The sequence below is a fragment of the Pleurodeles waltl genome, chromosome 7 (assembly GCF_031143425.1).
Source record: "Pleurodeles waltl isolate 20211129_DDA chromosome 7, aPleWal1.hap1.20221129, whole genome shotgun sequence".
NCBI lineage: Eukaryota > Metazoa > Chordata > Amphibia > Caudata > Salamandridae > Pleurodeles > Pleurodeles waltl.
In genome coordinates this window covers 1,543,890,708-1,544,034,886 of record NC_090446.1, presented here as the reverse complement: position 1 = coordinate 1,544,034,886, position 144,179 = coordinate 1,543,890,708, and the positions used below count along the sequence as shown (strand labels likewise).

At 46.7% G+C, this 144,179-nt stretch overlaps 1 long non-coding RNA gene across 1 annotated transcript; it reads left to right on the top strand.

Moving 5' to 3' along the window:
• The first annotated feature begins 61,286 nt into the window (after window positions 1-61,286).
• Window positions 61,287-129,666, top strand: LOC138247468 (uncharacterized). The gene is made up of 3 exons (XR_011194515.1): window positions 61,287-61,403; window positions 110,233-110,375; window positions 129,323-129,666. It is a non-coding gene; the product is annotated as an uncharacterized lncRNA (long non-coding RNA).
• Window positions 129,667-144,179: the final 14,513 nt, after the last annotated feature.

Below are 144,179 nucleotides of genomic sequence, written 5' to 3'. Positions count from 1 at the left end.
AAGTTTAACTAAGGGCAATATTTAAGGATGTTTTTTGCACAACCAAAACATGTAAAAGTTAAAATATAAAATAATCAAATCCCAAACCCAATTAGAAAAATAAAGTAAATGTAAATAAGTAAAATAAAATGACAAAACTCCAGTGAGGGGAACTGGAGGTTTAAAAGTTTAAAGTTTATAGTAATTAAAGCCCCAAAAAGCACTAATTGAAAAGTGGGTCAATTGGTCGCTGTAGACCAGGACCTATGTACACTTTGAGGCTCATCTTGATACACCAACCAGGTTCAACCGGATTGGAGGTTTTACATTGAGCCTTAATCTCCAAGATTAAAGCCGAAATCCTTTATCTGGGCAAGCCATCAAGCAGACTGTGTCCGAGGAGTTCCCCACAACATTGAAAAGTAATTGGATGTGGTTGTGGTGAAGCCATTAGTTTAACTGAGAAAAGCTCTTAGTGGGAACATTTTAATTTTATGGCTAGAGAAGTCCGGCCACTGATTGGATATTTTGGTGCCTTTCCCTGGTCAAGATTTTTTTGTTCTGACTTAGGGCCCGATTTAGAATATGAAAGACTGGCTTTACTCCATCAGGGTGACAGAATAAAATAAAATATTCCATCAGCCAGATGAAGTACCCCTCCTCCAAATTTAGAGGTCTTGCAGCTCAATGTACATTTCTTAACTGTCCCTTATCACCAGGTTTTTCACAGAGGTGGAGGAGAGTAAAGATTCTCCATTTAACCGCCCACTCTAAATTGCGCAGGCAGTTGATTTACCAATAGTATGGCTGCATTTATGCCATCAGGCCGTCAGTGGAGTAAGTCGGTGATGGAACTGGAGTAGGCTCGGTTGCTAACTGCTCGGGAAAAGCTCCAAGTGTTGGAACACTGTTTCTTCTTCCCAGCGCCAACGTACCTTAGGCACATTGGCTTAAGAGGTTTAACCCAGTCCTCTGGAGGTCTTCATGTCCAAAAAGTTTCTAAGTCCCAGGTTTCCAAAGGCGACAGGAGAAGTCCAGCCAGACACAAACAAGGGTTCCAGGGTTAGCACCAGGGGGACAGGACTCACTGCAGCAGAAACCACCAGCAGGGTTGGGGCAGATCCAGTTGCCACTGGTCAGCTGGGTGTTGCAGAAAAAAAGGCTTCTTGTAGCTTTTGTAACTCTATAGGCACACATGAGATCAGCCAGCTAACATTTGGAGTCCACTTCTATGTCCTGGGTACAAGAGGGAGCAGGTCCAAACCTTCAAGGCCACTGCCGGCTGGTGAAAGTTACTGATGACCGTGAAGGAGCAAACAAAAAATGCAAGCCCAGTTGCCAATTGAGGGGTGAATGATGACAAAAGGATTCATTTTAAGCAGATTTTTAAAAGGAATTTGGTTATGAAGCACAACCAATTGTTAGAGGCTAATTCATACATGAAAATTAATTTATAAAACAGGCAGCATACAGAAGAATGTGTCAGGCCTCTGCTTGTCTCACGAGAAAGGTGAAAGGACAGGACACTCTAATTTCAATTGGACTTTAGACATGAAAGCTTCAGCAAAGATATACAGAATAAGAAACACATGACATCTGTCAGACTCACTGCACCTTTTCACAATGCAGCTGTGCAGCCCCCAGAAATAAAAGCAGACAATAAAACTGAGTGAACTGGAGGTTTCACTTTACAGAAGTAACTATGAAAAGGGCGGCATGCACCCCAGCTGTCAAACTGCAGTACAGAGCTCCGTATTTTTGGGAATGTGTACGTAATCTCGCTACGCTGAGCTATGCGAAGTGGAAAGATAACTCCCCTTCGCTGCGCAGAGCTACTTGAGAAGGCAGAGTTTCTTTCGGCACCAGTTTATATGATGTTTTAATATCACTGGCAACATGAAATGTGTTCTCGCACTGGAATTCTTGTACGAATTCCACCACGCGGTTCACATTGGCGCTGCCATCTGGATTTTTGCTTTCTTCTGGTGCTGGCTTCTACTTATATCCCTTTTCAATATCCTTAATCCAACACTTTTAACATTTATTTTTCCCTCTATTTTATTTATAATCTTACCTTTTCTCTTTGTATTTTTATTTTCTCTGTTTTTTCAAATTATTTTGTGTCTTTTAGTGTTTTTTTTAACTTTTTAAGTGTTTTCCTTCACTTTCCTATTTTTTTTTCCTTCCTTCCTTTTTCCTATCTTCCTCCCAAGTGCCCAGCGGCATAGCAGGGGAGTGTAGGAAGGTAGCCTCTTTCTAGCCTTGTTACCCCCACTTTTGGCCTGTTTGTGAGTATATGTCAGGGTGTTTGTACTGTCTCACTGGGATCCTGCTAGCCAGGGCCCAGTGCTCATAGTGATACTCTATGTTATTAGTGTGTTTAATATGTGTCACTGGGATACTGCTAGTCAGGACCCCAGTGCTCATACGTTTGTGGCCTATATGTGTTCCCTGTGTGGTGCCTAACTGTATCAATGAGGCTCTCCTCACCAGAACCTCAGTGTTTATGCTCTCTCTGCTTTTAAAATTGTCACTGCAGGCTAGTGACTAATTTTACCAATTCTGATTGGCACACTGGAACACCCTTATAATTCCCTAGTATATGGTACTGAGGTACCCAGGGTATTGGGGTTCCAGGAGATCCCTATGGGCTGCAGCATTTCTTTTGCCACCCATAGGGAGCTCAGACAATTCTTACACAGGCCTGCCACTGCAGCCTGAGTGAAATAACGTCCACGTTATTTCACAGCCATTTACCACTGCACATAAGTAACTTATAAGTCACCTCTATGTCTAACCCTCACTTGGTGAAGGTTAGGTGCAAAGTTACTTAGGGCCATATTTATGCTTTTTGACGCAAAGCTGCGCCGGCGCAGATTTGCGTAAAATTTTTTAACGCCGGCTAACGCCATTTCGATGCGCCGTGCGGGCGTCAAATTTATACTTTGACGCACGGCGGCGCAACCAACAGGTGAGAGTCATTATTTTGTGACGCACACAGCGGCGTCAAGTCGTAAAGAAAACCAACGTTTACGCGACGCACATCACTGTGGGTCGATTTACGACAGCGCAACCCGGAAAGCGCTGTTTTTTTTTACGCTATAGCGTCAAATTTACCCGCAAACACTGCCCTTTCAGCAGAGGAGAGCCAAAATGGATCCCAGATGCCACAACAGACCCCAGGAAGATGACAGCAGACCAGGAACCAGCCAGGAGGACCCATACCGGAACCAGGACATTTTCAGAAAAAAATAAAGTGTCACTTCAGTGCAGAGGAGCAGGAAATCCTGGTTAAAGAGGTGACGGAACACCAGCACCATTTGTTCATCACCTCTAAATTGCCAATCAGTAGGAGAGAGGCCATATGGCAAAAAATTGTGGACAAGATCAACAGTGTGGCTGAAGAACGCAGAACAGTTACCGAGTGTTAGAAACGCTGGCATGACTGCAAACGTAGGACAAAAGAAAAAATGTCCAGGAACAGGAAGGCAGCACTGCAGACTGGAAGGGGGAGTCCAGCACACCAGGAGGCCCTGGACCACATGGAGGAGATGGTCGCAGCCGTCATCCCTGAGGAGATCGTCACAGGGATTCAAGGACAGGACAGCGCAGACTATCACGACACAACGCACATGCAGGGTAAGTCGCATGGGGAATTAAAATGCAATAATGATACATGCAACCGGAGGGGGGAATACCTACTACACAATGCATGTAAGTCAGCATATATATGAAGTGGCATGGGTAAAGGGGCACGGCAGGGGGGCATGGCCAGCACAGACTGAATCTGGGGCACGACAAAATACAGCACCAACAACAGTCCCATGGGGCCATACTGTAATTACAACAATAGAGCCAAGGGAAAGCAGCGACAGGTGGGAAGGCCACTACGTCAAACTCACATCCAGGCACTCGTCTGTCAAAATGTATCCTTCATCAACTAGGTCCCTATCAGTAATCCAGTAGCCAAAACAACAACTGCAATGTAACTGCAACAACAGTTGACAATAACACCTCTGATCTCTGTGCAGCTATAGTAGCAAATGGCAGGAACCTCCCCATGGAACATACATACCTAAATTAGGGGGTGAGGATGACATCTGCAACTATTTATAGAAATAAGACAAAGGCACCAGTACACTCAAATGCCAATGCCCATACTTGACACATACAAAAGCCAAAGTAAACAGCAATAGGAGCCACACAGCACTAAGGACACACACATGCTGCATACGTCAGGGTCCCTCACGTGCCTGGCTAACAAGGCAACATCACTAGTGTCATACTGCTCAGACAACAACATTGAGGAGGGGACACATGCAACTGGTCACTGAAACACACCTGCACAGTCTGACAACCAAATAGGACTTTGATACGATAAACAGGGCAATCCAATTAAACACACAGGGCCATATTTATACTTTTTGACGCAAAACTGCGCTAACGCAGTTTTGCGTCAAAAAAATTAGCGCCGGCTAACGCCATTCTGAAGCACCATGCGGGCGCCGTATTTATAGAATGGCGTTAGCTGGCGTTAGCCGACCGGCGCTGCCTGGTGTGCGTGAAAAAAAAACACGTACACCAGGCAGCACCAGCGTAGGGGGAAAATGGCGTATGGGCGTCTAAAAATGGGGCAAGTCAGGTCGAGGCAAAAAAATCGTCTTAACCCGATTTGCGCCATTTTTTTTCGACGCCCATCCCCCATCAACATGACTCCTGTCTTAGCAAAGACAGGAGTCATGCCCCCTTGCCCAATGGCCATGCCCAGGGGACTTATGTCCCCTGGACATGGTCATTGGGCATAGTGGCATGTAGGGGGGCACAAATCAAGCCCCCCTATGCCAAAAAAAAAAATTGAAAAAAATACTTACCCCAACTTACCTTTTCTTCCCTGGGGTGGGTCCCTCCATCCTTGGGTGTCCTCCTGGGGTGGGCAAGGGTGGCAGGGGGTGTCCCTGGGGGCAGGGGAGGGCACCTTTGGGCTCAATCTGAGCCCACAGGTCCCTTAACGCCTGCCCTGACCCAGGCGTTAAAAAGAGGTGCAAATGCGGGGTTTTTTGCCCTGCCCACTCCCGGGCGTCATTTTTGCCCGGGAGTATAAATACCACGCACATGCCTCGGAGTAATTTTTTAAGACGGGAACGCCTCCCTTGCATCTCATTAACGCAGGGAGGTGTTCACGCCAAAAAATGACGCTAAATCCATGAACTTTGGCGCTAGACGCGTCTAACGCCAAAGTATAAATATGGAGTTAGTTTTGCGTCGAATTTGCGTCGAAAAAAACGACGCAAATTCGGCGCAAACGCAGTATAATATGCCCCACATTACCTAACATCATCTCGAAACATCAACAATGTTTACATCCATACCACATCCTAACATTGCCATGCATAGGATATGCCACATTACATGTACATTTCGGTCAATGTGAATAAAAAGTGTTTGGGGCAGGTCCTGAGAGGCAAGTGTGCTGCCAGGGCATTCACAACACCCACAGCCAGTCAAAGTGTAGTGTGGTAAGTTTTACGTATACTTTGCGCATTAGCTTCAGGCTTTAGGCCTTTGTGCACCTTGCCCTGAATGTACTTTTACTCATTTGCTTACATCTAAGAGCCTCTGAGCACTTTGCACTAAATGCTTTTTATTAGGCTTCGTATCAGTTAATTTTGCAAATAGCCAGTTCTACGGTGTTGTTTTTTAGTCAAATCACACTGTTTTGCCTACTTCAGCACTGGAGTTCGCCAGAACATATACACTCTGTGCCCCAGTCAAGGATACAGTCTGGTACATTGCCGATAGACGTGGTAGGAGTTAAGATTTGGCATTCCTGCGTAGGGACACTTTGTCATCACGATGACATGTTACTTATAAAATCACTTCCTTGTCCCAAGACACGCAAGAGGGAGTTTCCGAACAGAGAACCACAACTAAACGCTGCCTGCCTTGCTGCAGATGCTGAACCAGATCACAGGCCATTGCTCTGATATGAGGGATGATGTCTCCCCAGTGATTCAGACAGGCAAGCTCGAAGCTTAACATGCTGTGCTCTAAATAGAACAAGCAGAGGGATAGTAGAAACAGTTAGGCACCATGATAGCTTTGTTCAAATGTTTTACTCTCCTGCTGACTATTTCAATTCTACCATGTTGTATTGTTTGGGTTATTGTGGCTCACACCTAAATATCTACAAGTCAGTTGTTCAATGAAATCATCATATAAAACAAATACTGTCTTTGTCATTTGTGTATGAGATCATACTGGAAAAGAGAGAATTGGTTTGGATCTGAGTGACCACGACTTCCCTGAGAAGTTCCAAAAATGTCATGCGCTCGGATGCCTAATCATTCCTTTGCCTTGGGAGACATGAGGCACTGCTAGTTAGCCAGAGCAAAAAGAAAGAATCAGGGTGACAGAGCTATTTACAAGTGGGTCAGACTCAGTCCCCCACACCATTAGCTATCCTGCTGCCTAGAAAGCCAGTAATCTCATGTAGGATAATGAGAGCCCACGCAACAAAATGTCTCTCCATAAGAATAGATATACACGGAGGGACGAGTAGGACAAAAAGATGGCTATTCCTAAATTGGTACAAAGCAACACCTAGAGGCAATTAGGCAGACAAGTCTGATAACTCTATATCATACATGTGACACACAGGTGGGCCATAGGCCTATAACAATGCCCATATGAAGGACAGCAGATACCAAGACAAAAAGAGAGCACAAAGTTAAGGCATCCAAAGGCTTGCATCTTATTGCTAAATTGTCACAACACAGACACACTAATTGTACCCTGTTTCATTGCAGAGGAACATGGATCTCCTGCCGATATGCCTGTCCCTGATTTCCCTGATGACATGGATGACGAGCCCATAAACATTCCACAGGAGACCATCCAAAAGGTCCTTGAAAGCCTCCAAACCCCACCTTCAGTCACAAGGAGGAGCACAGAAGAAGCAGCCATCACAGTAGAACCACCCGCCACCCCAATTGTAAGACCTGCCAGCTCCAACACAGCTGAGGACTCTGACGACACTGGCACCAGCTTTGAAAGAACCGTAGTTGGGGTACAGCGGGAGCTGGCCAAGGAGGTGTGGGTGGGGATGCAAAATATGGCAGCCAGCCTTGAGGGGGTGCGTTCGTACATGATGTCATCTGCAGATCAGGCAGCTGCTATGCAAGCCCTAACATCTCTCTTGCAGGAACTTGCCAAAACACAGAAGGAAATCAGCACAGCTGTCATCCAGTTGACACAACATCTACAACTGCAATCCAGTCAACGTGTGCACGAATGCAACATTGAACCCCTCAGGGCCGACCTGGCTGCCTACCATCGTGATGTGGCTGCCATTCTCAAAAACCAGCAGGCCCTCCTTGCTGCAGTACTGCCCTTAATAACTCCACAGGGAGCAGCCCCCGGGATGTCTGCCTCCACGTCTTCTAACACTGAGGTGTGTGTTGCCCCTTCACAACCAACAACAACAAGGACAAACCAGGCAACACACACATCAGAAGAAGAAGACATGGAACAGATCACATTCTCACGGAAGAGTAGCCGGAAGCACTAGTCCCTGCACCATGGCCTACTTTGACCAAGGTCCTACGTTTTGTCAAATGCCAGTCTCACTACAACTACACTCAATGACTGTTCTGCAATCCACTGTATGACTTGTCACCATTGCCAGTGAATGTCTCTCTCCTACTATTTGCCAATTCCTGTCCCTCTGCACTGTCTGTGACATCACCCCAGCATGTCAAGAGCATCATCCACGCCCCTTCTGTAGGATCACCATGTAAGAATGCACCAGAACGGACCCAGCAAACATGGACAATGGACATTTTGCACTACAGCACATATAAATAAATAGCACTTGCACACCTATTATGTCTCTGTGTTATTTCACACTTCAACTGTGCAGTACATAACTCCAAAGTGCCTGTGTGGCAACCAAGTAGATTGTCAATACAACTGTCCTGACATCATGTAGTCTGTAACATCTGTGCAGTGGCCAGGATTGCATCATAGCCTTACCATACTGAGGAGAATAACTGATGAAGGGACTAACCACACACAATCATGCTGTGTTGGACAGAATGATGCACCATCTATAGCAATTCTAGTCAACTAATGGTGGCTGAGAAATGTAGGCACCATGCAATACTAAAACATGAAATTATGCAGCAAAATGTAAGGAAACATTAACAAATAACACTGCATCAATCACCCTTTCTGAGTATACTTCCATGAAGGAAAGTCATGCTGAATTAGTACACACATGATGTAGGTCAGCAATGAAGGCAACAAGACAAGAGTGTTAACAACTCCTCATCTACAAAGATCTCCCTGAACTTCACACTGCAGTCCGACCTATTAAATTACCCACAATAACAAGTCTGGAAGCACACTTTGTGAAGTAGAATACATACTCACCAACACAAAACCTTGGTGATCAATGCAAACTACCAATGGTGGGTCTCCCAAATGGTGGATACTTACCAAGTTATCACACGGGTAGCTGGCATGTGAAACCTCCATTTCCTGGGGATGGCGAGCATAGGACACTAATGTCATACAAAAACATTCACCTACACTGATGTCAAGGCCATGATAAAGTAGCACCTAACGCATCATGTAAAGGGTTAACTATATATTTATTACTATTTATTAACACAAGAGGCAACTAAGGGAAAAGTAATACCTACACTAATCTAACCTGACTACTACTAACCCACAACTTTCCCTAACTAACCTAAGCTAAACTTGCTCTACACATGTAACGAAACGATCTAAACATCAACCCCCCACCCACCATTATGAGACAGGACACATTCAGGACAACACTTACTAACCTACACACATACTATACTATCCTAAACAAACATATATATAAATATATTTTTTTTTTTTAACTAACAGGAATCCCAACATTGCCCCCCACCCACCCACCCACACAAAAAATAAAGATATAAAGAATAAGGACCCCCCACCCTCTTCCCTAACACTAACTAAGCTAATTACCTATACTAACCTAATACTAATCCCCAAAACCCAACTATCAGTAGAAAATAGGAAAGAGGAGAGAGGGGAGGGGTAAAAGTTCAACACGGCAAATGTCCTAGAGGTTCGCCCTCCGTGGGGTCCGCCTGATGGAGCGAACCCTTTTTTTTATATACGCCACATCCTGACTCAGCTTGTCCACCTTATTGAACACCTTGTCCAATTTACGGCTCAATGCCAGGAATGCGGCTGGGTCCACAGGAGGGGCTGATGCAGTTTGTGTGCCGGCCGAGGTGAAGCTTGTGCCAGCAGTTGACTGCCCACTGGACTGTCCTGGTTGTAGAACATGGCTGGGTCCAGGTCTTGAGGATGAGCCAGGGTCTACTGTTCCCGACGTTGCTGGGGCCACTTGGGGAGACCTGGTGGATGTGGTGTTGGTGGCTGTTGTGGGCAAAATTAGGCCGACCCTGTGGTGAGGCCCACCATGCCCCGGAGGCCCGATCCGATTGATATTTGCGGGCCATCCTCCAGTACCCCGACTGCACCTGCAGGATGTGCCTGTATCGCATAGCACGCCTCTCAAATTGGTGTCTATCTGCGGCACTCATGTTTGCAGCTGTGAAGAGAAATGGCAAATATTTACCTTTGGAATTGCATTGGGTGGAATAGCACAATGGGTTATTTGTACATTACTAGTAATGTATTTGTTGCAGCAATTGTCACAACATAGTTCACTTAAAGGCTCAGAGGAAGTACATGTGAAGCCTGCATACATAAGGGCATCTCACACCTAGCATATCCATGTCTCTACATGATGGATGTCATCACCCTAAACTACTCATCCAAATTATGCCTAAGGCATCTGACATTATGGCTGCACCTCTTCCGCATACTGACTTCACTACATATGTCCCTCTATGTGCTAACTATCACAAACCTCACTCAATGCCATTTGTAATTTGTTGTTTGCTAATATTGAACCCATGGGCCATAACCGAATGTGTACACTAGGGGCCAGATGTAGGAAGATGTGAAATTGCGACTTGCAATTTGCTATGCATAACGGTGTCTCCGACGGTGTCTACCGTCTGCGAGTCGCTATGGGGTCGCAAAGACCCACCTCATTAACATCAATGAGGTGGGTCCCAATTTGCGCCCCCTTAGCGACTATGGACACTCACGGGGATGGAGGCCTGCTGGGAACAGCAGACCTCCATGTCTGTGACTGCTTTTAAATAAAGCAGGTTTTTTTTCCCAAGTGTAGCCCGTTTACCTTAAAGGAAAACAAGCTGCACTTAGAAAAAAAAAAAAAAACTTTAGTTTCGGATTTTTTCAGGGCAGGTAGTGGTCCCTTGGATAACTGCCTGCTCGGAAAAAATATTTTTGGGTCCACTCACAAAGGGGAAGGGTTCCTATGGGGACCCCTTCCAGTTTGCGAGTGGGTTACCATCCACTTCAAGTGGATGGTAACTGCGACTCCCTTTGCGACCACGTACTCGGTCGCAAATGGAATTGCATACCACTGCGAGTCGCAAATAGGAAGGGAACACCCCTTCCTATTTGCGAGTCAGAAATGCATTTTGCGAGTATGTTCCGAATCACAAAATACATTTCTGCATAGCAAACAGACGTTTGCGACTCACAAAGGGCAATTTATGCCGTTTGCAACTTGAAAACTGTTTGCTACATCTGGCCCTAGGTTCTAAACAAAGTTGCAAAAGGTCACAAGTACGTGTAACATACTGGTTGCTACAGTCCTAGGTACCCTGTTTCCCATTAACATGGCAGTCTTTGAGGGTGGGGTGGGAAGAACAACCAACAATCCCATGTTCAATGCACACCCAGGAGTGTATAGAAAGGTCAACAAGTATGTGCCTTCACACACAACACGTATGAAGGGCTAGCAACACGTTGGAGTCAGCCAAACATTGTCATATCCAAGGTCCACACATGTCAAAATGCTCTGACTTAGGCCAACATCACATACTATCAGTGAGGCATGTTTTACAACACACACAGAGGAGCAAGAACACCCATGATCATGAGTCGACTGAACACCTAGGCCATTGCACTCTAGTCACACACACTTCTAGATCAACTAGTGGAAGTACATGCCCCCGGAAGATCCAACCTACAGTGTACACAGTGCATCCTCAACTAGGAAGCTACACATTTCATCAAAGCCATTTGCCAAAGCTATCTGGGAGAATGTCAGTCTGATATGCAGACTCAGTTCAAGCCACGTCCCAGAGCAACTCTTACATTAACCAGTGTATTCCACATGACTCATCCCATTCCCCATAGCGGCCCAACTGGAATGACCTACAGCCCCTAAATCTGAGAGATGGCTAAGTATTGGTCTACAGAAACAGAAGTGATATTTGAAATCCCACTAAAGCAACAATGACAATGAACGGCCAGCGCATCAAATCATGAATTCTGTTGAACACACAGTAGTCCATCATGCATCACTAGCAAACAATAAATATAGCACTCAGGCCACACTCACTGTAGGTATCGGGGTCCTCAAAATGTGCCACCTCTCCCACGGTGTACGGTGCTGGTCCACCTGTAAAGCATGAAAGGAAGAATATACTCAGACTCGGTGCTCTGTCAAATAATTGCAGTTACTATGACACTGTGTGAATATGACATGGTAATGATACACTTTCCCACATGCTCATACTGCATGGATGAATTTTTAATCAACATTAACATTGGATGAGTCTCCTGCTACAGTTACAGAACCTACTACACACATGCAGTGGCCAGGACAGTCAGGTGTTGTCAAAGATACCCCTCCATTAGTATGCCCCAACAATAATGGCTTGCATACATCTCATCATGTGCATCCCAGAGAGACATCCAAAAGCTGGTTACTTGAGGACTGCATGACCCCTCACAATCAAACAGGCTAGGTGGACATTTTCAACACACAGCAACCAGACACACATGTGACATATGTGTGGACAACATAGCTGACTTCATGTGACGTGAAGGCACCACACATTTATAGCATCATCATGGGTATACAATTTTCTGTCTAGCTATGGCGTCAACATATGTAGGTATGTTGTTTCTACATGACTTTCTCACTGGCCAATATGACCTGTAGGTTTAGGATAGAGGCATTAACGTGTCGCTTGTCTGACACAAAGGCAACACTACATTACATACAGCTACAGGCATCCGGTATGTGTTGAAAACATGAGCCATCTGACTGCTAGCATTGGTCTTCCTACACATTGTGCAACAAATACACATTAGGTTTCCCTAGCATTATACACAGTCAGCTACTTATCTAGCAGATTGGGTAACAATCATCACATGTCCCCACACAGATTTCATTTATTCACATGTAATTGATTTGTACTCACCAACATGGCCACCAATCCTGATTCCCAGGTGGTCCAGCAGGTCCTGCTCCCTGGATATGAGATCAGCCCAGCGGTGCTTCAGTTGATGCTCATTCCTCATGCTCCCGTACACCCGGACCAGGTGATGGCGCACCTTCCCCCACCAGACTTTCCGTGCCTCCGTGTGATACCCCTGTATCACACGGCCTCCAGCATGAGTGGGAGGAAATGGCAAACGAGCCAAATGAATCCCCCCAATTCCTCCTCACCCATCCTGCCAAGCCGAGGCCTACCTGACATATTTACTAATTTAAACGAGAAAAATGAGATATACAAGTAAAAGTGGGAAATGGGGAAAGGTAGAGTAGTGAAGGAAAAATAAAACTTAAGAAAAATAGCCCAACTAACCCCAAAGTTAAACTACCCAGAACAGACTCCCACAGACAATACAAACAAAAACAGGATTGGACAAAAGTACACTAAACAGACCAAGAAAATATTAGACAACAAGACTATGATCACAAAAAGACAAAATGCAAGGTACACAGGACACAAAAGCAGTTAAACACAGGACTACACTTTTCACACAACCACACAGTCTAGATAAATCTGAGACTGCAAAGTGAAAGTGAAAGTTAACTCACAGTACAGATTTTGTAAACATGATATCCTATTACATCACTTCCTGCATAAAATGGCCGCCGTTTTTATTTTCCCGTTATGCGTCATATTTTCACGCATACACATTGTGCGTCATATTTTTTGACGCATAACATTGCACATAATGCAGAGTCAAAATTAATTTCTTCATTGTTACCTTACATTATTGTGAGGCTGAGTTTACAGTTCTAGTGTAGAATTAATAAATTAATAAGGTACATGACATGTCCAACATATTGTCCATGTTGCGTCAAATTTCCACGCATACAGCATGGGCGTCATAATTTTTCCACGTACAGGAGTGCACAGAATGCAGAGTCAAAAAATATGATATGAAAATTAATAAATTAATAAGGTACATGACATGTCCACCATATTGTCCATGTTGCGTCCAATTTCCACGCATACAGCATGGGCGTCATAATTTTTCCACGTACAGGAGTGCACAGAATGCAGAGTCAAAAAATATTATATGAAAATTAATAATTTAATAAGGTACATGACATGTCCACCATATTGTCCATGTTGGGTCACATTTCCACGCATACAGCATGGGCGTCATAATCTTTCCACGTACAGGAGTGCACAGAATGCAGAGTCAAAAAATATGATATGAAAATTAATAAATTAATAAGGTACATGACATGTCCACCATATTGTCCATGTTGCGTCACATTTCCACGCATTCAGCATGGGCGTCATAATTTTTTCACGTACAGGAGTGCACAGGATGCAGAGTCAAATATAAATTTTCATATATGTTTCTCATATTTTGCCATGAAATCATAATTTTTAAATCATAATTTTTGACTCTGCATCCTGTGCACTCCTGTACGTGAAAAAATTATGACGCCCATGCTGTATGCGTGGAAATGTGACGCAACATGGACAATATGGTGGACATGTCATGTACCTTATTAAATTATAAATTTTCATATCATATTTTTTGACTCTGCATTCTGTGCACTCCTGTACGTGGAAAAATTATGACGCCCATGCTGTATGCGTGGAAATTTGACGCATTATTAAATGATGTTTTCATTTTTTAAAGTTGGGGAGGGAATTTGTCATGGCCAAACGGTGCTATGTGATACACATTTGTGGTTAGCTATGACACATGTCCCTTATTGGATGTATAGAAGGCATTCACACTGTAATAATTATGATACCTTCAAAAAATGTATTAACCATATTTGTACACATATTTTGGGTAATTGCTGATGGCTATTTTGAAATGATGAATGGGATACCATGATGTATTCCTTCTCTAAAATGTGCCCACAATTATCATGGTAATGCATTTATCTATATTCCAAACAGGGAGTGCAATAGTCACTTACAGTTTTTATGGGGCTAACCATGTCCTATTATGATTTTGTGTATCTGATTTGTGTTTGACTTTTGACATGTAGGCCACACATGCGCCTTATGCATGTGTTTAGTTCACAAGTACATGATTCTTGTATATTTGGGGGGCGGTAGAGGTGGACTTAGGCCCCCAGCACCCTAGGCATTGCCCTTCCAGATTTGCTAATTTATCCATGGCTTTCATTTATTCTGTTATGCAAAACATGCAGCAGCAGGCTAATGGAAGGCCATAGGGTATGAATCACTGTTAGCCATTCATTCATCTCATTTGCCCATTTGACGTTTGCACTATTGTTGATTTGGAGCAATCTGACATACCATTTTGCAATGACTATGTTTGCAAAATCTCAGCGTTCCTCATGTGCTGATGACAAATAGGTTGTTGATGTATGTGGCCCTTTATGCATTACCTGGTTTAGTGGCATGTTACATTTTGCCTGCTAGGTTCGAACTGGGACACTACTGTGATGGGCAGCTTGCAAATATTTGATTGATTGGATGACATATGTTTATATGTGTGTGCGAATGTGGATCCACTATCACCTGTCTGGGTGTATGTTGTCACTGTAACCTCAAGGTCTCCACATGAGTTAGTGGCAGCTAATGTTGTTCCAATTGGGTATTGTTTATATCAAAAACTTGAGAGAAGCCATTGAGGACATGGTCACGTACACATGGATGGTCCCACCCTGTCACTGAACACATGTAATGAGACTTTCAAATGATCTACATTTTTGGTCTGAGTGAGAGACTGTCTCAGGTGTCTGGATCAGGCATGTGTAATTGGCACATTTGTACTCCTGTTGGCCTCGGTGGATGGTAATGTATCATGTAACATCCTACCCTCTGTGCAGACATTTGTGATGTTTTCTTTTTTGTGTTATGAGTGTTATGTCATTATTGCTCAATGAGACGACATTCTTCTTCAGCAATTTCGAACTAAAGGTGGTCAGAAATGAATAGGCCAAAGCATGATGTGGTGTTTGTTATCTGTGTTTATTTACAATTGTGCAATAAGTGTTGATATAAGAAATTATGAAAAAAAATTATTGACAAGCTGTTGGCGCCTACGCACTCCTGCTGCCGTGTTTGGTTGATCCCCCTCCTGTTGCAGGCCAGCATCCTCCTCTTCGGCATCTTCAGGCATGTCTGGGTTTGGTTCAAGGAGGGGAATGTTCCTTTTTACACAAATGTTGTGCAATATGGCACAAGTGAGTATGATCTTACAGACCATCTCTGGGGAATAGAGTAGGCTACCGCCAGTGATATCAAGGCAGCGGAACCTTGACTTTAGGATCCCAAAGGTCCGCTCAACAATGCTGCGTTTCCTCTTATGGGCGTCGTTGTATGCCCGCTCTGCAGCAGTAGTGGGGTTCCCAAATGGTGTCATTAACCAAGGCTGGATGCCATACCCCCGATCAGCTGAAATAGAAACACAGAATGGGATCAATTGGATGTAGAAAGCACTCTTGTACAGACCTTTGATTGCAGTAGTTGTCTTGTGTTGTCTGTGACTCTTTTGTGTACTAATGTGACAACCTATACTTGTAGGGTAAAAGTTTTGCATTGGGTTTTTTCCTTGGCTGAGAAAGTGTTTGTTAGCTAGCCTTTTGTCAGCAGTCTGTATTTTTTTTTTAATAACAGTGTGCCCTCCCTTGCATTGTGACTTGTGATACAGGTGTCCGTGTGTCTTCACTGGGGGTGAGATGATAGTTCCATGCAGAGTTAAAACATGAAAGTGTAGTTGAAACGTTCATATGAAAGTACCCTGGACACCCCATACCTTAAGACTTATGCAATGTGTTAAGGTACAGGTTATTGTGACACTTCCAATTTGCAAGGTGACATTTAGGCAACCACACTCATTAATGTCTTCACATTAAGCTGTGGAGTACATTCCAATGTGCGACAGGTTCAATGGTGACTTCTGACACATGGCTAGTGATGTGAGTACCTCAGTGTGTTCCTGGCTAGGTGTTGCTAATGTGGTGTATGTGTCGTTTGTCCTAGAGGGTTGCTGTGCAGTGTGTATATGAGTTAGATTTTTGTCCTTACCAACAAGTAGTCCATTGCCATACCGTCCATCCTTGAAGTGCTGGTTGATGGTGCAGTGACGGAAGATGAATGCGTCATGTACACTCCCAGGATATTTAGCCACGATGTTGCTGATCAATCCCTGGTGATCGACTATGGCCTGCACGTTGATTGAATGTGTGTGCTTCCTGTTGCGGTAGAGGTGTTCAGTCTCAGCAGGTGGCACAAGGCGTACGTATGTGTAGTCGATTGCACCAAGGACGTGTGGGAAGCCACTGATGGCGTAGAACCCCTGTTTAGTTTTCTGCTGCTTCTGCAGTGTGTTAGGGAAGCAGATGTGGCAGGGTGTCAGGCGAATGATGGCATCCAGTACTATGGCAGGAATGCAGAGAATGATGGTTGGGATATTCCACCAACCAGGGCACCAGTTGTCTGAAACGAGCCACTTGCCAGCAGGTGAAGTACGGCAAGCAGCTTGGTTTCTGTTGGTATGGTGCGGGGTGTCACCAAAGTGGGGGCCAACTGCTGTTCGATATTTCTCAGCAGCTGCTGAATGGCCTGCCAGTTCAACCGGTACCTCTGGATGATGTCGTGTTCCCTGAGGCCATGCAGGGTTGTTCTTAGGCGGAATATCCTCTCCTGCCTTTTGCGCTGTTTTTGGGGTCCCTGCTGTTGTTGTTGTGGCTGCTGTTGTTGCTGCAGTGCTCTGCGTCTACGTGCACGCTGAAGAAAAATCACCTCCATGTCTCCCTGTTGCTGCTCTGCTGCTCTGCTGTTTGTTCTGTGTGTTCTGATTAAATACAGGTGTGTTTTCCCCATTTTAACGCCTGCCCTGACCCAGGCGTTAAATTTTGATACACATCGGGTTTTGCGTCATTTTTTTGCTCCGCCTACCAGCCAGGAGTCCTTTTTGCCCGGAAGCATAAATACGACGCGCGGCTGTGTGCGTCGTTTTTTGGACGGGAACGCCTACCCTGCATATTATTAACGCAGGGCGGGGTGCCGCTTCCAGAAAACGGCGCACACTGCAGATTTTTCTTGTGCACGGCCTCAGGCGTCAGGGTTTAAATATGGGGCAACGTTTGCGCTGATTGTGCATCAAAATTTTTGACGCACATTCGGCGCAAACGGAGTATAAATATGCCCCTTAGTGTGTGGGCACCCTGTCACTAGCCAAGGTGCCCCCATATTGTTCAGGGCAAATTCCCCAGACTTTGTGAGTGTGGGGACACCATTACACGCGTGCACTACATATAGGTCAATACCTATATGTAACGTCACAATGGTAACTCCGAACATGGCCATGTGACATGTCTAGGATCGTGGAATTGTCACCCCAATACCATTCTGGTATTGGGGGGACAATTCCATGCATCCTCAGGTCTCCAACATAGAGCCCGGGTACTGCCAAACTAACTTTCCGGGGTCTCCACTGCAGCTACCGCTGCTGCCAACCCCTCAGCCGGTTTCTGCCCCCCTGGGACCTGGGCAGCCTAGTCCCAGGAAGGCAGAACAAAGGATTTCCTCTGAGAGAGGGTGTTACACCCTCTCCCTTTAGAAATAGGTGTGAAGGGCCTGAGAGGAGTAGCCTCTCCTGGCCTCTGGAAATGCTTTGAAGGGCACAGATGGTGCCCTCCTTGCATAAGCCAGTCTGCACCGGTTCAGGGATCCCCCCAGTCCTCCTCTGGCACAAAACTGGACAAAAGAAAGGGGAGAGACCACTCCCCTAACCAGCACCTCCCAGGGGAGGTGCCTAGAGCTCCTCCAGTGTGTCCCAGACCTCTGCCATCTTGGATGCAGAGGTGTGAGGGCACAGTGGACAGCTCTGAGTGGCCAGTGCCAGCAGGTGACGTCAGGGACCCCTCCTGATAGGTGCTTACCTTTCTCTGTAGCCAATCCTCCTCTGAGGGCTATTTAGGGTCTCTCCTGTTGGCATCTCACCAGATAACGAATGCAAGAGCTCACCAGAGTTCCTCTGCACTTCCGTCTTCAACTTCTGCCAAGGATCGACCGCTGACTGCTCCAGGACGCCTGCATAACTGCAACGGAGTAGCAAGAAGACTACCAGCAACATTGTAGCGCCTCATCCTGCCGACTTTCTCGACTGTTGCCAGGTGCTGCATGCTCTGAAGGGTGTCTGCCTTCACCCTCCACTGGAAGCCAAGAAGAAATCTCCTGTGGGTTGACAAAATCTTCCCCCTGCTAACGCAGGCACCAAACTTCTGCATCACCGGTCCTCTGGGTCCCCTCTCATCCTGACGAGCATGGTCCCTGGAACACAGGAGCTGGGTCCAAGTATCTTCGACAGTCCAGTTGCTCTTCTGTCCAAATTTGGTGGAGGTAAGTCCTTGCCTTCCCACGCCAGACAGTAATCCTGTGTACTGCGTGAACTGCAGCTGCTCGGGCTTCTGTGCACTTTTGCAAGACTTCCTTTGTGCACAGCCTAGCCCAGGTCCCCAGCACTCCGTCCTGCATTGCCCAACTCGCTGAGATGGACTCCAATGTCATGGGACCCTCTTTTGTGGCTCCGAGTCGACCGTCATCCTCAGATCTTCTAAGTGCCTGTTCAGGTGCTTCTGCGGGTGCTGCCTGCTTCTGCGTGGTCCCTGTATATTGCTGAGCACCCCCTCTGTCGCCTCCTCCAAGGGGCGACCTCCTGGTCCTTCCTGGGCCCTAGCAGCACCCAAAATTCTCAAACGTGACTCTTGCAGCTAACAAGGCTTGTTTGTGGTCTTTCTGCTTGGAAACAACTCTGCATCCTCCAGTACTCCGTGGCACATCTTCTGACCAAAGGAGAAGCTCCTGGCACCTTCCGTTGTTGCAGAATCTGTGGCTTCTTCGACCCGGAGGCAGCCCTTTCACACCTTCATCTGGGGTTTAGTGGGCTCCTGCCCCCCCGGACACTTGTGTGACTCTTGGACTTGGTCCCCTTCCTTTTCAGGTCCTCAGGTCCAGGAATCCGTCTTCAGTGTTTTGCAGTCAGTTGTTGTCCTTGCAGAATCCCCTATCTCAACTTTACTGTCTTTCTAGGGTAGTAGGGTAACTTTACTCCTACTTTTCAGGGTCTTGGGGTGGAGTATCTTGGACACCCTTAGTGTTTTCTTACACTCTCAGCGACCCTCTACACACTACACTAGGCCTGGGGTCCATTTGTGGTTCCCATTCCACTTTTGGAGTATATGGTTGGTGTTGCCCCAGGCTTATTTTACCCTATTGCATTCTATTGTGATTCTACATTGTTTGCACTACTTTTCTAACTGTTACTTACCTGATTTTGGTTTGTTTGTATATTTTGTGTATATTACTTACCTCCTAAGGGAGTACATCCTCTGAGATACTTTTGGCATATTGTCACTAAAATAAAGTACCTTTATTTTTAGTAACTCTGAGTATTGTGTTTTCTTATGATATAGTGTTATATGATATAATTGGTATAGTAGGAGCTTTTCATGTCTCCTAGTTCAGCCTAAGCTGCTCTGCTATAGCTACCTCTATCAGCCTAAGCTGCTAGAAACACCTCTAGTCTACTAATAAGGGATAACTGGACCTGGCACAGGGTGTAAGTACCACAAGGTACCCACTATGAGCCAGGCCAACCTCCTATACCTGGATAATAAATACAGCTCTGTGAATCTCTCTTTTGAATGCACACCCGTGAAGATGTGTTCGGCTGTTATTGAGTGTGCTTTTCAGATGTAAAGTAGCGCCTCATGCGTTGTTAACAAAATACCACTCTGCAAGTAACTGAATTCTCGTCTAGTTGTGCCATGCACTGGTGTGTGTTTTATTAAGAAACCACATATCCAATAGATTGCCCGAATGCACTGCTAACAAGGGGTTCCACCCTGGGAACTCAGAACTCTGCGTTTCCACTATTTTCCTGGTAATACTGACAGACCCATTCTGAAGCTCTAACCACAGATATGTGGCACGCAGAGGACAGCTGTGCAGGATGCTTTAATGTATCATTAAATTTTTGTTTAATAGCGTAAATAGAAAGGCACTATTGTGATTCTTAGGTGACTAAGGCTTCTTTCATGGTCCTTTCATTTTATACATCTTTAGTGAGCTCCTGAAAATGCGACATTGTGGCATTTCACAGATCATGCTTGAATGTAATTAAACATTGTATCTCATAGTTGAGGTTAATAAAAGGTCCCAAACCACTAATCCAATAACGAGGCGAGGGCCTCTAATGACTATTAGAACACTGGAATGTTGAGAATCTCTGGGCTAACAATGGCTGGTAAAATCGCGGGGCTCCAACATTCCACTGTTTGCCTCATTGTTTCTCCCTCAGTGGGTGGAATGTTCCAACAGCCTTGTAGCCCTTCTACCTCTGGCTATATTATAGCCTTATAGCCTGCGCGTATTGATGAGGGCCTTTAACAAGGGAGTGGGACTTTAATGTCAGTATAGCCCAACTCCGAAGGGCTGTAAGGCTATTAGAACATTCCGCCAGTAGAGGGCAGAATGTTCTAATGAATAAAACAAAAGGGTCATGGAGCCCGAGGGGATTAAAGTCCTCAGTGAGGTCTTTGTTCACAGCAAAAATATTGGAATGTTGGAGCTCCGGGCTTCTACCAGTCATTAGAAGCCCGGAGCACTTCATTGTTTTCAATGGAGCGCCCAACATTCAATGTTCTAATATAGCCTTAGAACCCACCGTAGCGGGCTCTACCGGCTATTAAAGGCCCGCTCCAGCGTTCGGCTCGGGCATTTAATAAGGGGGAGGGCCTTTAATAGTCGGTAGAGCCCGCTATGGGGGGTTCTAAGGCTATTAGAACATTCTGCCACTCAGGGCAGAATGTTATATTAAATAAAACAAATTCCTCACGAAGCCCGAGGGGATTAAAATCCCCTCGGGCTCCGTAAGGCTTTGTTCACAGCTCTTGCTGTGAACAAAGAGAACATTGGAATGTTGGCGCTGCGGGCTTTTACCGGCCAGTAAAAGCCCGGAGCACTCCATTGTTTTCAATGGAGCTGCCAACGTTCCAATGTTCTAATACTTGTTAAAGGCCCTCACCCTTGTTATAGGCCTTCTGCAGTAGGCTATATGGCTAAAGTATCACCTGAGGCAAAAGGGCTATTGTGAGGGCAGAACTCTCCACCCACTGAGGGTGGAATGTTATATATTAGGACGGAAGAAGCAGAAAGGCATGCATGGGAATGCTGCTGTTTCTGGCACTGAACCATCCATTGTTCTTTGGCACAGTCCTCTACTTTCCAATATCCTACATTTTTTTCTGTGAACGCACACTCAGTAGTCTAAATGCACACTAAAGCACAATTGTGTATTGATCCGTTCAAATATGTTTTGTTAGTTCAAAATGTCGCAGATTTGCATGCACATGCAGTGACTAAGTATGTGTTTATGGCCCAAATTATTAACCTTTTTTCACTTTCAATTGTATTTCATTAATTGCTATCCACACTGCAATCTTAGATAGTTTGACCAACGTGAGCAAAATGTACAAAGCATCAGCTTCTAATAGGTTCTAGTAAATGCCTGATGTACACATTAAATATAAGGGGCAACAATACCAAACCTTCAGCATGTGATGGCAGACATGCTGAGATAAAGAAACTAAACCCAACACCCTGTCACCATGTTTTTTTTTAACTAGGATAGGAACGTTGTGCTTTGAAACTAGTACTGTTGTGCTCTTAGTATGCTATAAAAATGTCTTTGTTCAAACCTGTAATTTATGAGGCTTGTTGGACCTGGCCCTTTTTGCCTCCTTCCTCCTACTTTTTCTGACCTCTTGCTGTTGGCTCTAGGACTCTGAGCACTTTATCAATGCTGATCAGTGCTAAAGTGCAGGTGCTCTCCCTTCTAAAGTTGGAATGATTGGCTTACACCTAATTGGCACATTTAGGGCCATATTTATACTTTTCGACGCACAACTGCGCCAACGCAGTTGTGCGTCAAAAAATTTAACGCCGGCTAATGTCATTCTGAAGCGCCATGCGGGCACCGTATTTATTCAATGACGTTAGCCGGCGTTAGCCGGCGTTAGCCGGCGCTGCGGAGTGGTGTGCGTCTAAAAAAATGACACACAACAGGCAGCGCCCGCGTAGGGGAAAATGGAGCTTGGGCGTCAAAAAATGGGCAAGTCAGGCTGAGGCAAAATTATCACCTCAACCCGATTTGCGCCATTTTATTTCGACGCCCAGACGCCATTAACATGACTCCTGTCTTAGCAAAGACAGGAGTCATGCCCCCTTGCCCAATGGCCATGCCCAGGGGACTTTTGTCCCCTGGGCATGGTCATTGGGCATAGTGGCATGTAGGGGGGCCCAAATCAGGCCCCCCTATGCCACAAAAAAAATATATATATATACTTACCAGCACTTACCTTAATGTCCCAGGGGTGGGTCTCTCCATCCTTGGGCGTCTTCCTGGGGTGGGCAAGGGTGGCAGGGGGTGTCCCTGGGGGCATGGGAGGGCACCTGTGGGCTCCTTCCGAGCCCACAGGTCCCTTAACGCCTGCCCTAAGCAGGCGTTAAAAAATGACGCTAACGCGGGTGTCATTTTTGCCCAGGAGTGTAAATACGGCGCACATGCCTTGGAGTCATTTTTTAGAAGGGAACGCCTACCTTGCATATCATTAACGCAAGGTAGGTGTCCACGCTAAAAAATGACGCAAACACCAAGAACTTTGGCGCTAGACGCGTCTAACGCCAAAGTATAAATATGGAGTTCGTTTTGCGTCGAATTTGCGTAAAACAAAACAACGTAAATCCGGCGCAAACAGAGTATAAATATGGCCCTTAGTTTACCTGTAAGTCCCTTGTACATTGGTATCCTTATACCCAGGGCCTGTAAATTAAATACTACTAGTGGGCCTGCAGCGCTAATTGTGGCACTCACAGAAGTAGCCTTTCAAACCTGTCTCAGGCATGCCACTGCATGGCCCGCATGCCAGTTTACTGCCACAGGGACCTGGCATCTACATTTACTTGCCAGACCTGGAACTCAACTTTTACTACATATACGTCAGCCCTAAGGTAGGACCTAGTTAGCCCTATGGGAAGGGTGCTATGTATGTAGAAGGCAGGGCATGTGCCAGGTGGCGTGGCTTGTCCTGGTAGTGACAAACAGCCTATTTGATTTCTTACTGCTGTGACTGCTGCCTTCTAATAGGAATGCATTGGAAATGCCCTGCCATATGTGTAAGGGGTATTGTCTGATTTATGAGGGGTAGCGTAGGTATGTTTAGTATGGTTGTATTGGTAGTGAGAAATGCTGCCTACTGGTGTAGGTGGATTTCTTATTATCATTATAGAAATGTCACTTCTAGAAAGTGAGTATTTGTCTGTGCTTATGACTCTGTTGTTTTGCAGCTTGACTCCAATCCACGTCTGGGCAGAGTGGCAGCTGGGCTCTGTGCATACGTTTCAGACAGCCTGTACACAGGGAGGGTGGAGGTGTCACAGAGGTGCATCTGCATATTGAATGGTCTTCCTGGGCTGAAAGAAAGGAAGACCGGGCACACATGCATCTCAAAGGCTGTGCCCTGGCCTGACGTAAAAGGGTTGTTTACCCCCAACTGATGTTTGGAGCCTGTGCTGGAGAAGAGAGGGGGCAATCCTGGAAGCAGTTGTAACTGGTTGGAACCTATTCTCACCCTCTTTGAAAGTGTTGTGCAAAACTAAGTGTAAGTACAGGGGATTTTCCCAATGTTTGGAGACACCTTGAACAAGAAGAGACATTTCTGGGACACAGAATGCTGCTGGAGGAACTCACCAGAAACCGCCTTAGACTGCTGCTGTTGTGCTGACCTGTGACCTGATGGGTCACTAGGAGGAACTGCCACTGACTGCAATACCTTGTGCTGGCCTGCTCTCCTAGGCCTGACTGCCCTGTTTCCAGAGGGTAGGAGGTATGCTTTGACTGAGGAGTCCTGGATGTGTAGGAAAAGCGCTTTATTGTGTCTTCCCAGGGTACTTCTTGATTTAATTGCATCCAGCGCATGGAGAGCGCTGTACCCATGTTCTAAAGTGCCTTTTCATTTTTTCGGGGTAAAAGCACGTACTAAGCGCTTCCAATCCTATTAGGAGTAAATGTGTGTGAAAAGCACTTCGCCTGAGTGGCTGCCTGAGGAAATCCGAGGATTGGGAAGTGCGCTCCTTATCGGTGCCCCCAGGGCACAGGAGTGCAACGGAACCTGCCCCAGGGCACAGACAGGCACCTACTCCAGGTGCCTTCACCGCCGCGAGCCCGGTGGAGAGGAGCACTGCCGCGGCCCGAGTGTTGTGTCTGAAGGTCTCTCCCTGTGTGGGATATCCGCTGTCCAGGACCGCATTGCGCTCAGGAGGAGCGGCGTAGGCTGTCACAGGTGACCTGGAGGCAAAGTGGTCGGCTGGACTTCCAGGAGCACTGCCGGTGGCACAGATCAGGTGGCCTCCGAGCCCCGAGCGGGCTGGAGGGCCAGATCGCACGTTGAACAGGAGGCGCATGGCCTCCATGGATGCAGAAAGCCGTGCACACTTCCACAAGCCTCGTCAGGAGGCTCTTGTTGCTGAAGGCAGCCCCCGTGTGAGGAGTGGGGTCGCCTCCTGCGTAGGTGCGGGCCTTTTTTATTGTTACTCCCCCCATCCGCGGGCATACTTTGGGGGATAATGGGGGCTGTGAATTGTGGGGGCATTATTCTGCAGGACAGACGGAGGCCTCAATGGAAGTCCCGTTCCGCTGAGGGCCAGTCTGTGCCCCCCCCAGGGCTCGGAGTGAGAGGGTCTCCAGGAGTGGGACACGGACATCTCTGTTCTCACCTAGGGCATGGCAGCCCTAGCTATAGGCTGCATAATCCCCCGTGGGAACCATGGTAAGTTTGTTTGCACAATGGTACAGTATGATCTATTTCCTGACATGGGCAATTAGGATGGGATGTGTTCCCTGTGACCCATGCATATATGGTGATATGTTTTGCCTGGCATGCCCTTTTGCCCTCTGATGTTCCTTGTACGGGCATTTAGGAAGGTATGATTACTAGGGCATGTACATTGTTGGTAATGTGATTACTATGACCTTATGCATTCATGATGACATATGTTTATTATGACATGTGCATTCTTTTAGCAATATTTGCCTGACTACTGCTTTTGTTGCAGAATAAGCAGTAACCTCTATGCTTTATGTGACCACTGCTACCTACTGCCTAGTATTAGTACTGTGTAATGTTCTGACAACTGCTTGGGTAGCAGGTTATTACTGACATGTTGTGTTTGGTCTAATGATGTTGTGTACAATAGAGTTTATTTTTATATCACTTGATGTTGTATTTCCTTTGTGGTAGGAATAGTGCATCACATGTGTTGTGTTTTGTGCAATCGCTTTACACGTTGCCTCTGGAATAGGCCTGACTGCTTGTGCCAAGCTGCCAAGGGGGTGAGCAGGGGTTATCTTGGGTGTGTAACTCCCTCGCCCTGACCAGAGTGGGCGGGTTCTGCCTGGCCAACCAGACCCCATTTCAAACAGGGATGATGACAGATCTCAAAATAAAGGAAAAAATAATCAATGACAGGATATCATTCCATTGAAACGTGGGTTTGTAAACCACTGCTGAATAATGTGATAGTACCTAATACCCTAAAAATCGCAGATTTCTGCCAGTTACATTAGTTATGGTATCTTAACATCCCTTTATTCGCTGCTCATTCACTTAGAATATGTTCTGTGTTACGGGACGAAGGAAGATGCTCTCAGTAGCTACTAGCTGTCATGACAGGGACGAAAACATTGCGGACTGCACCTCGGCCCTGCTCGATCTGCCTCTACAGTTTTTCCCGACTGCCTGTTCTCAACAAGTCCTTTTATACAAATCAGAAGAATACTTTATTATACACGATTAACAATAGATAACTTTCAAGTTACAGATTAAAATGAAAAACACTCAAAAACATGTGACCCCATAACCCCGAATTCCTAGGTTAAGACATTACTCGCCCCCTTATTATACGTTCGACAAAGGTTTATCACCAACTTCCTTTGACCTATGAATGCATACATACGCTTTTGTAAATCTAATTTGTTTGAAGTGTGTGCAAACGACATTGTGGGCCCGAGACTACTGGGTGCTCAGAATTTAGGGCCATATGTACGAACACAATTTCCCATAGACACAGAATGGGCAAAACTGCTTGCTACATCTGGCCCTTAGTTTCTTCTTTGCACCCATTGTAAGTTGTGCACCTGTGTGCTCTGGGCTAATTTAATTATGTGCCCAGAGTATAATCAGTCTGCAAGCTGTTTGTAGGCACATAGAGTGTGCCAGGGACTTGTGTGCTAATGTTGTAAACACCTGCAGGTTGGTCAGACATGAGTGGGCATTTAGCAGATGACCCCTTTGAGTTCCTCATTTTGCTACATCCCTGCATGAACCTTTCACCTTGCTTGTGTCAGTGTGAGGGTTTGGCCTAAACTGGCTTTTGATTGTGGACAGCGTTATGGCCTCTACTGGTGCATGATGTTGTGATGTTTTCACAGTTCATATTTGCAATAGTGTGTTTATCATTTACATCCAGGATGGCAAAGCTGAATCCAACCACTAAAATAATTATCTGGAGCACCTCCTTCATCTATCTACAGTGCATAGTGGACAGGGCACACAGGCTGTGGGTCATGTCGAGTTTGTCTTTTAGAATTGACTGGCAGCAAATAAGTCTTGTAGGTATTTATAGCTGAAATTAAAGGCGACAAAGCCTTTGAAGCTGACTACTGGTGCAGGGTGCCTGCCCGGGTGAGGAGGTGTGCCACCTCTGCCCAGGGAAGGCTTTGTGTTCTGGTTCCCTGAGAGCAAAAAGCTCTCACCCCAGGAGTCCAGAATTGTGTCTGGTGGTGGCATGCTGGTTCGGAGCATCCAGCAACCACGGCAGGGCTATACGGTGCTCTCTGGGTACAAAAATCCTGCACTGGTATCAGTGTGGGTTTATTATTCTGAGTTTTTTTATAGCAAACAACCCAGGGTTCAGAGAGGCTATCATGTAGCCGGGGAACTCATAATGACCAGTGTCCAGCACATGCATTTGCTATGGCTTTCCTGTGCACTTACTATGTCCAAGAGTTTGCAAAGACACAGCAGGGGCATATTGCTCATGCATCTATTCCCACACATATCATATAGTGCACCCTGTCTTAGGGCTGGAAGGCCTGCCAGAGGGGTGACTTACCTGTAGCACCAGCAGTGCATAGTGAACAGGGCACACAGGCTGTGGGCCATGTCGAGTTTGTCTTTTAGGATTGACTGGCAGCAAAATAAGTCTTGTAGGTATTTCTAACTGAAGTTACTTTAGTCTTATTCCACGGCAATACCCTAGTGCTAACTTAAGACTATGATTAAGGGCAGGTTTTATAAAACCAGGATATTTGCTGGTGGTTATTGTTGATGAGATGTAGGCACCTAAGGAAGTGTAGGCCTTCTTCACAAGGTCCCTCATTAATTGGTCCTTGTCCAACTGATTCCACTTGATATGAAACCGCCTGTTCTTGGTGAATTCAAAAGCCCTTTCTGAGACCTGTATATCCTTTATTGCGAGGTTGATTAGCAGATGTAGTGTGAACATTATTAGATTATTAGACAGAATTATTCTATTTAAGGTATCCCCGTAAAGGGGATTTCGAAAATGTGTGAGTGGTGAATCTGAGCCATCTTGTAACCCACAGGTCGCAGCAGGTTTTGGATTGCAGGTGGGAATGATATCACCGGATCAGTTTCTCTTTTCTGTGTGGCCTCCACTTTCAGCAGATATTCCTCCAACTCATCAGCATCCATAATCACTGAAAACTCAAAAAATTTGTATTAAAATTCATCAGCTGGAGGTCAAAAGATTTTTGGAGCTTCAGTAGCAATGTTTCTTAGTAAGGAGTGGGATGTAACTCCTGGAGAGTCAATCTGATGAGTTTGACTGAAACATATATAGCCAAACCGCCCTTGGCCCTGTCTGCCGGTGATGAAAGTGCAGGACTACAAAATGTGGTATACCCGTCTCCAATTGCAAAGTAATTAACTAGATGCAGCCAGTCAGGCTTGTTCAGTTTGGCTCACAAGCCCATCACATTCCAAGAAATAATTTTAAAGTGTGACAAGGCTGCAGAGTCCCCAGTACAGGTAGGGAGATCAACCACATTCAAAGGCCAACCACCCTGTTACAGACCTGCAGGTTGCACTGGAAAATTCACATTTGGACCACGATGTTCAGTGTTGGACCCTTGAGGTCTTGAGGGCCTTGGAGAACGGCTGGGTGGGCCACAGAAGAAATCTATAGGGGCTACTTTAATGTTTCAGTGTGAATTATTCAATGAGTAAAGACTATGACCCGCATTTACAAAAGGTTTTAGCAGTTGCAAGGGGAGAATCGGGCCGTTTGTGAGGGCTAAATAGCCGTTTGGCATGTACTAACCCTATTTTGCAATTCTGTAACCTATTACCGAATCGCAAAGTAGGGTATACGATTCTGTAATAGGAAGAGGTGAGTGAAGGGCGTCCCTTCCTCATACCAACTCACACGGGGATGTATGAATCTTTTGTGACTGGAATGTGATGGCACAACATTCGCAGTTTACAGCCAACTTCAAGTTGGTGGTAACCCATTCGTAAATGGGAGTAGGCAGTGGTTCCACAGACTACTGCCTACTCTTAAAAAGTTAAGTGGCTTTCATTTTTGTTTTTGAAATGCATCCCATTTTCCTTTAAGGAATGCTTTATTTAAAAAAACAATCACCAACATGGTGGTTTGGTGACCGCAGCAGGCCACCATCCTGTGATTTTTGCCAATCCCAATGGGTCACCGATTTCAACCTGCCTCATGAATATTGATGAGGCAGGTCCATTTGCGACCCACTGGAAATCGAAAACAGTGTCAAACACACTGTTCTGCATCGCAGGTTGCAACTTCCTAATTGCAAGTCGCAAAAAGTTACAATTAGTAAGTCGCGAAATTTATAGATTGTACATGTGGCTCCATGAAATGAATAAAACCCCTGGGGACATCTTTGTACTTGTGCCAACCCAGATAACTCTTCTCACAGATAATATCTCTGCGCACAAATTACAAAGACCAGCCAGAGTGTTTCCTGAACAACTTTGTTTCATAAAGAAGAATGGGCTTCAAATTTAGATTCACAGGTTTGGGGACATTGGGGACAGGGGTGCAAAGCTTCCCTGTGAACTCCACGTTGTTAGGAGCTGTGTCCCCAGCACTTCTTCTTGGCCTAGTCCCCTATGTTGTGAATGGTTCATCTGTCCCCACTGTAAATCATTGCCCCCTGTGGGTCTGCATCAACATAGGGATCTCTGGTAGCTATAGAGACTGGGGGGGCTAAAACTCCAGCTGACCGCAGGAGATCCTGGGTTGACTGACTGTAAACAGGGGTTTTGCAGAAAATTGCAAATTTTTCATCAAGGTATTTTAACTTGGCCGGAATTGAATAGCAAAAATTACTAAGCATATCATCCAACTTATCCAGTTTGCAAAGAAATCTGCCACAAAAATCTTTAAGTTTGCTTTCAAAATCAGCCAAATTTAACAAAGCTTTTCTACCAGCTGTGCAGACTGGCCTTTTTCCTCGAGCACTAGAAGTAAATGGGGAGGGTTCAGTACAAAGGGGAGGAGGTACAAGTCCTTCCTTGTCCTCTTCAGTGGTGGACTAGTGGAAGAAGTGGAAAACACAAAAATGGTTGAAATCAGTGGATCATGGGTAACGCAATGGTTAGAAGTGTGAATGACTGTTAAACCTTCCACTTGAGCTTGAACGCCATCATGAGTTAAAGTGGGATGGTGTGGGGGTGAGCTTTCTCTTGGGGCTTCAAGACTGTTGACGTGGGATCTTTCAGGGTGACATCCAGCCTAGCCATAGCTTGGCCTGTTTCAGAACTGATGATGCCCATCACTCACTACAGATAATTAGTAATAGAATAATTGCAATGCCTGCAAAAAACAATTCCTGAAAAGAAGATAAAAAATGGCTGGAACCGCATTATGTCCTGATTGGAACTGAAATATATCCTGATTGGAATCCAACAACAAGAGTCAGGGCCCAGCCCAGTCATGTCTGGCGCAAATGAACCAGATCTTGGTCCATTCTTCGCCTGGGCATACGCCCAGGCCTGTTGTGCGCTGTGAGGAGAAAGCTGCATTGATAAGCACCTAGATGACGCAATTAGGTCCTGCCCCGCCTTCTCCTTACTCACTGGTTTTTGTGGGCCTTGCAGTCCTTTCCCTCACATATAGTGTGCCCCATGTGTAGGTAGGAAGTGGCATTGATAAGCACCCAGACAGCACAATTAGGTCCTGCACCCATCTCCTCTTTACTCTGTACTCGCTGGTATTTTTGGGCAAAGCCCTGGCTCTCGCTTGCCATGTGCCTCCATGGTACATACTGCAGGGAAATACATCAATGCATGGAAAAATAGACATGACCTGTGGAGTAAGGAACATGTTGTGTCATGCATTTTACTGACAAAGAAAATATGGCTTCAGACACACCTCCATGCCCACCTGTGCAGCTTAGCTGCTGCAGCTTTTAAACATCCAGGTGAAAATATGTAAAACAAAAACCTTTGATAGGTAAGAACCCTACATTAAAAAGTGATAAAAGATTTGTCCATCTAAGTTTCATTTTTGGCATTGCTGAATTATTGGTAGTATTTGATTTATTCATTGTTACCATGCCTCCTTTGACTGCCCCTTTCGGCGGGAAAACACTTTTGCACGACTCTCCACGGCGTGGAGGATTAATCCTCCAAAGGGGAAGTCTCTAGCCCTTGTCGTTCCTGCAGAATCCTCAGCTTCTACTGTCCAGTAGCAGCATCTTTGCACCCACAGCTGGCATTTCCTGGGCATCTGCCCATCTACGACTTGCTTGTGACTTTTGGACTTGGTCCCCTTGTTCCACAGGTACCCTCGACTGGAAATCCATTGTTGTTGCATTGCTGGTTTGTGTCTTTCCTGCAGAATTCCCCTGTCACGACTTCTATGTCCTTTGGGGAACTTTAGTACACTTTGCACTCACTTTTCAGGGTATTGGGGTGGGCTATTTTTCTAACCCTTACTATTTTCTAATAGTCCCAGCGACCCTCTACAAGGTCACATAGGTTTGGGGTCCATTCGTGGTTCGCATTCCACTTTTGGAGTATATGGTTTGTGTTGCCCCTATCCCTATGTGTCCCCATTGCATCCTATTGTAACTATACATTGTTTGCACTGTTTTCTAAGACTATACTGCATATTTTTGGTATTGTGTACATATATCTTGTGTATATTTGCTATCCTCATACTGAGGGTATACTCTGAGATACTTTGGCATATTGTCAGAAAAATAAAGTACCTTTATTTTTAGTATAACTGTGTATTGTGTTTTCTTATGATATTGTGCAAGTGACACTAGTGGTACTGTAGGAGCTTCACTCGTCTCCTAGTTCAGCCTAAGCTGCTCTGCTAAGCTACCATTATCTATCAGCCTAAGCTGCTAGACACCCTATACACTAATAAGGGATACCTGGGCCTGGTGCAAGGTGTAAGTACCCCTTGGTACTCACTACAAGCCAGTCCAGCCTCCTAGAGCACCCCTCCCACGTTGGGAGACCATCCCCAGCTGGTCCTCCGCCGTCTTCTTGCTCCAGCAGCGAATGTCCTCCCAAAGGAGAAGATATAACCGTCTGCACCGTCACAGTCATTGGCCCCCTTCCCTACCTTTGCCATGTGGCACATGCACTCACCGTCGTTTCATGCACGCCTTAATCTCCCCCCCATCTTTCATCCACCCCACTCCACACAGGCATAGCCCATACAGCATGCTCCCATTGTACTTACCTGTTTGTCTGGAGGATCGTAGAGTAGCGTGTACTGGGGGAGGACCCCATCCATGAGTTTCTCCAGCTCCTCTGATGTGAAGGCAGGGGGACTTTCCCCAGACGCACAAGCCATTGTCTCTTCCAGACCGAGGTCACAGCAGCACTTGCAGTGTAGGTCCTCTGCTGTCGAAGATCAGGTACGAGTGATTAAACAGATAGAAAATTGTGGTTACGTCCGCGGCGGTGCGTACCGTCACCGTCAGCGTACATCGTCATTAGCTCCTCGGACCCATAGGGTCCAATGTTAACCAATGCAGAATTGCGCCGCGGTCTTCAACCACCTACCGCGACGGTGTACAACGCCAGCGCAGTTACCTCACATCCCATTGTCCCACTTTACAGGTCAGGCAGCCGCCATTTTAGGGGCCCACATGGCTTAATTTTTCACTGCTTCACACATCCTTAGGCCTTGCCTCAACACTCATACAGGCCAAATTTCGGATTATGATTCGTGTTCTGTGTAAGCTGTGAGTACGTACCTCTGAGTTGTTTGACTCTTTGCTCGCTGTTGTCCTTCATAGGCACCGTCCGCTGGGACATGTGAGGAGATGGCGGCATCCTCCGGTGTACAGACCGCTGGTGGACCTGTCGACAATGGAGGAAAGACATGTGATCATCACCTACAGGCTTGATCGTGCCACAATCCTGGAACTGTGTGCCCAGCTGGAGCCAGACCTGATGTCAGCTATCCGCCATCCTACAGGAATCCCCCCTCTAGTGCAGGTGCTGTCAGTACTCCATTTCCTTGCAAGTGGGTCATTTCAAACAACAATGGCCATAGCATCTGGGATTTACCAGCCTATGTTTTCCAACGTGTTGTCCAGAGTGTTATCTGCCCTGCTGAAACACATGCGGAGCTACATCATTTTCTCTCAGGTGGAGGATTTGCCTACAGTGAAAGGTGACTTCTATGCCCTGGGACATATCCCCAACATCATAGGTGCCATGTGGCTTTGGTACCCCCCCCGCAGGAGTGAACAGGTGTACAGAAACCGGAATAGTTATCATTCAATGAATATGCAGATGGTGTGTTTAGCAGACCAGCACATCTCCAATGTGAATGCCAAATTCCCTGGCTCAGTGCATGACGCTTACATCCTGCGGAATAGCAGCATCCCTTATGTGATGGGTCAACTCCAGAGGCACCGTGTGTGGCTATTAGTTGAGCACCTGGAAGCAAGTCAGTGGAAATGGTTGTCTGGGTCTGGGGATATCCCTGTGTGTGTCTAACAGTTGCCCTAACCATTTGCAGGTGACTCTGGTTACCCCAACCTGTCATGGCTACTGACCCCAGTGAGGAATCCCAGGACAAGGGCAGAGGAACGCTACAATGAGGCCCATGGGCGAACTCGGCGGATTATAGAGCTGACCTTCGGCCTCCTGAAGGCCAGGTTCAGGTACCTCCATATGACAGGTGGATCCCTATTCTACTCACCAAAGAAGGTGTGCCAGATCATCGTGGCCTGATGAATGCTTCACAACTTGGCTTTGCGACGACAGGTGCCTTTTCTGCAGGAGGATGGTCCAGATGGCGGTGTTGTAGCAGCTGTGGAGCCTGTGGACAGTGAAGACGAGAAAGCAGAAGCAGAGGACATCGACAACTGGAACTCGGTTCTCCTGCAATGGAGACACAGGTAAGAATACAAACCTGCCTACTACATGTACTTTAACACTACTACCTCTCTACTGTCTGTCGTTTTCACCCAGTGTATGGTCACTGAGTTTTCACTTTGTCTTACGATTTCATAGATGTGGGTCCCACTGTGTGACATCTGCTTTGTTTCCTCATGGACTAGAGCTGTGTGACATAGGTATGTTGACATTACATTTGAAAGAGCATTTTGTCACTGTAATTGCTAATACACTACTTCAAAATCACAGACAGACTCCAGAATGTTTTGTGCTTTAAGGGTGTTTATTTAAGTGCTCAAGATTGGAGGGGGTTGTAAAATGGTGAGGGGTGATGGTGGAGGAATGTCCATGTCAGAATCCTGTCTATTAGTCCCACAGGTGCATTGCCCAAATGGGCATAGGAAGTGGAGCTGGGGCAGTTTGAGGATGGACAGGGTGACAAAGTGGGACAGAAGGATGACATTCAGGGTGGTCTCATTTCTTGGCGGGGGTCTTGGCATCGTTCTCTGTCTTTGTCCTGGATCTCAGGGACCGTTTGCGGGGTGTTTATCCCTCTGCAGGGGGTGAGGTGCTGGTTTGGTGGTCATGTCGCGGTGCCTCCTGTCCACTAGCGCCGGCGGAGGTAGTGGGCAGTTCATCGTCCAGGCTAGTGTCAGAGCCCCTTGTTATGCCACAGTCCCTCCTGGTGTTGAGGACTTCCTTCAGCACCCCTACAATGGTGCCCAGGGTGGAATTGATAGATCTGAGTTCCTCCCTGAAGCCCAAACACTGTTCCTCCTGCAGGCGCTGGGTCTCCTGAAACTTGGCCAGTACTGTTGCCATCGTCTCCTGGGAATGGTGGTAGGCTCCCATGATGTTGGAGAGGGCCTCGTGAAGAGTGGGTTCCCTTGGCCTGTTCTCCCCCTGTCGCATAGCAGCCCTCCCAGTTCCCCCGTGTTCCTGGGCCTCCGTCTCCTGGGCCGTGTGCCCACTGCCACTGCCCCCAGGTCCCTGTTGTTGTTGGGGTGGTGGGTTAGACTGGGTTCCCTGTAGTGGTGGACACACTGCTGATTGACGTGTCCTGGGGACAGAGGTATGGGCCCGCTGTCTTGGGTGCTGTGCTGGTGTTTCCAGAGGGGGAAAGCTCTGTGGTGGCCTGTGACTGTGTCAGGGGCACCGACTATCCAGAGCTGCTGTCATCACTTTGGACCTCTTCTGTTGGTGGTGTGGACATGTGTGGACCCTCCTGTCCGGTGACGTTGGGTAGGGGTCCTGCAATGGTATAAAAAGATGTTTATTACATCTGTGTGTGCCATGGTGTGCAATGGGTGGGGGACCGTGTACCCTAGTGCTTGCATTCCTGTGTGGGTCCTTGTGTGATGGTGGTGTAGGGGGATGTATGGGTTTGTGCAGTGGCCATGCTTTGGTGATAGGTGTCCATGCTTTGTTGTTGCATGCAGGGCTTGGTGTTAGGATGTGTGGTTTGTGATGTTGGGACATTTGTGAGGAGTTGGAATGATGGGGTGGGGGTGGGGGTGGGGGCTGAGGGTGGGGGTATGTGATAGCATGCAAGTAGGGTGGGGGATGTAATAGTTAAGATTTGACTTACCAGAGTCCATTCCTCCACCTACTCCTGCGAGGCCCTCAGGATGCAGAATCGCCAAGACTTGCTCCTCCCATGTTGTTAGTTGTGGGGGAGGAGGTAGGGGTCTGCCACCAGTCCGCTGATCCGCAAGGTGGTGTCTTGAGACCACGGAACGCACCTTCCCCCGTAGGTCATTCCACCTCTTCCTGATAGCATCCCTATTTCTTAGGTGCTGTCCCACTGCGTTAACCTTGTCCACCATTCTGCACCATTGCTCCATCTTCTTAGCTATGGATGTGTGCTGCACCTGTGATCCGAATAGCTGTGGCTCTACCCAGACGATTTCCTCCACCATGACCCTGAGCTCCTACTCAGAGAACCTGGGTTGTCTTTGCTGTGCCATGGAGTGGTGTGGGTGATGTGTAGGGTGATGTGTGTAGTGATAAGTGGGGTGATATTTAGTGGTGTGTTGTGCTATGTGCGTGGAAGTTATGTGGGTGATGGTATTGTGTGCCTGTGGATGCTTGGTAGTTGTTTGTAGTGTCTCTCTCTGGCCTTCTCTCTGTATTTTTGTTGTAGTGGTTTGTGGGTGATGTGGGTGTGTGATTTATATTGTAATGGGTGTGTGGGAGTGGTGTGTGTATGTGTATCAGGTGTGTGTATTTTGAATTGTCCAATGTGGTAGTGTTTTGTAAATGTGTGTGTATTTTGAGCACGGCGGTGTGGACCGCCAATGGAATACCGCGGTTGAAAGACCGCTGCGTGGATTTGTGTGTCGTGATAGTGTGGGCGTATTTCTGTTGGTGTGATGATCGAGCTTTTGTTTTCGCCAGTTTATCACTGGCCTTTGGTGTGGCGGACTTGTGTGGGTGTCTGAATTTTTGCGGATTCCGAGCAGTGGGTCATAATGACCGTGGTGGAATTCCGCTGCCGCGGTGGTGTGTTGGCGGTCTTCTGCACGGCGGTAAGCGGCTTTTACCGCCAATGTTGTAATGACCCCCATAGTGTAGGAAAATTATGCCAACAGTGGCTAAAGTCATCCTCACTGAACACGGTTAAAGAACACCTCAATCTTCTGTCTAACTCAACTGACTTATAAGATTTCTTGTCCAGCCCCAGAACACCACGTAGGAAGCGTTTCTAATTATGCAGTATACAATGAAATATGGAAACTTTCCCAAAAAAATGCTGCTGCCCGGTTAAGGCAAAAAGATCAGGAAAATTTAAAAAAGGCATTAGCTGTTGTGGATAATGGGATTAATACCTTGTCCGACCAGATATATACAATTAACAGCATTGTCTCTTCTACTATAGACTTTATACAATCTGATATGTCTTCTTTATACCATGGACAGAGTCAGATCAGGTCCATTATGCAGTTGGGTTGGACGCTTCAAACATTGAAGGCGGGTCGCGTTCCATGGCAGCACGTCAGTGCAAGGGAGATATATTCTTCTTTTAATCTAACGCGACAACAACAACTAATGGCTACGAAAGAAGCTTAACACTGAGAAATTAGAAAAGTTACCTTTTACCTTGGCCGAAATACCATAGCCAGAGTGGTTAATACACGGGGTTATTAATCTGCCTATTTTAACACTACAATTCACCTCCTGTTTGAAACACAATCTGGTAGCAGATATGAAAAGCTGGGAGATAGTTACATCCGTGAGGTTTGGGAGCTTCCCTTCTCGTACAAATGCTTAAATGGCATGAAAGAAGTCTTTCTTAGCGGCAGTGAATGCGAGACTTCAGTCAGTCATTCGATGATTGTAAACAGCTGTCCTTGCATGGGGCATGTAACGCCTCGGCTGCAAACTTGCCTTGTTATCTTAAGGGAGTTCCAGTCCCCTTGATTAGACCTACGTTCCAGGTGCTTTCAAACGGCAGCTACGTCCTTCTCAAGACTGTTGTGGCATGCAAGCTGGAATAATTTATGTTGTTTCGGTCTCTAAGGTCATTACATGCTGTGGCAACGTACTGTTTCCCCCCACTAAATTTAAGGAGGTAGCTGATATCTGGCCTTACATTGCTACTTCAAACTTGAATTTTGACAAGTTAAGTAGACTCAAGACTTTATTGTTTCAAAAGCATGTGGCCCTTACATCTGCACGCGAGACCTACGCACTTCAAGTGGCAAGGTCATCAGCAGAAATACAGTCCATGTTAAATACGAACTTTCTGAGACACTTTGGTAAACTCGTGGGACGAATATTTAATGCGTCCAGCACGACTGGAATAGCACATTTTTTCAAAGCTGTTAGTTCTGGTTTTGTTCACACCTTTTCCTCCATATTCGGTTTGATACCTTCAGCTATCCACTCAATTTTCAGTAGTAGTTTGGGGGGATTTCTGATAACTTTGGCTTTATTAGCTGGCATCCTGCTTTTGCTGTTGTTTATGCGCAATGGCTGTCCCGCTGCAATGAGGAGTAATGATGGCGCTCCCATCAGCGCAGTTGTGTTGTGAACATATGATGCAGCATTTTTGAGCAACACACCTGGAACATTTGCAGTGTGACTGGTCTTTGTCATTCAGACCGGTTTTGTATTGTGTGCAGCCCGTGTTCCGGTGCCTCTGCCGCTCTTTCGAACGTGCACTGGAAGTTTGTCTTTTACAGCAGCGCCCCTCATCAATAGATGCTGATCTTTTGATGTTCTTGCTGAGGGTTTCTTACCAGACATGCGCACTGAGGCTGTGTTTGCTACGTGAAGCTAATTATGAGTTACCCTTCCTGGAGGACTGTAGGAGGCTGGCCTGGCTTGTAGTGGGTACCAAGGGGTACTTACACTCTGTACCAGGTCCAGTTATCCCTTATTAGTGTAGAAGAGGTGTTTCTAGCAGCTTAGGCTGATAGAAGGTAGCTATAGCAGAGCAGCTTAGGCTGAACTAGGAGACATGCAAAGCTCCTACTATACCACTGGTGTCATATGCACAATATCATAAGAAAACACAATACACAGATATACTAAAAATAAAGGTACTTTATTTTTACGACAATTTGCCAAAAGTATCTCAGTGAGTACCCTCAGTATGAGGATGCCAAATATACACAAGATATATGTACACAATACCAAAAATATGCAGTAATAGCAAAAGGAAGTAATGCAAGCAATGTAAAGTTACAGTAGATTGCAATAGGAGCACATAGGTATAGGGGCAACACAAACCATATACTCCAAAAGTGGAATGCGAACCACGAATGGACCCCAAACCTATGTGAGCTTATAGAGGGTTGCTGGGACTGTAGGAAAACAGCGAGGGTTAGAAAAATAGCCCACCGCAAGACCCTGAAAAGTAGGTGTAAAGGGCACCTATATTCCCCAGAGAGCACAGAAGTCGTGATAGGGGAATTCTGCAAGGAAGACCAACACCAGCAAAGCAACCAAAGTGGATTTCTGGACGAGAGTACCTGTGGAACAAGGGGACCAAGTCCAAGAGTCGCGACAAAGTCGAGAGTGGGCAGATGCCCAGGAAATGCCAGCTGAGGGTGCAAAGAAGCTGCCACCATATGGTAGAAGCTGTAGATTTTGCAAGAACGAAGAGGGCTAGAAACTTCTCCTTTGGAGGATGGATGTCCCACTTCGTGAAGAAGCTTGCAGAGGTGTTCCCACACAGAAAGACCACAAACAAGCCTTGCTAGCTGCAAGGGTCGCGGTTAGGGTTTTTGGATGCTGCTGTGGCCCAGGAGGGACCAGGATGTCGCCACTTGGATGAGGAGGCAGAGGGGGCGCCCAGAAAGTCAGGGAACCCTCACAGAAGCAGGCAGCACCCGCAGAAGTACCGGAACAGGCACTTAGAAGAGGAGTGAACCGGAGCTCACCCAAAGACACAAAAGGGAGTCCCACGACACCGGAGGACAACTCAGGAGGTTGTGCACTGCAGGTTAGAGTGTTGGGGACCCAGGCCTGGCTGTGCACGAAGGAAATCCTGGAAGAGTGCAGAGGAGCTGGAGCAGCTGCAAATCACGCGGTACCCAGCAATGCAGTCTAGCGTGGGGAGGCAAGGACTTACCTCCACCAAACTTGGACTGAAGAGTCACTGGACTGTGGGAGTCACTTGGACAGAGTTGCTGAGTTCCAGGGACCACGCTCGTCGTGCTGAGAGGGGACCCAGAGGACCGGTGATACAGTCTTTTGTTGCCTGCGGTTGCAGGGGGAAGATTCTGTCGACCCACGGGAGATTTCTTCAGAGCTCCTGGTGCAAGAAGGAGGCAGGCTACCCCCAGAGCATGCACCACCAGGAAACAGGTGAGAAAGCGGCAGGATCAGCGATACAAGGTTGCAGTAGTCGTCTTTCCTACTTTGTTGCGGTTTTGCAGGCGTCCTGAGCAGTCAGCGGTCGATCCTTTGGCAGAAGGTGAAGAGAGAGATGCAGACGAACTCTGATGAGCTCTTGCATTCGTTATCTAAAGAATTCCCCAAAGCAGAGACCCTAAATAGCCAGAAAAGGAGGTTTGGCTACATAGGAAGGAGGATAGGCTAGCAACACAGGTAAGAGCCTATCAGAAGGAGTCTCTGACGTCATCTGCTGGCACTGGTCACTCAGAGCAGTCCAATGTGCCAGCAGCACCTCTGTTTCCAAGATGGCAGAGGTCTGGAGCACACTGAGGAGCTCTGGGCACCTCCCCTGGGAGATGCAGGTCAGGGGAGTGGTCACTCCCCTTTCCTTTGTCCAGTTTCGCGCCAGAGCAGGGCTGGGGGATCCCTGAACTGGTGTAGACTGGCTTATACAGAGATGGGCACCATCTGTGTCCATCAAAGCATTTCCAGAGGCTGGGGGAGGCTACTCCTCCTCAGCCCTGACACCTTTTTCCAAAGGGAGAGGGTGTAACACCCTCTTTCTGAGGAAGTCCTTTGTTCTGCTTTCCTGGGCCAAACCTGTCTGGACCCCAGGAGGGCAGAAACCTGTCTTAGGGATTTGAAGCAGCAGCAGCTGCAGTGAAACCCCGGGAAAGGTAGTTTGGCAGTACCCGGTTCTGTGCTAGAGACTCGGGGGATCATGGAATTGTCTCCCCAATGCCCTAATGGCAATGGGGTGACAATTCCATGATCTTAGACATGTTACATGGCCATGTTCGGAGTTACCATTGTGACGCTATACATAGGTAGTGACCTATGTATAGTGCACGCGTGAAATGGTGTCCCCGCACTCACAAAGTCCGGGGAATTTGCCCTGAACGATGTGGGGGCACCTTGGCTAGTGCCAGGGTGCCCACACACTAAGTAACTTAGCAACCAACCTTTACCAGGTAAAGGTTAGACATATAGGTGACTTATAGGTTACTTAAGTGCAGTGGTAAATGGCTGTGAAATAACGTGGACGTTATTTCACTCAGGCTGCAGTGGCAGGCCTGTGTAAGAATTGTCAGAGCTCCCTATGGGTGGCAAAAGAAATGCTGCAGCCCATAGTGATCTCCTGGAACCCCAATACCCTGGGTACCTCAGTACCATATCCTAGGAAATTATAGGGGTGTTCCAGTATGCCAATGTGAATTGGTGAAATTGGTCACTAGCCTGTTAGTGACAATTTAGAAAGCAGAGAGAGCATAACCACTGAGGTTCTGGTTAGCAGAGCCTCAGTGAGACAGTTAGTCATCACACAGGGAACACATACATATAGGTCACAAACTTATGAGCACTGGGGGCCTGGCTAGCAGGGTCCCAGTGACACATACCAAACATACTGAAAACATAGGGTCTTCAGTATGAGCACTGGGCCCTGGCTAGCAAGACCCCAGTGAGACAGTGAAAACACCCTGACATATACTCACAAACAGGCCAAAAGTGGGGGTAACAAGGCTAGAAAGAGGCTACTTTCTCACAAGGACGTTGCCACCAACTCATCAATTGGCACTCCACGGGATGCCGCCTTGGTTGACACTGGGGCTATGGAACACACCTGCTCCTCGATGATTTTTTGCACGGACTTTCCGGTTCTGTCACCTGCCGAAGTGGAAGATCTCCTACTTTCCATGACTCGTACTTAATTTTGAACTTTTCTAAATTGATATTATCACTGAATTCGGTTATAAGCCACATGTTCATGTTTTAAATTGTCAAGTAGTGTGCTTGTGTGTCCTTTTAATTTGTCAAAATTGACTTGGGTTTTACATATATCTTAGGTTGAGAAATTTTAGTTTTGGCTTGAACCACTTTCAACTGACAAAGGGAGGGTGTTGTGAAGCCATTTTAGTTATAGCTCCATGCATGTTAGTTTAATACACTAGGCCGCTGTACACTTTGATATAGATATATTGTTTTTGGCTTCGCATTGTTATTTTTACAATAACCAGTTTTACGGTCCTGTTTTAGTTTCTTCTATCTAACTGTTTTGCTTAGCCAGCACTGTGTTATCAAACAAGACATTCTTGATTACTTTGTGCTTCAGTCAAGGCTACAGTTTGGTATATTGCCGGTGAACGTGGTAGAAGTTTAGTCTCCAACATTAGTAGAAAATACACATCCTTATGTAGGGACATTGTCTTAGAACATTAGCTGTGTTATTATAAAAACACTTCCTAGTCCCATTACACGTCAAGAGGGAGATTCCAGCCAGGGAACCATGACTGTATGCTGATTGCTGAATGCTTTGCTGCAGATGCTAATGCAGACTACAGGCCTTTGCTTAGGTATGAGGGTCAATGTCCTCCCGGGGAAACCTGAAAGGCAGGATTAGTGCTTAACAAGCTGTGCTCAATTTATGATCCAGATAGAAAACAGTCCATCGATTCTAGTGGCAATATGATAGTGTTATTCTTATGCTTCACTCTCATCGTCACCATTTTAATATTGTCATGTTGTGTCGTTCTGGTTATTGCAGCTCACGCTTTGCTATCTAAAATGCAGTCGTTTTATTAAACCAGTCTTTAAAACATATACTGCTGTCATTGTCATTTATATATGAGACCAAATTGTGAATGAGAGAACTGGATGCGACCTGAGTGACCATGACTTCCCTGAGAAGTATGATATGTCATGCGCTCGGCTGCCCAATCATCTCTACTTTTCGGGAGAGATAAGGCACTGCTAGATAGCTGGAGCAAAACCCTGATTTAGAGCGACAGGTGTCACCCACAGTGGGTCCGATTCAGTCTCCCACACTGTGGACGAACTTGCTGCTCAAAATCCAGTAGTCTCATTAGAATAATGAGAGCCTACGCAACACTTCCATTAAAGAGAAGATACAATTGAGTACCACCATGCTTGGATTGGAATATGTAACTATTGCACCAATAAGTGATTTATTATTGAGTGATTGTAAGTGATGATTGATGAGTCATGTGGTGCCAGACATTGAGGGAGTACGTTCAACTACTCTGTAAACTTGATTTCCATAATTTGCAATGTTTGGGGCCTGATGGGTGATTTTTCCTAAAGCTGATGGGCCCTTTCACACTTAGCGAGATTTTCTTCCATGGTAAACTCCTCAACGGCCAGAAGAAGGAAGTTATGCACTTCAAGTCCAAAGGGAAACCAACATGATGATGACTCTTAGAGGCCTAGTTCATTCTGTGGACTGGAGAAAGAGGTTGGTTAATTTGGTAAATACTACTGAATGTGTGTGATGGCTCAAATGTGAAGCTCCTCTATTATGTAGTTGTGGTCGGGTGGGCGGGGCTGTGGTAACTGGAGGCAGCCATATGATGTCACATCATCACATGATGCACACACTCTGCTAAATGTTATCATGGCAGTTGTGAGATTGATGAGCTCAGTACATGCAGTTACTGGTCCATGATGGTTGTAAAATTGCTCTAACTTCTCAGTTAATCGCACGTGAGTCATAATGAATAATTACAGCAGCCTATTCTTTTGTTCCACTCCTGAGTCTTGGTACGCTCCTCATGAAGGGTACCTTCTGTTCTTCTCTTTGACTCTACAATATAATTTCAGTTTTACAATCTGTAGGCCTTCTCTTCTCCAGCATGAAATGCAAAAGCTTCATAACACTCCTGCTTTCTTTACTGGACTGGTTCACCCAGGCTCTCAAGACAGACATTCTAAGAAGAGTGGAGGTCATAATGTTTGTAACTATGTGGGGTCATTCCTCCATAAATTGTATTTTTCATACCTAGATGACAGAACATTCAGAATATAATACATTTGATCTATGAAGTTGAAGAACTGTTTGTAATGCATTTAATTGAACTGTCATTCCTTAGTTTTCTTTCACAGCAGATGATGATGTGCTACTCATCACTCCCTTGAATATTGTTGTTGTGTGGCGTTTGTCTTTGTCACACCTTTCCCCAACTCCCCTTTCCTACCCATTCATCAAACCCCTAACCCTCTTCCCCCATCTATGTGATTTATTGAGGTGTGACTTAATTTACACCATCAGTGGATTATGCATTGTTGTGGTGGCTCTCATTATAACAATGAGACTGCTGGATTCAGGCAGCAGCACACCAAACTGTGAGGAACTGAGTCCAATTCCACACTGTGTGACAACTGTCGGCTTAACCTGGCCAGCTAACAGCACCTCACCAGTACCCACGAGCAGAGGTGATTTGTGGCAGCCATGCGTAAGACATTTTACTTTCTCAGGGAAATCGTGGTGCACAGATCTTACCCTTTTCTCTCAGTTACATTTGTCTCACACATGGAAAGACAAAAAGAAGCAGGACTTGGTTCAATCAATTTTACTGAATCAATTTCATCCTAAATATTAGGCATGTACTGCAATAATGAATATAATGAAACATATTAATAGCCATGCAGTGACAAAGAAAGTGAAACATTGGAAACGTCAAACCATAGTGTAACAATGCTGAGTGTTAGAATTCCTACCTACACCACTAAGGTTGTATACTAGAGCACAGCACTATTAACCCTAATTTGCCCTTCAGGACCCCTCAGAAGACACCATCCCACATACCTGAATATGATAGTAGCAAAGAAGGCTGTTGTTCTACAGAGAGTCTTTTCCCATGTAGGTGGAAAAGATATTTAGTCTCAGCAGACAGCTGAAATGAAGTAAACAGAATGCAGTGGCAACTTGTGACTGGAATTTCCCTCTAACGAATAGGGGGGCAGAGAGGAGTTTTTTTATAAAACTAAACTGCCCTAACGTAAAAACACGTATGTTTCCATGAAATGGCAGGGAATATGATGTTCTACTTTGTACCAACAACATTATTGTGTACAGCCTTGAGCAAGCACCAAGTGAAGATGTAGTGCTAAGAAATAAAAACAATTCTTAAGCAGAGCGAACAACAGATAAAAGAATAAAAACATCACCACAAAATGAGGCTTCTGCTATAATAATAAAATGAATTATTTTCTAGGCTAAAGGGCACAAGCTGCAGGGCTACGGCTAAAGTAATGTGCCAATAAAATGATGCTAAAATAACCTTACAACACTTGGGCAGGATCTTCTGTTGCCTGAGCTATAGCTAACACCAGCCCCACTTACCCATCTACATATAAAAGGAATCCATAATTTAGATATATAACATCAGTCATCAACATTATTATTTAGGCCTTGTGTTACGTAACAGCTTAAACTTGTCCACTCCTGAGTTCACTTCTCCTGACTTGAGAATTTTGTAAGTTTTCTTTTAATTAAATACTAGCTCCCCATTGCTCAGAAGAAGTTACAGTTTTTTGTTATATTATCAGGTCTTCATGTCAAGGTGGTAGTGTGGTCATAGTCTTTGTAAAGTTCTGATTTACTAAATAATCCTCTCTTTGTCTGTGATAGTATTCCTTCTGATCAGTCATTCTGTTGGAGTTCACCTAGGTGGGAGTGGGACTTCGCTTGTGATGTCTTCCCTGCAGGCTCACTCGCCTGCTACTACCACCACCACCATTAAGAAGGCACCTTTGGAAGCCCTGCAGTAAGGTTTTGGAAGATTGAGACTGGTAGCAGCCATCACTTCATTTATTCAGGTTGAAGAACTATGGAAGGAATTCTCCTGAAGATTAAGATGTTGTTTATCTAGGTTGTTGTAGGCAATATAGGCAATGGCATACTCCCCTAGTGCTCAACATAATTACAGCGGGTAGTAGGACAGGGGTATAACTAACTGGTATACACCTTGGTAAGTGGATTAAAAAGCAGGCTGCACTAAAATTAATTGTTCTTAACAATAATAAAACCACACCCTCTCCATCCACAACAGACCCATCCCACTTCTCAAACATATATCACCCTGTTCCTAACCAATGTCCATTAGAATGTCCAAAACAGAGTCCAACTTCCCAATCCCTTTCCAAAGCCCACCCTCTCCAGCTAGAAAACAAATTACACATTGTAGATGTCAGATGCGCCTCTCCTAATTACTTTTCTTTACAAAATACAACCATAATAACTCACTACAGTTTGGTTGGCAGTATCTTCCATCAAAACTATCGCTTTGGGCTGTTTGTTGTCGTTGTTTGATAATGTTAGAAAATCTAGGAACAGCTCTTTTGTCACAGAAGGCCTCTCTGGGTTTTGTGATCCAAAGACATGCCAGATACTTTCCTTGCTCCTGGGACAGCTTCTTAGAAAATACCCCTATATACCACAATAGATGCATAGTCTTCTTTACCAGAGGGATCTTCTTTTCTTGTCTTCTTGAACTATTAATTAGAATGACATATGTAATCTATACAAAAATCACCAATTCCCCACCGTGGAATACAATGGAGTGGGGATTGTAAATGCACCCCTTAGTTCAACAATTTCAGGGTTTTTGCTTCGATTGAATGGGAATAGCAAATCTAACCCCTCCAAAGTCTAACACTTTCCCTACTGTTGCCTATACTAGAGAGGGAATAGTAAGTCGAACCCCTCTGAATTCCAACAGTTTCCCTACTGGTGGCTGGACTGGAGAAGGATTAGTAAATCTAACTGTTCAAGTTCCCTACTGTTTCATAAATTGAAGTAGCAATAGCAACTAAAAACCCTCTGAACTACAACCATTTCTCTAACATTGCTAGAGTACATTTATATAATTTTTAGTGTTGCTGTTTAATTTTTTTTTAAGGACAGAATATATTTATTATGACATTAAATAATAAGTGTATTTATATATATATACTTTGTATTTTTTTATGTTACTATCATTTTGTTTTTTTTTGTTTAATTTGTTAAACTATTGCTAAAGTATTTGTAATCATACACGTTTTACTATTACTATATTTACTATACAGTATTAAATAAATAAAACTATTTTTCATATGCTCAATTTAATATTTAAGTAGTTTATATATGTATTTTTTTCAAATGAATGCATTGCATTTAACCCTTGATGAAACAAGTAGTGTTCTATACTCATGCACCAGTTGAATCTGCAAGTGAGTTAGTTGTTCAGTGCTGTTTTGCCTTTCAAATCTGGTATTTGAATTGAAATATTTATAACAGAATATAAACAACAAGTATCCAAACTCAAAGGAGAAAACACAACTTATAGGTGACTCTCCTGCCATGTACAAACTCTAAACTCTAAACTCCTATTTGCAGTCCCTGATCATCTAAACTATGTCAGTGACACTTAACACTATAATGTCACTGAAAAACCCCAAAGGTTAAAGTGGCATTATATAGGTAAAAATGTAAATTAGCACTTGTATAGCGCACTACTCACCTGTTAGGGTCTCAAGGCGCTGTACTCATACCGCTATGGAACCCCTCCTGGCTTTTCCCTGTGAGGCACCCACTCCTGAGCACCCCCAGGGTGAAGCCAGGCATCCAAGCGCTGTTGGGGAGATTAAGCAAGCTATTGCCCAGAGTTGCAGAGTGGGACCCATGAATTAGATTAGGCACCGAGGCGAGAATTATCTGGTCAAGGGGAATTGAGCCCAAGACCTGCTGAAGCGGGACTTGAACCCTGGTCTTGAGCCAGATCTCTGCTTCAGGGTCTGCCGCTCTAACCATTGAGCCACACTTCTCCAAGGTAGGCCTGCTAGTAATAATTTGGATTACATTAAAAAAACAAAAAACTCGGGTCAGATTTACAAGAAAGTGGCGCATCAGTACTGATGCGTCACTTTTCTTGCATCGTCTTTACCACACCTAATAACATCATGTGTGCGCCATATTTACAATACGCCGCACCATGGCGGTCGTTAGAGCAATAGAGTCAATTTTTTTTACGCTATTATGGTGCTTTGCTACACTAGCATCAAAAATGTTTACACTAGTGTATCAAAGTGCAAAGAGGCACATTGATTTTAACGGGTGTATCATGTTAACGCATGCTCTGAGCAGGCATTAAAAATGATGTAAAAAATGGTGCAGTGAAATCTTGTAGATTTCACTGCACCATTTTTGCAGGCCTCCTAACGGCGGAACGCTCCCCCCTGCATATGCCTGACACGGGCATAATGTTGTGAAAGGGATCGCAAAGTGGCGCAATGCATGCATTGAGCCACTTTGTAAATTTGGCATGGTGAAAATTGCCTCCTTGAGCCACATTAGCGTAAAAAAAATGATGCTACTATGCCTCAGGGAGGCACGAAGGCCTTGTAAATCTGTCCCTGAGTTTGTACAAGGAGGAGGCTCCCAAGTGGTTCTGCACCCCTCCCCACCCTGTCAACAATGATTTTGCCACCTATAGACAATTTGGTGTATAATGAACTCAGTAATTACTCATGGATGTCATTTAGGGATCGCCGAGGGTTGCAGCTGCAACCCTGGCATGCTCCTTGTTACCCCTGGCATTGCCTTTGCAAGCCCTGGTCTCAGACAGCTCTCCTGGCACCCGGAACAGCTCCACTTGCCTTATTTTTTATCCATTTTCTATTACACTAATAGTGAATAATATTTTATGATTCAATATTAATATAATAAAAGTGATTTACAATTTGCCTGAATATGACCCTCCCTGGCAGCTGAGGTAAGTAAAACATTATTTTAAATGTATGTTGAGCGCATGTTTGTGGATGAAAGTTAAGTGAGAGCAGGTGTGTGTATGTGTACGGTTAAATGGCGTGTGATGTCACTTCCACTACCCTTGACATTTTGGTGAATTGACGTTCATGTAAATTACCCTTCAGTGTCAGAAACCTAAAGAAAACTGTGACACACATGTTGAATGATAGCATCAATGATGTAACTGAACATGTCATGAGTGATGTAATTTGTGAGGTCATAAGCAGTGTATGTGGTGGGTGCAAGTTGTAGTTAGTTCCGATAACTACAACTGTTGAATTTCAGTGTTTTTGGGTTGAAATGGCACATTTATGCTAACAGCTATAAGGTCAGTTTAACCTTTGGGGTTTTCTGTGATTTTTTTTTTTCACTGAATATGTTTATATACAAATTCTTGGCAATGAGCATATTTTAATATGGAAGAACACACTAACCTACAATAAACCAGAACTATTGTTTTACCAATGTCTTTACTTTTTTTTTAAATACATTTTTTTTTTTTTTATTTGTTCTTACTTGGGCCCTTTTAATGCTATTGCATGTGAACACAAAAAAAATGCAGCCAAACCTCAAGGAGATTTAAGAGCCCCTAGCGCCTCCTTGCACCACATGAGCATCATTTTACACTAATGTGGCCCAACGAGGCCAAAATTGCTGCGCCAAATTTACAAAGTGCCACAATACATGCATTGCGCCACGTTGTAACCCTTTGTGCTACATTATGCCTGCACCTGGCATAATGTATGGAAAGGGGGCGTTCACCCGTTTGGGGGGCCGAAAAAATGGTGCAAACAAATCTAGGAGATTTCTTTGCATCATATTTTATTGGCACTTTTACCCCCTGCTCAGAGCAGACGTTGAAAGGAGGCGCACCATTGCCAAACTAGCGTAAAACATTCTGACACTAGTTCCCTAACTCTCTACATAGTGCGCCATATCTTAGATAGGGTGCCTCATGGTGGCCTTAGGGGGGTGCTAAGGGGCACAAGAAACGTGGCGTTGAACAGGGTGCAGCGCCACTTTTCTTAAATCTCGCCTCTAATGTCTTTGCCAGTGCTTGTTTTAGCAGATGGAGTGATCATCAGCAACATGACAATAGTGTGCTGTACAATAGTGCATTACTCAAACATGCAAAGGCTGTTGAAGTGTGTAAACCCTCTGAGTCTACATTTGTTTGTTTCACCTGGATCAATAACTAATCATCGCTCTTCCCTTCCTGAGAACTTGGGTTAAATGTTTATTTCTTGGTCACCAACCTCCCCTCCCTGTTACCGCCTGCCCTGGTATTGGCCAGAGTACCAGGAAGTTTAGTTTAATAAATGGACAGAGTTTTATTCTGAGCTCGCAGGCTGGTGCCAGGAAGGGAGCGCCCAGAGGCGAGCTCTTTTCACTGATTAGGGACTAACCTGTGTCAAGGAGGCGGAAACAACTTCCTGGTTTAGGATTCAGAGCAGAGTCAATCAATCAATCAATCATAGTATTTATAGAGCGCGCTATGTACCCGTCAGGGTTTCGAGGCGCTGAGGGTGGGGGCGGGGGGGGGGGGCTGCTGATTTAGCGGTCGAAGAGCCAGGTCTTGAGGAGCCTTCTGAAAGCGAGGAGGTCCTGGGTCTGGCGAAGCGATGTGGGGAGAGAGTTCCAGGTCTTGGCGGCGAGGAAGGAGAAGGATCTGCCACCGGATGTCTTGCGCTGGATTCGGGATACGATGGCGAGGGCGAGGTTGGCGGATCGGAGTTGACGTGTTGGAGTGTAGAAGTTGAGTCTGGTGTTGAGGTAGGAGGGTCCGGTGTTGTGAAGTGCCTTGTGAGCGTGGGTCAGGAGTTTAAAGGTGATCCTCTTGTCTACCGGAAGCCAGTGGAGTTCCTTTAGGTGAGGGGAGATGTGACTTCGGCGGGGTATGTCGAGGATCAGTCGGGCGGAGGCATTTTGGATACGTTGGAGGCGTTTGATGTCTTTGGTTGGGATGCCTGTGTAGAGTGCGTTGCCGTAGTCAAGTCTGCTGCTGACGAGGGCCTGGGTCACCGTCTTTCTGGTTTCTGTTGGAATCCACTTGAAGATTCTGCGGAGCATTCGAAGGGTGTTGAAGCAGGAGGAGGAGACGGCGCTGACCTGTTTGGACATGGTGAGGGCGGAGTCCAGGATGAAGCCGAGGTTTTTTGCGTGGCTGGTAGGGGTGGGTGGGGGTCCGAGGGCGGAGGGCCACCATGAGTCAGAGGAATTCCGAGCAGAGACTGACATCTTCCCCAGCGACAGAGCCGCTCTCAGCCTGGAGGAGAAACAGGTGACCTGGTGAGTGACAGAGCCGCTCTCAGACAGCTGAAAGGACAGATTAAAGGAAAGAACCACTCTCAGGCTGCTGTAAGGACAGGTTAAAGAACAGAGCCCCTGTCAGACAGCTGACAGGACAGGTTAAAGGATAGAGCCACTCTCAGACAGCTGAAAGGACAAGGTAAAGGACAGATCCACACTCAGACAGCAGAAAGGGGAGGCTAAAGGACAGAGCCGTTCTCAAACAGCTAAGGACAGGTTAAAGGACAGAGTCACTCTCAGAGAGCTGAAAGGACACGTTAAAGGACAGATTAAAGGACTGAGTCACTCTCAGACAGCTGTAAAAACAGGATAAATAAGAGAGACACTCTCAGTCAGCAGCAAGAAGAGGTGAAAGAACAGAGTCACTCTCAGGCAGCTGAAAGACAGGATAAAGAACAGAGCCACTCGCAGGCTGCTGAAAGGACAGGATAAAGAACAGAGGCAATCTCAGACAGCTAAGAGTCAGATTCAACGACAGAAAGGAGATAGCTAAAGAGATAGGTCAATCGACAGAGCTGCTCTTGATAGACAGAAGCTGGGGCTGGTGAAAGGAAAGAGCCACACTCAGACAGGTGAAAAGGCGGGTTAAAGAACAGAGCCACTCACAGACAGCTGAAGAGACCGGCTAAAGAACAGAGCCACTCAGAAACAGCTGAAAGGGCGGGTTAAAGAACAGAGCCACTCACAGACAGCTGAAGAGACCGGCTAAAGAACAGAGCCACTCTAAGATAGCTGAAGAGACCGGCTAAAGAACAGAGCCACTCTGGGACAGCTGAAATACAGGATAAAGAACAGAGCCGCTCTGACAGTAGAAAGGGCAGATTAACAAACAGAGGCACTCTCACACAGCTGATAGGACAGGTTAAAACACAGAGTCACTTTCAGACAGCTAAAGAAACAGATTCAAGGACAACGCCACTCCAGTAGACAAAAGGGACAGGTAAAAGGACAGAAGTGCTCTAATAGACAGAGGCTGGGGCAGGTTAAAGGAAAGAGCCGCACTCACACAGCTAAACTGACAGGTTAAAAGATGGACCCAGTCTGATACACAACTATGGACAGGTTAAAGGACAGATCGCCTTTCAGACAGGAGGAGGATCAATGAGGGATATGGAAAGTGAGAGAGTCACAGTCATCCGAAGGGACAGGTTAATTTAAAGGGCAGACCCAGTCTCATATACCACTATGGACAGGCTAAAGGACTGAGCAGCTCTGTAATCATCCGGACAGGTGACCTTGGACCTAGGAGAGTCTATAATCGAGATCATCAGCCCTCTCACTGGTGGACTCCACATGGACGATGACCCAAATTTATGGGGTTTGATGCTGTGCAGTGCAGCAAGTCACCCGCCTGTGCTGGCTGACGTCAAAGTGAAATGGCATATGGAGATTTCCTGTCCTTTCCCCCGGCACTAGCACCATTTAGGCAGCCTAGTGTCAATGCAGGCACCCTTTCACTATAGTGCAAGCATGTCTGTGTTATCAGCAGGATTGTGTTTGTGCAGGAAGGGGCACCCCTGGGGAAGCTTAATGTTTTGGTGCATCCCCAGGTTTACAGGCTCTTGTAACGGAATGTGCCAAATCCGTGGGTGTTGCTTGGGAAAACCCACTGCAATGCCCACGGAGCACCTCCCTGGCACAGAGTAAGAGAACACAGCAACTTGCACTGCCTTGCATTACTCCTTATCTATAAGGCCACTTAAAACCCTGCAAGGTGACTTTGTGTGGACTCATAGATATGGCTGAGAGGTTTGCACTGCTGCTGCGTCACTAAAAGTGACACAAGAGGGGCTCAAGGGGCCACCAAATATGCCTGGTGTGTTTATATAAATGTATTAATCTGTATTAGAACATTGGAACGTTGGCAGCTCCGGTAAAAGCCCGCAGCGCCAACATTCCAATGTTCGCTTTGTTCACAGCAACAGCTGTGAACAAAGCCTTACGGAGCCCGAGGGGATTTTAATCCACTCGGGCTCCGTGACAAATTTGTTTTATTTAATAGAACATTCTGCCCTGAGTGGCAGAATGTTCTAATAGCCTTAGAACCCGCCGTAGCGTGGGCCTTTAATGGGGGAGCGGGCCTTTAATAGCCGGTAGAGCCCGCTACGGCGGGTTCTAAAGCTGTATTAATCCAGGAGTACGGGATTCACCACCGGCACCTGTAGAAAAGTAAACACAGGGTGTGTAGCAGGGAGGATGGCAGGTGCCACCTGCGGTAAACACTCTGGGGCATTTTATAAGCTCCTTGTGCTGCCGCTGCATCACTGTATGTGACACAACGACAGCACAAACGTCCAAATCATATCTATGAGGCCACGCAAAGCCACTTTGTGTGGCTTTAAATGGCCTCACAGATATGGAGTAAGGCAAGGCAGCACAGATCGCTGCGTTGCCTTACTCTGTGCCAGGGAGGTGTTCCATGGGTCTTGTGTGAGTGTTCCCATGCAACGCCCTTGGATTTTGATGCAGCCCCACTTTCACAAGACCTTGTAAACCTGGGGGTGTGCCGAAACCTTCGGCCTCCCCAGGAGAGGCGCAATAAGGAGTAATATCTTTATTTCACTTTCCATTTGTGCTGTAGTCTGCAGCAGACGTAGAAAAGGAAAAAGCCTCCCAGGATTGTTTTTGTACAGGAAGGTGCCTTACAACGCAGGCACGTTTGCACCGTGGTGCAAGGGTACCTGCCTTGGCACTAGGCTGCCAAAAGAGTGCCAGCTCAGTGGAAAAAGACAGGAATGTGCCGTATTGCTTAAACTCAGTGCATTCCTGCCCTTTCCCTTTGGTGCTGGGCAGCACAGCAAGGTGACGTGCTGCACTGCTCTGCATCAAAAGCCCATAAATGTGTCCTGGGGATGCAGCAGGCCTCACCAGCTCCATGAGATACATTGTAGCCTCTCATAGATTGTTAATTAGAACACCCCCACTGCCCGCCCAGCAGATGCAAGGGGCTGGTTCTGATGCCCCATGGATTTATGCGTGGATTTAATCCCATAGGCAAAGGTTTGAATTCTGCTGGGCTCGCTCAGATGTTTATACTGTAGAAGTCAAGTAAATGAAAACAATGATTCGCCTTAATAAAAATGTCATTCGTGCAAAGTTAACCTCAGGCACAGATGTGGTTATGTGGTATATGCACCTAATTAAACACTTTGTTCACGTCCCCAATGTTGTGATTAATGCAGCACAAACTTCCTTCCACCCAGCATTCTCCTAAGTTTTTCTAATAAAAATAGGCAAAAAAACACAGTGGTCATGTCCCACACCCATAAAAATTGGGAAACAGTCTGTCCCTGGGGGACATATGGGGGTAAATACCCCCATCTGCACAGCCCCAGGGGGGCTTAGAAAGCCAATAAGATACCAGGAATTACTATTTTTTTTTCCAGAATTGTAGTTGTGGGGAAATAGTCTTTCTTGCTCCCCTGGGTGCAGATAGGGGAAATTACCCCCAATCTGCCCCCTCGGGGCAGATAGCCCACTAGAAGCCGGAGATGTATTTTAAAAATAGGGGTGGGGGCTGCCCAGTAAGGGCTATGCCTGCACTCCAAGTAAATGAGGCAAAAGTATTTCTGCCTCTTCCCGGGGGCAGATGGGATAATTACCTCTGATCTGCCCTCCCAGCCTGACATCCGGCCCCACCCTCACCCCTAAAACAGTCTTTCTGCTCTCCTTCGGACTAAAGTATCCCATAACAATGGCAAGCAAGACAACATTTGATTCTTTTATGTGTTGTTTTTACTAATGGCCCTTTTCTTTATATGTACATTCTGAGCCTAGTGACTAAATTTACCAATTCACATTGGCATACTGGTACACCCATATAATTCCCTAGTATATGGTACTGAGGTTCCCAGGGTATTGGGGTTCCAGGAGATCCCTATGGGCTGCAGCATTTCTTTTGCCACCCATAGGGAGCTCTGACAATTTTTACACAGGCCTGCCACTGCAGCCTGCGTGAAATAACATCCACGTTATTTCACAGCCATTTACCACTGCACTTAAGTAACTTATAAGTCACCTATATGTCTATCCTTCACCTGGTGAGGTTGGGTGCAAAGTTGCTTAGTGTGTGGGCACCCTGGCACTAGCCAAGGTGCCCCCACATTGTTCAGGGCAAATTCCCCGGACCTTGTGAGTGCGGGGACACCATTACACGTGTGCACTATACATAGGTCACTACCTATGTATAGCGTCACAATGGTAACTCCGAACATGGACATGTAACATGTCTAAGATCATGGAATTGTCACCCCAATACCATTCTGGTATTCGGGGGACAATTCCATGATCCCCCGGACCTTTAGCACAGAACCCGCGTACTGCCAAACTGCCTTTCCGGGGTCTCCACTGCAGCTGCTGCTGCTGCCAACCCCTCAGACAGGCTTCTGCCCTCCTGGGGTCCAGGCAGCCCTGGCCCAGGAAGGCAGAACAAAGGATTTCCTCTGAGAGAGGGTGTTACACCCTCTCCCTTTGGAAATAGGTGTGAAGGGCTGGGGAGGAGTAGCCTCCCCCAGCCTCTGGAAATGCTTTGATGGGCACAGATGGTGCCCATCTCTGCTTAAGCCAGTCTACACCGGTTTAGGGATCCCCCAGCCCTGCTCTGGCATGAAACTGGACAAAGGAAAGGGGAGTGACCACTCCCCTGACCTGCACCCACCGTGGAATACAATGGAGTGGGGATTGTAAATGCACCCCTTAGTTCAACAATTTCAGGGGTTTTGCTTCGATTGAATGTGAATAGCAAATCTAACCCCTCCAAAGTCTAACACTTTCCCTACTGTTGCCTATACTAGAGAGGGAATAGTAAGTCGAACCCCTCTGAATTCCAACATGACAATAGTGTGCTGTACAATAGTGCATTACTCATACATGCAAAGGCTGTTGAAGTGTGTAAACCCTCTGAGTCTACATTTGTTTTTTTCACCTGGATCAATAACTAATCATCGCTCTTCCCTTCCTGAGAACTTGGGTTAAATGTTTATTTCCTGGTCACCAACCTCCCCTCCCCGTTACCGCCTGCCCTGTTATCGGCCAGAGTACCAGGAAGTTTAGTTTAATAAATGGACAGAGTTTTATTCAGAGCTCGCAGGCTGGTACCAGGGAGGGAGCGCCCAGAGGCAAGCTCTTTTCACTGATTAGGGACTAACCTGTGTCAGGGAGGCAGAAACAATTTCCTGGTTTAGGATTCAGAACAGAGTCAGAGGGCTTCTGAAAAGAGACCAACATCTTCCCCAGCGACAGAGGCGCTCTCAGCCTGGAGGAGAAACAGGTGACCTGTGAGTGACAGAGCCGCTCTCAGACAGCTGAAGAGACAGGTTAAAGAAAAGAGCCACTCTCAGACAGCTGAAAGGACAGGTTAAGGACAGAGCCGCTCTCAGACAGCTGAAAGGACTGGTCAAAGAACAGAGCCACTCTCAGACAGCAGAAAGGGGAGGCTAAAGGACAGAGCCACTCTCAGACAGCTGAAAGGACAGGTTAAAGGACAGATCCACTCTCAGACAGCAGAAAGGGGAGGCTAAAGGACAGAGCCATTCTCAAACAGCTAAGGACAGGTTAAAGGACAGAGTCGCTCTTAGAGAGCTGAAAGGACACGTTAAAGGACAGATTAAAGGACTGAGTCACTCTCAGACAGCTGTAAAAACAGGATAAATAAGAGAGACACTCTCAGTCAGCAGCAAGAAGAGGTGAAAGAACAGAGTCACTCTCAGGCAGCTGAAAGACAGGATAAAGAACAGAGCCACTCGCAGGCTACTGAAAGGACAGGATAAAGAACAGAGGCAATCTCAGACAGCTAAGAGTCAGATTCAACGACAGAAAGGAGATAGCTAAAGAGATAGGTCAATCGACAGAGCTGCTCTTGATAGACAGAAGCTGGGGCAGGTCAAAGGAAAGAGCCACTCTCAGACAGGTGAAAGGGCGGGTTAAAGAACAGAGCCACTCACAGACAGCTGAAGAGACCGGCTAAAGAACAGAGCCACTCTGAGACACCTGAAAGGGCGGGTTAAAGAACAGAGCCACTCACAAACAGCTGAAGAGACCGGCTAAAGAACAGAGCCACTCTGAGACACCTGAAAGGGCGGGTTAAAGAACAGAGCCACTCACAAACAGCTGAAGAGACCGGCTAAAGAACAGAGCCACTCACAAACAGCTGAAGAGACCGGCTAAAGAACAGAGACACTCTCAGACAACTGAAATACAGGATAAAGAACAGGGCCGCTCTGACAGTAGAAAGGGCAGATTAACAAACAGAGGCACTCTCACACAGCTGATAGGACAGGTCAAAACACAGAGTCACTTTCAGACAGCTGAAGAAACAGATTCAAGGACAAAGCCACTCCAGTAGACAAAAGGGACAGGTAAAAGGACAGAAGTGCTCTAATAGACAGAGGCTGGGGCAGGATAAAGGAAAGAGCCGCACTCACACAGCTAAATGGACAGGTTAAAAGATGGACCCAGTCTCATACACAACTATGGACAGGTTAAAGGACAGATCGCCTTTCAGACAGGAGGAGGATCAATGAGGGATATGGAAAGTGAGAGAGTCACAGTCATCAGAAGGGAACGGTTAAAGGGCAGACCCAGTCTCATATACCACTATGGACAGGTTAAAGGACTGAGTAGCTCTGTAATTATCCAGACAGGTGACCTTGGACCTAGGTGAGTCTGTAATCGAGACCATCAGCCCTCTCACTGGTGGATCCACATGGACGATGACCCAAATTTATGGGGTTTGATGCTGTGCAGTGCAGCAAGTCACCCGCCTGTGCTGGCTGACGTCAAAGTGAAATGGCATATGGTGATTTCCTGTCCTTTCCCCCGGCACTAGCACCATTTAGGCACCCTAGTGTCAATGCAGGCACCCTTTCACTATAGTGCAAGCATGTCTGTGTTATCAGCAGGATTGTGTTTGTGCAGGAAGGGGCACCTTCCTGCACTAAAACAATCCTGTGAGGATTTTTCCTCTTTCTATGTGTGATGCAGAATGCAGCACACATAGAAAGATAGAAAGCCAAGAAGAAATTAAGATATTACTCCTTGTTGCGTCTCCCCTGGGGAAGCTTAATGTTTTGGTGCATCCCCAGGTTTACAGGCTCTTGTAAGGGAATGCGCCAAATCCGTGGGTGTTGCTTGGGAAAACCCACTGCAATGCCCACGGAGCACCTTCCTGGCACAGAGTAAGGGAACAAAGCAACTTGCACTGCCTTGCATTACTCCTTATCTATAAGGCCACTTAAAACCCTGCAAGGTGACTTTGTGTGGACTCATAGATATGGCTGAGAGGTTTGCACTGCTGCTGCGTCACTAAAAGTGACACAAGAGGGGCTCAAGGGGCCACCGAATATGCCTGGTGTGTTTATAGAAATGTATTAATCTGTATTGGAACATTGGAACATTGGCAGCTCCAGTAAAAGCCTGCAGCGCCAACATTCCAATGTTCGCTTTGTTCACAGCAACAGCTGTGAACAAAGCCTTATGGAGCCCGAGGGGATTTTAATCCCCTCGGGCTCCATGAGGAATTTGTTTTATTTAATAGAACATTCTGCCCTGAGTGGCAGAATGTTCTAATAGCCTTAGAACCCGCCGTAGCGTGGGCCTTTAATGGGGGAGCGGGCCTTTAATAGCCGGTAGAGCCCGCTACGGCGGGTTCTAAAGCTGTATTAAACCAGGAGTACGGGATTCACCACCCGCACCTGTAGAAAAGTAAACACAGGGTGTGTAGCAGGGAGGATGGCAGGTGCCACCTGCGGTAAACACTCTGGGGCATGTTTATAAGCTCCTTGTGCTGCCGCTGCATCACTGTATGTGACACAACGACAGCACAAACGTCCAAATCATATCTATGAGGCCACGCAAAGCCACTTTGTGTGGCTTTAAATGGCCTCAAAGATATGGAGTAAGGCAAGGCAGTACAGATCGCTGCGTTGCCTTACTCTGTGCCAGGGAGGTGTTCCATGGGTGTTGTGTGAGTGTTCCCATGCGACACCCTTGGATTTTGATGCAGCCCCACTTTTACAAGACCTTGTGAACCTGGTGGTGTGCCGAAACCTTAGGCCTCCCCAGGAGAGGCTCAATGAGGAGTAATATCTTTATTTCACTTTCCATTTGTGCTGTAGTCTGCAGCAGACGTAGAAAAGGAAAAAGCCTCCCAGGATTGTTTTTGTACAGGAAGGTGCCTTACAACGCAGGCACGTTTGCACCATGGTGCAAGGGTACCTTCCTTGGCACTAGGCTGCCAAAAGAGTGCCAGCTCAGTGGAAAAGGACAGGAATGTGCCGTATTGCTTAAACCCAGTGCATTCCTGCCCTTTCCCTTTGGTGCTGGGCAGCACAGCAAGATGACGTGCTGCACTGCTCTGCATCAAAAGCCCATAAATGTGTCCTGGGGATGCAACAGGCCCCACCAACTCCACGAGATACATTGTAACCTCTCATAGATTGTTAATTAGAACACCCCCACTGCCCGCCCAGCAGATGCAAGGGGCTGGTTCTGATGCCCCATGGATTTATGCGTGGATTTAATCCCATAGGCAAAGGTTTGAATTCTGCTGGGCTCGCTCAGACGTTTATACTCTAGAAGTCAAGTAAATGAAAACAATGATTTGCCTTAATAAAAATGTCATTCGAGCAAAGTTAACCTCAGGCACAGATGTGGTTATGTGGTATATGCACCTAATTAAACACTTTGTTCACGTCCCCAATGTTGTGATTAATGCAGCACAAACTTCCTTCCACCCAGCATTCTCCTAAGTCTTTCTAATAAAAATAGGAAAAAAAACACAGTGGTCATGCCCCACACCCATAAAAATTGGGAAACAGTCTGTCCCTGGGGGACATATGGGGGTAAATACCCCCATATGCACAGCCCCAGGGAGGCTTAGAAAGCCAATAAGATACCAGGAATTACTATTTTTTTTCCAGAATTGTAGTTGTGGGGAAATAGTCTTTCTTGCTCCCCTGGGTGCAGATAGGGGAAATTACCCCCAATCTGCCCCCTCGGGGCAGATAGCCCACTAGAAGCCGGAGATGTATTTTAAAAATAGGGGTGGGGGCTGCCCAGCAAGGGCTATGCCTGCACTCCAAGTAAATGAGGCAAAAGTATTTCTGCCTCTTCCCGGGGGCAGATGGGATAATTACCTCTGATCTGCCCTCCCAGCCTGACATCCGGCCCCACCCTCACCCCTAAAACAGTCTTTCTGCTCTCCTTCGGACTAAAGTATCCCATAACAATGGCAAGCAAGACAACATTTGATTCTTTTGTGTGTTGTTTTTACTAATGGCCCTTAACTTTATATGTAGATTCTGAGCCTAGTGACTAAATTTACCAATTCACATTGGCATACTGGAACACCCATATAATTCCCTAGTATATGGTACTGAGGTTCCCAGGGTATTGGGGTTCCAGGAGATCCCTATGGGCTGCAGCATTTCTTTTGCCACCCATAGGGAGCTCTGACAATTTTTACACAAGCCTGCCACTGCAGCCTGTGTGAAATAACATCCACGTTATTTCACAGCCATTTACCACTGCACTTAAGTAACTTATAAGTCACCTATATGTCTAACCTTCACCTGGTGAAGGTTGGGTGCAAAGTTACTTAGTGTGTGGGCACCCTGGCACTAGCCAAGGTGCCCCCACATTGTTCAGGGCAAATTCCCCGGACCTTGTGAGTGCGGGGACACCATTACACGTGTGCACTATACATAGGTCACAACCTATGTATAGCGTCACAATGGTAACTCCGAACATGGACATGTAACATGTCTAAGATCATTCTGGTATTGGGGGGACAATTCCATGATCCCCTGGACCTTTAGCACAGAACCCGGGTACTGCCAAACTGCCTTTTCGGGGTCTCCACTGCAGCTGCTGCTGCTGCCAACCCCTCAGACAGGCTTCTGCCCTCCTGGGGTCCAGGCAGCCCTGGCCCAGGAAGGCAGAACAAAGGATTTCCTCTGAGAGAGGGTGTTACACCCTCTCCCTTTGGAAATAGGTGTGAAGGGCTGGGGAGGAGTAGCCTCCCCCAGCCTCTGGAAATGCTTTGATGAGCACAGATGGTGCCCATCTCTGCATAAGCCAGTCTACACCGGATTAGGGATCCCCCAGCCCTGCTCTGGCGTGAAACTGGACAAAGGAAAGGGGAGTGACCACTCCCCTGAACTGCACCCACCGTGGAATACAATGGAGTGGGGATTGTAAATGCACCCCTTAGTTCAACAATTTCAGGGGTTTTGCTTCGATTGAATGTGAATAGCAAATCTAACCCCTCCAAAGTCTAACACTTTCCCTACTGTTGCCTATACTAGAGAGGGAATAGTAAGTCGAACCCCTCTGAATTCCAACATGACAATAGTGTGCTGTACAATAGTGCATTACTCATACATGCAAAGGCTGTTGAAGTGTGTAAACCCTCTGAGTCTACATTTGTTTGTTTCACCTGGATCAATAACTAATCATCGCTCTTCCCTTCCTGAGAACTTGGGTTAAATGTTTATTTCCTGGTCACCAACCTCCCCTCCCCGTTACCGCCTGCCCTGTTATCGGCCAGAGTACCAGGAAGTTTAGTTTAATAAATGGACAGAGTTTTATTCAGAGCTCGCAGGCTGTTACCAGGGAGGGAGCGCCCAGAGGCGAGCTCTTTTCACTGATTACGGACTAACCTGTGTCAGGGAGGCAGAAACAATTTCCTGGTTTAGGATTCAGAACAGAGTCAGAGGGCTTCTGAAAAGAGACCAACATCTTCCCCAGCGACAGAGGCGCTCTCAGCCTGGAGGAGAAACAGGTGACCTGGTGAGTGACAGAGCCGCTCTCAGACAGCTGAAGAGACAGGTTAAAGAAAAGAGCCACTCTTAGACTGCTGAAAGGACAGGTTAAGGACAGAGCCGCTCTCAGACAGCTGAAAGGACTGGTCAAAGAACAGAGCCACTCTCAGACAGCAGAAAGGGGAGGCTAAAGGACAGAGCCACTCTCAGACAGCTGAAAGGACAGGTTAAAGGACAGATCCACTCTCAGACAGCAGAAAGGGGAGGCTAAAGGACAGAGCCATTCTCAAACAGCTAAGGACAGGTTAAAGGACAGAGTCGCTCTTAGAGAGCTGAAAGGACACGTTAAAGGACAGATTAAAGGACTGAGTCACTCTCAGACAGCTGTAAAAACAGGATAAATAAGAGAGACACTCTCAGTCAGCAGCAAGAAGAGGTGAAAGAACAGAGTCACTCTCAGGCAGCTGAAAGACAGGATAAAGAACAGAGCCACTCGCAGGCTACTGAAAGGACAGGATAAAGAACAGAGGCAATCTCAGACAGCTAACAGTCAGAGTCAAGGACAGAGCCACTCTAGTAGACAGAAAGGAGATAGCTAAAGAGATAGGTCAATCGACAGAGCTGCTCTTGATAGACAGAAGCTGGGGCAGGTCAAAGGAAAGAGCCACTCTCAGACAGGTGAAAGGGCGGGTTAAAGAACAGAGCCACTCACAGACAGCTGAAGAGACCGGCTAAAGAACAGAGCCACTCTGAGACACCTGAAAGGGCGGGTTAAAGAACAGAGCCACTCACAAACAGCTGAAGAGACCGGCTAAAGAACAGAGCCACTCTGAGACACCTGAAAGGGCGGGTTAAAGAACAGAGCCACTCACAAACAGCTGAAGAGACCGGCTAAAGAACAGAGCCACTCACAAACAGCTGAAGAGACCGGCTAAAGAACAGAGACACTCTCAGACAACTGAAATACAGGATAAAGAACAGGGCCGCTCTGACAGTAGAAAGGGCAGATTAACAAACAGAGGCACTCTCACACAGCTGATAGGACAGGTCAAGACAGCTGAAGAAACAGATTCAAGGACAAAGCCACTCCAGTAGACAAAAGGGACAGGTAAAAGGACAGAAGTGCTCTAATAGACAGAGGCTGGGGCAGGATAAAGGAAAGAGCCGCACTCACACAGCTAAATGGACAGGTTAAAAGATGGACCCAGTCTCATACACAACTATGGACAGGTTAAAGGACAGATCGCCTTTCAGACAGGAGGAGGATCAATGAGGGATATGGAAAGTGAGAGAGTCACAGTCATCAGAAGGGAACGGTTAAAGGGCAGACCCAGTCTCATATACCACTATGGACAGGTTAAAGGACTGAGCAGCTCTATAATCATCCGGACAGGTGACCCTGGACCTAGGTGAGTCTGTAATCAAGACCATCAGCCCTCTCACTGGTGGATCCACATGGACGATGACCCAAATGTATGGGGTTTGATGCTGTGCAGTGCAGCAAGTCACCCGCCTGTGCTGGCTGGCGTCAAAGTGAAATGGCATATGGTGATTTCCTGTCCTTTCCCCCGGCACTAGCACCATTTAGGCAGCCTAGTGTCAATGCAGGCACCCTTTCACTATAGTGCAAGCATGTCTGTGTTATCAGCAGGATTGTGTTTGTGCAGGAAGGGGCACCTTCCTGCACTAAAACAATCCTGTTTGGATTTTTCCTCTTTCTATGTGTGATGCAGAATGCAGCACACATAGAAAGATAGAAAGCCAAGAAGAAATTAAGATATTACTCCCTGTTGCGTCTCCCCATGGGGAAGCTTAATGTTTTGGTGCATCCCCAGGTTTACAGGCTCTTGTAAGGGAATGCGCCAAATCCGTGGGTGTTGCTTGGGAAAACCTACTGCAATGCCCACGGAGCACCTCCCTGGCACAGAGTAAGGGAACACAGCAACTTGCACTGCCTTGCATTACTCCTTATCTATAAGGCCACTTAAAGCCCTGCAAGGTGACTTTGTGTGGACTCATAGATATGGCTGAGAGGTTTGCACTGCTGCTGCGTCACTAAAAGTGACACAAGAGGGGCTCAAGGGGCCACCAAATATGCCTGGTGTGTTTATATAAATGTATTAATCTGTATTGGAACATTGGAACGTTGGCAGCTCCGGTAAAAGCCCGCAGCGCCAACATTCCAATGTTCGCTTTGTTCACAGCAACAGCTGTGAACAAAGCCTTACGGAGCCCGAGGGGATTTTAATCCCCTCGGGCTCCATGAGGAATTTGTTTTATTTAATAGAACATTCTGCCCTGAGTGGCAGAATGTTCTAATAGCCTTAGAACCTGCCGTAGCGTGGGCCTTTAACAGGGGAGCAGGCCTTTAATAGCCGGTAGAGCCCGCTACAGCGGGTTCTAAAGCTGCATTAAACCAGGAGTACGGGATTCACCACCGGCACCTGTAGAAAAGTAAACACAGGGTGTGTAGCAGGGAGGATGGCAGGTGCCACCTGCGGTAAACACTCTGGGGCATGTTTATAAGCTCCTTGTGCTGCCGCTGCATCACTGTATGTGACACAACGACAGCGCAAACATCCAAATCATATCTATGAGGCCACGCAAAGCCACTTTGTGTGGCTTTAAATGGCCTCACAGATATGGAGTAAGGCAAGGCAGCACAGATCGCTGCATTGCCTACTCTGTGCCAGGGAGGTGTTCCATGGGTGTTGTGTGAGTGTTCCCATGCAACGCCCTTGGATTTTGATGCAGCCACACTTTCACAAGACCTTGTAAACCTGGGGGTGTGCCGAAACCTTAGGCCTCCCCAGGAGAGGCGCAATAAGGAGTAATATCTTTATTTCACTTTCCATTTGTGCTGTAGTCTGCAGCAGACGTAGAAAAGGAAAAAGCCTCCCAGGATTGTTTTTGTACAGGAAGGTGCCTTACAACGCAGGCACGTTTGCACCGTGGTGCAAGGGTACCTGCCTTTGCACTAGGCTGCCAAAAGAGTGCCAGCTCAGTGGAAAAGGACAGGAATGTGCCGTATTGCTTAAACTCAGTGCATTCCTGCCCTTTCCCTTTGGTGCTGGGCAGCACAGCAAGGTGACGTGCTGCACTGCCCTGCATCAAAAGCCCATAAATGTGTCCTGGGGATGCAGCAGGCCTCACCAGCTCCACGAGATACATTGTAGCCTCTCATAGATTGTTAATTAGAACACCCCCACTGCCCGCCCAGCAGATGCAAGGGGCTGGTTCTGATGCCCCATGGATTTATGCGTGGATTTAATCCCATAGGCAAAGGTTTGAATTCTGCTGGGCTCGCTCAGATGTTTATACTCTAGAAGTCAAGTAAATGAAAACAATAATTCGACTTAATAAAAATGTAATTCGTGCAAAGTTAACCTCAGGCACAGATGTGGTTATGTGGTATATGCACCTAATTGAACACTTTGTTCACGTCCCCAATGATGTGATTAATGCAGCACAAACTTCCTTCCACCCAGCATTCTCCTCAGTCTTTCTAATAAAAATAAGCAAAATAACACAGTGGTCATGCCCCCACACCCATAAAAAATGGGAAACAGTCTGTCCCTGGGGGACATATGGGGGTAAATACCCCCATCTGCACAGCCCCAGGGGGGGCTTAGAAAGCCAATAAGATACAAGGAATTACTATTTTGTTTTCAGAATTGTAGTTGTGGGGAAATAGTCTTTCTGGCTCCCCTGGGTGCAGATAGGGGAAATTACCCCAATCTGCCCCCTCGGGGCAGATAGCCCACTAGAAGCCGGAGATGTATTTTAAAAATAGGGGTGGGTTTGCCCAGCAAGGGCTATGCCTTTACTCCAAGTAAATGAGGCAAAAGTATTTCTGCCTCTTCCCGGGGGCAGATGGGATAATTACCTCTGATCTGCCCTCCCAGCCTGACATCAGGCCCCACCCTCACCTCTATAACAGTCTTTCTGCTCTCCTTCGGACTAAAGCATCCCATAACAATGGCAAGCAAGACAACATTTGATTCTTTTGTGTGTTGTTTTTACCAATGGCCCTTTTCTTTATATGTACATTCTGAGCCTAGTGACTAAATTTACCAATTCACATTGGCATACTGGTACACCCATATAATTCCCTAGTATATGGTACTGAGGTTCCCAGGGTATTGGGGTTCCAGGAGATCCCTATGGCCTGCAGCATTTCTTTTGCCACCCATTGGGAGCTCTGACAATTATTACACAGGCCTGCCACTGCATCCTGCGTGAAATAACGTCCACGTTATTTCACAGCCATTTTCCACTGCACTTAAGTAACTTATAAGTCACCTATATGTCTAACCTTCACCTGGTGAAGGTTGGGTGCAAAGTACTTAGTGTGTGGGCACCCTGCCACTAGCCAAGGTGCCCCCACATCGTTCAGGGCAAATTCCCCGGACCTTGTGAGTGCGGGGACACCATTACACGCGTGCACTATACATAGGTCACTACCTATGTATAGCATCACAATGGTAACTCCGAACATGGCCATGTAACATGCCTGAGATCATGGAATTGTCCCCCCAATACCATTTTGGTATTGGGGGGACAATTCCATGCTCCCCCGGGTCTCTAGCACAGAACCCGGGTACTGCTAAACTGCCTTTCCGGGGTCTCCACTGCAGCTGCTGCTGCTGCCAACCCCTCACGCAGGTTTCTGCCCTCCTGGGGTCCAGGCAGCCCTGGCTCAGGAAGGCAGAACAAAGGATTTCCTCTGAGAGAGGGTGTTACACCCTCTCCCTTTGGAAATAGGTGTGAAGGGCTGAGGAGGAGTAGCCTCCCCCAGCCTCTGGAAATGCTTTGATGGGCACAGATGGTTCACATCTCTGCATAAGCCAGTCTACACCGGTTTAGGGATCCCCCAGCCCTGCTCTGGCGCGAAACTGGATAAAGGAAAGGGGAGTGACCACTCACCTGACCTGCACCTCCCAGGGGTGGTACCCAGAGCTCCTCCAGTGTGTCCCAGACCTCTGCCATCTTCGAAACAGAGGTGTTTGTGACACACTGGACTGCTCTGAGTGGCCAGTGCCAGCAGGTTACGTCAGAGGCTCCTTCTGATAGGCTCTTACCTCTCTTGGTAGCCAATCCTCCTTCCTAGGTAGCCAAACCTCCTTTTCTGGCTATTAAGGGTCTCTGCTTTGGGGATCTCACCAGATAACGAATGCAAGAGCTCATCAGAGTTCCTCTGCATCTCCCTCTTCACCTTCTGCCAAAGGATCGACGGCTGACTGCTCAGGACGCCTGCAAAATCGCAACAAAGTAGCAAGATGACTATTAGCAACCTTGTATCGCTTCATCCTGCTGGCTTTCTCGACTGTTTCCAGGTGGTACATGCTCTGGGAGTAGCCTGCCTCCTCCCTGCACCAGGAGCTCTGAAGAAATCTCCTGTGGGTCGACAGAATCTTCCCCCTGCAACCGCAGGCACCAAAAGACTGCATCACTGGTCCTCTGGGTCCCCTCTCAGTCCAACGAGCGTTGTCCCTGGAACTCAGCAACTCTGTCCACGTGACTCCCACAGTCCAGTGACTCTTCAGTCCAAGTTTGGTTGGGGTAAGTCCTTGCCTCCCCACGCTAGACTGCATTGCTGGGTACCACGTGATTTGCAGCTGCCCCGGCTCGTGTGCACTCTTCCGGGATTTCCTTCGTGCACAGCCAAGCCTGGTCCCCGACACTCCTTCCTGCAATGAACAACCTTCTGAGTTGTCCTCCGGCGTCGTGGGACTCCCTTTTGTGACTTTGGGTGGACTCCAGTTCACTTTTCTTCCAAGTGCCTGTTTAGGTACTTCTGTGGGTGCTGCCTGCTTCTGTGAGGGCTCTTTGGGTTGCTAGGCGCCCCCTCTGTCTCCTCCTCCAAGTGGCAACATCCTGGTCCCTCCTGGGCCACAGCAGCACCCAAAAACCTCTACTGCAACCTCGTTTGTGGTCTTTCTGCGTGGGAATACCTCTGCAAGCTTCACCGCGACATGGGGCATCTGTCTTCCAAAGGAGAAGTCCCTAGCTTTCTTCTTTCTTGCAGAACTCTAAGCTTCTTCCATCTGGTGGCAGCTTCCTTGCACCGTCAGCTGGCGTTTCCATGGCTCCTGCCCACTCTCGACACTGTCACCACTATTGGATTTGGTCCCCTTGTCTTACAGGTACTCAGGTCCGGAAATCCACTGTTGTTGCATTGCTGGTGTTTGTTCTTCCTGCAGAATCCCACTATCACGACTCCTGTGCTCTCTAGGGGTAGTAGGTGCACTCTACATCTACCTTTCAGGGTCTTGGGGTGGGCTATTTTTCTAACCCTCACTGTTTTCTTACAGTCCCAGCGACCCTCTACAAGCTCACATAGGCTTGGGGTCCATTCGTGGTTCGCATTCCACTTTTGGAGTATATTTTTTGTGATGCCCCTATACCTATGTGCTCTTATTGCAATCTACTGTAATTTTACACTGCTTGCATTACATTTTTGTTGCTATTACCTGCATAATTTTGGTTTGTGTTCATATATCTTGTGTATATAACTTATCCTCATACTGAGGGTACTCACTGAGATACTTTTGGCATATTGTCATAAAAATAAAGTACCTTTATTTTTAGTACTTCTGTGTATTGTGTTTTCTTATGATATTGTGCATATGACACCAGTGGTATAGTAGGAGCTTTACATGTCTCCTAGTTCAGCCTAAGCTGCTTTGCCACAGCTACCTTCTATCAGCCTAAGCTGCTAGAAACACCTCTTCTACACTAATAAGGGATAACTGGACCTGGCACAAGGTGTAAGTACCTCTGGTACCCACTACAAGCCAGGCCAGCCTCCTACAGTGTTGTTTTTACTAATAGCCCTTAACTTTATATGTACATTCTGAGCCCTTTTGAAGAAGTATTAAAGCCTATGAATTTCACAGTGGTACACTGGAAAGAACACTCCTCTTCTTTCAGAATTTTCAGAATGCATAACAAGTCATTTGAGTAAAGTAATTTCCTCAGGAGATAGAGGATTTTTAAATGCTTATAATCGGTCTAATCCAGTGTTTCCCAACCTTTTGACTCCTGAGGACCCCCAATGAATCACAACTGGAAGCCGGGGACCCCTAAGAAATTTGTACGATTTAAATTTCAAACATTAAAACAGTAATTTGCAAAAAATACACAAACAAGTACGTGCCAAACAATTACTCAAAATTAGTAAACATATCATTATTTTATATTAGAAAACATTGCAAAAATTGGAAAACTTTAATGGGAAAGTTGGTGCTGCATCTTGACGACTAACTTTTCAATGTCTGATTTTATTTAGGAAAGCTGAATCCTCAAGTCACATTCTACATTTCCCAAGCAATTTTTGTTTTTATTTTTTAGATACATAAACTTTTTAATTTAATGTGTGGTGGGCAAAGGTAGTAAAACCATAAAGGCCTCTCATCTCTCTACAGCCTCTCTGTCACATGTATTTAATTTGATTTATAGCACCTCTCATACCAGTGTAGGGTGTCAAAACACTTTACAGGGGACTACAAGGTGAGGGATTCACCTCATCCATACTGTTAGGCATTTTCTAAGAGCGCTTGGTCTGGAGAAACACAAACTCAGGATTCAGAGCATAACACAGTGGCTAGCTTTGACTTTAATAATAGCATACTCCTATGCAAGCAAAAGTTTTTTTAGCAGTAATGAAAGAACTGGAAAAAAATATGATTTTCCAATTTGTTCCATGTAGTTCTTTGTTGGCAGTTCATAACTCACTGTGCTAGATAATGATTGTGACTTATAAACTGCACAATAACAAAAGAATCTCTGTGACAAAAGCGGTAACCCACTGTGCTATGCATACTGTGTCGATGTTCATGACAGCAGTCCTGTCTTTGAGTAACAAGTGACTATTAGGAATAAACTTTGTGTGAGTCTATGTGTTATCAAAAGTTTAAAGTTGAAACTGTCTGGTATTATTGTAAATAGAATAAACAACCATGTTATGTGAAGTACACTTCAATGGTCTCAATATCGTGATAAAGCACTTTTACGTCTATCTCTGCAGAAACAGGCTTTCTGTGAGATACCAAGACCAATAAACATGCACTTACCTGTGAATCTGGCCCTGCAGGAGCAATGTAGAAAGACAGTCTTGTGTTATCTCTAGTGCTCGAACGAGGGACGAGAATAACCACTCCCTTTGTGGGCAAGGGGTGGATTCACCACTTTATTCACCACCACGCTTCCTTTGTCTTGAGGAATGTGTCTATTGGTTAATTTTTTTTAGGGATTGCTATGCACATTAATGCTTTGTAAATTATGTCATAGTTATGTCATAGAAAGTTCCACTTGTATTTTTGTGGTGCTGTGCTGCTGGTGAGACCCTATCACATAGGTGGGCAGAGCCCCCAATTAACAACTGCAAAGGTTATACAGCTGTTTCTTGACCTAGTAGTTTATCTGATCATGTGGACCAGCTCTTTAATGTTTGAACAGCCATATGCTGACACATGAACACCACCTTTTTCCCTTCGAGGTGCAACCCCAGACTTCCAGCCCTACAGGAAAGGAGGGTGGGTTGTGCTTCCCTGTGCCCCTGGGGGGAGCCCTAAGGATGCCTCTCTCAGCGGTCATCCAGGCTTTGAGGGGTGTTGACTATGGAATCTACGTGGGAGTCTGGGGGCTCGAAGATTAAAAGCTGATTCCCAAGATCTCTTCTCTGGCCCGAACCATTTCCAATCAACTTTACACTTGATCTCATACAAGCTTTAAGTCTAGTATTTGCTTGACTTTATATTCAAGTTCTCAGTCACTTTCTATTGGAATGTTTGTTTGGTCTAAGTATTTTGGGTGTTCTGCAAAGTGGAGGGCAATTCCAATTGTATCACCACTGGAATAATGATTTTAATGCTAACATATGGTCCTATAAACTTTGGTTTATACTTACAATTCCCTTTTATGTGCTATTTGTTTGATAGGTAGCCAAACTTGATCTTTGAATATATTGTAAATTATCTGGATAATATTTACTTTTCATTTGGGCTTGTTCTAGTTGTGTTTTAGCTGTTTGCAAAATGAGGCTTTTGTAGTGTTCCTGAACAGAAGGGTATGAAGAAGTGGTTTGCCTTTCGTAAAAGAGGATGTTAGGGTAAAATCCATTAATGCAATGAAAGGGAGAATATCCCAGTAGTCATGTTCTGAATTATTATATACAAACTTGGCCATCCTTAAGTTCTTATTCTGATTTTAGCCTTATTGTATAGCCAAGCACATAAGTTACAGTTCTAATCCTTTGTTGAAACATTCAGGGCCGGATTTATGAAAAGTTAGTGCCGCCTTTGTGTCTTTTTTTGATGCAAAAGTGGCATACACTTACAAAATATATTTATAATTTGTAAGCTTGCGCCGATCTTGTGTCAAAAAATAACGCAAAGGCAGCGCTAACTTTTCATAAATCAGGCCCTCAGTCTTTCCTTCTGTTTGTGTGTGATACCGTGTTGACATTCTAGCATCTATTTACATAGATTGACACTATTTCTACCAAAAAACTGGAGCAAATTGGGACCCATTATCTGTTATGATCATGCCAGGAATGCCATATAATCTATTGTTTTGTGAAAAAACATGTGCTAACTCAGTAGCAGGTGGTAGTTTTGGTAAAACAATAAAGTATCCTATCTTAGTCAAATGGGATACCACTGCAAGAATTGCCCTCCTTATGTGGCATTTCAACTATGAAGTTCATTGAAATTGTGTGCCATGGACTCAGTGGAAATGGGATGAAGTGCAACAATCCAGCTGTTTTTTGCATTCTAGCTTTCCTTGGGTATATAGTTCATGGTTGGTTAAGTATTCTTTGACGTCCTGGTATAAAGTAGGCCACCAAACATACAGCGGAACAGCTGATGTGGTTTTGCAAATTCCTGTGATCAACCAGGTCAGAGTCATGCATCGAGGCCTAAACATGCCATTGTAGTGCTACTTAGTGTATACAGAGTGCTCTGATGATATAACAGATTCTCTTTCTCAACTCTATAGTTTAGGCCTGTTTGCACCCTGCCTTCTTTGTTGATGCCAGGCATGAGTTCTTTCAGATTTGTTAGGAAGCTGTGGGAATTCATAAGAAGAACTATTCATTTTAGCTCATAGAATAAATAGTGATTCACAGGTCAGATATGGTTTGTTAATGTCTTCCACCAGGAAATGAGAACAGGAAAGGTCATCTGCCTTACCATTTTGAGGACCAGAATAAAGACCAACGGAGTGGTTGTGGGTGAGAGCTCTAGCAAATGTCAGAAACTACTAAATTGGATGATCAGAATAAATCTCTATAGAATTCCTGGCTCCCATCAATAATGGTGCCATTCCTCAAAAGCGTGCTTGTTTGCCAACAATTCTTTGTCAGTAATACTACAGTTTAATTCACATGGTGTGAACTATTGGGAATAGTAAGCCACCGTATGTAGTTATACACTTTATAGATGTCACTGGGCAGAACTCTCCCATTGCAAATTGGGATGTATCAGCTTCTACCACACATGGTAGATTGACATCCGGGTGTCATAGAACAGGAGCCTGAATCAACTGTTTTTTCAACAACTGGAATGTTTTTTTCAATCTCTAGTGTCCACACAAGAATGGGGCTCTTTTTCACAGGATTTAAGTGATGGGTTGAACTGTTTCAGAAAAATCCTTGATGAATTGCCTGTAGAAATTGGTGAATCCCAACAAGCTCTGTTGTGTTTTGACATTAGTTGACATTTCCACTGAGTTATTGCTGACACTTTAACATCGCTCATGCTGGTCTCTTCTAGGCTTATGGTATGGCCTAGGAATTCTATTTCTTAGATATCAAATTGACACTTTTCCAGTTTGGCGAACTGGGAAAGATCCTTCACTCACCCTGACACTGCCTTCATGTGGTTTTGAAATAAACCAGAATATTGTATATATAGACAATACAAAATGTGTCAAGGTCACCATGAAAAATGTTGTCTATAAAATACAGGAATTCATCTGGGCAATGCAGAGCCCAAAGAACATAACCTGGTATTCCAACAGACCAAATTTAGTCCTGAACTTGGTTTTCCACCCATTGACCTGTCAGACTTGTAAAAGATGATAGGCGCACTGGAGATCCAGGTTGGTGAAGATCTTAGCACCCTTTTGTTGATCCAACAAGACTCGTATGAGAAGCAACCAGTATCTATTTTTCATTGTTACCCAGTTTATGGCAGATTTGTAACTCCCCTCCCTCCTCACAAACAAAGAAGAGATGTGAGGATGAGGAAGACAGTGATGGTCGGATAACCCCAGATGCCAAATTTTCATCTAATTACTAATTTCTTCTCATTAGTTCCATCAACTGCTCTTACTGGCACAGGGCTGTTCTTTCTGGTACAAAGCATTTGTAGTTATGGGGAAAACCTTTATTAGTTGCCAGTGGCACCAGAATCCAGCAAAGCAGAAATCCTTACTTGTGTGAGCTACAGAACTTTGTTTGGGTATTAGTACCACTGAGGCCTCAGTAACAACTCTCTTGAATAAGGGAAACTCTTGCTCAACCGAGAGGACTAGTTTTGAGAGTCCACTCCATATTTGAACAGTTTGAACTACTGCTTGGCTTCTTCCCAGGATCTTACATTCTGTCACGTTATTCATAGCTCAGCAGTCTTTTATGAAATGCCCACTCTTGCCACAGTACATGCACAATGGTAAGTTTTTCCAACACCATTGACTTGCATTGGCTCAGTATCATTTGTATTCTTTCTTCCCTCATCAATTACAGTTCTAGGTCAACCACAATTTGTTTTGAATCTGTTTATGTCTTGTCACCTTTTTGTTCCTGTAATCTATGATCTACTTGCAAAGTCAACTCTAACAACTCTTTGCACTTATCAGATAGATTGACAGATTGAACCAAGACCTCCTTTAGTCCAATTTTTAAACCCTGATGAAACAAGCAGAGTCACTTTACCACAGGCCACTCAGTCTCCACTAGCAGCCTGTAAGAAGTGGTCATATATGTCAATAGATCTTGGGACCTCTGCTGCAAAGTGAACGTTTCTCTGTCCAAAGAGAGGAGATTCATTTTCCAGTCGAATAATTTTGGTCTGCTCATCAGGGAATGCTGCTTGTTTGCATAAGTAACACAGCTTACATTGGTTGATAAAAATCTCATACTTCTTAGGAACCTCATAAAAACGCTCAGCAGGTGTCAATGGAATTTGAGATGGCTGGACAATGCAAACGATTGAATTGTTATTGGGGTAGATGGGGCTGTATGGGACTGCAAGTGTGATTGAAATCCATTTCCCTGTACACCTCCCCCTGTGGGAGAGGAAGTGGTAGTATGGTGTGAAGATGTTCTTGATCCTACCAGGGGCAGTAGTAATGTGTGTGGTTTTAAACTCCGTCCACATTTACCACTGTCTTGTTTGCCCTTATGGGATAAGCCTGTGTCCTCTCTCCTTGCTGACCCCAACTCCTTTCTTAACTCCTGATTCTCAGCTCATGAAGCCAACACCTCTTTTTACAGACTAGTTATAATCCTAAAAATATAAGTCAAAATGTGGTTGGTGTGCATTGTTCAGGCAAGGTAAGTACGTAGGCTAGGCAGTGTTATACAGTTCCCACTTAACAGACTAAGGATTAATGATTTTGCAAGTTGCAAAAAAATCACAGAATTGGAAGTTTTGTGAGAAAACACACACCTTTTACAAAAGTCCCTGTGAAATTTGATAAAATAAATTCCCCCTGAGACCAGGGCAGGTCCTAATCATTTAATAATATAGCCACCTGGGCCCACTACATGGCCTATGGACAGCAAGCATAACATGTAAAATTAAAAACTATAATTAATGCCTCCATGGGCCCTCCACCCGCGGGTTACCTAGGAACATTAGGTTTTATCAGATTTTGGGCCTGCCCCCACGAGGCATGCAACGGGGCCAGGCAACATTTATTTTTATTAAATATCAGGCCCAGCAGCGGACCCAAAACCTGATAAAAATAAAGGCCCTCTGGGCCCACTGTGGGTCCTTATCGTTTATAAAATAAATGCCATCCATGGGGCATGCTTGGGGAATCCCTTATTAGTGAAATGTAGGCAGTGTCTAGAAGCCAGGCTCTCTAGAGATAGCTATGAATGACCAGCTACACTAGTGGGCCTACTAGGTACAAGGGGGATTAGTTTTTATCAAGTTTTGGGCTGACTGTCCACGAGGTACACTGCAGGCCCACAGGGCATTTATTTTTATCAACTTTCGGGCTCAGTAGCGGGCCCGAAAGTTGAGAAAAATTAATCCCCCCAGGGCCTGCCATGTGTCCTGTTGGCCCTAATCATTAAAAAAATAAATGCCCCCTGGTCCCACCACATGCCCCATGGATGGGAGGCCCAAAACATGATAAAAATGAATGCCCCTTTGGGCCTGCCAACCATGCAGCATTTTATTTTGCTCTGAGAATGCACTGAGGCCTGCAAACCAGACCTCAGGGCCAGTGCCCGGACCTTGAAATGTGTATGTTTGATTGACTTATAACTGATTGGCATAAGTTCAATTATGTGTAAGTTCCCAGTTTATGGTATCCAGGGCATGTAAGTTAGAAAACCACTCTAGGGACTGCAAAACTGGTTTTGCCACCCTGGGTGTGACAAAGGAAAACATGGGTCCCAGTCTGCCTCTGTAGACTGGAAGACCAATTGTAAACTGCTTACTCGACTTTGCCATTTAAAACAAAGGAAAAAAACAATCTTCCTTTTTTAATATATATAAGTCACCCTTAAGGTAGGCCTATTGAGTCCTAAGGACTGCAACCCTTCTAACATCTAACTGGGACTACTAAAGTTGGTACTGTAAGGTATCAAACAGCTCATAACATTAAGGCTGACTTGATACACAAGTTGAAAGTAATGTAATTTGTTGCTGTATGCAACTTTTCAAACGTTACCACTTTGTTGCCCAAAGTCTCCTGTGCCTGTTTACGGTTGCACACAGTCGTCTGTGCCAAAGACAGCTTTCAGCCTCCTGGGAAGATGTGCAAACAACTCCCAGGAAGGACACAATAGAAGCCTGGATCGGGGAAAGGTGTTACCTCATCCTGGCAGGAAGCCATACGGATGTTGGCTCAAAAGTTGAACTTTAAAGGGGAAGCTGCCTTTAAAGGTTAAATGGCAAATTCTTGGCAGAGGAGCTGCTCTATTTTTTAGGTAGACAGACTGGCAGTTGTCAAATTGATTTCTTTAGGAGAGCGTGGTCCCCTTAGTAGCCACCCCTCTGGATTGGGCTAGGGAGCTCTGCATGCTGAGAGTGGGATTCTGCCATGTTGGGAGTTGACAGCTGATCTTTGCAGCATAGGGCCACAGCTGCTGAAGAAGCCTGCTGGGGGGCATTGGCAGCCCAGGTAGCCAGATCACAGCTCATCACCTCCATGCATCACCAAGGACCAGTACCTGATGCTTAAAAGTTGGCCATGAACCTGCTGGTCCTGCGAGAGTTGTTGCAGTGCCGCTTTGGCTCACCGGAATGCAAGCTACCTCCAAAAGAAGGGAACTACTGAAACTGGTAGTCTGCAACTGGACTTCTGCCAAGTTCTAAAGGACTTTGAGGGACATCAACCTCAGTGGCTAGATTCACATCTCCAAACCTTTGGATTAAGGAGTAGCCACAGGAATACCCCGTCACCCACACTGCATCTTTAACATCCTGGAGCATTTTCAACATCTGGCAGCTCTTGCATCAGGACCACTCCATACAAGTTACTGAAATGGAGCAACTGATGATGGAAATGGACTGGAGACTGATTTTCTTATCAAGATAACTGTTTCTGTGTGTTTGCTTTACTATGTCTTCTATGTTCTTTATCTCTGGAACCCTCTGTAGGAGGCTGGCCTGGTTTGTAGTGGGTACCTATGGTACGTACACCTTAGACCAGGTCCAGTTATCCCTTATTAGTGAAATGTAGGCAGTTTCTAGAAGCCAGGCTCTCCAGAGGTAGCTGTGGATGAGCAGCCGAGGCTTATCTAGGAGACATGCAAAGCTCATGCAATACCACTGAAGTCACACAGTACTCACACACAGGAAAGACAATTCTCAGTGTTACAAAAATAAAGGTACTTTATTTTGGTGACACAAGTACCAAAAATACCATAGAGTCCATACTCCCTTAGGAGGTAAGTAATACACATATTATATACACTAGTATGATTTAGGCATAAAACAGTTAGAAAACAGTGCAATCAGTGAAATCACAATAGTTAAAAATGGGCCTAGGGGGAGCACAAACCATATATTAAGAAAGTGGAATGTGAATGTCGGTCTCCCACCTAGGCATGTGTATTGTGTAGAGAGGACCTCTGTGTACTGGAAAACCCCAAAGGTTAGTACTAGAACCCACCCCAGTGACCAGGAACCCAGGAGTAAAACACAGTAACTTTCCCAGAACCACACAGAACCGAGAAGAAGAATTATGCAAAACCCAGAAGAGACTGCAAGACACCAACAGTGGATACCTGGACAAGAGGACCTGTGGAAGATGGGGACCAAGTCCAAGAAGCACAGAAGTGTCCAGGGAGAGCAGGAGTCCCTGCTAACCCAGAAGAAGGTGCAAAAGAAGAACCACTGGTGAAGAAGAAAAGTCAGCCCTGCACCCAAGAAGATGAAGTCGGGTTCCAGGAGGTTGCAAGTGATGTCCCACGCCCGATGGCGATTGCAGTTGGTTTTACATCATCGAGGTCAGCCAACAAGCCTTGGTAAATGCAAAGCTCGTGTCTAGCAGAAAATGGCGCTGCCTGGGACCAGGAAGGACCAGGTGGACTCTAGCGAGGAGGGGAAGTCAGAGCGGGCTCTCAAATCAAAGAGCCCACAGAAGACCAGGCAGAGCACACAGGAGTCACACAGCAAGGGGACAAGGAAGGTGCAAAAGAGGCCCACGCAGCACTACAACAAAGGCTCTCACATTGCTGGAGTTTAGGAAGCTGGGCGTCCCAGGATAGAGTGCTAGGGGCCGGAGCTACAAGATGCACAAAGGACTTGGTGAAATTATCCCAACAAGCCTTGCCAGCTGCAAAATACGCGGTGCACAGGTGTACTGTCTTGCGTGGGGAGGCAAGCTCTTACCTCCACAAAAATTAGACAGTTGGATGAGCGGACCTTCAGGACCCCTTCAATCCACCACCCTTGATGCAGGATCCATGCAGCTCAGCAGGAGAGGGGATCCATGCAGATGGTCATCTTAGCAGTTGGTGCCTGCAGACGCTGGGGAGTGACTCCTTCACCGCGAAGGGAGATTCCTTTGCTTTTCTGATGCATGCTGAAGATGGGTTGTCTTCAGAGGGTGGACGACCGGGAAACAGTTGCAACTGCTGGCAGGAGTCGGAGATACAATGTTGCAGAAAGCGTCTTGCTTCTTTGTTGCAGCGTGTAGGGTTCCTGGAGGGTCCAGATGCAGTTTCTTCAGTGAGAAGTCGAAGTGGAGGATGTAGAGGATTCCTGCTGGAGTCTTGCAATCCGAATCTGAGGAACCACCCAAAGGAGAGACCCTAAATAGCCCTGAAAGGGGGATTGGTCACCTAACCAGATAAGCACCTATCAGGGGAGGGCTCTGAAGTCACCTGCTGGCCCTGGCCACTCAGATGCTCCCAGAGTTACATCCTTTGTTCTTCCTTCCTGGCCTCCAGATTTTAAAGCAACAGGAGGGCAAAACCCTGTCTGTGAGGTGGCAGCAGCTGGGGCTGCCTGGAAAACCTCAGAAGGCTGCAATGGCAATACTGGGGGTCCTCTAAAAAGCCCCCAGAGTGCATGGACTTATACAACCTATGCTTGCAAAAGCCTTGGGGTATGATTCCAACATGTTTGATACCAAACATGCCTATGTTCAGAGGCACCAATATGTCGCTGAACATAGGTAGTGGCCTGTGTCCAGTATATTCATAAAATTATATCCCTGCACTCACAAAGTCCTGGAAAATGGTCCTGGAGGCACCTCTGCTAGTGCAGGGGTGCCATCACCTACATGTAATTTGCACCCTGCCCTTAGGGCTGGAGGGCCTGCTATAGGGGTGACTTATAAGTGACCTGGTGCAGTGAACATGGCAGTGAAAGGGTGCTCACACCTTTTCACGCAGGTTGCAATGGAAGTCCTGCAGAGACCTTTGCATGGCGCTCCCTATGGGTGGCAAAATATGTGCTGCAGCCCATAGGGATCCCCTAGAAACCCCATGCCCTGGGTATCTAGGTACCATATACTAGGGACTTATAATGGGGCACCAGTATGCCAATTGTGGGTGTAATATAGAGTTTTGGGAGAGAGAGCATAATCACTGGGGTCCTGGTTAGCAGGATCCCAGTGAACACAGTCAAGCACACTGCCATCAGGCAGAAAAAGGGGGTAACCATGCCAAGAAAGAGGGTACTTTCCTACAGCACTGAGGGAAAGTCAAGGGATAGTGGAGCTTGACATAATGGATCAGGCCCTTAGAGCCAAGATTAGGAGCAGTAGGGCTGGCCACCAACCTTCCAAGAGTTCACAGGCCCAGATGGAGACTAACCCTCTGGAAGACCTGGTGCCTGAAGTGCAGACTGCTTCTCTGGGAAACTTGCTAGATCAGGCAGAACTCCAGGGAGCGAGCAGTGGTCCCTCAGAGAGGACATGAGTAAAGGACAAAGGACATGGCCCACTATCAAGGGGATACCAGTGGTACCCATAAGGTATACTGGGAGGAGGGCCTCGTTTACAGTGTGGCAAGGGACACCAAACCAGGAGTAACCGTAAGCTGGTTCCTCCTCTACCAAACCCACAACGTCCATTTAGCTGAGCACCTGGTGCAGACCAATACCTGGGAAAAACTGGTCAATTACTTCTGCTGGCCCCATATGTCTGAGAAAGTGAAGGAGTTGTGTGGCTCCTGTATTACAACCTGTTAGATGTGGCATAATTGTCATGGTCTCCCCTAACTTTTTTCCTCTACTTCCCAGGTTGCTTCTGTGTGGTGGAAACTGTTTTTGCTGTTTTTGTTTGCTCTTGACACTTTACAACTGCCGACCAGTGCTAAAGTGTAAGTGTTCCCTGTATATATTGTATCTGTACATTACCTTATTCATAATTGGCATATTTAATTTACTAGTAAGTCCCTAGTAAATTGCACTAGCGGTGCCCCGGGCCTGTAAATCAAATGCCGCTAATTGGGCTGCAGCACTGGTTGTGCCACCCACATTAGTAGCTTTGTAAAAATGGCTCAGACCTGCCACTGCAGTGTCTGCAGTTTTAAACTGCCAATTCGGCTTGGCAAGTCTACCCACTTGCAATGCGGACACCTTTCCTTTTTAGGATTGAACCTGCGCTAGCATGCGCTTGCAAGACACTGTAGTAGTTAGAAAAGGGCTCGGAGACCCGTCCTTGTCATGGCAGTGTCTTTCATTGGTTTGTGGGCTTGCCTTTTAAAATCTGCTTGCTTTCATTAGTGGAAGGAATGCATACGTCATGCCTTTTCCGGTGGTTAGCCCTCCTCGAGCACAGCGACCAAGTACTGAAAACATACAAGGCTCGATGTTTTCCATTGGTTTGTGGAATACTTTCTCTCTTTTTTCACAGCGCGATCTCGCTTGGCAGAAGTCGAGCGATTTGCATGGCATGACCCTGTTACATAGTTAATTGCACTTTTGCCGGTTACGTAGATAATTGCACTTCTGCCGATAGGTTTCACTACAAGTGAACTGTAGCAGCACGATCACACTCTTTTTTTTCCATTTAATGAGGCAAGAAAAGTCCGGTTGGGATTTTACAACTGCTAATAGCTCAAACTCAGAAATATGCGAGACCCGTTGCGTTACTGTAGGAGGCTGGACTGGCTTGTAGTGAGTACCAAGGGGTACTTGCACCTTGCACCAGGCCCAATTATCCCTTATTAGTGTATAGGGTGTCTAGCAGCTTAGGCTGATAGATAATGGTAGCTTAGCAGAGCAGCTTAGGCTGAACTAGGAGACGTGTGAAGCTACTACAGTACCACTTAGTGTCATATGCACAATATCATAAGAAAACACAATACACAGTTATACTAAAAATAAAGTTACTTTATTTTTATGACAATATGCCAAAGTATCTTAGAGTGTACCCTCAGTGTGAGGATAGGAAATATACACAAGATATATATACACAATAGCAAAAATATGCAGTATAGTCTTAGAAAACAGTGCAAACAATGTATAGTTACAATAGGATGCAATGGGGAAACATAGGGATAGGGGCAACACAAACCATATACTCCAAAAGTGGAATGCGAACCACGAATGGACCCCAAACCTATGTGACCTTGTAGAGGGTCGTTGGGACTATTAGAAAATAGTGAGAGTTAGAAAAATAACCCTCCCCAAGACCCTGAAAAGTGAGTGCAAAGTGCACTAAAGTTCCCCTAAGGACAAAATAGTCGTGTTAGAGGAATAATGCAGGAAAGACACAAACCAGCAATGCAACAACTGTGGATTTCCAATCTAGGGTACCTGTGGAACAAGGGGACCAAGTCCAAAAGTCACAAGCAAGTCGGAGATGGGCAGATGCCCAGGAAATGCCAGCTGCGGGTGCAAAGAAGCTTCGACTGGACAGAAGAAGCTGAGGTTTCTGCAGGAACGAAAAGGGCTAGAGACTTCCCCTTTGGTGGACGGACCCCTCTCGCCTTGGAGAGTCGTGCAGAAGTGTTTTCCCGCCGGAAGGACGCCAACAAGCCTTGCTACACGCAAATCGTGCGTTTGGCGTTTTTGGACGCTGCTGGGGCCCAGGATGGACCAGGAGGTCGCAAATTGGACCTGACGAGAGAGGGGACGTCGAGCAAGACAAAGAGCCCTCACTGAAGCAGGTAGCTCCCAGAGAAGTGCCAGAAACAGGCACTACAAGGATGCGTGAAACGGTGCTTGCCGAAGTTGCACAAAGGAGTCCCACGTCGCCGGAGACCAACTTAGAAAGTCGTGCAATGCAGGTTAGAGTGCCGTGGACCCAGGCTTGGCTGTGCACAAAGGATTTCCGCCGGAAGTGCACAGGGGCCGGAGTAGCTGCAAAGTCGCGGTTCCCAGCAATGCAGCCCAGCGAGGTGAGGCAAGGACTTACCTCCACCAAACTTGGGCTGAAGAGTCACTGGACTGTGGGGGTCACTTGGACAGAGTCGCTGGATTCGAGGGACCTCGCTCGTCGTGCTGAGAGGAGACCCAAGGGACCGGTAATGCAGCTTTTTGGTGCCTGTGGTTGCAGGGGGAAGATTCCGTCGACCCACGGGAGATTTCTTCGGAGCTTCTGGTGCAGAGAGGAGGCAGGCTACCCCCACAGCATGCACAAGCAGGAAAACAGTCGAGAAGGCGGCAGGATCAGCGTTACAGAGTTGCAGTAGTCGTCTTTGCTACTATGTTGCAGGTTTGCAGGCTTCCAGCGCGGTCAGCGGTCGTTTCCTTATCAGAAGGTGAAGAGAGAGATGCAGAGGAACTCGGCTGAGCTCATGCATTCGTTATCTAAAGTTTCCCCAGAGACAGAGACCCTAAATAGCCAGAAAAGAGGGTTTGGCTACCTAGGAGAGAGGAAAGGCTACTAACACCTGAAGGAGCCTATCAGTAGGAGTCTCTGACGTCACCTGGTGGCACTGGCCACTCAGAGCAGTCCAGTGTGCCAGCAGCACCTCTGTTTCCAAGATGGCAGAGGTCTGGAGCACACTGGAGGAGCTCTGGACACCTCCCAGGGGAGGTGCAGGTCAGGGGAGTGGTCACTCCCCTTTCCTTTGTCCAGTTTCGCGCCAGAGCAGGGGCTAAGGGGTCCCTGAACCGGTGTAGACTGGCTTATGCAGAATGGGGCACATCTGTGCCCAACAAAGCATTTCCAGAGGCTGGGGGAGGCTACTCCTCCCCTGCCTTCACACCATTTTCCAAAGGGAGAGGGTGTCACACCCTCTCTCAGAGGAAGTTCTTTGTTCTGCCATCCTGGGCCAGGCCTGGCTGGACCCCAGGAGGGCAGCTGCCTGTCTGAGGGGTTGGCAGCAGCAGCAGCTGCAGTGAAACCCCAGGAAGGGCAGTCTGGCAGTACCAGGGTCTGTGCTACAGACCACTGGGATCATGGAATTGTACCAACAATGCCAGGATGGCATAGAGGGGGCAATTCCATGATCATAGACATGTTACATGGCCATATTCGGAGTTACCATGGTGAAGCTACATATAGGTAGTGACCTATATGTAGTGCACGCGTGTAATGGTGTCCCCGCACTCACAAAGTTCAGTGAATTGTCTCTGAACAATGTGGGGGCACCTTGGCTAGTGCCAGGGTGCCCTCACACTAAGTAACTTTGCACCTAACCTTTACCAGGTAAAGGTTAGACATATAGGTGACTTATAAGTTACTTAAGTGCAGTGTAAAATGGCTGTGAAATAACGTGGACGTTATTTCACTCAGGCTGCAGTGGCAGGCCTGTGTAAGAATTGTCAGAGCTCCCTATGGGTGGCAAAAGAAATGCTGCAGCCCATAGGGATCTCCTGGAACCCCAATACCCTGGGTACCTCAGTACCATATACTAGGGAATTATAAGGGTGTTCCAGTAAGCCAATGTAAATTGGTAAAAATGGTCACTAGCCTGTCAGTGACAATTTGGAAAGAAATGAGAGAGCATAACCACTGAGGTTCTGATTAGCAGAGCCTCAGTGAGACAGTTAGTCACTACACAGGTAACACATTCAGGCACACTTATGAGCACTGGGGCCCTGGGTTACCAGGGTCCCAGTGACACATACAACTAAAACAACATATATACAGTGAAAAATGGGGGTAACATGCCAGGCAAGATGGTACTTTCCTACACAACCCCCCCCAAACGAAGGACAATAAGACTAGCCATTACCTGATGAGTCTTCATTGTCTAAGTGGAAATATCTGGAGAGTCCATCTGCATTGGAGTGGCTACTCCCAGGTCTATGTTCCACTGTATAGTCCATTCCCTGTAGGGATATGGACCACCTCAACAATTTAGGATTTTCACCTTTCATTTGTTTTAGCCAAAGTAGAGGTTTGTGGTCTGTCTGAACAATGAAGTGAGTGCCAAACAGGTATGGCCTCAACTTCTTCAGAGCCCAGACTACAGCAAAGGCCTCCCTCTCAATGGCAGACCAACGCTTTTCTCTAGGGGTCAACCTTCTACTAATAAAAGCAACAGGTTGATCCTGGCCCTCAGAATTAAGTTGTGATAGGACTGCCCCTACTCCTAATTCAGATGCATCAGTTTGGACATAGAATTTTTTAGAGTAACAAGGGCTTTTCAGGACAGGTGCAGAGCACATGGCCTGCTTCAGCTCCTCAAAAGCTTTCTGACAGCTTGCTGTCCATAATACCTTTTTAGGCATTTTCTTGGATGTGAGGTCATTAAGAGGGGCTGCAATGGAGCCATAGTTCTTAATGAACCTCCTGTAATACCCAGTGAGGCCTAGGAAGGCTCTCACCTGAGTCTGAGTGGTAGGGGGAACCCAATCAATAATAGTTTGGATTTTCCCCTGAAGTGGTGCAATCTGTTCCCCACCAACAAGGTGTCCCAGATAAACCACCTTACCCTGCCCTATCTGGCACTTTGAAGCCTTGATAGTGAGGCCTGCCTTTTGCAGGGCCTCCAAAACTTTCCAAAGGTGGACCAGGTGATCATCCCAGCTGGAGCTAAAGACAGCTATATCGTCCAAATATGCTGCACTGAAAGCTTCCAGCCCTTGCAGGACTGTGTTCACCAACCTCTGAAAAGTGGCAGGTGCATTTTTCAAACCAAAAGGCATTACAGTAAACTGGTAATGTCCTCCAATGGTAGAAAATGCAGTCTTAGGTTTAGCATCTTCTGACAATTTGATCTGCCAATACCCTGCAGTCAAATCAAAAGTGCTTAGATACTTGGCAGACGCCAGTGTATCTATAAGCTCATCTGCCCTGGGTATAGGGTGAGCATCAGTTTTGGTTACCAAGTTGAGACCTCTATAGTCTACACAAAACCTCATTTCCTTCTTTCCATCTTTAGAATTGGGTTTTGGTACCAGTACCACAGGAGAAGCCCATGGACTGTCAGAGTGCTCAACCACTCCTAGTTCCAACATTTTCTGAACTTCTTGCTTTATGCAGTCCCTGACATGGTCAGGCTGCCTATAGATCTTACTTTTGACAGGTAAACTGTCTCCAGTATCTATAGTGTGCTCACACCAAGAAGTGGTGCCTGGCACAGTAGAGAAGAGTTCTGAAAATTGTCCTAGGAGATTTATGCAATTATCTTTCTGCTCAGCAGTAAGACAATCAGCCAAAACTACACCTTCCACAAGAGCATCTTGTTCTGTGGAAGAGAAGAGATCAGGTAGAGGATCACTGTCTTCTTCCTGTCCCTCATCTGTTGCCATGAGCAGGGTGAGATCAGCCCTGTCATAGTAGGGTTTCAGGCGGTTGACATGGAGCACCCTAAGGGGACTCCTGGCAGTGCCTAAGTCAACCAAGTAGGTGACTTCACCCTTCTTTTCAACAATTGTGTGGGGTCCACTCCATTTATCTTGGAGTGCTCTTGGGGCCACAGGCTCCAAGACCCACACTTTCTGCCCTGGTTGGTACTGAACCAAAACAGCCTTCTGATCATGCCATTGCTTCTGGAGCTCTTGGCTGGCCTGAAGGTTTTTACTGGCCTTTTTCATGTACTCAGCCATCCTTGATCTGAGGCCAAGTACATAATCCACAATATCCTGCTTAGGAGCTTTTAAAGGTTGTTCCCAACCCTCCTTTACAAGTGTGAGTGGACCCCTAACAGGGTGTCCAAAAAGAAGTTCAAAGGGGCTGAAGCCCACTCCTTTCTGGGGTACCTCCCTGTAGGCAAAAAGGAGGCATGGTAGAAGGATATCCCATCTCCTGCGGAGTTTTTCAGGGAGTCCCATAATCATGCCTTTGAGAGTTTTATTAAATCTCTCCACCAGTCCATTTGTTTGTGGATGATAGGGTGTTGTGAACTTGTAAGTTACACCACACTCCTTCCACATGGCCTTTAAGTATGCAGACATGAAATTGCTTCCTCTGTCTGATACTACTTCCTTTGGGAAGCCCACCCTGGAAAATATTCCCAGGAGGGCCTTTGCCACTGCAGGAGCTGTAGTGGTCCTTAAAGGAATAGCTTCAGGATATCTTGTGGCATGGTCCACTACCACCAAGATAAACCTATTGCCTGAAGCAGTAGGAGGGTCAAGGGGGCCAACTATGTCAACCCCTACCCTTTCAAAGGGAACCCCAACCACAGGCAGTGGGATAAGGGGTGCCTTTGGGGTGCCACCTGTCTTGCCACTGGCTTGACAGGTTTCACAGGACTTGCAAAATTCTTTTGTGTCCTCAGACATCCTAGGCCAATGAAACAGGGGAACAAGCCTGTCCCAAGTTTTCATTTGTCCTAGATGCCCAGCTAAGGGAATGTCATGTGCCAGTGTTAGGAGGAACTTTCTGTACTCCTGAGGAATCACTAATCTCCTGGCAGCTCCAGGTTTAGGATCCCTATGCTCAGTGTACAAGAGGTTGTCCTCCCAGTAAACTCTGTGAGAGTCACTGACATCCCCATTAGCCTGTTTGACAGCTTGCTGTCTGAGACCCTCTAATGTGGGACAGGTTTGCTGTGCCACACTCAGCTCCTCTCTGGCAGGCCCCCCTTCACCCAAAAGCTCAGCAGTGTCTGCTTCCAGCTCCTCTGGTGTAGGTTCTGCACAGGGAGGGAATTCTTCTTCCTCAGAATTAGAATCCACTGTAGAGGGAGGGATAGTAGGAAGTGGTTTGCTTCTACTAGCCCTAGCTTTAGGGAGCACTTGGTCCATTGTTCCAGGATCCAAGCTTCCCTGTCCTTTTTGCTTTTTGGCCTGAGCCCTTGTCAAAGCAAAAATATGCCCTGGGATGCCCAGCATTGCTGCATGGGCCTCCAACTCCACATCTGACCAAGCTGATGTCTCCAAATCATTCCCTAATAGACAGTCTACAGGTAAATCTGAAGCTACCACAACTTTCTTTGGACCAGTTACCCCCCCCCAGTTGAGATTTACAACAGCCATGGGGTGGCTTTGTGTTATGTTGTGAGCATCGGTTACTTGGTACTGGTGTCCAAGTATGTGTTGTTCAGGGTGCACCAGTTTCTCAATCACCATTGTGACACTGGCACCTGTGTCCCTGTAGGCCTGGACCTCAACACCATTTATTAGGGTTAGTTGCTTGTACTTCTCCAAGTTATGGGGGCAAGCAACCAAAGTGGCTAAGTCAATAGCCCCTTCAGAGACTAAAGTAGCCTCTGTGGTCTCCCTAATTAGACCAACCCCAACTAAATTACCAAAAGTGAGCCCAGCTACTCCCTTGGATTGGCTATTAGTAGGTTTGCTCCCACCACCACTGCTATTAGTAGGGACACTAGGTGTAGCAGTAGGGGTTGTAGTGGTAGGAGCTGTGGTGCCTTTCTTTGGACAACTGGGATCTGTTGTCCAATGGCCTTTTATTTTACATAAATAGCACCATGGTTTCTTTTCCTTGTTCTGATTAAAGGAGGATTTGGACCCACCACCCCCACCAGAGTGTTTTTGTGGGCCTGATGAAGACTCATTTTTAGATTTGTCCCCACCCTTGTCAGAAGACTTACCATCCTTCTTTTTGTTGCCATCTTTGTCACCCCCTGTATGAACTTTTCTGTTCACTCTTGTTCTGACCCATTTGTCTGCCTTCTTTCCCAATTCTTGGGGAGAGGTCAGATCAGAGTCCACCAAGTACTGGTGCAACAAATCAGACACACAATTATTAAGAATATGCTCTCTCAGGATTAAGTTATACAGGCTGTCATAATCAGTAACTTTACTGCCATGTAACCACCCCTCCAAGGCCTTCACTGAATGGTCAATGAAATCAACCCAGTCTTGTGAAGACTCCTTTTTGGTCTCTCTGAACTTTATCCTGTACTGTTCAGTGGTTAAGCCATAACCATCCAGGAGTGCATTCTTAAGAACTTGGAAATTATTGGCATCATTTTCTTTCACAGTAAGGAGCCTATCCCTACCTTTTCCACTAAATGATAGCCATAGGATAGCAGCCCACTGCCTTTGAGGGACATCCTGTACAACACAGGCCCTCTCAAGTGCAGCAAGCCACTTGTTAATGTCATCCCCCTCCTTATAAGGGGGAACTATCTTGTGCAGATTCCTGGAATCATGCTCTTTTGCAGGATGACTATGGGGAATACTGCTGCTGCCACCATGGGTATCTAAACCCAACTTCTGTCTTTCCTTCTCTAATTCAAAAGACTGTCTATCCAAATCCAGCTGTTGCTTTTTAAGCTTCAGTCTGGTTTGTTCCACCCTCAACTTATTGAGTTCCCTCTCTAACATTCTGTCATCAGGGTTGGTGGGAGGGACATTTCTAGAAACAGAGCTATGATGGGAATGAACAGAAGGAGACCTGTCCTTTACAGAAGCCAACTTAACAGCTTGGTTTACAGAAACATTACTACCAGTATGGTGAGAATAAATGCTTTTGCTATGATGTGAGACAACACTATTTCTTTGGTGTGGCTCATCATCATTACCATCTATGCTAGATTGTCTAGTAATGGGCAGGCTAGGAAGTTTCTTTCCTGAATCTTTTCCTGGGGGAGTCCCTGAATCAGATTGGGAACTATTAGGTACCTTTTCAACAGATGGGCCACCTCTGGCCTTATCCTGTTCTCTAAGCATGTTAATTAACAGTTCCAAGGCAGGATTCTTCCCTACACTCAAACCTCTCTCTATACAGAGACTCCTTGCTCTTTTCCAGCTAAGGTTGTCATATGCAAGTTTGGACAGATCAACACTTTGGCCTGTGCCAGACATTTTTTAGAGAGAGTTAAAGTGATAGAGAAAGAGACAAAAGTTTTCAGAACTTTTTGGAAAGACAGAAAAAAAACTTTTTAAACTTTTAAGAGCTTTTTGAAAGTTTAGGAGTACTTTTCAGCACTTAGAAAAGAGTGAAAAGAGGAAATGCAAAACTTTTTGGCTATGTGTATATACACTGACCTTGTTTTGTATATTTTTCTCTTATGAAAAGTACAATGACAAGAGTGGTAAGTAGTCTCAAGCACTTATCCCACCACTGCACAACCAATGTAGGAGGCTGGACTGGCTTGTAGTGAGTACCAAGGGGTACTTGCACCTTGCACCAGGCCCAGTTATCCCTTATTAGTGTATAGGGTGTCTAGCAGCTTAGGCTGATAGATAATGGTAGCTTAGCAGAGCAGCTTAGGCTGAACTAGGAGACGTGTGATGCTACTACAGTACCACTTAGTGCCATATGCACAATATCATAAGAAAACACAATACACAGTTATACTAAAAATAAAGGTACTTTATTTTTATGACAATATGCCAATGTATCTTAGAGTGTACCCTCAGTGTGAGGATAGGAAATATACACAAGATATATATACACAATAGCAAAAATATGCAGTATAGTCTTAGAAAACAGTGCAAACAATGTATAGTTACAATAGGATGCAATGGGGAAACATAGGGATAGGGGCAACACAAACCATATACTCCAAAAGTGGAATGCGAACCACGAATGGACCCCAAACCTATGTGACCTTGTAGAGGGTCGTTGGGACTATTAGAAAATAGTGAGAGTTAGAAAAATAACCCTCCCCAAGACCCTGAAAAGTGAGTGCAAAGTGCACTAAAGTTCCCCTAAGGACAAAATAGTCGTGTTAGAGGAATAATGCAGGAAAGACACAAACCAGCAATGCAACAACTGTGGATTTCCAATCTAGGGTACCTGTGGAACAAGGGGACCAAGTCCAAAAGTCACAAGCAAGTCGGAGATGGGCAGATGCCCAGGAAATGCCAGCTGCGGGTGCAAAGAAGCTTCGACTGGACAGAAGAAGCTGAGGTTTCTGCAGGAACGAAAAGGGCTAGAGACTTCCCCTTTGGTGGACGGACCCCTCTCGCCTTGGAGAGTCGTGCAGAAGTGTTTTCCTGCCGGAAGGACGCCAACAAGCCTTGCTACACGCAAATCGTGCGTTTGGCGTTTTTGGACGCTGCTGGGGCCCAGGAGGGACCAGGAGGTCGCAAATTGGACCTGACGAGAGAGGGGACGTCGAGCAAGACAAAGAGCCCTCACTGAAGCAGGTAGCACCCGGAGAAGTGCCAGAAACAGGCACTACGAGGATGCGTGAAACGGTGCTCGCCGAAGTTGCACAAAGGAGTCCCATGTCGCCGGAGACCAACTTAGAAAGTCGTGCAATGCAGGTTAGAGTGCCGTGGACCCAGGCTTGGCTGTGCACAAAGGATTTCCGCCGAAAGTGCACAGGGGCCGGAGTAGCTGCAAAGTCGCGGTTCCCAGCAATGCAGCCCAGCGAGGTGAGGCAAGGACTTACCTCCACCAAACTTGGGCTGAAGAGTCACTGGACTGTGGGGGTCACTTGGACAGAGTCGCTGGATTCGAGGGACCTCGCTCGTCGTGCTGAGAGGAGACCCAAGGGACCGGTAATGCAGCTTTTTGGTGCCTGCGGTTGCAGGGGGAAGATTCCGTCGACCCACGGGAGATTTCTTCGGAGCTTCTGGTGCAGAGAGGAGGCAGGCTACCCCCACAGCATGCACAAGCAGGAAAACAGTCGAGAAGGCGGCAGGATCAGCGTTACAGAGTTGCAGTAGTCGTCTTTGCTACTATGTTGCAGGTTTGCAGGCTTCCAGCGCGGTCAGCGGTCGTTTCCTTATCAGAAGGTGAAGAGAGAGATGCAGAGGAACTCGGCTGAGCTCATGCATTCGTTATCTAAAGTTTCCCCAGAGACAGAGACCCTAAATAGCCAGAAAAGAGGGTTTGGCTACCTAGGAGAGAGGAAAGGCTACTAACGCCTGAAGGAGCCTATCAGCAGGAGTCTCTGACGTCACCTGGTGGCACTGGCCACTCAGAGCAGTCCAGTGTGCCAGCAGCACCTCTGTTTCCAAGATGGCAGAGGTCTGGAGCACACTGGAGGAGCTCTGGACACCTCCCAGGGGAGGTGCAGGTCAGGGGAGTGGTCACTCCCCTTTCCTTTGTCCAGTTTCGCGCCAGAGCAGGGGCTAAGGGGTCCCTGAACCGGTGTAGACTGGCTTATGCAGAATGGGGCACATCTGTGCCCAACAAAGCATTTCCAGAGGCTGGGGGAGGCTACTCCTCCCCTGCCTTCACACCATTTTCCAAAGGGAGAGGGTGTCACACCCTCTCTCAGAGGAAGTTCTTTGTTCTGCCATCCTGGGCCAGGCCTGGCTGGACCCCAGGAGGGCAGCTGCCTGTCTGAGGGGTTGGCAGCAGCAGCAGCTGCAGTGAAACCCCAGGAAGGGCAGTCTGGCAGTACCAGGGTCTGTGCTACAGACCACTGGGATCATGGAATTGTACCAACAATGCCAGGATGGCATAGAGGGGGCAATTCCATGATCATAGACATGTTACATGGCCATATTCGGAGTTACCATGGTGAGCTACATATAGGTAGTGACCTATATGTAGTGCACGCGTGTAATGGTGTCCCCGCACTCACAAAGTTCAGTGAATTGGCTCTGAACAATGTGGGGGCACCTTGGCTAGTGCCAGGGTGCCCTCACACTAAGTAACTTTGCACCTAACCTTTACCAGGTAAAGGTTAGACATATAGGTGACTTATAAGTTACTTAAGTGCAGTGTAAAATGGCTGTGAAATAACGTGGACGTTATTTCACTCAGGCTGCAGTGGCAGGCCTGTGTAAGAATTGTCAGAGCTCCCTATGGGTGGCAAAAGAAATGCTGCAGCCCATAGGGATCTCCTGGAACCCCAATACCCTGGGTACCTCAGTACCATATACTAGGGAATTATAAGGGTGTTCCAGTAAGCCAATGTAAATTGGTAAAAATGGTCACTAGCCTGTCAGTGACAATTTGGAAAGAAATGAGAGAGCATAACCACTGAGGTTCTGATTAGCAGAGCCTCAGTGAGACAGTTAGTCACTACACAGGTAACACATTCAGGCACACTTATGAGCACTGGGGCCCTGGGTTACCAGGGTCCCAGTGACACATACAACTAAAACAACATATATACAGTGAAAAATGGGGGTAACATGCCAGGCAAGATGGTACTTTCCTACAGTTACAAATGCTTGTTATACATGTAAGGCACCCCTAAGGTAGGCCCTCGGTAGTCCATGGGCAGGGTGCAGTGTATGTTAAAGGTGGGACATGTACTTATGTGTTTTACATGTCCTGACAGGGAAATACTACCAAATTCGGTTTTCACTGTTGCAAGGCCTATCTCTCTAATAGGTTAACATTGGGCTGCCTTTAAATATTATTAACATACAGATTTCCTTTGGGAGCAGATAGACATGTGGAGTTTGGGTTCTATGAATTCACAATTTAAAAATACATCTTTTAGTGAAGTGGGTCTTTACATTTTGTTTGAAAATGCCACTTTTAGGCATTTTCTTGCTTAAGCCATTTTGAGACTCTGGGGGAGAAGAGCTGGAGAAGCTGGAGGAGGAGTCATGCCCCTTTGCCTGTGATGGTGCTTTGCTGGGTTAGCCTGCAGTAGCTGCATCTTCCTGAGACAGGACAAAGACTGACTTTTGTGTAACTTCCCACTGGTGAAGAATCGCCAATGGCTTGAACCGAGCTAGCCTCCTGTTGTTGAAGGGACAACAAAGACTTCTCTCTGCCAGCAAATGGGCTTTCTGCTGAGAGTCCTGCCTGCCAAGTGGTGTCCTAACCTGTCTCCGGGCCCTTGAAAGGTGAAGCTGGTGGAAAAGGACAGAAATCCATGCAAAGACCGCAGTGCTGGGAATCTTTTGATGCACCATCCGCCCCGTGGCTGATAAACGACACGCCGCCAGCCTCGCGGGTAAAATCGATGCTCCACCTGCATCGTGGCTGGGAGATCAACGCAACACGGCTGGAGAAATGATGTGCAACACCCAGAGCGGCTGCTTTTAAAGACGCAAGCCCCTCCGCAGCGCGGTTTCTTGACACCGTGCGACCGGATTTCAACGCAACATCACTGGGCATGGAAAATCAACACAAAACCCGAGGTGCCTGTCTGGGATCGACGCATCGCTCTCTTGCGGGAGAGAAGAAACGATGTGCACCGACACGACCAGAGTAGGGACGACACACTTTCTCGCTTGAGAGTGAGAAATGGACGCATCGCTGGTCTTTTCCAACGCACTCTCGCACGTGCGGCCTTATTTTGATGCTACTCAGGTACTTTTGTGCAATAACAGTGTTCTCACTGTTTTCTAAGGATAAAGGGCCACATGTACAAATATTTGGAATTGAGATTCCATGCAAATTGCAATTAGGGAATCACAATTCCAAATGTAAGAAACTCTATTTAGTTTCTTTTGCAATTCCCAGTGGGTCGCAAATAAACCTGCCTCATTATTATTAGTAAGGTAGGTCGCAATTTGGAACTCCCTGGGAATCGCAAAAATCACAGAAATGGTGGCCTACTGGTGTCAGCAGACCACCATATCTGTGATTGCTTATAAATAATGCAATCTTTTCTTTCAATGCAGCCTGTTTTTCTTAAAAAAAGAAAAAAAATGAAACGTTTCAATTTAATTTTTTAAGAGTAGGCAGTGGTCCGTTGGACCACTGCCTGCTCTTAAAAATGTTATCACCTGGACACACCCCTTCCTAATACCGAAAGTTATTGAATCACAGTTTGGGCTTTGTACATCCCAAAAAGCATTTTTCTAGTCACAAATGGGTCGATTATGCGAATCAGCCAGTTTGCGAATAGAAAAATGCTTTGTACATATGGCCCTGAGACTCTTATTTTTTTTTTAAATTCATAACTTGACTTGTGCATATCGGAATTGTATTGTTTTGGTCTTCTTTTGTTTAAATAACTATTACCTATTTTCTAATTCTGTGTTGTGTCATTTTGAAGTGGGTTAACTATGTGACTGTGTGTGATGGTACAAATACTTTATACATTGCTTCTGCAGTTAAGCCTGCCTGCTCATGGCAAGCTACCAAGGGGGTGAGCTGGGGTTAACTGAGGGTGATTGTCCTTTAGCCTGACTAGAGTGAGGGTCCTTGCTTTGACAGGGGGTAACCTGACTGCCAGCCTAAGACCTAGGGGGTCATTACAACCCTGGTGGACAGTGTTAAAGCTGCGGTAATACCGCAAACAGGCCGGCGGAAAAAAAGGGAATTATGGTGGTACAGACATGCAGCGCGGCGGTCACCGCCAACAGACAGGCGGAAGACTATGTACCGCCTACAGTATTACAACAGGCCAATCCGCCACCTTTTCCGGGGCGGATTCACCGTGGATAAAAACACGGTGGAAACAGCCATTTCAATGGGAAAACGCTCACCTTAACACACTCCACGAGGAAGGAGGGCACCATGGAGCCGGAACTACAAATACTCCCTGCGCTTGTCTTCCTGCTCCTCTACGAACATCAGCAAAGGCGGCGCCGACGACAACGGTGAGTATTGCACCTACGACATAGGGGAGAGGGGAGGCAAAAGTCAGGGGGACACACACGCAACACCCCCACCCTGACCCTCGCACACTACAACACACACACCAATGCATTTTCAAACATCACAGTAACAACCCCCAACCCCCCGGAAGAATGCAAAGACAAAAGGGAATCAGTACAACCATTGTAATGTATCAAAATACAGTAAGCTCATATATACAGAAATATTTACACATTCCAAATATATACATCACGACTAGTAGTGCAGGTATGCACAATTCAATGTCCATGGACCACTGGGCCCAAAATGCATGGGCGAGGCCCACACATGATACCTGTCCAGAAACGGAGATAACACTGCAGGGGCATCAGATAGAAATACAACAGGCACCTCAGGGGGAAGGGAAGGGGGGGCACCTCAGTCAGATGAGTGCACGACGCCAGATCCACAACGGGGCTCCATGCCCATTGATGTATCCTGGGGAGTGCAAAGCTACAGTCTCTCAAGTCTCTACAGTGGGTGGTTTGCCCACTGATCAATCCTGGGGAGTGCAAAGCCACAGTCTCTCAAGTCTCTACAGTGGGTGGTTTGCCCACTGATCAATCCTGGGGAGTGCAAAGCCACAGTCTCTCAAGTCTCTACAGTGGGTGGGTTGCCCACTGTACCATCCTGGGGAGTGCAAAGCCACAGTCTCTCAAGTCTCTACAGTGGGTGGTTGTCCCACTGATCAATCCTGGGGAGTGCAAAGCCACAGTCTCACAAGTCTCTACAGTGGGTGGTTTGTCCGCTGATCAATCCTGGGGAGTGCAAAGCCACAGTCTCTCAAGTCTCTACAGTGGGTGGGTTGCCCACTGTACCATCCTGGGGAGTGCAAAGCCACAGTCTCTCAAGTCTCTACAGTGGGTGGGTTGCCCACTGATTAATCCTGGGGAGTGCAAAGCCACAGTCAATCAAGTGGATAACAGTCTCCACTGGTTCTGGAGGGGGACTGGTGCCCAGAGTGCTTCATCCTGTGAAGGATTCAGGTAGTGGATGCAGTTCTCCACTGGTTCTGGAGGGGGACTTATGCCCAGAGTGCTTCATCCTGTGAAGGATTCAGGTAGTGGATGCAGTTCTCCACTGGTTCTGGAGGGGGACTGGTGCCCAGAGTGCATCACGCTCCCCGTGACGGTCCCAGTTCCGTCACTGTCCCAGCCGCACATGGGCCAACGATGCTTGAGTTGGCGGTGCTTGGCCTGTTCAGCGGTGCTTGCCATGGCGGTCTTTGCCCTGTTCAGTGGTGCTTGCCCTGTTCAGCGGTGCTTGCCATGGCGGTCTTTGCCCTGTTCAGCGGTGCTTGCCATGGCGGTCTTTGCCCTGTTCAGCGGTGCTTGCCCTGTTCAGCGGTGCTTGCCATGGCGGTCTTTGCCCTGTTCAGCGGTGCTTGCCCTGTTCAGCGGTGCTTGCCATGTTCAGCGGTGCTTGACTTTGCTGTTTGTGACCTGTGCAACGGTGTGTGGCATGACAGTCCCTCAGTGCGTAGCGGGCTGTGGCTGCCGGGGCCCTCCAGGGCACTGACGCTGGCGGTGATCTCCGGACCAGTGATGATAGTGCTGCCCTCCAGGGCACTGACTCTGGCGGTGGTCTCTGGACCAGTGGCGATAGTGCTGTCCTTCAGGGCACTGACTCTGGCGGTGGTCTCCGGACCAGTGACGATGGGGCTGGCGGTGGCGTCCTGGCCAGCGGGGAGGATGGCGGCCTTCTCCGCCGTGCTGCTCTTACCTGACTTTGGAGACTTCTTCTGCCCCTTCACCACCTTGGGAGGGGTCACAGCTGACTCAACACTCCCCCGGGACCCTAGTGAGCAGCTTTGCCGGCAGGAGTCTTCTCCCTCTCCCGTCGGGCACTGTCCAACTTCTGGTGCTCTACAGGGGGTGAACTGGCAGTGCTTTGGCTCCATGTAGCACTGGCTGCCCTGGTGGCCGGTGCACTCCACATACCTCTAGCACGCACCACTGGTACCGGACATTTTTCGGCTGAGGTGCTAGTACGGGACCTATGAATTGGAGGGATGGGGGTGGTGGGACAGAGGTCAAGGTTGCTCAGGAAAAGTTTCTGACGAACACTGGGATGGGTAGCTGGAGGGGGTCTGGGAGGAACAGGAGGTGGTTGTAGGATGTGTAACTTTAGATGATTTGGGTGCAGGTGCAGGTTCTGGAGGCTGTCATGAGGTGGATGGATGTTGGGTGTGTGGGTGCCCGCATTTGTGTACTTTGGGAGGGGGCGTCACAGACACACTGGGAGAGGACACAGGGGATGTGTAAATGGTAGTGGGGGTGGTGAGTGCAGGTGAGCGGGGTGTGGTGCTGGGTGTTCTGGTGCAAGTCCTAGTGGCTGTAGTGGTAGTGCATGCAAGTGAGAGTGTAGATGACACTGGGAGGGAGGAGGGAGACGACTAGGAGGGGGACACAGTGGAGGCAGTGGATGTTGCTGTGTTTGTATGTGGATGATGCTTGTGTGAGTGCCTGTGGGATGTGTGGTGCCTATGTTTGCCTGAGCTGCCCTTGTGTGTTGAGGTGTGTGCAGGCTGGCCTGATGGTGTGCTTGGGATAGGCTGGGGTACAGGGTATTGGGTCTAGGTGGAGGAAGTTGGAGGGGGGAGGCTAGACACAGGGACAATGGCTGCCATCAGTGCTGAGGCCAGAGATTGCAGGGTTCGATGATGGGCAGCCTGACCAGAATGAATGCCCTCCAGGAATGCATTAGTGTGTTGTAACTCCCTTTCTACACCCTGGATGGCATTCACAATGGTAGACTGCCCAACAGTGAGTGACCTGAGGAGGTCAATGGCCTCCTCACTGAGGGCAGCAGGGGTGACAGGGGCAGGGGCTGAGGTGCCTGGGGCGAAGGTGATGCCCACCCTCCTGGATGAGCGAGCACCGAGCGAAGGCTGAGGGGCTGCTGGGAGGGCAGTGCTGGTGGGGGGGTGGCGGCTGTACCTGTAGAAGTGGGGGGCACAGATGGTTCCGCCACCACAAGGGAGCTCCCATCGGAGGACGAGTCCATGTCGCTGTTTGCTGATCTGGTGACCGACGTGAAGCTCCCCTCGCCCTCCGTCCCAATGGTGTATTCTGTGTCCATGGTGTGGCCCTCCATGACCATGTGGGATGCAGCCCCCTCGTGCACCGGTGCCACTGTACCTCCGCCTGATGGTGCTGATGCACAAAAGAACAGGGAGAGCACAAAAAGGGGTGGGGAAACAGAAGAAAGACAGGTTGAGTGCATGGCTTACCGCTACCGTTGGCGGACAATACAGACACAGCATCCCACTGCACTACGCCGTGCTCTTGGCCTCTACAGATGCAGTTCCAGGGATATGGCCTGCAGGGCTATGAGTGTCATCTACCCACATAGATGACACAGGGGCATGTATACCTGTACATGGCACTCTACAGAGGTGGGGTGGAGTGGCACATGGCCTGCATTCCGGCGGGGCCTAGCCTACAGAACTCGCCCTGGTCTAGGGAAACCCACAGCCCTCTTCCCCCACCCAGACCCCTCCACTGCGCGCAAAGTCATGAGAATGTGAGTGTACTCACCCCCTTGTGTCTGCTGTGATGCCCTCATGCGCCCATCCAACTCAGAGTAGGCCACCGCCAGGATCCGGAACATCCGGAGTGGTCATGGTGCGACGGGCACCCCTCCCACATTGGGAGGCCATCCCCAGCTGAGCCTCCGCCGTCTTCTTGCTCCAGCGGCGAATGTCCTCCCATCTTTTACTGCAGTGGGTGCTCCGTCTCTGGTGGACCCCCAGGGTCCCGACGTCCTTGGCGATGGCACGCCAAATATCCTTCTTCTGGTGGGCGCTGACCTACATGACATGTACAGGGGAAGAGGAGAAGTCATTAGCAACAGCACTGTCGAAGTGAGTGGCCCACATCCCTGCCCTTGCCATGTGGCACATGCAATCACACTTCTTCATGCTCGCAGAACTCTGCCCCCTTCCTACTGACATCCAGCCCTCTCCACCCAGGCATAGCCCATACAACGTGCTCCCTGTGTACTTACCTGTTGGTCTGGAGGACCGTAGAGTAGTGTGTACTGGGGGAGGACCCCGTTCACGAGCTTCTCCAACTCCTGTGCAGTGAAGGCAGGGGCCCTTTCCCCAGACGCTCCAGCCATTGTCTCTTCCAGACCGAGGTCACAGCAGCACTTGCAGTGTAGGTCCTCTCCTGTCGAAGATCAGGTATCGAGTGATTGAACAGATAGAAAATGGCGGTCACGTCCGCGTCGGTGCGTATCATCACCGATGGCGCACTTCGTCATTGGCTCCTGGGACCCATAGGGTCCAATGTTAACCAATGCAGTATTGCGCCGCGGTCTTTGACCGCCTACCGCGACGGTGTACAACGCCAGCGCAGTTACCTCACATCCCATTGTCCCACTTTAGAGGTCAGGCAGCCGCATTTCAGGGGCCCACATGGCTTCATTTACAACTGCATCACACATACCTAGGCCTACACTCAACACACATACAGGAAGGATTTTGTATTTAGTGTCTTGTTCTGTGTAGCTGTGGGTACCTACCTCAGAATTTGTTGACTCTGTGGTCGCTGTTATCCTTCCTAGGCACCGTCAGCTGGGACATGTGAGGAGAAGGCGGAATCCTCCGGTGTACCGACCGCTGGTGGACCTGTTAACAATGGAGGAGCGACATTTAATCATCACCTACAGGTTTGACCGTGCCACAATCCAGGAACTGTGTACCCAGTGGGAGCCAGACCTGATGTCACCAATCCGCCATCCCACAGGAATCCCCCCTCAAGTGCAGGTGCTATCAGTGCTCCATTTCCTAGCAAGTGGGTCATTTCAAACAACAGTGACCATGGCATCAGGGATGTCCCAGCCTATATTTTCCAATGTGTTGTCCAGAGTGTTGTCTGCCCTGCTGAAACACGTGAGGAGCTACATCGTTTTCCCTCAGGTGGAGGATTTGGCTACAGTTAAAGGTGACTTCTATGCCCTGGGACATATCCCTAACATCATAGGTGCCATTTATGGGACCCATGTGGCTTTGGTCCCCCCCCACAGGAGTGAACAGGTGTACAGGAACCGGAAGAGTTATCATTCGATGAATGTACAGATGGTATGTTTGGCAGACCAGTACATCTCGCAGGTAAATGCTATGTTCCCTGGCTCAGTGCATGACGCCTACATCCTGCGGAATAGCAGCATCCCATATGTGATGGGTCAACTCCAGAGGCACCTTGTGTGGCTATTAGGGGACTATGGTTACCCCAACCTGTCATGGCTATGGACCCCAGTGAGGAATCCTAGGACCAGGGCAGAGGAATGCTACAATGAGGCCCATGGGTGGACTAGGAGGGTGATCGAACGCACCTTCGGCCTCCTGAAGGCCAGGTTCAGGTGCCTCCATATGACAGGTGGTTCCCTATTCTACTCACCAAGGAAGTTGTGCCAGATCATAATCGCCTGCTCGATGCTTCACAATCTTGCTTTGTGACGCCAGGTGCCTTTTCTGCAGGAGGATGGTCCAGATGACGTTGTTGGGGCAGCTGTGGAGCCTGTGGACAGTGATGAGGAGGAAGCAGAGTAAGAAGACATTGACAACAGGGACTCTGTCATACAGCAATATTTCCAGTGACACACAGGTGAGAACAATTGTTTTACTATTACATTCACTTTCACACTTCTACCTCTATCCTGTCTGTCAATTTGAAGTAGTATTTGCTAACTGAGTGATGCATTTCCATTACGTTTCACAGGTGTGGTTACCAACGTGTGTCATCTGCTTGCATCCTTCATGGGCTTGTGATGTGTAACATAGGTATGTTGACATTACATTTTCGAACGTTTTTTGTCATTGTCATAGATAATACACATTTTCAAAATCACAGACTGACTTCAGATTGTTTTGTGGTTCAAGGGTGTTTATTGAAGTACTAATTATTGGAGGGGGTGGTAAAATGGTGATGGGTGATGGTGGAGGAATGTCCATGGCAGAGTCCAGTCTATTAGTCTCACAGGTGCATTGCCCATATGGGCATAGGAAGTGGTGCTGGGGCAGTTCCAATCTGGATAGGGTAACAAAGTGGGACAGTGGGAGGACAATCAGGGTGGTCTCATTTCTTGGCGGGGGTCTTGCTATCTTGCTTTGTCCTGTTCCTGGATCTCAGGGACCGCTTGCGGGGTGGTTCTCCATCTGCAGGGGGTGGGGTGCTGGTGTGGTGGTCCTGTGGCGGGCGTCCTGTCCACTAGCGCTGGCGGAGGTGGTGGGCAGTTCATCGTCCAGGCTAGAGTCAGGGGCCCCTTGGAGTGCCATGGTGTCCCTCATGGTCTTTTGTATGTCCTTCAGCACCCCTACGATGGTGCCAAGGGCGGAGCTGATGGTTCTGAGCTCCTCCCTGAACCCCAAATACTGTTCCTCCTGCATGCGCTGGGTCTCCTGAAACTTGGCCAGGACCGTAGCCATTGTCTCCTGGGAGTGGTGGTATGCTCCCATGATGGAGGAGAGGTCCTCGTGGAGAATGGGTTCCCTTGGCCTGTCCCCCCCCCCCTGTCGCACAGCAGCCCTCCCAGTTCCCCTGTGTTCCTGTGCCTCCGTCCCCTGGACTGTGTGCCCACTACCACTGGCCCCAGGTCCCTGTTGTTGTTGGGGTGGTGGGTTATCCTGGGTTCCCTGTAGTGGTGGACACACAGCTGATTAACGTGTCCTGGGGACGGAGGTATGGGCCCACTGGGTGGGTGCTGTGCTGGTGTTACCAGAGGGTGGAAGGTCAGTGTTGGGCTGTGCCTGTGCGAGGGGAACTGACTGTCCCGAGGCCCACGATGGTCCGGGCTGGTCATCTGGATCCAGCTGGTCATAGCTGCTGTCATCACTGTGGGCCTCTTCTGTGGGTGGGGTAGAGATGTCTGGACCCTCCTGTCTGGTGACATTACATAGTGGTCCTGCAGGGGTATAAAAGCATGATTATTGCATCTGTGTGTGTCATGGTGTGCAATGGGTGGGTGTGCGTGTACCCCAGTGCAAGCATTCCTGTGTGGGGGCTTGTGTGATGATGGTTCGGGGGTGTTATGGGTATGTGCAGTGGGCATGCTTTAGCTGATGGGTGTACATGCTTAGTTGTGTCATGCAGGGCTTGGTGTTGGGATGGGTGGTTTGTGTAATTAGTACATTAGTGAGGAGTTGGAGTGATAGGGGAGGGGGTGGGTGTGTGTGATAGCATGCAGGTAGGGTGGGGGATATGATAGTTGAGATTTGACTTACCAGTGTCCATTCCTCCACCGACTCCTCCGAGGCCCTCTGGATGCATAATGGTCAAGACCTGCTCCTCCCATGTTGTTAGTTGTGGGGGAGGAGGTGGGGGTCCGCCGCCAGTCCGCTGAATCACGATGTTGTGCCTGGAGACCACTGAACGCACCTTCCCCCGTAGGTCGTTCCACCTCTTCCTGATGTCCTCCCGATTTCTTGGGTGCTGTCCCACTTCGTTGACCCTGTCCACGATTCTTCGCCATAGCTCCATCTTCCTGGCTATAGAGGTGTGCTGCACCTGTGATCCAAATAGCTGTGGCTCTACCCGTACGATTTCCTCCACAATAACCCTGAGCTCCTCCTCTGAAAACCTGGGGTGTCTTTGGCGTGCCATGGGGTGGTGTAGGTGATGTGTGGGGTGGTGTATGTGGTGATGAGTGTGGTGATGTGTAGTGGTGTGTGGTGTTTTGTGCTTGGATGTTGTGTGGGTGATGGTGTTTTGTGCCTCTGTGTGGTGGGGTTCTCTATTGGTGTGCTCTCTCTCTGTCGCCTTCCTCTCTGATTTTGGGTCATAGGGGTTTGTGGGTGATGTGGGTGTGTGTTTTATATTGTGTTGGGTGAGTGGGAGTGGTGTTTGTATGTGTCTCAGGTGTGTGTATTTTGGATTGTCCAATGTGGTGGTGTTTTGGAGAAGTGTGTGTATTTTGAGCGCGGCGGTGTGTACCGCCAATGGAATACCGCGGCTGAAAGACCGCCGCGTGGATTCGTGGGTTGTGATAGCCTATGCGTGTTTCTATTGCCGTGACGGTGGAGGATTTGTTATCGCTGGTTTATCACTGACCTTTTGTGTGGTGGACTTGTGTGGGTGTCTGAATTTCGGCAGATTCCGAGCAGTGGGTCATAATAACTATGGCGGACTTCCGCGGTCCCGGCGGTGTATTGGCGGTCTTCTGCACGGCGGTAAGCGGCTTTTACCGCCAATGTTGTAATGACCCCCCTAATTTCTGACATCGGTTGGGATTAGACTTGTATTTGTGCTTGACATACAGTGATTAAGTGTAAACTTCTGTTTTCAGTGCAGATCATTAAGTGACCACATACTACTTGTCTTTGTAATTTTAGCTTTTTCTCTTTTTTGGATTTTTCCCTACTTCCATATTTGGTGGTAATCCTTTATTGACTTTTGGACTTCATTGGGAACTCCTTTTTCTGCCTTTGTAGCTTCGCAGTTTTGACTCTTCATCATGTCTCAATCTCGAGATGCATCAGCTGGAGCTGCTTTTGATTTAGGGAAATTGGAGAGCTATACAATTTCCCAGTTGAGGCAGTTCTGCAAAAATCTTGCTTGTTCCATCAAGGGCTCCATCAGGAAAAAGTAGCTGAAGAAGAAACTGAGGGCCTGGGTAACAGCCATGGAAGCTGAGGGGCACACAGAGGAGGAGGAGGGTGAGGAGGAAGAAGAGCAATCCATCCACAGTGATGTAGTGGGAGGGCTTGTTATGTCCAGGGAGAGGGTCTCCAGGGCAGGTAGCAGTGTGTCATCCAAGGGTCTGACTCCTGAAGAATGGCAGGATGGTTCTCCAGTTGGAGTTGGAGAAGATGAGGATGGCCATAGAAGAGAAAAAGTTATTGTTGGCTCATGAGCTCAGCTTGAGGGAGCTGCCTCAGAGGCGCCAGTCTAGTAGGAATGGTGAAAGCAATATCACAGTGCAGCCTGAGAGGAGTGTGCACATTCCTAAAGACCTAGTGAAGGATTACAAGAGGGAGGATGACATACACTTGTGGTTTACGGTGTATGGGCCTGCTCTCCGTATGAATCTGGCCCCTGAAGCTCATTGGGGGGCAGGTCTGTGGAAGCACTTTGAGGTAGAGGGGAGTAATTCTCTGACATTTTTAAGGGGTTTCTGAGGGGCTCAGTTACCCTAACATGAAGGACGCCCTGATCACTAGGTATGGTCTCACCCCTGATCATTATAGAGACAAGTTTAGGTCCTATAAGAAGAAGGAATACCAAACATGGTAGGAATGTGTTGATTTTTTTTGCAGGTCACTGGATGGTTGGGTGAAGGGCAGTAAGGTAAAAACGTATGAGGGGCTTTACAATTTGATTGCTTGGGAGCACTTGTACAGTTTATGTTTTCCGGAGCTGTGCCAGCACCTAATTGACTGCAAGGTGACTGACCCCAGGAAGCTTGCACAGGAAGCGGACTGTTGGGAGAGCACCAGGGTCCAAAAGAGGTCTGGGGGAGACTATGCAAAGGGTCGGCAGGGTCCCCATCAGAAGAAGTTGGGGGTAAGGGTAAACATGGGGAGTTCTCAAGAAGGCCCCAACCTAGTTCCCAGGGTAAAGAATCCCAGTCCACAGTAGAAAAGAAACCATGGGTCTCTACAGGGAAACTTGCAGAGAAGGGGTCCCGCAAGTGCTTTGCATGTGTTCAGGATGGTCACATGAGGGGGGAACGTAAATGTCCCAAGTGGACACCAGCACCCACTACTGCTCAGTCACAGGCTTTGGCCAGTGTAGCGCTTGGGGAGGAGTTGGTTCCAGGTGGGTGGAAGCCAGCTGAGATGACCCTTGTCTCACTAGGGGACAGTGAGATGGTCCAGAGAACCCCATGCCTGATAACACTAAGAAAAAGAGGCGGAGGGTGACCATCAATGGACAGAGGGTGGAGGCTTTGACAGACACAGGAGCCAGTGTGACTACAGTGAGGAGTCACCTGGTGTCTGAAGAGCAGATAGATCCCTGTGTGCTTCACCAAGTAGTTGCAGTAGACAGCTCAGAGCACCTGTGCAGAATGTCGCAGTTTCCGTTTAAATGGGGGGTCTCAGGTTCCTTGAAGGTAGCTGTGAGTCCAACCATACCTGTAGATTGTTTGCTTGGCAATGACCTGGAGGATTCCCCTTGGCAGGAGGTGGAACGCAGGTCACACTTGGAAATGTTGGGTCTGCCTGGGTGGGTGTGTGTGTCTACCCTGTCATTATCAGCCCATCAGGTTGAACAGGAGACCCTGGAGCCTGAAAGATTGGCCCAGGTGTCTGCCAGAAGGAGGAAGGGCAAGGGGTGCGGGAAACCGGCCCCAGAACTTCCAACAGTCCCAGATGAGGCTGAACCTGAGGGGGAGGCCCTGGAGCCTACAGGGGAACAGGTGGCTGAACTGGGTGAGGTAGCTGAGCTGTCACAGTGGCAGCAGGAAGGGGGGCTCACTAGGCAAGCATTCTGTGAGGCACAGAAGGTATGCCCTACTCTGGATGATTTGCCGCAGCAGGCTGCAGACCAGGCGTCTGGCAAGGAGCCTGGATCACATTTGATTTACTGGGAAGATGGCCTCCTATATAGCGAGCCTGAGGTTCCTGAGCCTTGGTCAACCTGTGTGCTGGTGGTACCCCAGTGCTTCAGAGCTTTCCTACTGGTTCTGGCTCATGATATGCCTCTAGCTGGTCATTTGGGGCAGGACAAGACCTTTGAGCGGCTTGTCACCCACTTCTATTGGCCCCAAATGTGCAGGCATGCTGATGCTCATTGTAGGTCTTGCTTAACTTGTCATGTAAGTAGCAAGACTGGGGGGAAATGCAAAGCTCTCCTCCAACCATTCCCTGTGGTCAATACCCCCTTTGAAAGGGTTGGTATTGACATTGTGGGGCCTCTGGATCCAAAGACAGCCAAGGGCAACAGGTTCATACTGGTCTTGGTGGACCATGCCACCTGGTACCTGGGAGCCATTCCTTTGAGAATGATCACTGCCCCTGTGGTGGCCCATGCATTGATGGGGGGTTTTAACCGCATGGGGTTCCCCAAGGAAGTGGTGTCCGACAGGGGTACCATCTTCATATCAACTTATATGAAGTCTCTGTGGAGGGAGTGTGGGGTAACGTACAAGTTCACCACTCCCTACCACCCCCAAAGCAATGGTCTGGTTGAGAGATTCAACCGCACCTTGAAAGGCATGATTGTAGGCCTGTCAGAGCCCTTGAGGCATAAGTGGAACGTCCTCTTGCCATGCCTTTCGTTTACCTACAGGGATATGCCTCAAAAAGGGCTTGGATTTAGTCCTTTTTAACTGTTGTCTGGCCACCCTGTTAGGGGACCTTTGAGTCTGGTAAAGGAGACTTTGGAGAAAGCCCCTAGTACACAACCCCAGGATGTATTCAGTTACGTGCTGGCTCTGACAAACCAGACTGCCTGCTTCAGAAGTCTCGCACATGAGAACCGGGAAGCAAGCCAGGAAGACATGAAACACTGGTATGACCAGAATGCCACTCTGGTCGAGTTTCAATCTGGTCAAAAAGTGTGTGTGATGGCGCCAGTAGAGCCTAGGGCACTCCAGGACAAGTAGACTGGGTCAGTTGAGGTGGTGGGCCAAGAGTGAAGTCACCTACCAGGTGGACTTGTGGACTCCCAGGAGCCCTTTAAGGGTCCTGCATGTGAACTGGCTCAAGCCACACTATGAGCGGACTGAATTGTCCATGCTCCTAGCAACAGAAAATGGGGTGGAGGAAGAGAGTGAGCCTCTTCCTGACCTCCTGTATGCTGGAGAGAAGGATGGGTCTGTGAAGGGAGTGAACGTCTCCTCCTTCCTGACCCCAGAGCAGCAGAGGGTTCACTGGGTTACTGTGTGTGTTGGTATCAATACTTTACATATTGCTTCTGAAGTTAACCCCAGGTTGTTAAGTAGGGGTTAACTGAGGGTGATTCTCCTTCACCCTGACTAGAGTGAGGGTCCTTGCTTGGACAGGGGGTAACCTGACTGACAACTAAAGATCAAACTGATTTACAGAGTAGATTCATCATGGTAGTAGTGGACCATGCCACCAGATATCCAGCGGCCATTCCCTCTAAGACATCAATTGCTCTTAAAGTAGCTAGGGCCTTCTTCGGAATCTTTACCAGGGTTGGGTTCACAATGGGGTTGTCTCAGATAGGCACACGAATTTCATGTCTGTCTATATGAAAGCAATGTGCGATGAATGTGATGTCACTTACAAGTTCACTACCCCCTACAATCCATAAGTAAATTGTTTAGTTGAAAAATGTACTAAGAACATAAAAGCCATAAATATGGGTTTGCCCGATAAACCTAGGAGGAGATGGGATGTTATCCTCACAAGTCAACTATTCTCCTACAAGGAGGTTGCTCAAGAAAGAGTAGGTTTCAGTCCTTTGTGCTACTCCTTGAGCACCATGTAAGGGCATCCATTAAGCTTGGTAAGAGATGGTTGGGAGAGACCCCTCAAGGAGCCCAATCAAGACATAGCGGACACTCTGCTAGGCCTTCGCTCTAGAGTGGCTGAGTACATGGCTAAGGAGAATAAGAATTTACTATGCCTTGTAAATTCTCTCTCCAGAAACCTATGGTGCATCTTTTTTGTTTTGTTGTCAAAAATTACATTAAAATACAATCTATTTCTAAATTGATGTTGTATTTCTAAGTGTCTTGTTTCTTTCGTCTTCAATTGTTTTGGTGCTGTTTAAAAGCTTTACATTTGTTCCTTGGTGTACATCTAAATGCTCAGAGCAAGAGATACCCAGGAATCAGCTAAGGTTTAACAAACAAAACCTAACTGGTCCTAAGGGGCTGATAAGTGGATTCCATTGTGAAGTCACACAACCACATCCTATAGTTCACCCCATTTCCTCACAGATTCATTGTCTGCTACTTACATAGAAATACTTCTGATCAATAGCATGAGGAGTAGGTGCATGCTATATCGACTGATCTCATAAAAAGTGCACCACCGCAATGGATCACGCCTTCCCTTACCACCACCACAATATCCAAGATCCTGGTGGTTGCTGCGGTCTTGTGCAGGTCCGACTGCCAGATTCAAAATCTGATGATCGGACTGCCAAGAAAGTGGCAGTTGGACCACCACCACTGGCACAGCAGTCCCAGGACCAACGTACTCTTAATAAGGCCCTTAGTCTGGGATGCCCAGGAGTTCGTCCTAATCATGTTTCGACTCTGAAAGAAAAATAGCCTAATAGGGAATCCTGCACATAAACTTTTAAATATCAGATGTAGCAAATGAAATTACAAATGTCCTAAATTATTCTTGCAAATATATTAACCTTAAAATCATGAAATAGATCAATACAAGTGTAGGATTATTGATTGGTTTGAGTATTGTTATTTCATTATATTTTCCTTTCATATGTTCTTATTTATTGGTAAAAATTAGAGTAGGGCGAAACGTAAATTACACTGGTGTCATTTGCCTAATTTCAGGAATTTCGCATTTCAGTTGTTTTGAGATTCCTGAATTTACACTATTATGCCACATCATGGAATTATGTTCCATTTGTAGTAAAATAAATACTGTGAATGTGCAATTTTTGGTAAAAATGTGGCAAACATTTAAAGTAAACACACACGAATAAACAAAATACAAGCCGTTGTGGTTCATGGTGCATTTTTATTTTAGAGAAAAAATTGTCATCATGCATTGAGCGCTAAAGTATAGTGCTAAAATAAAGATTTGCATTACACATAATTACATAAAATTGTACAGACATTTCACATAATTATTCAAAAGGAAATGACATGAATTTCACACACACCTTGTAAAAATATTGTGTAGTCACCAGCTTTGCATTCGCTTTGCGAGTTTAGGTTTTTGTACTTGTTGTACGATTTATGGATTGTTGTCCTAAGCATAATTTTGAAATTTTAGTGTTATTTTCCTTTTTAGTTCATAATCATAAATACACTTGAACTGTGTTTGAAGTGAATTTTAGAGCTTTTTTATCAAAATATCTTAAGATATTTTATCCGAAGGACAACGATAGGTTAATTTTTAATTTGTTCTGTGTGTCAATTTCTGAGTCCTTTGATCACACACCACATCCTACTTTAGTAAGGTGTACCCTATTCTCTTGCCTCTTGCCTCCAGCCTCCCAGCGAGTGCAGTAGGGGTTGGCTATGATCCTGCCCAATGGAAAGGCCATGCTTTCAACCCCCTGCAAGTGGTCCGCCTCCACTGTTCATGGCCTTCTGGATGGACTCAGGGCCTGGTCCATGGCATGGACTTATAATTTTTTTTCATCAATTTTTATAAGGGTTTTTGTTACCTTTTTTGGTTTTGGAAACCCACACATTACTGTCCCCCTTGTTGGGCATACTTCAGGTTCTGCTGACCTGCACTAGGGCCCAGATTTAAGAGGGCCTTTCCCCGTTTCAATGCCACATTAGTGTAATTCTTTTTACTCTAATGTGGTGTTGGAAGGGGAAAGCTGCGCCATATTTACAAAGTGGGGCAATGCTTGCTTTGTGCCACTTTGTAATCCCTTGCGCCACATTATGCCTGCACCAGGGTTAATGGATGCAAGGGGGGCGTTCTGGGGCTATGAGGTCCGTAAAAATGACGCAAAGGAATCTATGAGATTCCTTTGTGCCATTTTTATCGCCATTTTTGGATGCATGCTAAGTGCAGGCATTAAAAAGAGGCTCTCATTGATTACAATGGGCCTCTGGGTGCTTTTCAGGATTAGCGTCATCATTTTTTACCCTAATCCTGCAAAGCACCGAACCAGTGTCAAAAATGATGACGCTAGTCACCCTAACTACCGTCATGGTGTACCGTATTTTAAATACGGCGCTACCATGGTGAGGTTAGGGGGGCACTAAGGGGCACCAGAAAAGTGCAGCGCTTCTTTTCATAAATCTGCCCCTAGGTTTATGAACTCCTGTGTGAAGCTGAAGATGGATCCATACTCTCCTGGCCGGGGGATTTTGGAAGTAAGCATTTTGTTCACTAAAGCAAATGTCCTTCGGCCTTTACTTATCATACTTTTTCTTGATTGCAACCACGGGGCTAATTCAATTTTCGGTGAAAACTTCTGTTTAAACCCTAATTGGGATTTCAAGCTGGGAGCCATTTGTCTGTGCCCTAATTTCATATGTGGTATTTGCATACCTCATGCAACAAAACTCACAGGTAAATGTACTGACAACACCTGATATTAAAAGTTAGCGAAAGACAATAAACAAAACATACTTTCAATCAGATTTAACAATAAAGAGAAATGAAAATATTGATAGGATGTTGTGAGCAGTGTGCACAGGCTTTGTTTTTTTCCAAAAAACGATAATCTGGTGGGAGGGCTAAGGAGTCTCAATCAATCTATCAAACAAGCAGGAGTTATAGAGTGCGGTTAATCACCCACAGCGGTATCTAGCAGCTGAGAACATAGCTGCTAAGGGGTTCAGTTGAACAGCCAGATCTTGAGTCCTTTCTTGAATTTCAAAGGAGAGGAATGAAGTCTATAGGTGAAGGGGGAGGCTCTCCCTGGATAGGGAGAGGGAAGCAGAACACAAGTGTCTGGAGGGTTGGTGGAAGTTCTGGCTGTGGCTCATGTATGCTAGTCTTTGATTGTGAAGGACCTTGTACGTGTAGATCAGCATTTTAAATGGACATCTCTTCCGAATGGGGAGCCAGTTGATCTTCTTGAGGTGGGGGTGATGTGGGTCCATTTGGGGAGGTCGAGGATGAGCCTGGCCACTCAATTCTGTCTGGTCTGTAGCGTCTTCAGAAGGTGCGTGGTGATTCCTATGTAGAGTGCGTGCCATAGTCCAGCCAACTGGTGACTTCGGCTCGAGTGGTGGTTCGTCTAGTGTTGAAAAAAGCATTACAAAACTAAACTGGTTGAAAAAGATTAAACAAAGATGAGTTACACAAGTTTTCGCACAATGACACAATAACAAAGTGAAAAACTAAGTAACCAGGGAGGCAGCGAAGCAGCAAGGGGAAGCTGTCACAAAGTACCTGCTCTCTCATTGCACCCAGCATCTACACAATGACCCACAAAAGAACAGGACACAAAAGTGTTCATTATTCAAAGTCCTTCCATCATGCTCTGACACAGAGTGATGTTTGCTTGCTCGCTGCAGCAGTAATCCCCTCTCCCTTAAAAATGAAGAGACCCAATCAATGATCCACGCCCTCCCACTCATGTTATTAAATGCTACAGAAACACAGGACAGATCTGAGAGGGGTCTTGTAAGGAGAATCAAATCTCTGTGTTACCACTTACATACAGGTGAATGATATATGGCCTCAGATGACGTGTGATATAGAAAACACATGGACGTCACGCACATGATCTCCTTGGTTATAACAATCCTCTAAAACCAAACCTAAAAATGACTTTCCAATCACAGTATTGCGTTCTTCTCCCTTACAGGAGTGTAAGCAGATTGGAGGACCCCATTTACCCCAGTTCCGAGGGACCCCTAAAAGACGAAAGTTGTATTTAGTTCGACATGATGTTCTCAATTGAGCTTTGGCCCAATAGGAACCAAATGATGCAGGTGTGCATCCTTACAGGTAAGGCAAACCTATTGGAAGAAACAATTACAAGGGTTTGTTATCAATGAAATGTATATCGTGAATGTAGGGTTTCTATGAATCTTTCTCTCTGTAGGAGAGACAATTGTTGATATGTTAAATGCCAAGACAACCAGATGTATGCAAACACACATGTCAATTCACTAAATTGCCAAGTATAGTGGAAGTGACATTTTGTGCCTTTTGACCCCTCTGATATCACAGGAAGTGACATTGTATGACCTTTGAACCAATATTAGTCTCGGAAGTGAGGTCACATGACAAACATGCGAAGTTGATAAATGAAAATCATTACAAAGTTAACGAAATTGCAATTTAACCCATGATGTTACCACTATAAGTGAGACATAGCCACCACCTGTCCAGGTACACACAATGGAGCAGCCACAGGGCGAGCAGCAAATCTGCATCAAGCAGTAGTGTCTTAACACTCATTCCCTATGCACAGTCTCACTCAGTCACACCATGTCTCTTTTCCCCCTCATGTCTTGTTTTCCTTCCCTGTCTTCTAAAACCTTGTGACTCACTCCTAGTGCTCTGTGTATAATGCTCGTTTCCCACTTCTCCACCTACTGAAAGCAGGGATACCTGGTGGCTGCTGCTAGATCCTGCAATACCATGATTGTGATATCATCATAGGTTGGAATTTGTATACATCACCTTTCTTTCTCACCTGCCTCTTTTATTATCTGGTTGTCTTAGTTATAATTTTCATTTTTTGCTGCTCTTTATCTCCTCTCTCACTTGCCTCGTCCCCTCGCCTGCTTTCTTCTCATCTGTTTGTCTCTTCATCAAGTCTTCTTCTCACATATTTGTCTCTCTCTTCCAGATGTCTTTCCATTGGCCTATCACCTTTGTCTTTCTCGTTCTCCCTTAGCTGTCTCTTTCTCACCTCTTCTTAGTTTCTGTGCCTTCATCACTTCTCACCTATATTGCTCTCTCACACCTTTATCTTACATCGGCCTCCTTTCTTTCTCTCAGAGGTTTTTTGATTAACTCTTGGTCATACAGAAACACAAAGACCCATGTGTTTGTCTTTCACCTGTCTCTCTGCTTTGTCTGTTTCCGTTCCTTCTGTTTCTCCTGCTTCACCTTGTCTTCTTCCTCTCTCTCTCTTGTCCCCTTCTCCCACTTCTCGGTATTTTACTGTGCCCTCACATGCTCAGAGAATGCCAGGCACACAGACATGCCTTTCTGCTGGCCCTCTCTACATTGAGGTACATTCTTCACAGGTGTGTTACTTCTGGTGTGAATCTACAGCAGAGGGTTTCATGTACTTACAGGCTGCAGAGGTGGCTAAGGGGTAACTCATACCAGGAGCACACTAAGCCAGGAAGTGTCCATTGCAAGGTTACAGGATGGCAACATTTTCTTCCCTTTTAATGGGCTTTCTACTCGTCAATGTATTTACTTTATGAAATAGGCAGGGGAGTATGTTCACCAAAGTGCCAGGGATTTGCTGAAGTGATATCACATGCCCTTTGACCCCATCATGTGACATCATGGCTAGTGACATCATTTGCCGACCTCAAATGACAGCAACACAGGTTGTGACAATAAAAACAGACATACAAAATCGGAATTCAGACAAGAAAAGGAGAGAGCAAAATGATTCTGAAAAGTACATCATTTACCTTATTACAGGAAGCGTCACTTTCTCAGTGTCAGTAAAGTCACCCGAATCATTCTATACACACTCATGTCAATTGACAAAACATTATGCATTGTTTCCATGACATGTATCTTTGCCTGCAGTCCTACCACACACAGATTTTTTTATTTAGGTGTCTTGCAAAGCTTGCAGGCCACCAAGGTAGGCTCGGAGAGCTCTTGGTTTATGTACAAAGGATAGAGTTGTATGCATGTATGTGGTATTTCTAGAGAGTGAACCTAGCCCAGAAACAGCAGAGACCTCGTGAAGGGTTGCAAATGTGTAAGGTGACAGTAATCCTAAACTACCTTGTAGGAAGATGTGTTCTGCTCATTTAATCCACCTGGATTTTTTGGTTTTTGATCGCCTGGTTTTGGACCGTTTACTGTGGTTGAGACTCAAAATCTGTGACTCACCCACAGCAAACTCATGGCAAATCACCTCAGTGGCAACTGAACCAGCTTGACACAGAGCAGAGCATCTTGACACAAGTTTTCGCAACCCCCAGGGGCCCCCAAATGATGATGCAGGACCTTCCATTGCAAGCTCCTGTCTTCGGTCACTGATTGCTCTGCGTGATGCGTCTTGGCGCAAGACCCGACATGGCAAGCTCCACATCGACAGTTTCTCGATGCCGGCCAGCGAAACTCAATGACGTCACTCCACCGCTGTATGGCAAGCATCATTTTGAGAAGCAGCAGTAGAAAGAGAGGTAGGGCAGCTGTATGACAGAGTGGCTTCCACGCTAAGAAAGTAATTGCGCCTGCCTCATGAGGATCCTGGAGCGTAGAAGTGTAGCTGACTGGTAGGTCAGTTGTCCTCCCAAGATGGCAGTAAGCAGTGAAGATGGAATAGACAAGACAATGGTGAGTGCCAGCTTGAAGAGTAGTAGGTTGCAGCAGTGGTCCCTGGAGAGAGCAGAAAGCCAGCGTGAGGAGCATTGGCCACCATACCACCATAAAAACTGTGTGCTCAAGGAGGTGGAGAACAAATACAAGCAAATTGCTTCTATGAATTCATGGGTGATTGTTCAACCCCAATCCTATATATTTGGCACAGCTGCACATAATTGGCAAGCACATTTACAGTTGCATACAGAATTTAGAGTTCTGCAGGAGGAAATGGGCCTCTGTGCAAAGGGGTATATGAATGGAGGCAGCAGGGAGGGAGACTCATGGGAAGCCAAAAGAGTCAGAGGTGAATGTGGTGAGGAGGAAATCAGGAGTGACTGTAGACCACCAAAGAATAGTTGGGAAAAAAGCTGAACCAAATGGATAATATCAGGATACATTGTACGCCAGTGGATGCTAGAATACCGGACATGCAGAACTGCGCGAAGAGCTGGTTGATGTAGGTCTTCGGTATCTCTAGGGATGTGATAAAAGAGAAGATACACTGATGTTTATGATTGAAATCAAAGAAGCCAGCCACCCATAATCCATCAGTGGTCCTCACGATTGTCCTAATTTTGAGAGATGAAACTTTGAAGGAGAGAATATTCCATTTACCAAGCCATGAGGTCAAAATATTCTTTGAGACAATCCCTTATGGTTTTCCTGAACACTCCAAGTGCTACAGAAGAACATGGAAGGGAGGATAAGCAGAAAAGGATGGACTTCATAAAGGTGGGTAAAGGTGGATGCACAGGCTAGTTTTCTGTTTGCAGCCAAGCTGGCACTGGTGACTAAGAATAAGTGATATTTGTTCTAGGATTAAGAGGATGCTGTCAGTCCTGGACGTCTGGTAAGAAATAATTGATAGTGAAACTCATTTAATTGAAGCAGAAATAAAAAGCTCTGCATCTAAACAATAACAAACTGTGTTTGTACAAGTGAGCCGTGTATTAGTCTGACAAAGGGATTTCCAATTTCTCCGCATGCCCCCAACTTGATCACTACCCTGAAAAATTATCTTCACCCGTACTGTCTCTACTCCTACTAAAAGACGTTCTCAATATTTACTGGTGGTTTTCAACTGTATTTCATCTAGGCCTGATGCTGTTTGTGACTTGTTGTGGGATACCCATGATGTCCTAGGCCAGTCTCTGTCCAGAATGTCCACTACTCTCCTTCCCTCCCCAAGTTCCAATCTACTCCTCTGTTTCTTTCTCTCCCAGACATCTCCATTTCTTACTAGTTCTTACCACTTGGATTTTCACTTTGTCTCTAATTCCCAGGCTACATGTTTTAACTAGTTGGCTAATCTGTCCTTGTCCTGTTGCTACCACTCACCTCTGACCAAGCTGTGTGCCTTCTTACTGATTTACCAGCAATATCATCCTCTTTAGTCAGTCATCCAGTATTATTGGTCCTATTTCAGCACTGACAGCCATCATTTCAAGGCTGAATGATCCTACCTCCTACCCTACAGAGTGCCCACTCAGTCTAGGAGTTAGGGTCATCATACTCAACCCCTCTGGTAATTGACATTTGCAAAACAACTTTTGTCATATGTACAGAGGGGGTGACAAAGCACAGATATACCTTGTAGGTCTTTATCACGTCCCTCCCAAAAGTACTTGACCACAAAATTCATCATAAAACCATTTGTTTAAAACACATTAAAGAAAACACTTCATAGCAGCAGTGCCGTAGTGGCATCGGGCATTTTCTCCGGAGCCTGGGTATGGTGTTTGAGAGGTGGGGGTCGGTTTTGTTACTGGAGGCTGGTTATGCAGCAATGCCCCAATATCGGCTTCCAGCAACAAAAGCAGCAGTGCTATACACTTGCACCCCTCTGCCGCCGACCTGAAGCCGGGCCCACAAAAGTGACACGACTGATTTGGGTTCCCAGTTTGGCCAAGTATATACATCCTGGACAGCTCAGATATGCCATATTGTCAGATATCATATTGCTCCCAACTCTACCAACTAGACCAGTCACATAAACCATCCAACCACACACAATAGACAAAATGGGTCCCAAATGTCCCGCACAGCCAACGGATAGGTCATATATTAAGGAGTTCAAAGAGAAAGCTCTATCTACCTGCATATCCCCTGTAGCATGCTTGGCCTTCTGTAAGGTTTCTTTCCAGAATCCTTTGCACCAGGCACCTGTTAAGTACCTAGTTATCAAACCACCTAAAACATAACTCCTGTCTTAGGAAAGACAGTAGTTATGCTCACCACCCCAATGCCCAAAACACGGGACAAGTGTTCCCTGGGCATGGCCATTGCACCCTGTGCCATGCAGGGGGCCCCAAGTTAGGGCCCCCGATGGCCAAAAAAATATAGAAAAAAATACTTACCTAGACTTACCTGGGATGGGGTCCCCCATCCTCTGGTGTCCGTCTGGTGGGGGTGTGGGTGTTCCTGGGGCTTGGGGAGGAAACCTGTGGACCCATTCCATGGTGCTTAACCATGGAAATGGGTCCACAAGTCTCCTAATGCCTGGTCTCACCCAGGAGTTAAATAATGGTGCTAAGCAAGCTTAGCACCATTAATTAGCCCATCCTCCCACCCGTCTGTCATTTTAGCACAGGGGATAAATATGGGGATAGCACCACTTTTTTGGATGGAAACACCTACCTTGCATCTCATTGACACATCCAAAAAATGGTTCAAACTCCTATATTCTGACGTTAGACACGTCTAACATTAAAATATAATTATGGAGCTAGGTTTGTGCTGAATTTGTGTAAAACAAATGATGCAAATGTGGCACAAATGAAAGCATTTCTTCTCGTTGCGCCATGCTAACGCCACCCCTGAGGTGGCATTAGATTTTGGCGCTGCCTCAGATTTACAAAAACTCATAAATCTGAGGCACATCAAAATGCAATGGGTGTTGCAGTGGCACGCCCACAGCAGCACCCATTGCACGCCCCTTCCATGCAAAGGGCTTCGTCTAAAGGGGTGTATTTACAAGGTGGTGTTAAGCCACGAAAAGTGGCTTAACGCCACCTTGTAAATATGGCACAGGGCATTGCGCCACTGGAGTGTCATGAAAAGTGACGCTCAGGTGGCGCTAGGGACTCTTAAATATGCCACTTTTATACAGCGGGAGGGATAACCGTCACGTTTGTTACGGAGTAATTCCCTCCGCCAAGCTCGTATTGAGGCCCTTCGTCTTCCGAGAAATGGCCGCTCATTCGTTTAACATGGAGGTTGGTTTTCACTTTTGTTTCTTTTCTTGGCACTTGAGAGGATTTTGTAAAGTGAACTGTGTAATGATTTTGTTGGGGTACAGGGAGGAACGACTGTAGGTTATCATTTTATAACACACAACAACGTTTAGATAACTCCCTATGTTTAAACTGAGGAGACACAAAACACAGCTTCCCCATTTGTGTAAATTGTGTGACAGTGGGCACATGCCCTACCTGCTATTATGTAGGCGTGCTATGAACTACTTCAGTTTGTAATGTTCTCTAAATGAGAAATATATTCAAACACAATGAGGTACTACACAACTTGCTCACACATCTCAAATTTCCAATTCAATGTTTCCCGTAATTAATCTAGTTTTGTTTTTATTTCCTTTGCTTTATGACACTTCCAGCTTTGTTTTCCTCATTCCCATGGGGACCCCTTCCCTTTTGTGAATGAGTTACCACCAGTGTGACACTGGTGGTAACTGCGAGTTGGTTTGCGACCGCATTCGTGGTCACAAAGCAACTCTGAATTGCAATGCGAGTCGCAAATAGGAAGGGAACACCCCTTACTACTTGCAAGTCGTATTCACAAATTGCGAGTCGGTACCGACTCACAATTTGTGAATGAGCATCGCAAAAGGCTTTTTGCATGGTGCAAACTGCGATTTTCGCAGTTTGCGTCATGCAAAAAGCTTTCGACATCTGGCCCTTAGTCTCTTATTTTTCTTTCCAAGAGACTAAAGGCTAGGTAGTGTAGGTTTTCCTTACACTACACTAACACACACACTACATCATGTCTACTGCAGGGCCTACCTCTGAGGTAATGGATACTCCCTATGAGGGCATGCCCTTCAAGGAAGGAATTGAAGGGGCTGTGCTCAGACAGAAGCCTAGATGTAGGTAAGAACCCCAACAAGAAATTTCTTTTGAGCCTTCTCCTTCAGGATGATCAGGAACTTGCTGATAAGCAGGAGGAAGAGGGGAGGGAGATTCTAGCCCCTTAGAGTCAGGGAATCATCCTTCAGATTCAGAGGAGGGCTCTTCCAAAGATCTTCCACCTAGCAGACCTACTAGTGTAGCTGGTAGTGGGAAGGGTAGTCATTCAGGTAGGGCTCCCTTCACACCCAGAGGTCAAGTCACTATGGTCTCAAAAGTTAGGGAAAGATGTACCTCTGCCCTTTCTCATATCACCTCAGTTTCTGAGGGATCCCATGGTTCAATTCCAGGTGATGACTCCATAGATAGGGAGCTCAGGAAACTGAGACGGGAGGAGGCCAGGCTGAGGCTGCAACAGCAACAGCGAGCCTTAGATACTGAGGCTGTGGCTGTGGAAAGGGAAGGGCAGAGGTTGGGGTTAGTTCCCCATGGTGGCAGCAGCAGTTTCAGGAGTTAGGGAGGACACCATTGACTCTAGAAATCTTCACAAAATTGTTCCCCCATGCAAGGTGGGGAATGATATTTACAAGTGTTTGTTGCACTTGAGAGGGCCTGCAAAGTTCAGAGGGTCCCTCAAAGGCAGTGGGCTGCTATTCTGTGGTTACCCTTTTCTGACACGGGAAGGATAGTTGTCTCACTGTCAGAGAAGAAGATTCAGACTATGGTATTCTTAAAACAGCACTCTTGGGTGGATTTGGCTTAACCACTGAACAATACAGAATTACGTTCGGAGAAACCAGAAAAGGGTTCTCATAGGATTGGATAGACTTTGTGGACTGTCCTGTTAAGGCTTTAGAAGGCTGGTTAAATGGCAGCAAAGTGTCAGCTATGAGGTCTTATACTGATTCTGAGAGAGCATATTTTGAATAACTGTGTGTAGGAGGCTGGCCTGGCTTGCAGTGGGTACCTGATGATACTTACACCTTGTGCCAGGTCCAGTTATCCCTTATTAGTAGATTAGTAGTGTTGTAGCAGCTTAGGCTGATAGAGGTAGCTATAGCAGAGCAGCTTAGGCAGAACTAGGAGACATGAAAAGCTCCTACTATACCACTTACAGTATATTGCACTATATCATAAGAATCACAATACTCAGAGTTAGTAAAAATAAAGGTACTTTATTTTAGTGACAATGCGCCAAAAGTATCTCACAGGATATACTCCCTTAGGAGGTAAGCAAAAATATACAGAATATACACACAAACCAAAATAAGGCAAGTAAAACAGTCAGAAAATAGTGCAAATACTGTAGAATACAATAGGATGCAATAGGCCTAGGGGCAACTAAAACCATATACTAAGAAAGTGGAATGCAAACAACTTAGGGACCCCAGGCCTAGTGTAGTGTGTAGAGGGTCGCTGGGAGTGTAAGAAAATACTAAGGGTGTCCAAGATACCCCACCCCAAAACCCTGAAAAGTAGGAGTAAAGTTACCCTACTTCCCCAGAAACACACTAAAGTCGTGATAGGAGATTCTGCAAAGGCCACAACTGATTGCAAAGCATTGAAGACGGATTCCTGGACCTGAGGACTTGCAAAGGAACGGGACCAAGTCCAAGAGTCACAAAAGTGTCCGGGGGGGCAGGAGCCCACTAAACCCCGGATGAAGGTGCAAAATGCAGAGAGTCCATGCAGAAGCAGGCAACAACCACAGAAGTACTTGAACACGGGTTCAAGAAAACTGAGCAACGGTCATCTCAACACTACAAAATAGAGGGTCTCACAAAGTCAGTGGTCAACTCAGCGAGTTGAGCAATGCAGGATGGAGTGCTGGGGATCTCGGCTGTGATGTGCATGAAGGATTCCTTCCAAAGTGCACAGAAGCCCTAGCAGCTGCAGTTCAAGCAGTACACAGGATTACTGTCTGGCTTGGGGAGGCAAGGACTTACCTCCACCAAATTTGGATAGATGGACCACTGCACTGTTGGGGTCACTTGGATCCAGCTCCTGTGTTCCAGCCACCACGCTCGTCACGATGAGAGGGAACCAAGAGGACCGATGAAGCAGAAGTTTGGTGCCTGCGTTAGCAGGGTGAAGATTCCATTCAACCACTGGAGATTTCTTCTTGGCTTCCAGTGCAGGGTGAATGTAGACAGCCCCCAGAGCATGCACCACCAGGAAACAGTTAAGAAAGGCAGCAGGATTAGGCGCTACAATGTCGCTGGTAGTCTTCTTGATACTTTGTTGCAGTTTTGCAGGCGTCCTGGAGCAGTCAGTGGTCGATCCTTGGCAGAAGTCTAAGAGGGAGATGCAGAGAAACTCTGGTGAATTCTTGCAAGTCATTATCTGAAGAGAAGCCCACAGGAGAGGCCCTAAATAGCCCTTAGAGGAGGATTGGCCACCTAGTCAGGTAAGCACCTATCAGGAGGGGTCTGTGACGTCACATGCTGGCACTGGCCACTCAGTGCCCTCCATTGTGCCCTCACACCTCTCCATTCAAGATGGCAGAGGTCTGGGACACACTAGAGGAGCTCTGGGCACCACCCCTGGAGTGGTGAAGGACAGGGGAGTGCTCACTCCCCTTTCCTTTGTCCAGTTTCGCACCAGAGCAGTGGCTAGGGGATGCCTGAACCGGTGTAGACTGGCTTATGCAAGGAGGGCACCATCTGTGCCCTTCAAAAGCATTTCCAGAGGCTGGGGGAGGCTACTCCTCCCCAGCCCTTAACACCTATTTCCAAAGGGAGATGGTGTAACACCCTCTCTCAGAGGAAATTCTTTGTTCTGCCTTCCTGGGACTGGGCTTCCTAGATGCCAGGAGGGCAGAAGCCTGTCTGTGGGTTGGCAGCAGCGTTAGCTGTAATGAAAACCCCAGAGAGCTAGTTTGGCAGTACCCGGGGTCCATGCTAGAGCCCCGGGGATTCATGGGATTGGCACCCCAATACCAGAGTTGGTATGGGGGGGGGCAATTCCACGATCTTAGACATGTTACATGGCCATATTCGGAATTACCATTGTGAAATTACATATAGGTATTGACCTATATGTAGTGCACGAGTGTAATGGTGTCCCCGCACTCACAAAGTCTGGGGAAATTGCCATGAAATATGTGGGGGCACCTTGGCTAGTGCCAGGGTGCCCTCACAGTTAGTAACTTTGCACCTTACCTTCACTAAGTGAGGCTTAGACATATAGGTGACTTATAAGTTACTTAAGTGCAGTGTAAAATGGCTGTGAAATAACGTGGACGGTATTTCATTCAGGCTGAAGTGGCAGTTCTGTGTAAAAATTGTCTGAGCTCCCTAAGGGTGGCGAAAGAAATGCTGCAGCCCATAGGGATCTCCTGGAACCCCAATACCCTGTGTACCTAGGTACCATATATCTGGGAATTATAAGGGTGTTCCAGTGTGCCAATCAGAATTGGTAAATACCAGGGAATTATAAAGGTGTTCCAGTGTGCCAATCAGAATTGGTAAAAATGGTCACTAGCCTGCAGTGACAATTTTAAAGACGGAGAGAGCATAAGCACTGAGGTTCTGGTTAGCAGAGCCTCAGTGACACAGTTAGGCACCACACAGGGAACACATTCAGGCCACAACTATGAGCACTGGGGTCATGGCTAGCAGGATCCCAGTGAGACAGGTAAAAACAAACTGACACACAAGTAAAAATGGGGGAAACATGCCAGGCAAGATGGTACTTTCCTACACCCCCCCCGCCCCAAACGAGGGACAATAAGGCTAACCTTGCCCAGAAGAGTCTTCATTGTCTAAGTGGAAATATCTGGAGAGTCAATCTTCATTGGGGTGGGTACTCCCTGGTCTATGTTCCACTGTATAGTCCATTCCCTGTAGGGAGATGGACCACCTCAACAATTTAGGGTTTTCACCTTTCATTTGTTTAAGCCATAATAGAGGTTTGTGGTCTGGCTGAACAATAAAGTGAGTACCAAACAGGTATGGTCTCAACTTTTTCAGTGCCCAGACCACAGCAAAGGCCTCCCTCTCTATGGCCGACCAACGCTTTTCTCTAAGGGTCAACCTCCTGCTGATAAAAGCAACAAGTTGATCCTGGCCCACAGTGTTAAGCTGTGATAGCACTGTACCCACCCCTAATTCAGAAGCATCAGCCTGGACTATGAACTTCTTGGAATAACAAGGGCTTTTTAGGACAGTTGCAGAGCACATGGCCTGTTTGAGCTCATCAAAAGCCTTTCGACAGCTAGCTGTCCACAATACCTTTTTAGACATCTTCTTACTAGTGAGGTCATTAAGAGGAGCTGCAATGGAGCCATAGGGCCTGATTCTAACTTTGGAGGACGGTGTTAAACCGTCCCAAAAGTGGCGGATATACCACCTACCGTATTACGAGTCCATTATATCCTATGGAACTCGTAATACGGTAGGTGGTATATCCGCCACTTTTGGGACGGTTTAACACCGTCCTCCAAAGTTAGAATCAGGCCCATAGTCCTTAATGAACCTCCTATAGTACCCTGTGAGGCCTAAGAAGGCTTCCACCTCGGTTTGAGTTGTAGAAGGAGTCCTTTCCATAATGGTTTGGATCTTCCCCTGTTGTGTAGCCATTTTAGTTATAGCTCCATGCACGTTAGTTTAATACACTAGGCCGCTGTGCACTTTGACCTAGATATATTTTATTCGGCTTTGCATTGTTATTTTTGCAATAACCAGTTTTAAGGTCTTGTTTTAATTTCTTCTATCTAACTGTTTTGCTTAGCCCAGCACTGGGTTCTCAAACAAGACATTCTTGATCACTTTGTGCTTCAGCCAAGGCTACAGTTTGGTACATTGCCGGTGAACGTGGTAGAAGTTTAGTCTCCACATTCATAGAAAATACACATCCTTACGTAGAGAGATTTTCTTAGAACGTTAGTTGTGTTATTATAAAAACACTTCATAGCCCCATTACACGTCAAGAGGGAGATTCCAGCCAGGGAACCACGGATTTATGCTGATTGCCGAATGCTTTGCTGCAGATGCTAACGCAGACTACAGGCCTTTGCTCAGGTATGAGGGTCGATGTCCTCCCGGGGGAACCTGAAGGGTAGGATTAGAGCTTAACTTGCTGTGCTCAAATTAAGAGTCAGATAGAAAATAGTCCATCGATTCTCATGGCAATATGATAGCGTTATTCTTATGCTTCACTCTCTAATTGTCACTATTTTAATATTGTCATGTTGTGTCATTCTGGTTATTGCAGCTCACGCTTTGCTATCTAAAATGCAGTTGTTTTATTAAACCAGTCTTTAAAGCTTATACTGCTTTTATTCTCATTTACATATGAGACTGAATTGTGGGTGAGAGAACCGGATGCAACTGAGTGACCACGACTTCCCTGAGAAGTATGATGTGTCATTCGCTCGGCTGCCCAATCATCTCTACCTTTAGGGAGAGACAAGGCACTGCTAGTTAGCCAGCAAAACCCGGATTTGAAGCGGCAGGTGTCACCCACTGTGGGTCAGACTCAGTCTCCCACACTGTGGACGATCTTGCTGCTAAAAATCCAGTAGTCTCATTAGAATAATGAGAGCCTACGCGACATGGCGCCGCCAACGTTTGGTCAGGCTCTAATTTTTGGGTCCACCGGAGTATCTCTGTCTCATTATATATAGTGACACCTCTTTGCCGTATGCAGAAACGTCCGTGGTACTGAGGATTTCCACCACAGCATTGTAGGTAATTCTACTACAACTGGTGGTTGTTCAAGCTTGAACTTTAAAAGGAAACCCCATTTTGGTGTGCCTTCTCTGAACTAATAGTGTTACTATCATGGCGAATCCCCAACAGGTACAAATAGCTGTTAATATGAGACACCTCCAACAGCACACTTACTAGCAAATGGCCTAATGGCCCATGGAGATCCAGTCACATTCGTGGTGGAATCCCATGCAGCCTATAGAACAGAACTTTTTTACTCTTGGGTCACATTTCCACCAGTTGATGGGAACACTAATAAATTTCACCAATATACACCTGCGAATGTGCCTGGACACTACAGAGCATATGCATATTTATCAAGAACATAATAATTGGCTTGATGGTGCCCTACCCCATACAATATTTCCAGTAGGGTTAGGTCCACTAAGTAATTACGGTCCTATCTGTCCTTTATTGGACACCTATACACCACATCCTGCGGTTCGAAATTTAGCAGTAACTGAGGTTTGTCACTTATACATTGAATTAATAGCAATATATTGAAGATTAGTACAATTTGTGATGCAAACATTAAATACAAACCCAGCACGTGATGCTCCACCACATCCACATGCAGTAACGCCAGGTATAAATCCTGCGACTGTACATTCGATTATGGGTAAAGTACCCGCCAAACGAGAGGAAACTCTGTTTTGGTTAGCACAGAAAATTAATACGCTGGAGGCAGTGTTTCCCCATACGGGACCTCAGGATAATGATGTGCTTGCCCTTTGGGATGGTCCCTACAGAAGAAAACTGTAATACATGGGGCACAGTATTTGCCGCGCTCCACACAACCGCACAGGGTACACAGAAACTTGCCAATTTACCGGAAGTGCTGAAGCAAATTCAAGATGAATATGGGGCTGCCCGGCCCTAGATTTGGGGATGCAATTGATGGGCAACTTTGCCACAGTGTCCTCTTTCATTTTAAGTAATCTTAAAGGGAAAGCAGTCGCACTTGCAGTGTGCAAGTGGCTACGTGACGTTCCGCAACAAGATCAAGAAAGAGAGCTGCCTAAAATAATAGCAGAGACCTATTCAAGTATTGGTCGAGATAGCCTAGGGGCCAGGACACAAAAACCTAAATTTCAGGGTAAATCAAATAAAGATAACCCCAAGCAAGCATCTGAGGGTAGTAAGAAACTCTGGGATAAAAAGCAACAAACGCCTAACAAAGAAAGGGGAGAATATCCGCGTACGGACACCCCACATAATTGGTATAATCTCAGGAAAGGAGCTAATATCAAAACGCCTGAAAGATATCAATATACTGATACACGCCAATCTCGTTCCTTTCAGGACTCATCGGAAAAGAGAAATGAGAGAGGTGGGTGATCAGAGCAAAGAACAGAGTACATGAATCCGAGACAGCTGCCCCCACCTTGTTCAGGGCAAATTCCCCAGACTTTGTGAGTGCAGGGACACCATTACACGCTTGCACAATACATAGGTCACTACCTATGTATAGCGTCACAATGGTAACTCCGAACATGGCCATGCAACATGTCTAAGATCATGGAATTGTCACCCCGATACCATACAGGTATTGGGGGGACAATTCCATGATCCCCGGGTCTCTAGCACAGAACCCGTGTACTGCCAAACTGCCTTTCTGGGTTTCCACTGCAGCTGCTGCTGCTGCCAACCCCTCAGACAGGCTTCTGTCCCCCTGGGTCCTGGGCAGCCCAGTCCCAGGAAGGCAGAACAAAGGATTTCCTCTGAGTGAGGGTGTTACACCCCCTCCCTTTGGAAACAGGTGCGAAGGGCCTGAGAGGAGTATCCTTTCCTGGCCTCTGGAAATGCTTTGAAGGGCACAGATGGTGCCCTCCTTGCATAAGCCTGTCTACACCGGTTCAGGGATCCCCCCCAGCCCAGCTCTGGCATGAAACTAGACAAAGGAAAGGGGAGTGACCACTCCCCTGACCAGCACCTCCCAGGGGAGGTGCCCAGAGCTCCTCCAGTGTGTCCCAGACCTCTGCCATCTTGAATGCAGAGGTGTGGGGGCACATTGGACACCTCTGAGTGGCCAGTACCAGCAGGTGACGTCAGAGACTCCTCCTGATGGGTGCTTACCTTTCTCTGTAGCCAATCCTCCTCTTAGGGCTATTTAGGGTCTCTACTGTGAGTATCTCACCAGATAACCAATGCAAGAGCTCACCAGAGTTCCTCTGCACTTCCCTCTTCGACTTCTGCCAAGGATCGACCGCTGACTGCTCCAGGACTCCTGCAAAACCGCAACAAAGTAGCAAGAAGACTACCAGCAACATTGTAGCGCCTCATCCTGCTGGTTTTCTCAACTGTTTCCTGGTGGTGCATGCTCTGAAGGCTGTCTGCCTTCACCCTGCACTGGAAGCAAAGAAGACATCTCCTGTGGGTCAACGGAATCTTCCCCCTGCCAACGCGGGCACCAAACTTCTGCATCACCAGTCCACTGGGTCCCCTCTCATCTTGACGAGCGTGGTCCCTGGAACACAGAAGCTGGATCCAAGTGTCCCTGACAGTCCAGTGGCCCTTCTGTCCAAATTTGGTGGAGGTAAGTCCTTTCTTCCCCACGCTAGACAGTAATCCTGTGTACTGCGTGAACTGCAGCTGCTAGGGCTTCTGTGTACTTTTACAAGACTTCCTTTGTGCACAGCCTAGCCCAGATCCCCAGCACTCCATCCTGCATTGCCCAACTCGCTGCGTTGGACTCCGACTTCGTGGGACTCCCTTTTGTTGTGCTGAGATGACCGCCGTGCTCAAATCTTCTGAATGCCTCTTCAGGTGCTTCTGCGTGGACTCTGTATTGCTGAGCACCCCTTCTGTCTCCTCCTCCAAGGGTCGACCTCCTGGTCCTTCCTGGGCCCTAGCAGCACCCAAAACCTTCAACAGTGACTCTTGCAGCTAGCAAGGCTTATTTGTGGTCTTTCTGCATGGAAACAACTCTGCATCCTTCAGCACACCGTGGGACATCCTCTGACCAAAGTAGAAGTTCCTGGCACCTTTAGTTGTTGCAGAATCTTTGGCTTCTTCCACCCAGAGGCAGGCCTTTTGCACCTTCATCCGGGATTTAGTGGGCTCCTGCCTCCCCTGGACACTTGCATGACTCTTGGACTTGGTCCCCCTCCTTTGCAGGTCCTCAGGTCCAGGAATTTGTCTTCAGTGTTTTGCAGTCAGTTTTTGTCCTTGCAGAATCCCCTATCTCGACTTTACTGTCTTTCTGGGGTAGTAGGGTAACTTTACTCCTACTTTTCAGGGTCTTGGGGCGGGGTATCTTAGACACCCTTAGTGTTTTCTTACACTCCCAGAGACCCTCTACACACTACACTTGGCCTGGGGTCCATTTGTGGTTCGCATTCAACTTTTGGAGTATATGGTTTGTGTTGCCCCTAGGCCTATTGTCTCCTATTGCATTCTATTGTGTCCTACAGTGTTTGCTCTACTTTTCTAACTGTTTACTTACCTGATTTTGGTTTGTGTGTATTTTTTGTTTATATTACTTACCTCCTAAGGGAGTATATCCTCTGAGATACTTTTGGCAAATTGTCACTAAAATAAAATACCTTTATTTTTAGTAACTCTGAGTATTGTGTTTATTATGATATAGTGCTAAGTTATATAAGTGGTATAGTAGGAGCTTTGCATGTCTCCTAGTTCAGCCTGAGCTGCTCTGCTATAGCTACCTCTATCAGCCTAAGCTGCTAGAACACTTCTAATCTACTAATAAGGGATAACTGGACCTGGCACAAGGTGTAAGTACCACATGGTAGCCACTATAAGCCAGGCCAGCCTCCTACAACCTCTGCGAACAGAGACCCCACTTTCTAACTCTCAACATACACCACAGATCGATTCTGCACTTCGACTGAGGCATAGACAGCAGGCACAAACAGTTTGCTTGGACCACGGTAAACTCTCTAGGAGAGTACCTTTGATTTTCGGGTTATTTAGCTCTTATCTCATCACCAGTTGTAGAGTCTTCTCCAGCATGGATACCCACCAATAACTAGACCACATTCTGAACTATGTATTGCACGTCTTTATTCATAGGCTTGTACCCCCGAACTCAACATACTAAACCTGCATTCACTTCACCATGCTCTAACACATATGTCACAGTTCTACGGAGCCCATCAGAAGCCAAAAGGTTCTTTCATTCATAGCTCACAAAACACTACCCACTCCTGACTTTGGAGGATCTACTCACTCCTGAGGTCAGATAGTTCGAGAGCTCCTATCTTCCATCTGCCAATTATTGACAGACTATCTGTATCCTTCACAGTGACCTACATTTGTCCCCTATTGTTAAATATAAGGGAGTATTGTTAGAGCTTGTTTGATTGTTAGAGCTTACAATTAGGAAAGGTCGCTGAAGTCAGATATTTTCCTTGAAATGCTCTAAACATAGGCGAAAGGACGATTCATTCATGCTGAAGTTCACATGGTACAGTCACCTGAGCAGGGAGTGGTGTAACGCAAAGAGATTAAACCACGTTACTAAATCTGACCACTAGGATCTGAGACGCTAGACATCTCCTGTGGTTGATGCTTACCTGGCCTCTCTTAGAGACATAGAAGTGCACCACCACTCAGCGAACCACCACCGCGAACCCCACCAGCTCCTAGGTGCCTGTGTGCACCAACCACCAAGAGGAGTGGGAGCAGTGCCCAGGCAAGCCTCAGCCACAGCAGATGTGTAGAGCCTCAGATCCTAGTGGTCAACCCAGTACCAGTGTGGCCTCTCCTAGAAACATAGAAGTGTACCACCACTCAGCGAACCAGCACCGCGAGCCCCACCAGCTCCTAGGTGCCTGTGGGTACCAACCACCAAGAGGAGTGGGAGCAGTGCCCAGGCAAGCCTCAGCCACAGCAGATGTGTAGAGCCTCAGATCCTAGTGGTCAATCCAGCACCAGCGTGGCCTCTCCTAAAGACACAGAAGTGTACCACCACTCAGCTTACCACCACCGCGAGCCCCACCAGCTCCTAGGTGACTGTGTGCACCAACCACCAAGAGGAGTGGGAGCAGTGTCCAGGCAAGCCTCAGCTACAGAAGATGTGTAGCGTCTCAGATCCTAGTGGTCAACCCAGTACCAGCCTGGCCTCTCCTAGAGACATAGAAGTGTACCACGACTCAGCGAACCAGCACCGCGAGCCCCACCAGCTCCTAGGTGACTGTGTGCACCAACCACCAAGAGGAGTGGGAGCAGTGTCCAGGCAAGCCTCAGCTACAGAAGATGTGTAGAGCCTCAGATCCTAGTGGTCAATCCAGCACCAGCGTGGCCTCTCCTAAAGACACAGAAGTGTACCACCACTCAGCGAACCAGCACCGCGAGCCCCACCAGCTCCTAGGTGACTGTGTGCACCAACCACCAAGAGGAGTGGGAGCAGTGTCCAGGCAAGCCTCAGCTACAGAAGATGTGTAGAGCCTCAGATCCTAGTGGTCAATCCAGCACCAGCGTGGCCTCTCCTAAAGACACAGAAGTGTACCACCACTCAGCGAACCACCACCGCGAGCCCCACCAGCTCCTAGGTGCCTGTGTGCACCTACCAGCAAGAGGAGTGGGAGCAGTGCCCAGGCAAGCCTCAGCTACAGCAGACATGTAGAATCTCAGATACTAGTGGTCAATCCAGCACCAGCCTGGCCTCTCCTAGAGACACAGAAGTGTACCACCACTCAGCGAACCACCACTGCGAGCCCACCAGCTTCTAGGTGACTGTGTGCACCAACCACCAAGAGGAGTGGGAGCAGTGCCCAGGCAAGCCTCAGCCACAGCAGATGTGTAGAGCCTCAGATCCTAGTGGTCAACCCAGTACCAGCCTGGCCTCTCCTAGAGACATAGAAGTGTACCACCACTGAGTGAACCACCACAGTGAACCAGAGCACCAATTCCACCTGCACCACATCAGCTCCACTCAATGCAGCACTTGTGTTTAGGAAGAAGCTGTCATAACCCACCCAGATACCCAACAAGGGCAGGTCCTGGTCCATGGAAGGGCTCTGCCAACAGTAAAAACAATCCACATAGGGTCATTGCCAAGTGGGACAGGAATATTCCTACCTTTGTTTAGTAAGATAAATACTTGAAAACGAATAATCTGATCTCTCAGTTTTACCTTCTTGCTGCTTCGCGTGTTTATAGGGATACGGAGGCATATTTGGCCTGGACTGACACATAGCGCCTACATCCTAATCTCAAGGTAGTAATTAACTACTAGATAATCAGGGCTGTCCCTATGCTCCCCGAATATCAATATTTCCTTCTCCCATGGCCTCTCCGCTCCTACCCTAACGCGCTCCGTCTGCACGAACCACCGACTGCAATGCACTACGTCACACAGGGACACTGAGTTGAAAAAAAGAACGCTGATCTGACTTTTAGAGCACTGGCGTATATCTAGGCACAGAAAATGCCTGGCCAAAGCAAATAGGTCTGTCAGTTTAATCAAAAACGCTCAAATTAAAGAATAGCTTTACGAGTATTCCGCATTAGGTTAATCACTCATTAAAAACGACATAAATGAACATTGTAGCCCGAAAACTATGTTCAATTATCTTCAGAAATAAAGTTGATCTTTTAACTCTGTTTCACCTCTTCTCCTGTCTTTCAGTCTGCCTGGTGTGTGCATCCTTCGGGCATCTGCTCAGGGGGCAGGTGCAGAAGTGATTGATGCTGCGGTGGGACAGACGGCCACCATCCCCGCCCCGGTCACTGCGGATATATTGTCGTTTGCCTGGTACAGAGGGACCGCGGTGGTTCATCCACAGCTCATCTGCACTTACTTGGTTCCGAAATCAGAACAGGTGAACGGACCCCAGTACACGGGTCGGGAGAGCTGCAGCCCGGACGGATCTTTACAGATCAGGGACCTGCGGACAAACTACACGGGGAATTACACCGTGAATGTGGCACCAAATGGTGCAAACCCGGCAACAGCCACCAGACAGCTGAGGGTCTCCGGTAAGTGCACGACCTCTGCCCGGAAGTCGATGAGGGAGGGTTATAGTTTAACTCACAGAGCCATAAAATCAAAAACAAGGTGCACAGATATTTACACTGCACCTTTTATAATTTGTTTAAAAGTTAATAAGTAGTGTTTAACTGAGAGCATGTAAATCATGGGTACAGTAACCATGCAGGAATTATACCAGTAACCTCCTGTGGGGTGGGGGGGGGGGGGGGGGGGTGACCACCTATCCCTACATTTCACGGACCCTTTGTTATTCGGGCCTCACGTGCGTTGTCCGTGAGGAGCCCTTCCATGGACACCTTTTGTCCGTGATTCTGCCCGTTGTCGGGAGATGAGCTCTCCCCCTGCGAGGAGTCCCATTTCTTAAATACTTAGGGGGCAGCTCACACTCCTGTGAGCTCCAGCGTCTGCAGCAGCCCCTCCCCCACCTGGCACAGAATCCCAAAATAATGAAGTAATATTATCATAAACATGCCGCATTGCGCAGTATCATTTGTCTTTTCTTCCCACATAATTTATCCAAACCTGCTGCATAATTTGGCCCTTTCCTGCCGCATAATCCCAGGGGCCCCGGCTGTAAACGAGAACCAAAGGGCAGCGTGGAACCTGCTCTGCACGGGTTTCCGATCTAGTTGTTTCCCCTAATATTTCATTATTCTAAGGTAGATAAATCTGGTTCTTTTCGAAATTGATAAATATTTATAAAAAAAAACATACCCGACCAACACGTTATGTTTTAAATCCCACATTAGTATTTCGTCAGACTAAGCACACTTTTCACATAAAGCCTGCCAGTGTGGATTAAGTGTGGCTCCACATGTTGTAGTCCTCATTGTCTCAAGCAGGGTCGCTGGATGAGTGCAGGGGAGGGACAGATGCGTCAGGGCTGAGCAGCACATTGTCTGGCACCCTGCTCTACCTTGCATACTTGGGCTATGTAGTGCCGTAAAAGGAATTACATGCACATGCGAGCGGGCCTACGTAGGGAGGAGGGACAGCATAATGGACATCAATTCACCAAACTGCGGGGGTAATGGAAGTGACATCAGGTGCCTTTGTTGCATAGGCTCTCATCCTAATGAGACTACTGGATTTTGAGCAGCGGGATCGTCCGCGGTGTGGGAGGCTGAGTTTAAACCACTGTGGGTGACACCTGTCGCTCTGATCCGGGTTTTGCTACAGCTAACTAGCAGTGCCTCATCTCTACCGAAGGATAGTGATGATTGGGCAGCCGAGCGCATGACATACTAGGCTTCTCAGGGAAGTCCTGGTCACTCAGGTCACATCCGGTTCTCTCACTTACACTTCGGTCTCATATATAAATGACAACCAGAAGCAGTATACGTTTCAATAATAAGTTTAATAAAACGACTGCATCTTAGATAGCAAAGCGTGAGCTGCAAAAACCAGAACAACACAACATGACAGTATTAAAATTGTGACAAGCAGAGTGAAGCATAAAAACAACGCTATCACATTGGCACTATGGCTGGTACACTACCTCATAACTAAGTTATAATTTGAGCACAGCGTGTTACGCTCTAATTCTGCCTTTCAGGTTTCCCTGGGAAGACATCAACCCCCATACCTGAGCAAAGGCCTGTGGTCTGCGTTAGCAGCTGTAGCGAAGCAATCAGCATACAGACGTGGTTCCCTGGCTGGAATCTCCCTCTAACGTGTAAGGGACAAGGAAGTGTTTTTATAATAACTCAGCTGATGTTCGGAGAAAATGTCCCTACGTAAGGATGTGCATTTTCTGCGAATGTTGGAGACTAAACTTCTACCACGTTCACCAGCAATCTACCAAACTGCAGCCTTGAATGAAGCACACACTGAACAAGAATGTATTGTTTAAGAACAGAGTGCTGGCCTAGGCAAAAACAGGTAGATAGATGGAAATAAAACAAGACTGTAAAAATGGTTATTGTAATAATAATAATGCGAAGCAGAATAAAATATATCTTGGTTAAAGTGCACAGCAGCCTAGTGTGTTAAAATAACGTGCATAGAGCTATTACTAAAATGGCTACACAACACCCTCCCCTTGTCGGTTGAAAGTGGTTCAAAGCCAAAGCTAAAATTGCATTGCTAAAAAGCTCAACCTAAGATATACATAAAAGCCAAGTCAATTTTGACAAGTTAAAGTGACAAACAAGCATCCTACGAGACAATTCAAAATACCAGCATGTGGCACATAGCCGAATTCGAAGTACATGTCAATTTAGAAAAGTTCCAATCTAGGTACGAGTCACATAGGACAGGAGATCTTCCACTTCAGCCGATGTCAAAATCGGAAAGTCTTCGCCAAGAAGTATCAAGGACCAGGTGTGTTCCGTAGCCCCAGTGTCAACCAAGGCGGCATCCCGTGGTGTGCCCAATGATGAGTTGTTAAAAACTTCCTCCAGGAAGGGTAACTCATAATTAGCTTCACGCAGCAAAAACAACCTCAATGCGCATGTCCAATAATGAACCCTCAGTGAGAACATCAGTAGATCAGCGTCCATTGCAGGCAAGCACTGCTGTGAAAGACATATTTCCAGTGCATGTTCTAAAGAGCACCAGAGGCACCGAAACACGGGTTGCACACAATGCAAAACCAGTCTGAATGACAAAGACCAGCCACACTCCAATTGCAACAGGAGTGTTGCTCCAAAATACTGCATCATACGCTCACGACACAGCTGCGCTGATGGGAGCGCCGTCATTTCTCCTCGTTGTGGCGGGACAGCCATTACGCATAAACAATAGCAACAGCAAGATGCCAGCTAATAAAGCCAAAGTTATCGTAAATCCCCCAAAAATACTACTAAAAATTGAGTGGATAGCTGAAGGTATCAAGCCGAATACAGACGAGAAGGTGTGAATGAAACGAGAACCGACAGCTTTGAAAAAATGTACGATTCCAGTTTTGCTGGACGCATTGAGAATTCGTCCCACGAGTTCACCAAAGTGTCTCAGAAAGTTTGTATTTAACAGGGACTGTATTTCTGCTGATGACCTTGCCACTTGAAGTGCGTAGGTCCCGCACGCAGATGTGAGGGCCACATGCTTTTGAAACAGTAAAGCCTTGACTCTGCTTAACTTGTCAAAATTCATGTTTAAAGTAGCAATGTGAGGCCAAATATCAGCTACCTCCATAATTTTGGTGGGGGGAAAGTGTACGTTCCCGCAGCATGTAATGACCTTAGAGACCGAAACAATGTAAACTATTCCGGCTCGCATGCCACAACAGTCTTCACCATTGAGGAGGACATAGCTGCTGTTTGAAAGCACCTGGAACGTAGGTCTAATCAAGGGGACTGGAACTCCCTTCAGATAACACGGCAAGTTCACTGCAGACGCATTACACGCCCCATGCAAAAACAGCTGTTTACAGACCATCGAGTGGCTGACCGAAGTCTCACATTCACTAATGCTAAGAAAGACTTCTTTTATGCCACTGAAGCATTTGTACGAGAAGGGAAGCTCCCACACCTCATGGATGTAACTATCTCCCAGCTTCTCATATCTGCCCACCGGAATGTGTCTTAAACAGGAGGTGAATTGAAGTGTTGAAATAGGCAGATTAATAACCCCATGTATTAACCACTCAGCAGATGGTATTTCGGCCACAGTAAAAGGCAACTTTTCTAATTTCCCGATGTTAAGCATGACATAAGTTGCTTACTTTTTAGCCATTAGCTGTTGTTGTCGCGTTAGATTAAAGGAAGAAAATATCTGCCTTACACTGACATGCTGCCAGGGAACGCGACCCACCTTCAATGTTTGAAGCGTCCAACCCAACTGCATTACGGACACGATCTGACTCTGTCCATGGTGTAAAGAAGACATATCAGATTGTATAATGTCTATAGCAGAAGAGACAATATTATTTATAGTGTATATCCGGTCAGACAAGGTATTAATCCCGTTATCCACAACAGCTAATGCCATTTTAAGATTTTCCTGATCTATTTGCCTTAACCGGGCAGCAGCATCCTGTTGGGAAAGTTTCCAAATTTCACTATATACTTCATATAAGAAACGTTTCCTACGTGGTGTTCTGGGGCCTAACAGGAAGTCTTGTAAATCAGTGGTGTTAGACAGGAGACTGAGGTGTTCTCTAACCACATCTAGTGAGGATGATTTTAACCATTGTTGGCACAATTTTCCCTTACTATATGTTGTGACTATACCCGCATGTTCGGATGATATATAGCGAGAGTCTGGCCTACTTGTCCTAAAACCCCAGAGGAGTCAATAAAACGTTGATGACACCCATTAGTCTCTATGGGCCACAATAACCACCCGCCAGGACGTGTTAGTGATGTATTCAACGTACCATTCTGGACCCATTCATCGAGCTGATTGTCAGTTGCATTTATATATTTTTGCCATTTATAAAATTTTGCAGGGACAGGTATACTGGGCATGTTTAATTCCTTAATTTTAGCTAAGCCTAAACAACTCGTCTGTTGTACAGTTTCATTTAAAAAAATCATTTGTACCGGAATAAGGCATGCTCTAAACAAAGCTTCCTTTCCCTTAATTTGTCAATTTTTTGTTCCCCACACACTTTTCAATTCAATAGTTTTGAGCCAATATTCACAGCCTTCTACCGATAATCGGGAAACAAAGGATTCCGAATATATAAATTTCATATTAGTCATTAATATTTGTATATTTTTAGTAGATGGTATCTTAAAATAATGTGACTCAGCATTATTCACATTGTGCCCAGAAAAATATGCAAACTTTTCAGAGTATGTTTTAGAACTCCCCTGTGGTGGAGTCGGGCAATGTTCCCATTGTGTATAATTAAAAATAGTTCTGGGACTGCTCGCTCTTTGTATGAAATGGTGTCCATAATAATTATAGCAAAACATATCACCATAATTCTCTTTAAATTGGTATACATCTTCATTCTCAAAGACAGTATAATATTACAATTCAGTCATCATAAAATCTACTGTTTTCACATCCCACTCATCAGAAACAATACCGGGTCTCACTATATCATTCATTGCTAATTTCTCCACGCCAGGACCATCAAGATCCGGAACATACATTCGAGTTCCGAACAGGCACTCATCTGAAGTATGAACCCCCAGGGACCTTCAAGGCAGATTATTTAGTGCTCTCTGGACTCCATATAGGTGGTTAAGCCAACTATGACCCATACCAAAGACTCTGACTGTTAAGGGTTGCTTTGAGTCACGGTTTAATAGCTCCACAACACTATTTCCCTCATGATGAAATGGAGTTGGACCCCCAACTAAGCCATGGTGTCCCTGAATGCCCTTGAGGCGAAAGCAGGGCTTTGGTCCGAATAGAAAGCCGCAACCGCATATGTACCGATAAAGACTAGCAAATCATTAATAACAGTCCGAGCGTCAGCCGAGCGTTGTGGCCACACCCATACAAAACTGGAGCATCAATCAACAGCAACTAAAATATACTTGTATGCACTATCTGGTGTTAGGGGACCACAATGGTCCAAGTACACACAGTGTAATGGTTTGTTTGAAATTAAGAGAGGTGTCTACGGCGGGCGCTTGGCATTAGAAACTTTGATTTGTTGACAGATGTCACAACAAAGGACATACTGCTTGGTCTCTTTTTAGAGACCTGGCCACCAATAATGGGCCTGCAAGATCGAAATTGTAGCTGCCACACAAGTATGGGCAGATACCACCCTCTCATGTGCTGCTTTAATCAACCCTGGTCTGATATCTTTGTTAGGAATGCCCCTTACCCCTACACTGGGTATTTTAACTTCAGCGTTCAGGCGATCTCCTATTTTGTAACAATATTTATTAGGAAATCCTTTAGGATAGGGCTTACCATCAGCCGTAGCTGTCACGGCAGCCCAGATGTCTGCGTTTGGTTTGGAACTCGAACCAGTCACTGCAGCTAGAGCGGCCACTGCCACTGCTGACTTTGCAGCTTCATCAGCCATTGTATTTCCAGCAACGAGTATTCCGACATGCTGGTGTCCAAGTGTATGTACAACGTGGACATGTGGTAGCGTCTCTTTCAGATCAGCTACTTTCCCCCACAGTAGTCTGTGTTTAATGGTGTTGCCTTTAGAATCTCTGAACCCATTCTGGCACCAATAATGAAGATATTCATTAAAGGACTGGACACAATAATACGAATCACAAACAATCAGCGTAAGCTGTGCAGGATCCGTGTGTTCCAGTGCCATCAGCAGAGCTTTTAGGGCCAGATGTATGAAAGCATTTTGCATTCGCAAACGGTGCGAATGCCCGTTTGCGAATGCAACATGCCATTTCAGAATGTATGAAAGACATTCTGAATGCAATTTTAAGGAATCGCTAAAACAGCGATTCCTTAAAATTGCGACCCTGTTTAGAGAGTCGCAAATTGCGACTCTCTAAATAAGAAATCGCACATAAGGAATCCTTATTTGCGATTCCTTAGCACATGTCTGAAGCAATTCCTAAATGCGATTTGGGCATTTAGGAATTGCTATTTACCACCAAGTTGAACTTGGTGGTAACCGTGTGCAAATTTTAAAAATGCATTTAAAATGCATTTTCAAAATTTACATGTAAAGCACATATGCCCTTTTGGCATGTGTGCATCTTACATGGTGAAAAAAATGATTTTGGTTTGTAGCAGAGGGGGCCTTAGGCCCCCAGCACCCTGGGGTTTTGCATTTCCAAAATTGTGATTTCCAGTTAAGAAATTGCAATTTTGGAAATGCAAAAAATTCGCAGGTATGGACCAACAGGCCCATAGGTGCGAATGGGGCCCGTATCGCAATTTGCGATTCGGTAATAGCATTTGCGATTTTTAAGAAATCGCTATTACCGATTTGCAAATGTGATACATGGCATTTTGCGAGTCGGAAATTGCGATTTCTTAAAAATCACTATTTGCGAATCGCAAAAGGCCTATATAACACATCTGGCCCTCAGCTCTGCCAACTGTGCTGTGCAGTCCCCTAGGGTTTGCGTAAAGGTATGTAGAGGACAAAATGTATTGTCCTCCATGTAGCCTCTTACAACTGCGCAAGCAGCAGAATATTGATGTTTAGTTCCAATTGCAGGTTGTGCCGAGCCATTGGTGTACATGACTCTATGATATTGTTCAATAGGCTATGTATTTGCTGGAACTGGGTATTCTATTTCTTATTGCAAAAATTCTTGAGTTTGTAATTGTGGGTCAAAAATGTAGTCAACATCAGTGGCTGTCAGAGACATAGCCCATTGTATCCAACGAGGATGTAATGCTTTTGCGTTCGGGACGCTGGCTTTTGTAACAGCCTCTAGGGCTGGGATCGGAGAAACGACAATAATGCGTTTTCCTTGGGCAAGAGGTCATTCTTTAATGACAGCCATCTGCACAGCAGTGGGATTTTTTTCAGTGGGAGCAAAAGTTGTTCTGCTGTTGAATAGAAATGTGATTTATATGCAATCGGGACTGTCTCACCTTCATTAAATGTCACATAGGTGAAACCTATGGCCCCAGCAATTACTCTGATGACCAAGTGTGTCTTGTTGTCCCTCGTGTGTAAGTGTTGTGCTGCAAGCATGTCTGTTTGCAATTCTCGAAGAATACGTGTATGTTCAATTATCCAGAATTTACTTGAAAAATCGGGACGTATCAGATTATGTAAAGGTTTTATGCATGTAGCATAATCTGGAATGTAAATTCTGCCAAAATTTAGGAAATCCAAAAGTGATTGGATTTGTTTAATAGTATTTGGTGGTTGTAACTGTGTGCATTTCTCAAAGAATTGTGGTGCTAGGCTCTTTACTTCACTTGACAGCTCATACCCTAGGAACAGGATGCTGAGGAAGGCAATCTTTGTTTTTTTGAAGTTGAATTTGTAACCAAATTCAGCAAATCCGACAACAATGTGGGCTACCCGTCTTAGATGTTGTAACAGTTCATCATCCGTAAGATAGATATCATCTACATAGGACAATGCTTCAGGGTCAATCTCATGCAAAATTGCAGTAACACGACCTGCGAACAGTCCTGGGCTGTTCTTATACCCCTGAGGTAAACAACAAAAAAATTTCTGGGAGCCTAGTGCACTGAAACTTGATAAGTCTCTACTGTCAGGCACGATATTCTGGCAGAAAAAAACATCCGAAATATCCAGTGTTGTTTTGTATTTTTTACGCACTATATTGTTCATTAGTGCTGTGCTATGCGAGTTTTGGGTTGCATAAGTGTGTGTATGACTGTTTTAATGTCTGTAGTCTAAAACTAATCTATATGAATGATCTGGCTTAGCTACTGGGAATAATGGATTATTCATTGGCGAGACGCAGGGTTCAATTACGCCCTGGTACTCTAATTGCGTGAGTATTTCTCTCACTGGTGCTTTTGCTTCATGCTTTATAGGATACTGCGGTTGGGGCTGAGGTTCACTTTTAAACTGGAATTACATGGTAGGGGGATTCCTTATCCCATCCTACGTGATTTTTATATAATGTGGGTGCTTGTGCTAAAGCCCACTCAATAGAGTAGGATTCAGCAAGCTCAAATGGAACAAGGGGCGAGAAGGGATGTTTAATAATGTCTTCTCCATATGGGCAGGTACGGACAAATTCAGGTGGCCAATCTTGTTCGGCCAGCAAAACATCATATATTTTTACCACGCAATCCCAAAAGATTGAGTCTGTTATGCGTTCAATGTCTCCTTCTAACTGTAGCGTTACTTTATACACTCTATCAGGCGTGGAGACACGCATGTCCGCAGTTTCTACTTGTATAAAGTCATCAGTTGCTTTCACCTTCAGAGGCTCTAGAAGATTCCGGCAAACTATTGTGACCTCTGCCGCGCTGTCTAGCAGTGCTAGAGCCCATTTCTTGTTCTTCAAGAGTACCCGCCTCCTGAGTGGCATGTCGAACTGCGACTGCTGCCACTTTTTTCTTTTTAAATTGTGTTTTTTGTTGGGTGGGTTTCTCTTCCTTTTTAACAGAAACCTCAGAGGAGTGTTGTGATTCCTGTCTCGGTTTCACGTACTCTGTCCTTCGCTCTGATCACCCACCTCTCTAATTTCGTTTTTCTGATGAGTCCTGAAAGGAACGACATTGGCATGTATCAGTATATTGATATCTATCAGGCGTCTTTATATTATCTCTATTTCTGAGATTATATCTATTTGGCGGTGTCTCCATTCTTGGAGATTCTCCCCTCTCTTTTTTAGGAGTTTGTTGTTTTTTATCCCAGCGTTTCTTATTACCCTCAGGTGCTTGCTTGGGGGAATCTTTACTCGATTTACACTGAGATTGTGGTTTCTGTGGTTTGCCCCCAAGGCATTGCACCACTTTGTAACCCCTTGTGCAACATTATGTCTGTGCCAGACATGATGTATACAAGGGGGGTGTTAACCCATTAGGGGGGGCCACAAAAATGGTGCAGTGGAACCCAAGATATTACATGGTGCCATTTTTAGCAGCTATTTTTGATGCCTGCACAGAGGAGGCGTTAAGAGGGGGCACACCATTGTTTTCAGTGGGCCCCTATGTACTCTGCTGAATTAGCGGCAAAATGTTGGTGCTAATCGTGCACAGTACATCAGTAGAATCAAAAAAGTTGATGCTATTGCCCCTACCCTGTGCCATGGTGTGCCGTATATTAAAAATGACGCACACATGGTGGCTGGAGGGGGGCGCTACGGGTGCAAAATAAGTGGTGCGGCATTCGAAGCAGCAACATTTTTCTTAACTTTGGGCCAAAGAGTGTGTCACACAAACTATTACTGTAGTACAACCTTATGGCCCTTCAAAAATAGTAAAACATGCTCAAATGGCTAGTTTTTATTCACCTACGGTATCAATACGTTGCTGCTCATGCATATCAACACTTCAGATTTAGGTGAGAGATTCCAGATTTTTTCAGAAAGTAAATTATATATTTACCTTAATCTCACTTAAAACTTTATTTGACTCAACAGCTAGTTAATGTAGCATTGAACAGGGCCGTTTTTAAAGTACCTTTTCTAGTGTTTCTACATATCTTTTCATAAGTACCCATATCAGGCTATGGGGTATGGCCCGAGTTACTGCAGAAGCATGCAGTGTTATTTTCACTAACTGCATATCATTTTCACAAAATTATGCAAAATACCATGGAGTGGTATGTTGCATGATGTTAGAAATGGGGTCTTTGGTTGGCAGTCAGGTCACCTCCTGTCCAAGCAAGGACCCTCACTCTAGTCAGGGTAAGTCACACACAATCCAAATCATCCTGTGCCCACCGTCTGGTAGCTTGGCACTGAGCAGTCAGGCTTAACTTAGAAGGCAATGTGTAAAGTATTTGTGCACTAAATCATGCAATAACACAGTATAACCACCACAAAGATACACCACACTGGTTTAGAAAAATATATAGGGGCATATTTATACTCTGTTTGCGCCGAATTTGCGTTGTTTTTTTCGACGCAAATTCGGCGCACAACTAACGCCATATTTATACTTTGGCGTTAGACGCGTCTAGCGCCAAAGTATGGGCAAATAGCGTAATTTTTTTGCGTGAACGCCTTCCTTGCGTTAATGAGATGCAAGGAAGGCGTTCCCGTCTAAAAAAATGACGGCGACGCAAATGCGTCGTATTTATACTCCCGGGCAAAAATCATGCCCGGGAGTGCTCGGGTCAAAAAACCCCGCATTTGCGCCACTTTTTAACGCCTGGGTCAGGGTAGGCGTTAAGGGGCCTGTGGGCTCAAAATGAGCCCACAGGTGCCCTCCCATGCCCCCAGGGACCCCCCCTGCCACCCTTGCCCACCCCAGGAGGACACCCAAGGCTGGAGGGACCCACCCCAGGGACATTCAGGTAAGTTCAGGTAAGTATAAAAAAAAAATGTTTTATATATTTTTTTTGGCATAAGGGGGCCTGATTTGTGCCCCCCTACATGCCACAATGCCCAATGACCATGCCCAGGGGACATAAGTCCCCTGGGCATGGCCATTGGGCAAGGGGGCATGACTCCTGTCTTTACTAAGACAGGAGTCATTTAAATGGCGTCTGGGCGTCGTAAAAAATGGCGCAAATCGGGTTGAGGCGATTTTTTGCCTCAACCTGACTTGCCCCATTTTAAGACGCCCTAACGCCATTTTCCCCAACGCCGGCGCTGCCTGGTCTACGTGGTTTTTTTCCACGCACACCAGGCAGTGCTAGCGCCGGCTAACGCCATTCCATAAATACGGCGCCCGCATGGCGCTTCAGAATGCCGTTAGACGGCGCAAAATTTTTTGACGCTAAACTGCGTTAGCGCAGTTTAGCGTCAAAAAGTATAAATATGGGCCATAATATTTATCTGATTAAATACAGGTCAAAACGATCAAGATTTTACTCGTTGAAATATCACTTTAGGAAATGATAAAGGGCCACATGTGCGATGCTTTTTGCACCTCGCAAACAGCGAATATGGCTGTTTGCAACGTGCAAAAAGCTCTTCCCGATGAACAAACCCAGTTTAGCGATTCAGTAACATTGTTACGAATTGCAAAACCGGATTGCGACTCGCAATTAGGTAGGGGTGTTCCCTTCCTAATTGCGACTCGCAGTGCGATGTAGGATTGTTTTGTGACCGCGAACGCGGTCGCAAAACAGTCGCAGTTACCACCAGTGTCACACTGGTGGTAACACATTCGCAAACGGGAAGGGGTTCCCCTAGGGCCCCTTCCCCTTTGTAAATGTCACTGAAAAAATGAAACAAAAACTTTTCATTTTTTGTTTTTGAAATGCATCTCGTTTTCCTTTAAGGAAAACGGGGTGCATTGCAAAAAAAAAAAATTCTTGATTGAAAAGCAGTCACAGACATGGTAGTCTGCTGTCTCCAGCAGGCCACCATCCCTGTGAGGGCCACCATTCCCAAGGGGGTCGCAAATTGTGGCCTACCTCATGAATATTCATGAGGTGGGCATTTGCGACCCCCTTGCAAGTCGCAAATAGTGTCAAGGACATTATCCTACATTCGGATTTGCGACTTGCAAATTGCGAGTCGCAAATAGGAAATTTGCTACATGTGGCCCAAAGAGTCTTAACTTAAGTTCTTAAAAACAACAAATGTCTCTTGCAAGCACAAGGTACCTGGTTTGCGCCAAAATTATCTGCAAGGGACCGCAAAGGAGGAGATCCGTGGAAAACAGGGAGGTGTTCATCGGTTTCTCTGGGCGCACACAGACGATGCGCCGATATTTTTCACGCGGCCAGGGCCTTGCCTTGATTTCCGGCTCGCAGACTTAGATCCTCTTCGGATTGTGGGGTATTTGGACAACCCGGGGATGATGCAGAGAGATCCTCGGCATGCAGGACGAAGTCACAGGAGCTGCGTTCATCCGTTGGGCAATGCGAGAAAATATCTGTCGCACAGCAGGTGCTGCTTCGATTCTTCTCACAGGAAGTCGGGCTGCATCGTTCTGACTCAGCTATGCGTCGAACCAGTGGGCTGTGCATCGAAGTTCCGGTCGCAATGCTGGCGCTGCGTCGATCTCCACTCGGGGAGCCGGACTGCATCATTCCGGTTTGGTGTGTGGTGATTTTCTCACCACGATGCAGGCTGTGCGTCATTTCTGGCAGGCTGTGCCTCTAAATCTTGCTGCACAAGAAATTCTTGCAGAGATGAAGTCTTTTTGGCCCAGGGACTTCAGAAAACAGGAGGCAAGCTCAATCCAAGCCCTTGGAGAGCACTTCTCAGCAGAGCCAGAGGGCAGCAAGGCAGCAGGGCAACAGCAGGGCAGCAGTCCTTTGCAGAATAGCAGTCAGGTGAGTCCTTTGGGCAGCCAGGCAGCTTCTCTTGGCAGATTGCAGGTTCTGGTTCAAAGTTTCTTCACCAGTGGCATCTTGTCCAGAAGTGTTTGAGTTGGTAGGGTCAGAGGCCCTGTTTAAAAACCCAAATGTGCCTTTGAAATGGGGGAGACTTCAAAGAGTGGGTTAGAAGTGCACCAGGTCCCCTTTCAGTTCCACCCTGTCTGCCAGGGTCCCATTAGGGGGTGTGGCAGTCGATTGTGTGAGAAAAGGCTACTGTCCTTTGACATATAAGTGTCAGGCTCTCCACCCTCCCAGCCCAGGAAGACCCATTCAGTATCCAGATGTGTGCATGTGTGACTGAGTATCCTGTGTTTGGGGTTGTCTGAGGGAAATGCACAAAGGAGATGTCAACTAACCCAGCTAGACGTGGATTGTAAGGCACAGAAGGATTTAAGTGCAGAGAAACACTAATTTTCTAAAAGTGGCATTTCTAAAACAGTAATATTAAATCCAATTTCACCAGTCTGCAGGATTTTGTATTACCATTCTGGTCATACTAAATATGACAGTGTTACTAGTTTCAGATCAGAATCTACCACTCAAACAGCATATGAGTGTAGCCCTAGTGTTAGCCTATGAAAGAGGCAGGTCTTGCAGCAGTGTAAAACAAATGTAGGAGTTTTACACTACAAGAACACATAAGCTACACAGGTACATGTCCTGCCTTTTTTCTACATAGCACCTTGCCCTAAGGGCTACCTAGGGCCTACCTTAGGGGTGAGGTATATGTAGAAAAAGGGGAGTTTAAGGCTTGGCAAGTACTTTTAAATGCCAAGTCGAATTGGTAGTGAAACTGCACACACAGGCCTTGCTATGGTAGGCCTGAGGCATGGTTAAGGGGCTACTTATGTGGGTGGCACAATCAGTGCTGCAGGCTTATAAGGAGTGACCAGTATGCCAATTTTGGGTGAAACACTGGGTTACCAGTATGCAGTGACAACATTTAGAGGAGAGCGAGTATACTCACTGGGGTCCTGGTTAGCAGGACCCCAGTGAACACAGTCAGGGCTTTAGGCCCAGAGGCTGTACGGGGGTCGTCCCATCCCTCCTAAGTCACAGGAGAGGCACCGCACACTGTGTGGGGTCCGAGGTGATTCCTGCCCGCCCTGGGGGTAGGAGAGGTATGCGTGCTGCCAGGGCTTCACGGTCCTCCAGTTTGTGGAGCAACTTCAGTGAGCGGTCATCTTCATCGGTGGCCAGGCCATGCCCCAACTGTTGATTTCTATGATTTAAGACTCTTTTTAATCTTGCAAAAGTGATAACTCAACTTCTGCTTATTGAATCTTTATTGTTTTTAGCTTAATTTAATCAGATGAATAACATATGTTTTTCTAAACCTGTGTGGTGTATTCCTGTGGTGTTTTTACTGTGTTACTGTATGTTTTATTGCACACATTTTTACACATTGCCTTCTAAATTGAGCCTGACTAGGCTAAGTTAAGCATGATTTGGATTGTGTGTGACTTTCCCTCACTAGGATTGTGGTCCCTACTTGGACAAGGGTATACATCTCTGCCAACTAGAGACCCCATTTCTAACAACAAATACATAAAACTTTGACAGTTATGGATACATGGAAGAAAAGGGAGGATGACCACCAGACTGCCATCACTTGTTCACCTAGATGTCATGGTACTGTGGACCACCAAATAAATTAAAAGTTCTGAACTAAGAATCATTGAAGTGGTGAGAGAAGCACAAAAAAGTCTATAACCAACA